Genomic DNA, 141393 nt, shown 5'->3' on the forward strand with positions numbered 1-141393 from the left:
TACACGCCTGTAATCCCAGCTGCTTGGGAGGCTGAGACAGGAGAATTGCGAGTTAAAAAAAAAAAAAAAGAAAGAAAGAAAAAGAAAATAGCATTAGGGCAGGAGCATAGATGAGTGGTAGAGCGTGTATTGAGGATGTGCAATATTTAAATTACAAAATTTAATTAAGGTTCTATTCCCCAGCTCAAAAACAAAACAAATAATTAATTTAAAATAGCAATATAAAATCAGAGCTGGGGGTCTTGCTCAGTAGTAAAGCACTTGCCTAGCATATACAAGAACCTGGGTTCAATCCCCAGTACTACAAAAATAATAACAATAATAATGAACTTTGAACATGTTAACATAAACAACATTTTTTATGGAAAGTAATCTTTCCCAAAATAATAAAAAAAAAATGCCATGCAAAAAAGCCGAGCATGGTGGCACAGGCTTGTAATCCCAACAACTCCGGAGGCTGAGGCAGGAGGATCATGAGTTCAAAGCCAGCCTCAGCAAAAGCGAGGTGCTAAGAAACTCAGTGAGACCCTCTCTCCAAATAAAATACTAAATAGGGCTGGGAATGTGGCTCAGTGGTCGAGTGCCCCTGAGTTCAATCCCTGGTATTAAAAAAAAAAAAAGCCATGCAAAGAGTGACATAATGCTAGTTTTGCAAAATTCCCCAATGTCTAGCTTAATAGAAGATAATATATTCTCAGAAAGCTTCTGCATGCAATCTGTTGCAAAATTTTGTTTTGGATGAAGTATCACACAGATTCACTGTTGGAAAGGAGAGGTCCTTGGTTCCCCAGGGTCCTAGGATCACACTGCTCCGAGTTGGATTTATTCCCTGAAGACTTCATGCCTCTGGAAGACAGAAGGTATTGGTCCATTCTGTAGGTCACTGAATCGCAGTTCCTGCCATTACCTAATATTCATCTGGAGAATGTGATCAAATATTTTTGGTAGATTGACTGATAGAGGGAGCTCTTGGCCAATGCTAGCCCACAAATATAATGCTGAGATTGAGGACTTCTCATTTCACAGAGGATAAAAGGAATAGATTTAGGCAAAACTGGTATCTACAGATATGTGTCCCTTAGCTCACTAACATCTCCTTTTTTTTTTTCCAGTGCTGAGAGTTGAACTGAGATACATCTCCAGCTCCCCCCACATTTTTTTAAATTTTGAGATAGGATCTTGCTAAATTGCAAGGGTCTCATTAAATTGCTGAGGCTGGTCTAGAACTTGTTATCTTTCTGCCTCAGCCTCCTGAATTGCTGGGATTATAGGCGTGCAACACTCCACCCAGCTGGCTCCTGCTTCTTAAACATACTGCCTAGATAGCAAGGCTAAGGTTAGACACTCTTCTTACAGAGACGGAGTCATGAAAAAAAATGGCATTTAGGTATTCCCCGAAACCTGCCCTTCAGTGTCGGGAAGGCGCCGGGCACACCTTTGGTGTAGCAACCTGCCTGCAGGCCCCTGATCCTCGCTGGCGGGTCCTCAGCACACACAGCGATGGGGTTTTAAGACATCCATTGGTGTGTAATCCTTAAATAAAGCATGAGAGTTCTGCAAGCCCAGCTAGGGGCAGTGACCCTACACAGAAGTTCTGTGCTAACCTGAAGACTGAAAACTTAAGGTTTTGGGATCTACCCCATTGGACACTGTTGGGATGCTTAGATTCCTGCTGTTGCATCCTCAGGCTGTCATGACAAGTGGAGAGCAATCCGTTCTCCCTGGTTGCTATGGATTTTGCTGACACAAAGGATGCTCTGATGTTGGACGGTTCCTATGAACATAACATCTTGCCTGTATTAAACTGAGCAGCTACGAAGCACAAAAAACTGGCTAGAATTTTTGGGACCCTAACATTAAGTAGAGAGTATTTGCTTATGTTTTGTCTTATACAAGCACATGATTTTATTTAAAAAATTTCAATAAAATATTTTAAAGCAAAAAAAATGGCATTTATTTAAGAAGTGTGAAAGAATTCACAATAGCCACATAATGGAAGTGTCACCAAACCTCCAACGAGGTCCCTCCAAGGGGGCAGAGGGATCTCAAGTTGGCCCAAGGGGGTTCTTGACTTACACCATTGAAACAAGTTTCAGAACATGTTGAAAGCAAGGCACAAGCAAAGATTTATTAAAGGACAGTAAAGCAAAGGTATACATACCCCAAGGCTAGGTGCAGATGCTCCCCACCTCTCAGAGAAGATGGGGATACTCATCCTAGGGTTCATCTTTTTAAATGTATATAGGATTTTCCTAAGAAGAAAATTGCCGGTTCCTAGGCAAATTTTTTTGTGAAAATCAAATCTCATGTCAATCATTTGGTATTTGAGGTTCAGAGTGTCTCTCCTAGTTAAGCAGTCTAGCCATAAATCATTTTGGGGTGCATTGTGTAGATCTTTGAATCTGCTGACATTTAAATTATGTTTTAGTTCTAGTTGATCTGGTACAAGCATTCGCTGGAGGTTTTGTTCATCTAACTAAAAAGACAAACATGGCTGATCATGCTCAGAGATCTTGTTCTTCAGCTAGTAAGGGGCTCATTCTCTCTCTTCAGCAGCCTACCCATCTCAGAAGTGAACCAAAGGTCCATCAAGAGATGAAGGAATAGGCAAAATTTAGTCTAGGCATACAGTGGAATATTATTTAGCTTCAATAAAGGACATTACAGAGATGGAGTCACAAAAAAAAATTTTGCACAACATGGATGAGTCTTGGAGACACCGTGCTATGTGAAATAGTCAATCACAAAAGGACAGATGGCATGAGAGTCCACTCAGACAGTACCTAGAGGAGTCAAACTTACAGAGAAGGAAAGTAAAATGGGGAGGGAAAATGGAAGGGGATTATTTAATTGGTATGAAAAATTTCTAGAGTTCACTTGCACAACAATGTGAGTATAATTAGTTGAATGCTCAAAATGGTTAAGATGGTCAATTTTATAGTGTGTTTATTTTATAGAATTTAAGTATACACGAAGCAGTCATCCCAGGAGGATAACAAGCGTAAGGCCAGTCTGGGGGCAATTTAGCAAGACCCTGTCTCAAAGTTAAAAAAATAAAAAAGGGCTATAGCTTAGTGGTAAGAAGTTTGCCCAGCATGTGTGAGGTTCAATCCCTGGTACCAAAATCCAGGGTGGTGTGGAGGAGAAAGAAATGTGAAAGAAAGTTAGAGTGGACTTCTTTCTTTAAGTCAGTTCTGACTGATCTCACTTTTTTTTGGCAAGTCTGTGAATTGAACCCAGGGGTGTTCTCCCACTGAACTGTACCCTGGCTTTAGCTTTTCATTTTCATTTTGAGATGGGTCTTGCTAAGTTGCTTAGGGCCTTGCTAAATTGCTGAGGCTGTCCTTGAACTTGTGATCCTCCAGCCTTAACCTTCTGAGTTGCTGGGATTACAGCTGTCTGCCACCATGCCCAGTGCCCTTTGTATTTTTTGAGACAGGGTTTTGCTAAATGTTGAAGTTGGCCTTGAACTTTGATCCTCCTGTCAGTCTCCCAAGTAGGTGGGATTACAGGTGTGTGCCACCACACCTAGTGATCTCACCTTTTCTTGCCTATTCAATTTAGTTGCACAATTGTTTATTGTTATGGTTTGGATCTGGAATGTTCACCAGAGGCTCATATGTTGAAAGCTTTGTCCCCAAAAAATAAGCTTTTAGGAAATTATTGGACAATAGGGACTCTAACTTGATAGATTCAGAATTTTAATGGGCTAATGGGAGGTGGTGAAAACTGTGGGAGGTGGGACATAGCGTGGGTCCTTGGGGGTATGCTCTTAGGGACTATGTTGCCCACATCTCTGTCTCTTTCTGCACTTCCAGTTGCTACATATGAGGTGGGTAGCTTTGCTCCACCACATCTTTCTGCCATGATGTTCTGCCTCACCACAGACTTAGAAACAATGGATCCAGCCAATCACAGACTGAAAACTTTAAAACCATGAGCCACAATAAACCTTTCCTTCTGTAAGTTCATTTTTTCAGGCACTTTGACATAGCTACTGAAAGTTACGACATGTATTGAGCACCTTCTATGTCTTATGTGCTCCCAGAAACAAAGGTCAGTTTAACAATGTCTGTTCTGAAGGAGGAGAGGGTTGGATAACATGCATACACAAACTTAAAAAGATATGCTAACAGGAGAAATAAGTCTTGGAAAAGGTGGTTCTTGGACTGGAACTTAAGGACAACAGAATTTCTTCTGGGCTGTTTTTCTGGGAGTATATGAGCACAAAGAATACTCACTAGTTTCCTACATTTCTGGTCAGTTAAAGGCTTAAAATCATGCTTGATAAGTTGATGCAGATGTTGAACATTATTGGTCCAAATTCCCATATAATTCAAGAACTCACTGTACTTGATGCAGAAGGAAAGCAGATGGTAATGTGTGGGCAAAGAAATGTGGCTATTGCAGGCAAACTGGTCCACAGTGAAGCACAATGAGCTAGTTGATAGATCCGCTTTCCACCTTGCTTCTGTGTGTGAGCTTTATCAAGCTCAATGTCTCCAGGAGATGGTTTCCTCACTGCCAGGGTTGTAGAACACTATAATCAACATGCGTGTTGCTTTCCTTGGCAAGCACTGGAAACTCCACATTTATCTTCTCCTTACCATTCTGGTTAATTCCTCAGCCTCCTTCAAAGCCCAGCTGGAAGCTGGCAAGAGTAGATGCCATGGGTCACTCTAATTTCACACCACGTTGACTAGCCTGTTTGCAGGTCCATCTCCTCCCCAGAATGTGAACTCCCTGAGGGGTGTCTGATGGAGGTCTATAATCCCAGAACCTGGCACAGTGCGCAAGACTTACAGTAAAGAAGTGCTGGCCTTAAGAACCAGCTATCAGACGTTGACTCCTGGCCTTTACTGTGGAATAACTAACTTTGGGCAAGCCCTTAACCGCCTCCCTGAGCCTGTTTCTTCAACTGCAAAGTGGGGACAATAGTTGCAACTAACTCACATAAGTAGCGAGGAATTCAAAAGAATTCATGCAGTTACAGCTCATAGCCAGTCCAGTACCCTGGACTCAAAACAGCCATGTGTTATCGTTAAGCTCTCTCTTTGTTGCTTAGTAAGTACGTAGATGGGGCTGGGGCTGGGGCTGGGGCTCAGTGGTAGAGCACTTGCCTCGTATGTGTGAGGCCCTGGGTTCGATTCTCAGCACCACATATAAATAAAAATAAAGGTCCATTGACAACTAAAAAAAAAAAAAACAACAAAAAAAAGAAGAAGGTAAATCTGTAAATAACAACCCTCTGCCTAAAAGTTAAGTTCTTAAAGTTCTTAACTAGAAAACTTTGCTGCGTCCCAGGCGTCTGGCGCTTTCCCTGGCTCTAAGGATCTGCAGCTCTGACAGGCGGGTTAGGGCGGGGCTCTGGGCCGGGGGGCGGAGTCGGGACGCGGGTCACGTGGGGCGGGCGGGGCTTGCGTGCGGTCACGCGGCCGGCTGTTGACACTTCCGGGTAGGGCGCGCGGGGGACCGGCTGGGCAGGGTGGTCGGCTCGCGGCCACCATGGCGTACCACGGCCTCACGGTGCCGCTGATCGTCATGAGCGTGTTCTGGGGCTTCGTGGGCCTCCTGGTGCCCTGGTTCATCCCCAAGGGCCCCAACCGCGGGTAAGTGCGGTGGCGCCGAGGGCGGCCCCAGGCCGGGAATCGGGGGCTTCTTCCGCGCCGCGCCCCGAGTCTGGAGACGAGTGTCCTCCCCGCCGACGCTCGCCCGCCGGCTCCCACCGGAGGCCTGGGTCCGAAACCCTGAAGAGAGGGTCAAATAAAAGAATCAGCATCTGCCCTCCCCGCCTCCTGTGGGCGCGCTCTGCGACGGCCCGGGCCCTGCACCGGGGCGCCAGGCCTGGCCCGCGGAGGTGCGCTCCCGGGAGCCGGGGGTGTCATCCCGGGTGTCGTGGGCGGCCCTGCGTCACACCGTCCCCTAGGCGCCCCGGTGCCTTGAGCGTCGCCGTGCTGAGGAGGATTGGCCGAGACGCGTGCTGCGTTTTTCAATCGCAGACCCGTGTGTCGAGCTTTTCGAGGGTGGTGTCATACAGAGCCTCAATGGCCAAGAAACTCTAAGACGCTCCTTTCTGCTTCCTCTTTTTTTTTTTAAATTATTTTTTCTTAGCTCAAGACAATGCAGGAGGGAAACTTGGACTAAAGTCACAGTTTGTCAGAAATACTATCTCTTGCTTCAGTTCTTGAAACTGGCTTGTGGCCTGGTTTCACAGCCTCTTGCATGCACAGTAGGCACGCAGTAAATGTGGAGTCGGTAGTTAGGTGGCCTTGATTCAAGGAAAACAAACTTATTACTTCCTGGACCTCCTTTGCTGTCTGGGATAGGCTTGATTTTATATCTGTTCCTTCTGTTACCCTAAAAATAAACTATTCTTTTTTTTTTTTTTTAAAGGAAACATGGTAGATGAATGTCCATCATTTGCAAGCATCATGACCCCCTTCCCCATAAAGCAATTATATAGGGTCATACCTCCACAGCAGAGTGGTTGGCATAGATTTTTTTATTTTTTATTTTTATTAAGAAGAGTGGTCTCTTGGGCTGGGGCTGGGGCTCAATGGTAGTGCACTTGCCTGGCATGTGTGAGGCACTGGGTTCGATTCTCAGCACTGCATAAAAATAAATAAAATAAAGGCCTATCAACCACTAAAACAATTTTAAAAAAAGAAGGGTGGTCTCTACTGTGTCTAATAGGTGGGCCATGAACTCCTAAGTTCAAGCAGTTCTCCTGCCTTAGCCTCCCCAGTAGCTGGACTACAGTTGTGGGCTAGTCTGCCCAGCTTAGTAGTCGATGTATAGTGTCAGAATTGTGAGGTTATTAAAACAATTCATATAAGCCAGATTTAGTTGGAATTAGACAACAAAATCAAAATTCTTTGTTGTGTTTATATCTTCATGTTTCATTACTCTTCTGCCTTTCTTGCCTTCAGCTTCAGAAAAGCATTTATTAAAAGCATATCATATCCAGGGTATTGAGACCCCTCCTGTTTCTATTCAGTTTCTAGCCTAGCATGAAGGTTCTGGTATTTGATCTGCTGGTGATATATGGGTACATTCATGCCCTCACCACAGTTCTTGTATTTCCTGCTCTTGGTAGGATTGAGCAGGTCTTGAGACAAGGTCTCCAGGAGTTGTAGGATTACACTTGAGAACTGCTCCTGGGTGGATGACCTCTGACAATGGACAGTTGAGTTAACTTTTCCAAGTTCCTATTTCCTCATGGTAAAATGGAAACATTAGTACTGAATTAGTACTAGTTCCCCTTTACCTCTGGAAAAGATTGCAAATCAGATTTTGTTTTTTTAATATGCAAAGGAGCTGAGCTGCTTCATGGATTGTGTTTTTAATACAGAAAAAGCATTTCTGATTTAAGAGATTGAAGTCTTCATTAAGAAGATAAGTAAAAGAACTGTGTAAGAAGGGAGAAAGACAGAGGACTCTGATATTACATCCTCTTTCCTGAGAGACCCCGGAGCACTGCAGTGTGGACTGTTGGGTGGTTGTGAGTTTAGAGGCCTGGTGAGGGAGGGAGGCTGGGAGGCAGGGAGGCTAGCCTGAGGCAAGCCCTTTCCACTCTTTCCTGCAGTGGAATAGTGAGATAAAATAAGTCTGTGCCAGCTTTCTTGCCTTTCCTGGTCTTCATGACCCCCCCCCTTTTTTTTTTTGATAATCCACAGATTCTCTAAAAGCTTTTTTTTTTCTTTCCACATTGGCTCTGCCAGGCATGGCGGAAGGCAGGGAGGCGCAGAGGAGTTCGCCTGCAGGAGTTCAGTCAGCTCCGGTTTTTCTATCAACATTTCAGACATCGAAAAGTGGAAGGAGTGACAATGACAATAAGGGCCACATACTACCACGTAGATTAAATAACTAACATACCCATTTTCGCTTTGTTTATGAATACTTGTGTGTATAAAATTTGCCCAGCCATTTGAAGCAAAATTGCAGCCAGTGTGACTTTTCACCTCTAAAGACTCTGCATGCAGTTCTTAGAAAGCACATATGAAGCTAATGTTTTAATGAGGGAGCTTTATATGAAACAGTGTATTATTTGTTTAATTTTGTGGTACTGGGTGTTTTGAACTCAGGGGTACGCTACCCCTGAAATACATCCCCAGCCCTTTTTACTTTGAGATAGGGTCTTACCAAGTTGCCCAGGCTGGCCTCGGATTTATAATCCTCCTGCCTCAGCCTCCCAGGTAGCTGGGATTACAGGTGTGCGCCTCCGCACTCGACCCTCACATAACTTCTGAAGAATGGTTTAGGAATAATTATAAACAGGAGTTCTGATATTTGCTTTCCAATCCAGGGGAGTCTTGCTTGCTTCCTGGGATGTGGAGATCCCTCTTTGGAAGCCACTCCTGTGGGTGATGTGGGACTAGAGAGGGATATGATGAAAGGAATAGTCCAGACAGGTGAGTCTAAGCGATGGTGTGGGTGGCATGAAAGAGAGGGAAGGGAGCTTCGAATCTGAGCCATATGCTGCCCTAGCATCCTGGCCAGCTGCTGACAGTGCAGTTGGAAAAGAGCAAGCCTATCAGGGGAGAGATGCTTCAAGGTTACCAGTCCCTGCATTAGGTGAGCAAGGGTGCAGAGTGGGCATGAGCAAAGGATGGTGGATTGAGGGGCGGGCGGATCAGATAGGTGGAAATGGCACAACTGCTTCTGGGAAGGAGGAAGTGTTTTTGTTTGTTTGTTTGTTTATTTTGGATTTTTGGTGCTGGGGATTGAACCCAGGGCCTCACTCATGCTAAGCATGCAGTTTACCACTGAGCTACACCTCTGGCCCTCTGGGGAGTAGGAGATCTATAAGAGGAACTTTTGAAAAAGAGATGAAAGAGGATATCATGAGTTTTGTTTTAGAAAGATTGAAATTCAGCTTTTTTTTTTTTTTGGTCCTGGGTATTGAACCCAGGGGTGCTTTACGACTGAGCTACATCTCCAGCACTTTTTATTTTTTTTATTTTGTGACAGAGTTTCACTGAGTTGCTTAGGACTTCACTGATTTGCTGAGGCTGGCCTCACTGTGATCCTCCTGCTTCAGCCTCCTGAGTCTTAAAGGATTATAGGTGTACACCACTATGCCCAGCCCAAGTTTAACTTTTTAGACATGAGTAAAGATGGGAAGAGTCAGTATCAGAGAGCATAGTTTTAAAAGTACTGTATTAATTTATTGCAGAGAATAGTACCAAATCTGGTAGTGACTGGGCTGTCAAAACTAACTGTCACTACAGATTTTTCTGTTCAGTTGCAGATGGATGTGGATTGGACCAGGTGTATCCCGGGCACACTTTAGTCTACTGGATATTCAAGCAGATATGGATCCACTTTCTTGGTGCACAATCAGTGGCAGCTTGACCACGTCGGGAGGGGACTTACAGCGTCACTGTGTCCCTGGTTCACTGGTGATCTGATAACATTTGCCTTTGTTGTGCTTTGTTTTTAGAGTCATCATCACCATGTTGGTGACCTGTTCAGTTTGCTGCTATCTCTTGTAAGTATATTGTTTTTTCCCAAAATAATGAGCGATTATTTTTGTATTTATAATGTGTGTGATTACACATTTTGTTTTATGGGAGCTTAGCCCTTGTGTGTCCTCAAATTGAAAAAACCACTCTTTCAGGTGCTCACTGTATCATGTGAGAGCTGTGCAGATGCTGTTCTCTTGGGAATAAAAGTTCAGTGTGATTGGCACAGGGTGAAGCTTTTAATTAATTGGAAATTATCATCATACTGCTTGATACTTTAGCATTGTGATTTGTTTAGATCTACTCATTTCACTTCCGTAACTCACTGTGAGGCTGATGAACTGTCTTATTATGACTTGTTTCATGAACAAAGGTCGAACTAGACTTACCTTCGAGAAGAGTGAGGGTGATTTTTCTAATTTTATTGTAAACTGTATTCAAGTGTAATAATTCATATCTATGGAATAGTTATATAATTTACATAAATGATTGAGTGAAGACCATTTGGGGATTATGTAAGCTCATCTCTTTTCTTGCCACGTATATGTGTAGTGCCACTCTTTATTCTCTCGAAGACCAGAAATGGCAGAGCTGCGTGAGCTGTTTCCAAGTCTCCTCTACATTTCTCCCTCCCTGAGAATGTGAGTGAGTCCAGTCTCAGGATAAAAACATGGATTTAATGAGTTCCTGGAGAGAGTGACTGCTTCAGAGTACTCAAAGATCACAGTATTTCTTCTTCTTTTAATTGAGGTAGATATCACGTACCATGAAAGTCATCTTTTTAGGAATTTCTTTTCAGAGTTTAGAACTAGTGATTCTCTCCCCCGCCCCCTTTTTTTCTTTTTTGGTTCCTGGGATTGAACTCAGGGGCACTCGACCACTGAGCCACATCCCATCCCTATTTTGTGTTTTATTTAGAGACAGGGTCTCACTGAGTTGCCTAGTGCCTCGCTGTTGCTGAGGCTGATTTTGAACTCGCGATCCTCCTGCCTCAGCCTCCTGAGCTGGTGGGATTACAGGCGTGTGCCACCGCACCGGCAAGGCCTTTGTTTTGATAGCTTGAAGAGCTCTGTAGCATGAGCAGCGAGGCTGGTGACAGTGTCTCAGAGGAGAGAAGACGACTCTCTGGGGAGTGAGTCTGGAGTGAATCAAAACAGGCCAACAGGTTGTGGCTTCTGATTCTCCATGGTCTTTGAAAGGTGGCTGCCTTTCATGATGTTCTCTTTAAGACAAAAGAACCTTTCCAGCAGTCTCATGCCTCCTATTTTCATTTTCAAGTGTAAAATGAGTAACTGGACTTGGTGGGAAGTGATTTTACCTGGGGTCCTGGTGATTCAGTTGAGGACTGTCAGTGTGCTCCTGTCTCTTGCTGTCTAGACTAGTTCATTTCTTCCTTTGTCCCCACGTGCTGGTGCACGTTGTCTTGACAGTGACTCGTACTACCATTGCTGTGTTGTAGAGGTAGTTCATAGTGGGGTTTGGTTTTGATTGTATGTGGTACTGGGAATTGAACCCAGTTGCTGTACCACTGAGCTCTCCCCAGCTGCCCACCCCCTTTTATATTTTATTATTGTTGTTGTCATACTGGGGATTGAACCTGAGGTGCTTTCCCACTGGGCCACATCCCTAGCTCCTCAGCCCCCCAGCCCAGGCAGCAGCACCATGGCTGGCAAGTGTTACTGCATAAATGCTTCTAGACACTGTTTCATGGAGAGATGACCTGGGTGATATTACCTTTATGAAACCGCTTTTCTCCTTTGTTTCTTTGAAAGCAGATGGTGTACCCTATTAAGCAAGACACCTGCCTGAAAGATATGAAGTTCAGACCCTGAATATTTCACATACTGTATCCACAAATTAATGAGATTGTATAATGAAATAAAAAACCTTGAAATTCACAAGAAAGCTTCACTTTTGGGCACTAATAGTGTGTTTTCTTGAAAATATATATATATATTTAAAAAACTATCTGCAAGAGGCTTTATTAGGATTTAGGTTCCAGCATGAGGGGAGGCAGTGTAGGAACTGTTCCCCAAAGTGCGTCTTTTGAACTCAGACACACCCAAAGAAACCGGCTTTCCTCCAGAGTTGTGTTTTGAAATGCACTCTTGGGCTTTTAATCGCCTTCTGTCCGTGGCATTTTTTCCCTTGCTGGTCTGTTCTTGTTTGAGGTCTGATTCCAAAACACAGAACTTGTTTGTGCCTCCCGAGCCGCTGGGATCGCAGAGTGTGCCACTGCGCCTGGCTCCACTTGGGTTTGTTTCTAACTGCGGGCCAGGGCTGGGGGGTTTGGGATGCTCTTTATATAGCACAGGTTTTCTTTTCTTTCCTTTTTCAAAATTTGCAGTATTGGGAATTTAACCCAGGCCTACATCCCTAGTCTTTATTTAATTTTTGCTTTTGAGATGGGGGCCTTACTAAGTTGCTGAGGCGAGGCTTGAATTTGTGATCTTCCTGCCTCAGTCTCCCGAGTCCCTGGGATTACAGGTGTTGGCCACCATGCCCAACACAAATTTCTTATAAAATTATTTTTTTCACTTATGTAGTGGTAGGATCTTATTGTATTGCCTAGGCTGGGCTTGAACCCTGGGCTGAAGCCGTCCTCCTACCCCAGTTTGCCCGGCAGGCAGGACACAGGTGAGTGCCACTGTGCCCAGCTACTATTTTTGGATTTTAGCTTTATTTATTTATTTTTGGTGATGCTGGAGATTTCTTTTTCCCCTGATCCTCGGGTGGAACCCGGGGTGTCGTGCTTGTGAGGCAGGCACAGTGCCAGTTCTTTTTATAGGAACTTTAAAGATGCTGTTTGGTTGCCTTTTGGCTTCTATTGTTTCTCTTAGAAACTCAGTTGTGATTTGAATAGTTGGTTATGTTTTGTTTTTTTTGTATACTGTACCAGGGATTGAGCCCAGGGCTGCTCTATCACCGAGTTGTGTCCTTTGTCCTTTATTTATTTATTTTTCATTTTGAGTCAGGGTCTTGCTAAATTGCAGAGGCTAGCTTCAAACTTGTGATCCTCTTGCCTCAGCCTCCTGGGTCACTGGGGTTATAGGCACACACCACCACACTAAGATTTTCTCTTTCATCTTCAATTTGCAACAGTTTGATGATCCTATGCATAGATACAGGAGTACTTCTTTGGATTTATTTTGATTAGAATTAATGTCTACCACCAAATTTGGGAATCTTTCAGAGTAAATTTCCTCTGTTCTTTTTTCTGTATATATTTTCTCTTCCAAGATTCCAATTGTGTGTATTTTGGACTGCTTGATTTTGTTCTCTTATTTTTTCTGTGTGAGGCACGCTTGCTTGCTGGGGACGGAACCCTGGGCATTTCGCATGCCACATGCTAGGCTAGCACGTGCCACTGAGCTATGCCCCAAGCCCACCTCCTTCCACCACATCAGTGTTCCCCGCATTCCTTCATTTTGCGTGGCTTCTGCTCCTCTGTCCCTGGCTCACTGACCCCTGTCCCTGATAATCTGCTGGTCAGCCCCTGCAGAGATGGTTTTCACCTCAGATAGTTATGCATTTGAGTTTAGAATTTCCAGTTGTTCTTTTATATGTTTAATTTACCTTCTGATACTTCCTATCTGTTCCCTCTTTGACCTTTTTTTTTTTTCTTTTTTGTCTTAAAATGTATTTATAATGGACGCTTTGAAGTCCTGGCCTTTCATCTCTAGCATCTGGGACATCTGGGAATCAGTCTCTGAGGGTTCCTTTTTTTTACTCTTGGTCAGATTTTTTGTTCCTGGGTTTTTTTTGTTTGTTTTGTTTATTGTTTTGCATGTCTGTGTTTTCACTGAGTTCTAAATGTTGTAGATGATAAATACCCTGTATTCCACTCTCTTCCTCTGAAATAGGTTTGGGTTTTGTTTCAGAAGCAGTCCTGGCTAGCTATCCCTTGGAGCTCGAGGGCGCTTGCTTTTGCCCTCCGCTGGGGCAGGTGTGTTCAGTTTCACCCTTGGCTTTGCTGGGGCAGGTGTGTTCAGTTTCACCCTTGGCTTTGGGTGAGGGCTCAGCTGAGGCTGGCCCTTCTGGGGTTGCAGTTGCCTAGGGCCTTGCTAAATTGCTAGTCGCTTGTTAATTGCTCTGGTTGAGGTGTCCAGGCCCCTCATTGCCTCTCCCTGCGGTGGGCAGCAGCTGAGAGCCCCTCTCATCCAGGCCTGGACAGTATGTTTTCCACCAGGGGGTTCTTGTGTGGTCAGGGGTCGGCCAGGATTTAAGGGAAACTCACACACAGACGTTAGGACTCCTCTTTGTGGCTCCCTCTTTTTTTTTTTTTAATCCCCCTTTGGTGTCCCCTCTGGCAGCTCTGAGCTTCGTCTTCGGACTCCTCAGGCCCATCACAGTGCAGTTTTCCGCTCACATCCACATCCACTACGTGGTGTCCTCTGGGTAAATGCTGCGTCAGGGGTCAGTGGTTGCCTTCTTTCAGGGGCCAAATCCTCTGTGGTTTCTACCTGCCTTTCTTGTGCGGTGTGGGTGCTGGGGATCACTCAGGGCCTGGTGCAACCTCGGCAAGCTCTCGGCCACAGGGCCACCTCGAGCCTTCCGCCTGCATTTGGACACCATCACACAGTGGCTTTTGACATTTTGTCTGGAATCTATAATAGCTACCTATAGGAGAATCAGATATGGTTCTCCTCCGTCATACTGGACCGGAACTTCACTTGGACTTTTGTTTTCTGTACCGTGGATTGAAGCCAGGCAGCCAGGTGTACTTAACCAGTGACCCCTTCCCAGCCCTTTTTATTTTTTTATTTTGAGACAGGGTCTCACTGAGTTGCCTAGGGCCTTGCTAAATTGCTGAGGCTGGCCTTGAACTGTGATCTTCCTGTCTGAAGCTCCTGAGCCACCAGGCAGGTGCCACCACACCTGTACCTTTCATTTTTAAATTTTCAGATATTTGTCATTTCTATGTAATTTCATTTTGCTGCTTTAAAAGTCTTGCTTGGCTTCCTTTATTCCTGCTCACTGCACATTTTTAGGTTTGTCTTATTTCTTAAAACATAGTAGGGCTATGCTGGGCAGAGCTGTAATCTGGCAGTTGAGAGCCTAAGACAGGAAGATTACAAGTTCAAGGACAGCCTCTGCAATGTAGTGACACCCTGTCTCAAAATTTAAAAAAGGGGGGAGGGGTGTTTGGGGATGTAACTCAGTTCAGTCGACAGTACCAGGCAAAGAAAAAACAGGCCAACCCTAACATGGCCTCCACGGAGCGAGCTCAGCACGCACAAGGCCCTGTCCGAGTTCCACACCAAAAACAGGAACAACACAGTTCAGGTCTGACAACGTTATCGTCTAAAGTCCTCGCGAGTCTCTTTGCTCTTGGCTGTTGTGGTAACGTCTTTGGTGTTTTGTTTTGGTGTGTGTTTAGTCATATTTACGTGTAGTTTCATGTGGATGGTTTCCTGGTGTCTGGTGTAAAGGCAAGCTTCTCCACAGAGGATTTATGTTGTTTCTGCCAGGAGAAGCCACGACTAAATCAAGATTAATAAATTCTTGCCAGATATGGTGGTGCATGCCTGTAGTCTGGGGAGTCTGGAGGCTGGGGTAGGAGGATCACAGTTTCAAGGCCAGCCTCAGTAACTTAGTGAGACCCCTCCTCAGAAGAAAAGATAAAAAGGCTAGGGATGTATTTTAGTGGTGGCGCTTCCTGGGTTCAATCCCTAGAACCTCTCCAACACAAAAAATTAAGATTAATGAAATTCTTGGTTTATGGTTTGTTTAGACCATCCTATTAGTGTGAATTTGAGTTGCAAACCGTATGGTGGCCAGTTCTCATAGGCCTCCTTCATATTTCTTGATCCTTAGACTTGAGGTAGTTAATTTCTCTAAAGTCTGATTTATCCTTAATTCAAGAAGTAACCCGTTGGGGTTCCTGCTTCGTGGGGAGTGGTGTGTAAAGCTTTTATTGGGCCGCTCCAGGTGGGTCCTGCTTTCTCCGCTCTTTGCCATGTCCTCTGAGGTCTCAACACACAGCTCCCCTGGTGGGTATGTGCTCTTGCGACAGGGACAGAACCTGTTCCCCCACTCATGGGTGCTTGCCTTCACTTAGTTTTTCAGTCTGAGGATTGCTTTTAATCATTTTTCTCTCAGGGATATATTAGAGATGCTTGTTTCCAGGGGAAGGGAGCGCAAGGTACCTGGCCCAGCCTGCTAAGGACCCACCATGGAAAAGTTTATTCTTAGTCTGATTTTGTGGTCTTTTCCTTTATTTTATTTATTTTATTTTTTATTTTTTTTTTTAAGAGAGAGAGAGAAAGAACTTTTTAATATTTATTTTTTAGTTTTTGGCGGACATAACATCTTTGTTTGTATGTGGTGCTGAGGATCGAACCCAGGCCGCACGCATGCCAGGCCAGCGCGCTACCGCTTGAGCCACATCCCCAGCCCTGGTCTTTTCCTTTATAATCTGGCAGATAAGAGGATTGCCACAAGTTGCACATGGTGATGTACCCCTTTGGTCCTGCTGTCACATACCTATAGTCACCTCCCCTATAGTCCCAGCTACTAGAGAGGCTGAGGCAAGATGAGTGCTTGAGCCTATGAGTTTGAGACCATCCTGAGCTGGCAGCATAGAAAGACCCTGTCCTGTCTCCAGGCAAAAAGAAAAAAAAGGGTTGCGACACATTCTGAGCTGGAAGGCCTGGGATAGGAAGTGAGCCTTGAGTATGGAGGGAAGAAAAAGAGGGTGCTTCCAATTTAGAACTGGCAAAAACAGGGCATTTCTTGGTCGTAAGGGGCCGCGGCCCAGGTAGCGCTGTGTGCAGTAGGGAAGGTACTGCGGGCTTTCTCCTCTGGAGCCTGCCGTTCTCTCTCAAGCTCTTGTGGCTTTGCCAGTTCCTGGAGCTGAGGTCTCTACTTCCTTGATGGCTGATGGTTGGGGCCACTGTCAGATCCTGGAGGTCCTGGCTATGGGGGCCCCTCCATCTTCAAAGCTGGTATCAGGATCTCCTCTGTCAAATCCTTGTCTTCCTGTAGCAGTCTGGGTCCTGTGAGGAAATAGTCTGCACAGTGGGTTCAGCAGGGCAGGTTTAACATAAAGAAGCATTATCAGGGGTAAAAGAGGAACTGTAAGGCAAAAGGAAACTGCTCATGGTACACAGGGATCCTGCCCACGGAACGACACCATGGAAGGGATTTGGACCGCAAAGTCTGCAGAGAGCAGGGGGCTTCGTGGGTTTGGCCAGACCCGAGTTGGTGTGGAGCTGCTAGACAGGAGGCAGGTGGCCCATGGCCCTGCTGCGTTATGGAGGTCCTTGTGCTTGTGCAAGCAGGAGGGCTGCCAAGTGCACAGGCCATCTGGTTTCCATGTCTTGCTGGGCGAGGCCACCAGATCAAAGAGGGACCGTGTCGGGGGCCTGAGCCTGGGCAGACTTCACCGAATGTCCCCAAGCCCACTCCCTGGCCCACCAGCCTGCTCCTGCCCAGTCTCCCGGCTCTCTCCACTGTAGAACGCTGAGCTGAACGTCACACTGGCTTCAAGGAGAAAGAGGGACTCCTGAGCTGGTATTGCAAGGTGCACTTGGAGTGGAGGCAGGAGGTCCAAGACACGCCGTGCAGGTGCAGGCAGGCGGGGCCCTGTCCTGAGGGACTTACCAGGTCTGGTCAGGTCCATGCAGGGTCATCTCCCTTTCTTAAATCCCACCGTGTGGTGTGACCCGTTCTAATCATTGGAAGTTATAGGTCGTGCTCACTGTCCAGGGCTTTACGGGGGGTGTGTGCAGCGGGGGTGGGAACCTGGGGGAGCTGCCTGCCAGTGTGGCAGAGGAGGTGGGAGCCGAGTGGGAAACTCCTGAGGTGAGGAGCGGGCAGTGCCCTGCGCGGCTTAAATAGGTTTTGAGCTGCCCACAGAGGAAGGGCACGGCCAGCAAAGGTGAAGGTCTGCTCCTTGGCCACTGCACACAGCACTGGCGTTAGCTCTGAAATTCTCAGCACCTCGGCAGGATTGTCACTTGTATTTTACAAACAGGGAGCCAGACGTGGGGTTGTGAGATCATCTGCCTGTAGCCACTCTTGCTGTTGGCACAGCTAGACTTAAAATGCACCCCAATACCGAGTCCCAACCTTGCTGCCCTTGAAAGTACTGGTGTCATAAATCAGATAACTTGACAGAGGCCACCTTAATGGAGCCAGGGCAGGTCTCTTACCCGCGTTTCTGCTGTCTCTGGGAGCTCACCGGCAGAGGTCACTCCTCTCCCGCCCTGGCTGTAGGGACAGAGGGTCCATCAGTAGAGTGGTGCTTGCAGACTTCCCCATGCCAACAGGGAAGCTGGACAAAGTCAGGTCGCTCCATCTGTGTGTCACCATCACCAGGAAGTAACCTGTGCCTTTGTTCCCTGTTCCAGCATCTGACTGTGGACCAGAGAGCACAGCAGGATGGCGAGGGCCGAATAGAGCCAGACTGTGGCGAGGGCGCAGATGACACTGGAGAATTCTGAGAACCAGGAGCTCGGCCCAGCCTGGGCTGCAGGGCAGTGTTTGTTAGTCAAAAGTGCCCAGGCTTCTCTCTGTCTAGGCCCTTACTGCCACCATTGTCTCTTATGTGTGGCTCCTGGTTTCTCAGGCTGACCTGTCCACCCAGTCCAGTGCAGGATGTGGTGTGGAGTGGCTGGGAAGTGAGGCAGCCTCGGCTGGGGGTTGGACTCCTCCGAGTGCCTCATGGAGGCAGCTGGTGTAGTGGAGTCGGGGGCCTGGGCACCTCTTCCAGCTCTCGCACTGATCCCTGTGGGGTGTTAGGCTCTCTGGACTTGTTTCCTCATCCTTCATCCCTGATCCATCGCAGCCCTGCCGTCCTCTGAAGTGTCCACTACCCATGGCTGTCTGGGGAGCCTGAATACTCTGGTTGGGCTTAGGGCTGGCCCTCGGGTGAGGAAGACGTGGAAAGCTGGGGCGCAGGGAAGGGCATGTCCAGTCGCTCTCTGGACGTGCCCCGCCATCGGCGCGCAGTGGGCTCCTCTCCTGCAGCACGCCGTGTGCCCGCTCTTTTCAGGCATTTCTGGCATCGGGATGTAGTGGCAAGCGGGCACGGAGCTCAGCTGGCTCCAGCGGAAATTCCTCTGTGCAGTTTCAAATGAGCTAGCTGGCCTGCTTCCCGAGGAATTTTCTTGAACTGTGCTTTGTTGGTTTTGCTCTTAAAGTGGGTTGTTATTGTTGTCCTTTGTTTTTTGCTTGACTTGAAACATTAAAAATTGTGTGTACTTGGGGGCTAGGGCACTTGAGTTTAGGAGTTCAAGGCCAGCCTGGGCAACACAGTGAGACTCCATCTCAAAAAGAAAAAGAAAAAAAAGTGTAAAACCAAATTCAGAAAGTTTCTGTCTGGGTATGGTGGCACATGCCTATGACCCCAGTGACTCTGGAGGCTGAGACAGGAGGATGGCATGTTCCAGGCAAGGTTGGGCAGCTCAAGGCTCTTTCTGAAAATAAAAAGTAAAAAGGGCTGGGGATGTGACTTGGTGGTGAATGCCCCTGTGTTTGACCCCCAACACCTGAATTCTGCAGCGAGTAGCCTTCCTTCTGTCCTTCGCGCTCTATTCCTACCGCGTGCCAAAGGGAGTGGTGGACTTGACATCCAGCAGATGGGCTCTCCAGCAGGGTTCTGGCTAAGCTCTTGCCTTCTGAGATGCTCTCAGTTAAGATGTCAAAAGGTCGGTTTCTATAGTGGGAACACCCAGCTGGCCTGGTTTCTGCTCTAAGACCTGCTACTACCTAATTAGCATTGTGACCAAAGCAGATCACTTGGCCTTTCTCTCCCTGGTTGTGTTAGGATGAAATGGAAGGTGGGGGGTGGGGTGGCCACAGCACATCTGGGAAGCTCCAGGATGCTGTGCTGTGCAGCCAGCCAGGGTTGGGAGCCACCACTCCCAAGAATGGCCCCCCAAACGCAGGAGGCGCTCACTTTTTTCCATACTGTATGTTCTTGGTGATGAAAGGAGACAGGCTGGTTTAGGTCCCGACATCCTTTTTTATTTAGTATTTCCAAGCACTGGCCATTGTCTCAGCCTCTTATGAAACGTGGTCAGCTGCTTCTGCAGCAGCTCATATTGGCTGCTGGACTTGGGGAAATCCTGGGTTGGGTGGAATTTTCCATCACTCTGAGCTCTGCACCGTCAGTGGTGACTGTGGCCCAGCGCTCCAGCGTGTCTGCGGGGCCTCCTCTCTGATGGCAGGTGGAGGGTGAACCCACTACCATCCTGTCTTGTGTTTGTGTTAATACCCTCGTTCTAAGGACGGATCAGAGTTGCATTTGAATTAACTTTCGTTTATAAAGTGAGTTGGCTTGCGGTATCTGTTTTGGCCTGATTTCCTCAAGTATTATGTTTCCTGTGTCAGAACTACCTTCGTGGGACGGGGAGGGCAGTGCCTGGCCTGGGGCACCACTGCTCCTGTACTCTGGCCAGTGCCCTGCCCTCCCTTCCTGGTGCTCAAGTCCACCTTCTGATCCCTTGGAAGAATCCCAGGATGACAGCACCCAGGAGGAGAGGGCCCGCCTGATGACTGCCTGGTTGGGTTTGGCAAGTTCTCTTCGCATAGGGAAGCTTAGGGTCCTGAAAGTTCAGGAGTCCACTGCAGCGTCTCTCCTGCTCCTCAGAAAGCATGCTCTGGGCCCCTGTGGGAAGGGGAGAATGGGGTGTCACTGTATGGCAGTAGGCGGAAGCTGGGCCTGCAGTCCCCCCACCTGCCATGGAGAAGTTCTGGTTGATGCTTGTGTTGTGAATAGGAGCTAACGGCAGCATGTGCTCTGTTTCTTTCTGGTTACTGCCCTTCCTGACCGTCCTGTCAAAGTATGGTACCCTCAGCCATTTTCTACTTCTCCTTGCTTTATTTTCTTTATGGTATTTATTGCCTGGCCTTATGTAAGCTCTATGAAGATAGTGACGTTTTTTTCTTCTCCATTGTACTTCTGGGGCCTGGAACCTAGTACGTGTTCATTAAATATTTGCATAGGATGTTGACCATGGAATGACTTGAATGGCCAGACATTTGCTTACTATCTTTCTTCTTGCTCTTTGCTTTGCTCTTAGCTCAGCAATACTCAAATATCATTGGGCATATGAATTACTCTAGTAGGTACAAAACCATTTATTCAGAACTTTCTGAACAATATAAGCACATTTAAAAGATAACTGCCATCTTTCACCTTTACTATTGCTCTTCTTCCGTGTTGGTCTGGAGTACAGGGGCATGCCTTGCTGTTTAGATTCTGAACCAAGCAGCAGAAGCTAAATGCCCACTTGGTCCAGCTCCACTGGTGCTCTTACGTGTCTTAGTGGTATGGCTAGAGAAGCGGGGTGTGTTCTGGTCTAATGGAAGCCGGCGGGCTGAAGTCAAAGCTTGGCTATTTGGGAAATGTTTTGTTGTCAGACTTGCTCCCATGAACACAGTGTGTATTGAAGATTCGGTCCAAGCAAAACAGATTTAAGTTCTACTAACGTGCTTCTGACATCCTAAATGAAAATGCTCTTGCTGCAACATGAGTTCACCACATTCTGTTTTTCTCCGTCATTTTTTTTCAGTTGGCTGATTGCAATTCTGGCCCAGCTCAACCCTCTCTTTGGACCACAGTTGAAGAATGAAACCATCTGGTATCTGAGGTACCACTGGCCTTGAGGAGGGACACGGCTCCGCAGCGCCCAGTCTTCCAGGTGACTTTGCTCTGGACCTTTCACAGTAGTGTTGCTGTGGGGTGGCTGGAGGTGGCCTCGACGGCTTCTCAGACTCTTTTGGCCAGTTTAACACCGTGCAGGAGCCGGCTGCTGAAAGCAGAGTGACCTGAAGAGCAGAAGTACATTTAGAACTTGGGCCATTCTCAGGAGAATCCCCTGGTTTTAGATTGAGCCAACAGATTTCGGGGGGCGGGTAGGGGAATACCAGGGATTGAACTTGGACATTCACCAAGTTGCTTAGCGCCTTGCTTTTGCTGAGGCTACTTTGAACTTGTGATCCTTCTGCCTCAGCCTCCAGAGCTGCTGGAATTACAGGTGTGTGCGTCCCTGCCTGGCAGCTATGCCATTTAAAAAAAAAAAAAATTATTTTTTAGTTGTAGTTAGACACAATACCTTTGTTTTATTTATTTTTATGTGATGTTGAGGATCAAACCCAGGGCCTCACACGTGCTAGTGAGCACTCTTCTGCTGAGTCACAATCCCAGCCCCGGCTATTGCCATTTTGTTATCAGTTTTTGTTCCCACACTTTCTGGTAACATCAAGATCCCTCAGCCATTGCTGGGCATGGTGACACACACCTTTAATCCCATCGATTCAGGAGACTGAGGCAGGAGGATTGCAATTTTGAGACTAGCCTCAGCAACTTAGTGAGGCTCTGTGTCAAAATAAAAAATAAAAAGACTGGTGATATAGCTCAGTGGCAGAGTGCCCTAGGTTGAATTACCAGTGCCCAAAGCAAAATAAAACATAATTCCAGTTGAAATCATGAACAAGATATATTCATAAAAGTCTGTCTTCCAGTGTTTCATTTTACCAAGATTTTATACACACACACACACACACACACAGCTGTTACAGAAAAGATTGTACTATTCTGTACCTTGTTTTATTCACCAATAACATGTGCTAGAGGTAGTTGCTTACTGACATGCAGACACCTTCCTCGTCTCCTGTAGCCATTGATGTCCTTGCCATTGTCTGAGGATACAGAGGGGAAAGCCAGCTGTGACTCAGACTTGCTTTCTTCTGTTCTCCTCTCAACACAGATCACTCTGACACCAGATGTTGGGGGCGAGGGGTTCTCCACACACCAAGCAAGCAGGCATTCCAGCTCCGTGTCCTTTAATCCAGTTCAGCTCTGACACTGTCCGCCTGAAGATGGTGTCAGATCCCACAGGTTGAGGGCTCGGTCTCCAAGGCTGCTCCGGGCTTTCGATGCCAGTTGCCAACCCCCACTTTGTTTCACCTGTGCTTTTGACCTACTGGCCATAGTTGGGGTTCCCATAACCTCTCAGGTTGGATGAGTGGCTCACAGAACTCCAGGAAGCACACCTGCTGCTTTTATAGAGGATCCAGACGCGTTCTTTGCATAGGGCAAGGCACGTGGTGCAGGGTCTGCTGCTTCAGCAGCCTCCACGCTCACCAAGCCCTGTTCTGGGTGTTTATGGAGACCTCCTTGCACATCTAACACCAGCAGACCCGGTGGGAAAGCCCTGAGAGGCCCAGGTTCTTCCTGGCCTCTCTGAAGCCTCCTGCCCTCTAGGGTGTGGGGTGGGACTCTCTGGAGTGCAGGGTCTGTGACCTGCCACAGATGGGGCAGGTTGGAGGATCTCTTTGTGGCCAGCTCCAAGACAGGAGCAATCAGAGTTTCCTGTGCCCCCTTAGGGCGGAGAGATTCTGGTTTCTAAGCCTGCCTGGGGGTGGGGATTGTGAGCCAGGGACCATGGAGAAAAATGTGCAAGTGTGTCTGTGTGCATGCGCGTGTGTGTAAAATAGTGTCAGAGGCTGTGTCCAGTTTTGCTGTTGTTGCTAAAGCCACAGTACCATCTTTTGCATATGTTATTTTGTAGTTTTGCTGTGACCTTTAGGGAGACTGCTTGAAAATGGAGTCTCTGGGATTCAGGCACCTACCTGCTGTCTTTCTGGAGATTGCTGCCTTCCCTCCCACAGGGGTCCTTGCGTTCCCACCGCCAGTTAGGGTAGTGCCTGTTTCCCAGAGTGAGAGGCAAGTAGTCAGCCTTTTCTCCCCACTTAGCTTTACCTTTGCCAAAAGGAATTTTGGTTTCTTTTTCTTTCTTTGTAGTGCTCAGGATTGTAAGCAGAGCACCCTGTCAGTGTGCTGCATCCTCAGCCCCTTTTTTATGATTTTATTTAACTCGTGTTTTTTTCCCCTACCTGCCCTATCTTCAACACATCCTTTGTGTGTGTCTGTGTAGTACTGGTGACTGAACCCACAGACATTCTGCCACTGAGCCACATCCCCAGCCATTTTTTGAGACAGGGTCTCTCTCACTAAATTGTCCAGGCTGGCCTTGAACTTGCCATCTACCTCCCAGGTTGCTGGGATTACAGGTGTGCGTCACTGTACCTGGTCAGCCATTCTTTTGTACTATAGCAAATGTTAGGTGAGGTTGTTGGTTGGGGTTCAAAGCTGGGAATGGCAGGCTTCGTTTGCTTCCTATGCAGTAAGAGAATTGGACCCTTTGATACCGAATAACCCTGTGTGGGTAGATCTAAAGAGTGTGTGTTTTCTGTCTCTGCACCTGGTAAGCTGATTGACAGGCACACACCTAGCATTTGCGCTCTGGTCCACACATGTGTGCAGGCTGCTTGAAACCTTGCATTGAAGGTCATTCCTTTAAGAGCAAAGTCCCAGGAAGCACGAGAGCACATCCTCAGGTCCCGTATGATGGGCATGGAATCATACCTCTTCTTCACTGAACACTTTTACAACATTTCCATAGTTCTAGGACTTCAGAGTTATCATCACATCAAGAAGTCTAATCTCATGGGGGCACATACCTTTAGTCTCAGCTACTCACGGAGGCTGAGGCAGGCAAATCCTCTGAGCCCAGGAGTTTGAGACCAACCTGGGCAACACAGACGCCATCTCAATAAAAGAAAAAAGGAAAAAAAAAAAAGCGCTATCTCTGCTTAGCATTAAAACAGACAGAACTCTGAAGATGGGCCCTTACTTATCCTGGTGGTAAAAATCAAAAGATTGTGGCTCAGTGGTAGAGTGCTTGCCTAGCATGTGTGAGGCACTGGATTCAATTCTCGGCACTGCATATCGATAAATAAAATAAAGGTTCATTGACAACTAAAAAAAAAAAAAGATTGCACTCTATTCACCTTTTGAACTTTTTCATAACAGGAAGATGATACAGTACAGAAACTAAATTTGAGATGTTGATTTGATTTGGTACACGATTTCTCTAAGGGACCAGGTTTAGAAAGTAGGTATGAGCCAGACATAGTATTCTCAAAGAAAAATGAGGGTCAATCAGGGAAGCTTTAGAATATTTTGGTTTGGGTTTTGGTTTGGTGCTGGGATTGGACCCAGGGCCTTGTACATGCTAGCCACGGGTCTCTATTGCTGAGCTGCTTCCCAGCCCAAGAAGACTTCCACGCAGGTGAACCTGAGTCAATCTGAACCACGTCCTGTGAAGCACCTGACTGACTTTTTGCTACTTGGGTTGCTTGTCATGGTTTTCCTTCCTGTGTGCAGAGCTGAGCGCAGTCATTGGTGAGCTCTGTTTCTGGGCTGGAAGTGTGGCTCAGTCCTCAGGAGAGCAGTGTTAGCTGCACCTCTGCCCACCGCCAGCCTTGTCTGCTCCTCCTGGACCCCTCAGCGAGGCCCTCAGCAACTTAGCAAGACTCTGTCTCTAAATAAAATATCAAAAAGGGCTGGGGATGTGGTTCAGTGGTTGAGTGCCCTGGGTTCAATCCCAGTAAAGAGCCACGGTTGTGACTGTTGTCAAGTTGCAGCCTCACGCTGTACACCTCATTCAGCCTTGGGGTTCAGATCCAGTGTCCTGGAAGTTAGCTGGGCTACTACACACTGTCTTATGCTGTACCATGATCCTACAGGGCAGAGGCTTTACCCTAAAGCCTAGGATGAGAGAGGAATAGAGGGTGATGGTAGCAAGGCCTCTACCCTGTGGGAGCTGTTTTTCTGTACATTCCAAAAATGTTTGGGTGCACTGAGGTGTGATACTGAGCAAAGGTTTCAGAGAAGGCCGTGGGTGCCGAAGGGCAAGCGATGTGTTGGGAGGTGGAACTTGAGCCACACCTGGGGCGTGCTGAAGGGTGCAGGGTGTCTCATGGCTCCAGTCTTCTGGTACTCCATCCTCTCTAGCAGATAATCTGCCATTCTTCGTTTCCCTCTGTACTCGGGGATGGACCTGTCCCGTCACTCCTTTCTCCTCTTGCACAGGGACAGCCGCTCTTGTCATGTTTCTGATCTGCTGCCCACTCCCCCAGCCACCCTAATTTCTGACCTAGATCAGTGCATCTGGGAACCACGACAGTGGCCCTCACCTGGTCTCCCTGTCTCTGAAATACTGCCTCAGAGTAGCCCACCGGTCCTGCCAGTGGAGCGCTGCCTGAGACACGTCACTGCTTGCCCCAGAAACTTGCTGCGCTTCTCTCTGAACAGCTAGGGGTTGTTATTGCTTTTTTAACCTGGGGTCCCTGATTTTAGTGCCACATGCCTCTAGAAATGCAGTGTAAAATCTCAGTAAACAGTATTTGTCAGGGTCACCAAAGGTCCTGTGAGCCACAAGTGATAGGAATGTCTAATCTGCTAGTTCGTCCAGCGCTCTGGCTTGGCCGGCAAGGCCTTCCTGTCTGCCCTGAAACCACCTTCATGTCCTTTCTTCTCACTGCTTCCGGCTGTGACCGAGGGTCGATGTGACTATTTTTGTGTTTTTGACCTAGTTAGCTTTACTTAGCCTTCCTGCCTCCAAGTCCTACACCAACCTCAGAAGCAGATTAGGAACCACTCCTCTGGGCACCCCTCGAGCTCTCGCCTCCGCTCGCTGCCTCGGTGCTTCTGGTGTTTTCTTAGTGTGCACACCCCAAATCCTCACACTTCTTTCGGGGCCACCTGGTTTCAGAGTGCTTGCTTTGATCCCTAAATGTATTCAGCTCTTCAGTTTTGAGCCCATGGCCTTGGACTGGTAAATCTGTACCTGTGGTTTGCTTTTCTCTTGTTGTCACCTGTAAGACACACTTTACACACCATCGTACACAAGGACTTCTTTTGCAAATTTATCTAAAAGGAAAAAATTAAAATTAAACCTAACGTACTTATCTTTTAAGAAATACATTCACACCGAGTGTGGTGGCACATGCCTGTAATCTCAGCAACTCTGGAGACTAAGGCAGGAGGATCACAAGTTCAAGGCCAGCCTGGACAATTAGTGAGACCCTGTCTCAAAAAATAAGAAGGGCTGGGATATAGCTCAGTAGTAAAGCACCCTTGGGTTCAGTCCCCAATACCAAGTTAATAAATAAAGTGAAAGGGCTGGGGTATGGCTCAGTGGTGGAGTCCTCTGGCCTCAGTCGACCATTGGACGGGCTGAACAGGTTTCTTGGATCTGGTCATGATGGTCCTCTTGTCTTTCAGTTTTATCTGATGTTCACCTAGCTAGTCCCTCGCTTTTGAGATGAGAATGTGAACCCTTTGTTTGAGTTCTCCAGCCACACCCCAAACAGCTATGTCATAGGACAGGAGATTCTGTGTGTCCTTCACTAACTCCAAAAATCAAACCGTAAGATAGTGCTTTTGAGCACAATGCTCGCATTGATTTCAAACTGGTATCGTGAGATCGAGTGGCACTTAACCCATTGTGTGAGGTTTCCCAGAAGCGAGGGCCTGTGTTGTCCCTTGTGATTGTCTTTTGTCACAAATGGCCTCAGCACTGAGGAAGTCTGTTCAGTGTGCTCTTCATGGGAAGTCGCACACAGCGACTCGTTCCCTATTTGGGGTTCCCTACTCGAGGTTCCCCGGGGGAGCTTGCATTCTGCCTGCACCGGGGCTCACCCAGGGCCTGTTCTGCTTGCCCAGGGAGGGGAACACAGAACGATTATTAGAGCAACAGGTTTTCTGAGGCCTTCAGACCACGAAAGCCACATCACCCTGGTCATTTCCTGGTCATTGCCACTCCTTGGCCTGGTGTCCTTTTCCTAGTGCATTGTAAAAAAGCTTCTAGTCATTATTTTTTCTTCGCCCCACCACTGAGCCACACCCCAGCTCCTCTATTAACCGTGGGTTGAATGTGCTTTGTCCACGTGTCCTACCTTAGTGGGACTCCAGCTAGCTTGCTCCAGAAGGGCAATTTATAGTCCTATAGTCCTGGGTAACTTGGGTTCTAGGTTTACCACGCTGCACTGTGGGTTCTCTGTGGTTTCACTAGTTGGAAGATCTAAGCCCATCAGGTGTTGCTGCTTGTCTGTGACCGTCAGCCTTGTCAGACCTGCCTGATGACTGTGTGTTGAACGAATTCAACAAGCATCCCTGCCACTCACACCCATGAGCACTTCGCCCCCACAGTTTTCACACTTAGGCACATTGTGTGCCATAGCCAGCTTGATTTCTTCTTTCTGTTCTGTCTCTGGCAGTACTAGGGATTGAACCCAGTGAGGCTCTATTCTATTACTGAGCCATATCTCCATTCCCACCTCTTTTTTTTTTTTTTTTTGAGACACATCACTAAGTTGCCCAAGTGGTCTCAAACTTGTGATCCTCCTTCCTTGGCTTCCCAAGTTACTAGGTTCAGTCCTCAGTACCCAAAAAAAGGCAGCAGCAATGATTAAATTTTTGTTTCTTTATTGCCTTTTTAATTTCAAAAGTAGCATAAGTGGCTTTATTTTTTATTTATTTATTTTTTTTGGGGGGGTACTGGGGATTGAACTCATGGGCACTTGCCCACTAGCTGCATCCCCAGCCCTATTTTGTATTTTATTTAGAGACAGGGTCTCACTGAGTTGCTTAGTGCCTTGCTTTTGCTGAGGCTGGCTTTGAACTCGCAATCTTCCTGTCTCAGCCTCCCGGCTGCTGGGATTATAGATATGTGCCACTGCACCCGGCAAGGGGCTTTATTTATATAGACATCAGAACAGACTTTTCTTTGCAGTGCTGGGGACAAACCAAGGGCCTCCCGCATGCTGGGCAAGCGCTCCAGCACTGAGCTACAGCCCCGCCCAACAGAGACTTTCTATGGAGGCGTTGTGCAAGCACTGTAGGCAGTTGACTCTGTGAAGATGCTTTCTTTATGTATTTTCCAGCTTTGCAAGGGTGGTATTGCAGTTACCATACTAGAAAAAGAGACTCATTTTTCTCCTATGCTTGCTTGTGGTAGTCAGAATAGGGAGCAACCTGGAAGGCCACCTGGAGTCCTGAGGACAGGACATGGAGCCTGTTCCTGGGGAGTGGCCACTGGAGGAGAGCTTTGAACCTATGAGAGGGGAGGGGAGAACACAGGCGCTCTGGCGCTTGCGACCCTGAAGAACCCATTGGACCCCAGTACTGTTGGTCTTGGCTTCATGCTTCCTGCTTTCTGTAACATAGTCAGACTTACTGTGCGCTGTGACAGTTCAGCAGTGTCCTTGGTAAGAGGAGAATGCCTTGGTAAGCTTTACCCCAGCCCTGCAAAACCTGCCCACACTTGCATGGTGATTGCGCCTGCTCTGTTGAAGGACTTTTTGAGCACCTGCCTGTTTTAAAGCATTTGCCTGATTAACTTTCTTGACGTTGGTTTTGCTCTCTGGAGGAAGGTTGGGGACCAGTTACTGGAACAATTGTGTTTTGCAGGTGGTGAGGAGAATGCCTCCTAGCTGCGGATCGCCTCCACACCCAGATCGCCTTCTTGGACTCGCCTCTCTGGGCGTCTGTGCCCCTTCTCAACACCCCTGAAGCCCTGCCCTGCAGTGCAGTATTTTCTCCTTCACTTTTTTACACTCTGATGAACGAAGTGCCTACCAACTGAGCTGGTTGCCTGTGCTCTTCTCCTGGGAAAGCTCCTCTCGCCTGGCATCTGCAGATGCGGAGAGCTCCTGCCTGCACACAGCACTGCGGCAGGATGCGTGCGGCTCCTGCAGGGCCGTGAGGAGGAGAGCATACTCAGGGGAGAGCTGTCCCAGCAGATTGACACCAAGCTGTGCCTTCAGGATGAGTTTCTTACTTCTGCCATCTTTTGGAATAAATTATTTTTCTGCTTTCTATAGAATCCGGCTTCAGTGCTTATAAAGCTCATTTTTCTAAGCTCTTTTTTCTCTAGAAAGTGCCTTTTTAAAAAATGCTTTTGTTGTGTAAACTTAGGTTGGAGGTATAATCCCTGCCGCATAGTTTGAGGCACCTGAAGAGATGGTAAGCACTTTTCTTCATCATTCAGTAACCGTTGGGAGCACCATGGGCGAGGCACTGGAGAAACCGAAGATGTTTAAACTGGGGACCCTGTGAGTTCAAAAGCTGATGGCTCTGTGCAGAGAGACGGTCAGCATGCATGGGGCTCAAATATCAGCCGGCACGGCAGTGCCTGCCTTAGCCTCAGACACAGGGCTGAAGAAATCGAGGGGCTCAACCCTGGTCAGAGAATAACAAGGCTGTGTTCAGTGGCAGGTGTCTCAGTAGTTCACTAATTTGGCAGCTCTATTAGTTTTTATTTTTTAGTTGTAGATGGACACAATATCTTTATTTTCATTTTTATGTGGTGCTGAGGTTTGAACCCAGTGCCTCATGTGTGCTAGGCGAGCGTTCTACCACTGAGCCACAACCCCAGCCCCAGATCTATTAGTTTTAAGAAACTACAAATTAAAATAGATTTCAATTTTCACCAGTACATGGCTTTTTGACAGCCAGCCAAGAATGGGTTTCCTGTTTTGCAGTTTGTACTTTTCTATTCCTCCCGAACTATCTGAACTCATTACTTTGCTGTTCTAAGACCAAGAGGGTTTCAAGTTGAAATGTCTCCCTGCTTTCATTTCTTTCTTTTCATCCTTTACTTTCATTTTGAGCCCTAAGTTCTCCTGAAAGCTGGGCTGGGCTGGGGCTCAGGGGTAGCGCACATGCCTGGCATGAGCGAAGCCCTGGGTCCCCCCCAGCACTCAGAGGTTTTTTGAAGTCAGGCAGTTCACACTTAGCATTTCAGCCCTTTAGCTAACTCCATGGAATTCATGAAACACTGAGCATCTGAAGCTGAGGGCCAGGTGTGCCCTGGTGTTTTGTAGATAAGGACTCTGAGCCCAGGCAGAGGATTGACTTGCCTGGTTAGTGCAGCTGGTTCAGGCGGCCTGGGGAGCAGGATCCGGGTTTTGATTTCCCCTCTGCAGTGCTTTTCACTGACACCCTGCCTGCCCAGGGGCCAACTCTGGGTCTGTAGTGGAGAGGGAAGAATCCTGCCGTGCTGAAGACACGCTGTCTCCCATCAGAAGGGTTTTCACAACACCACAGTGAGTAGTTGTCTGTTTTGGGAACAGGGTCTTGTTATGTTGTCCTGGCGGGGCTCAAGCCATCGCCCTGCCTCAGCATGCACCACCGTGGTCAGCTTTGCAGGGTTTTCTTGCAGGTTTTTTCCAAACTGAGTGTCACGATGGCTGCGGTGTAATGGTACTTCCCTTGAGTGTGGCATTTGCCTGTCTTGAGCTTAGCACGGGGCGCTCACTGATGTGGAGCCTACCAGGGCCCAGTGCGCAGGACCTGAGCTGTAACAGGCCTTGCAGCAGTGAGGGGGCAGCTCTGGGGCCCCTCTCGTTGGTGACGATGGTTTGGCACATTTTTGGTTCAGTGGCACAACTGAGAGCAGAGTTTACAACCCTGTCTGCTGTCACTTTTTATTGATCTATTGCACTCTTCTCACTGCTCTAATTGGCTGTTGGGAAGTGAACTGGATGATGTTGCTCGTTCATTTTCTCTTGGTGGCTAGCCGAGGAAGATGAGCGTGTTGCCTGCTCTGATAACAGTGGGCAACAGGCCTGGTCCATCAGTGAGGTTCTGCTGTGGACCCAGCAAACTCTCCGGACCCTGCGGAGGCCCCGTGGGTGCCGCAGAAAGCAGGAGCCCACCACTGCCTGGAAGAAGAAAAGGGTTCCCTTCCCAGCCAGACTGGATCGCAGACCTCTCAGAAAGATTGACTGCAAGCTCCTCGAGGCCAGGACTAGCCATCACCCAGCCTCATTGCTGCTGTTGAAATGAGGGCACGATGGCTTCCACTGGGTTTTTGAGGGGAAACTTGATAAGTTCCCTTCGCCCAAGAAGTCACTTTACCCTTGAGCCTCAGTTTCCTCGTTTATGAAATTTTTTTTTTCAATGCAGGGATTTGAGCCGGGGCCTCGTGCATGTTCTACTATTGAACTACACCCCAGTCCATGAAATTCTTGATAAGATTAAATGCTATTGACATGCAAACTCAGGCTATGCCCTCTTTCACCTCACTCCCAATATTGGAACTACCTTGTCAGGACCTGACCCGGCGCAGAGTTTGAGTTGATGGCTATGAATCCCTTGCTGTAGTGCTTGCCAAGACCCAGCTGGGGAAGAGCTTCATTAGCCTTTTGAGAGACATGGAAAATGCCCCTCTCCCCGCAAACCTAGGCGAGTGTGCATGGCCTCGGGGACTGTCATAAGGCTAGGAGTCCCAGGCTTGCAATTTAACTCCATTGCTTGCTATTTATGTCACTTTGGGCACATAGTTTGCTTTCTGGTCCTCAGTGTTTACCAGATGAAGTATGTGAAGATGATTTGTAAATTAAGTGTATTTTCCAAAGAAATGACCCAAACCCTCAAGGTTCTTTGCTATTTTTCTTTTAAGAGGACCCAGAGGGACAGCCAACTGATTTTTTTCTTCCTATTTTGGCTTCTCTTTGATTAATCATTTGTACTTAGAGAAAAAGAAAAAAGGCACCTGTACCAGGACCCAGGCCTGGGCTGAGTGAGAGAGAGCACAGTGGACCACACCCTTCCTGCCTCTGGGTGCTGCCAGCTCTTAACACCAGGACAAGGTGCTGCTGGCACATGTGGGAAGATGGAGTCTGAGGACCGATTGGTTTCTTAGAGTGTTTTGTTGTTTGGAGAGCTGGGGTGGAACCTGGGGCCACGTACATGCTAGGCAAGCACTCTACTGCTGACTTTTACCCCAGCCCCCTTTTTTATTTTGTTGAGACGAGGTCCTGCTAAGTTGTCCAGGCTAGCTATGAATGTGTGATCCTCCTGCCTCAGCCTCCTACTGCGTCTGGCATTTATCCAGTTTTTTAGCAATAGAAGGTGTTTGGCCATACAAGGCAAATTAGAAATGAGATATTAAATTGTTGCTCAGACTAATGGATCATTCAGCCTTGGATTTCATCTTCTAAAAATTTAAAAAGAGTCAACTGCTCCTTTATTTAGTGAAATCTTAATTATATTTAAAGATATGTATCTAGGCATTTTAGAATTGTTTCCTCATCCCATCCCCCAGTGCGAGAGCTGTCTTCTGCTGGGGGAATTCATGTATTTGAAGTGGAGATGCGGCCCTGAGCAGAAGCTTATTCATTGCCTTCCCCTGCCCCTTTGTCAAGTTTTCTAGTTGAGTGGCTGTGATTGTAGAAAATTCCTAATTGTCAAAGGAAACACAAGGTAGAATAGCAGTGTGAAGGACGTTGGTGGCAGCAGCTAAGGCAGCATGTTTACAGTCATGCTTCTGCACCCAGCTGAAGGAATCTCAAATGTTCTGAAGTATACATCTAGAGAAGAAATCAAAAAGAACAAAACTAATTTTGCCTCTGGGTGGTAATTATAAATGATTTTAATTTCCCTTTTCCTTTTCAGCATATTCTCAAATGAAAATGTTACAGTTAAATAAAAAGAAACAATGAAAGTTACTGTAATAACAAAAGAGAATATTATATTAAGGGGAAAGACCCGGGACTTTAAACTTCTGTATGCAGAGAAAAAGCTTGGTATGAAATAGTCCAAAATGTTGGATGTAATTATTTATTTTTTGATTTTGTGTGTTTTCCACAAGCGCACGTGTTTTTTCACAGGAGGAGGAGGAGTGTTTTTTAGGGGACCGTCGGGAGAACATCTAGTTCGCAGCCTTCCCGCAACTGAGCTCTGGAGATCTGAGGACATGCAGTCAGACACTGAGGGGTTCTGAATATGGAACCGGGGAGGGGGTGGCTGGGTCGCTGCTGCCTGCCGCATAGGTGCTCGCAGCGACAGACAGCCTGGGGCGATGAAAGGGAGCCTTAACTGGGACCCAACCATGTGGGAGAGGGGAGGCCGGGTCTCACGGGCTAGAGAAAGCCCCACTGTCCTTCCCCGCCAAGGGCGAGAGCCAGTTCTTCATTCAGGCTGCGTTGTCGCTGCTTCTGTTGCAGCCAGTCCCAGCCCAGCCAGGGCCCCGGGAGACTGTCTAGAGCGCCGTCGCCGTCGCTGCACGTGCGGTTCTCGTTGGCGCTCGCGAGCTGCCAGCCCGACACAGAATGCGCAGACAGCCTGTCCTGCTAGGCGGCCCGGGAGGAAGCAGGACTTCGCAAGCTAAGCCGGGCTGGTTCTCCAAGCCCCGAATGCTGTCCACAACACTCAGGAGGGGTCTGCAGCCTCTGTTGTGTGGGTCACCTGCTTAAACTAGGGGGAGCAGCGGAGACTGGGTCCCTGGCCTCGCGGGAAAGAGAACACAATAATGATCAGGGGCCAGCGTCGGGGTTGGGTGTGGTTCAGAGCAGCTGGCGTGGTCACCTGGAGGTGGGGCTGGTGCCAGCCAACCGCACCGCACCGGTGCTTCTCAAAAGCCCTAGATTGCCGCGGGGCAGGGCTGGGATGTGTGGTCCCAGGGAGTTTGACCAATGGCAGGGATAGTGTTTGGCCTTTACGCGGAGCTGGCTGGCCCCCGCAGCGCGGCATCTTAGAGAAATACAGGTTGCTAGGCAAGAGGGGAGGATTTGCACAGAATGACCTTTAAGAGTAAACCTGCAGGACCAGGAAGCCTGGCAAGGGTGCGGCTGATGTGCTGGACACCGACCAGGGAGGAAGTTGCAGAGTCCAGGAGAGGCAAGTGTCCTCAGTTGTGTCCTGAACAGAAGTATCTATCTTGGGGCCACATTTATTAGCACATACAGATAAACTTCAATGACCTTCTGGATGTGGGGTGGGGGGCTAAGGGACAGGGAGACATGAAAAAATTACACCCAGGCTCCCTGAAGGGTAGACGTGGAGTCCAGGTGTGACAACACCCACACCAGAAGATACCAGTGGGCAGCTGTTCTGAGGGCCTGGAGGTTAAGAAGGACCTGGCTGGAGAGGGGAGTGGGGGACACCAAGACAGCTGAAGCTGTGTGTGGATAAGGAGACCAGTGGGGAACACTCACTCCTAAGAGGTGGGCAGAGGAAGAGGAGGAGTTTGAGGGACAGTCACCTTAACGACCATGGCTTGGGTAGCTGTGGGCACTGCCCTCACCTCCCGCTACCAAGTGCCTATTTACATTATCCTATGAGGTAAGTAGGACACACTCCTTTTTTATAGTTAGAAAAGCGGGTCAACAATACATCAAGTTCCCTCTTGTTCCAAAGGTTTTGCTGCCCTTTCACCAGGTATTTTAGTTCCCTTTTCATGACTGCAGCAAGATACCTGAGGCAGTCTACTTTATAAAGAAAAGATAATCATTTTGGCTCACAATTGTGGAGATGCAAGAGGTAGGACCTGCATCTGATGCTAAACACCAGAGAATAATCTCCCCCATTTTGTACTGTTTTTGTTTTTGTGGTACTGGGTGTTGAACCCAGGGGTACTCTACCACTGAATTGCATCCTCAGCCCTTCTTATTGTTTTGAGACAGGGTCTCACTAAATTGCTGAGGTCAACCTCATAGTTCAGATCCTCCTGCCTCAGCCTCCTGAGTGACTGGTATTACAGGTTTGTGCCATAGTACCTACTTCCATCTGTTTATCAATGGATTAATCCACAGGTGAGCAATGTCCTCATGATCCTATCACTTCCCCAAAGCCCCACCTCTGAAACTTGCTGCACTGGGGACCAAGCCTTTATGAGCCTTCGGGGATGTTTTCAGATCCAGATATAACACATGCATACTTGTGTTTTTTCAGGGGAGCAAGTCTTTGGCTTTCCTCAGGCCCATAGAAAAGTTCAGAGCCTTTTTTTAAAAAAAATCTTTTTTGTTGTAGGTGGATACAATACCTTTTTGTTTTATTTTTATGTGGTGCTGAGGATTAAACTAGTGCTTCACAGATGGCATGCTTAGGCGAGCGCTCTTTCCTCTGAGCCACAACCCCAGCCCCAGGGCCTCTTAATAACAACAGTAGCTAACTATCTAGTGCTTACCTGGTGCCCAGCCCCTGGCATGTGATGCCATTAGCATTGCCAGACATCAGTGGGGTTGGGGTGGGACAAGGAAGGGCACTGTGCACCTCTGCTTTCTGCTAGTCCCAACTCCCCTGTCCTCTACCAGGGAGAAGAGGAGAAAACCACCCACTGGGTGCCCCCGCCCATGGCCTTTACAGGAGCCTGACCCTCTCATCACTCCCTCTGTTAGGAGGAGGGGACAGCTGTCCCTACTTTGTTCTAATCCCCCTGATCCCCTGTAGTTTCCTTCACTATCTCCCAGTTTTCCCAGGGGAGGCTTCCCCTCTTGCCTCTTTTGGGACGAGGTTATTAGGTGGGTGGACGGACAAGTGTCCCCTCACATGGGACTGACTGTTGGTTGTAGCCCTGGCACCAAGCTCCTGGAGCCAGAGCCTGGCTTTGATCTGCATGACAGGATGTGCTCTCTTGGGGTCTGTATGGCAAGGCAGGCTGCCCCACAGGAGTCTTGGGGTCCTTTGGGAAGTGACACAGTGAGACTGCAGGTGCTGCCTCTCAGCACAGGACAGAACCTGCTGCTGGCACTCAAGTCTGCTGATCGCTTTATGGCTCACTGTTGTAACTCTGGAATGTTCTAAAACATTCATTTCCCACGACTCATCTCAAAGCCTGGGCTTTGGGAAAACGAGATGAAAACTAAAATTAAAAAACAGGTGGTAATAGTCCTGGGTCTTCCTGTATCCTGAGGGACACTTATGATTTTGTGAATTTGCAGGTTAAAAAACAAAAACAAAAACAAAAAAAACAAATGACTGGTCGCATCGACCCCTAACTTTTTCCTACTTCTTTCCTTTAGCAACCTCTCAGGACTTGCCTCCTGCCCTTGGGAGTCCAGCCGCACAGCCTTGGGCTCTGTCCTGTGCTGCCCATTGCAGTTCAATAAGCTGTTATCAGGCTGCAGGTCTTGGTTCCTGCTGCTTATCACCATCCCTCCACTTTCTCTTTTTATCACCCTACTTCTGGCCTCACCACAGAATGTCTTATTGTTTGTACCTGTCCTCTGGGAGTCTTTCCTATAACAAACACTGGATTGTTCCCCTGCCTGGCTTCCTGGTTTGCTATCAGTTATAGCTGCTGATACTGACTGTGAGCGTCAGCCCAGCTCACGAAAACAGAGCAAAGCTCAAAAACCCCAAACCAGACACGATTTGGCATCGGACAAGTTTTTTGGTCAGCGAAAGAGCCTAAACGGTTTTGGAAGGACTGCCTTGGAAGATGACAGGACGTTAAGTGGCCTTCTGACTTCTGGCCATGCCGTCCCTTGGCTGCTTCTCTTTGAGAAGCTCCCAGTCACATTCCTCCCTGGAAAGTGGAGGACGGGGCATCTCTTATGCCCCAAGCAGTGATTTAATCTTCAAAATCAACCTGTGATGCAAGCTAGATCAGAATTAAGGATCAGGCAGACTTGCAACTTACTCAAGCTAGCAGGGAAGTGGCACTGAAATACACGTGTCCCACTTCTAAGGCACCAAGCGCCCTTCTTATGAACTCTGTCATGTGGTCAGGTTCCGTGTCAGTCTCCCTCACTGGGTTCTCAGTTCCTTTAGTGCAAGGACTATGTCTTCATTAGGGACCTATGTACACATTAGGGACCGCACACCTCTAATCCCAGCAATGCAGGAGGCTGAGGCAGGAGGATTGCAAATCTGAGGGCAGCCTGGGCATTTAGTAAGACCCTATCTGAAAATTTAAAAAATTAAAAAAAAAAAAAGAACTCCACGGTTCAATCCCCAATACCCCTTCCTCCCCTGCCAAACAAGCAAGCAGCAGACATGGTGGAACCAGATTCTATGAAAGAGAGGGATCTTGAGCCACCAAGGGAACAGGATTTGGATCTTTATCTTTACACCACAGCCTGCTTCTATCCCATGGCAGGCTTGGTGCTGGGGGATGAGGTGGGGTGTTGAGAAATTCTTAATAAGTGATACACTAGGGAAGGGTCCTTGGGACTGAATCTGGTGCTTTCTGGGAAAAGAAACCGAGGCTTGTCAGGCATGGTGGCACATGTCTGCTATCCCAGCACCTCGGGAGCTTCAGGCAGGAGGATCACAACATAGCAAGACACTATCTCAAAAAATAAAAAGGCCAGGGGGTTGGGGTGTGGCTCAGTGGTAGAGTGCTGGCATGCAGGAGGCACTGGGTTTGATCCCCAGCACCACATAAATGTAAAGATATTGTTTCCACCTAAAACTAAAAAATAAATATTAAAAAAAAATTTTAAAAAGGGCCAGGATATAGCTCAGTGATAAAATGCCCCAGTATCAAAAAAAAAAACAAGCCCCAGAATCTGAGGCTCAGACCCGTCACATAAAGAACACTGTTCTACTGAGTGATCAGAAGAAGAATTTTTTCTTCTTCCTCCAAAGAACATTTTTTGGGTGAGATGAATGAGGGATGGGTGCCAATGGGCGACAGTCAATGAGTCTCTTTTACGTTCACCCTCAGCAATAGTCCCTTCTTCTCAGGAAGAAGCTCCGTGTTTAGTGTCAGAGGGACACAGCTTTTCCTGGAGATCTTCCAGCTTCGAGTTAATTAATCTCACTTCTGAAGCTGTGAAATCTGAACATATCACACAGGTCCAGAGGGGTCTGGAAAGAAAACAGGCCCAGAGAGGTGACACTCACTTGAAAAGCTTGTCTAGAACCAGCAGGCAGGCCCAGGCGGCTTTAATTAGGACTTAGACACTGCGGACTCAGCCATAGGAAAGTGAGGACCTGTGGAAACTTTTTTTTTTTTTTTAAGATTTAATTTTTTTTGCAAGGCCTGAGTTTTAGACTTCCCTTAACTGCTTCCCCTGCGGCTCTGAAGCTCCCAGCTGTACTGCATGCCCAGCAACTGTTTCAATTCTTTAAAGATGTAGGGTCACTGATAAAGCTAGAAGGATCTTCAAGAACATCTAGTTCTAGTCCAGATTCCTCATGGAGAAGAGGGCATCTTACAGTGACAGAGCTCAAATCAGGTCATGGCTCCAAGAGCAGTCTTCCAAACTCATCAAGGTTTATTTTATTTTTGAGAGCCGGTCTTGTTATGTTGCCTAGGCTGGCCTTGAATCCCCAGGCTCAAGCAATCCACCTGTCTCAGTCTCCCACACATCAAGGTTTAAAGTGAATGAAATTTTCCATATCCAGAGAATATCTGGAAAGATTCCCAGAGGGTGGTAACTGGGAAGGGAAAATGAGTGGCAAGAAACATTGGGAGGAGGGAGACTTAATATCCACTTAATATGTTTTAGAATTTTGTACCATAAATGTGTTACCTAATCAAAAAATAAATATATTTTTAAAGAACTCGATGACACCCTAAGTCTCCACTGCTCTGTTTTCCCCATTATCTCATAATGGTGTAAGGCACGGCTTTCTGACTCAGGTTACTCCAGTGTGTAAATGATTCCCCAGGAGCAAGGTGGAAGTGGCAACGCCAGTTGGTTACACTTTGTGGCTAGAACAAGAGGAGCCTCCTGAACCTCAAGCCAATGTTGTCCCAGAGTCCCAAGTTCCTGCCAACTTTAACTGTGGTAGAATCTGATTGGATAAAACCCAGAGAAACACAAATCAATTAGGAGCCGTGATTTCATTCACTTCAGAGCAAGCAACAGTCATTAACAAACCTTGATGGAAAGGTCTCCTTGAGCTCTGTCCTTTCCATGGCAACCAAGGTGCAAAGGCAGTGTCTACAGGGGAGTGTTGCAAGGGAAAAGTGAGCCATCTGCTGAAGCTTTTCCAGCTGTAGTAACAGGAGAGAGGACAGTCAGTGATGTAGTCCATAAAGAGAGATTTTTTTTCAGAACTGGGAATTGAACCCAAGGCTTCACACTTGCTAAGCAAGTGCTTTATGACTGAGCTAAATCTCCAGCCCTCCATGGAGGTTTAATGCAAGAATCATGTGAACAAGTCAGAGAACCTGGCTCAAACTTCCCAAACTAGTTCTTCAATTCAGGTTTTGATTTTAAACTTCAGTTGCTGTGGAAAATTGGAATGTGGTCTGTGTTAGACTTAACAAAGAGACAAATTACAATCCTGCCACTTTCTGTGCAGTAAATACTCATTTGCTTCACAGGGTCCTGAGGCCTTACTGTATGCTGGGCCTCTTGGGGAACTCAGAGGAGAGATGCCCTCTTCTACCCTCCTCATAGGTGTCTGTCTACATACTCCTATTAATTTTGTGTACAGAAGTATTATTTTAGTGTCTGTCAAACTGCTAACGTTTAGAGTTGCCTTTCTTGCTGTTTAGTGTTCCAAATGGTGTCCTGGAAGCAATATAATGACCCTGCCATCCCTCACCTAACTATATGCTGGCACTATGATAAGTGCTCTATAGGGATATTTCAGTTACTTCTCACATCAACACCATAAGTTACTTACATAGGTTGGAAACTGGGGCTCATAGAGGTTAAAAAATTTTTGTGCCCACAAGAAGTATTAAAGAAGGCTGGCCCAGTGGGGCACACCTATGTGATTCAGCTACTGGGTAGGCTGAGGAATGAGGATCCTACATTTGAGGCCAGCCTGGGGGCAAGTTTAGCAAGACCTTGTCTCAAAAAAATAAAAAATAAATTAAAAAGGCCTGGGATCTAACTTAGTAGTAGACTGTTTCTAGCATGGTTGAGGCCCTGGGTTCAACCCCCAGTAAGGGGGCGGGGGCGCATAGAGTGCACTCTGGAAGCATGAGCGGTGCCAACAGACCTAGGTTCTGGTACTAGCCAGGTGATTTACCAGCTATCTGGCCTTGGGTGAATAATCCCTCTTAGTTTTACTTCCTTAAGAAATAAGTTACTACTATTGCATGTGCTCATCGAGGAGTCTAATTAGAAGCACAAAAACCGCTCAGGAACAGGTATTACGAATGCCCAGTTTTCCCGGTGCTGCTAATAGTATTGTTTGTACAGCTGTGTATGGTTGTCTCGTGCACTCAGTCAAGCTGATCCCTGGGTCTGGGGATACTTGCTCAATAAATGTGAGTTGAATCCGTGAATCAATGAACGAACTGAAGGCAACGTCAGTCTTTGGGAGAATGGGGAGGCCACTCATAAAACGTCGATGTTCCCTTAACCCTTCAAGTTTCGGACAACTAAAACTGTAAAATGCGCGAACAGACACTTCAGGCCCCGCTGCGTAGTTTTGCAATCGGATAAAACGCTGGGTAGGAAAGCTTCTGAAAAAGGCACATCCTCTAAGAACGTGAGAGCGTGACTCACACCGGCGACGACCCACGCCCACGCTGCAGCTACAAGTACCAGCCCCCGCTATACCCGCTCTTCCTGGTTTTCCCCGGCAACCCGCCCCTCCGGCATCACGTGACAGGGGTGCCCGGCCGGGCCGCGTCCCTGATTGGCCGAGCTTCAGAACGCCTTGCGATTGGCCCGAGGCCGGCGGGCCTCCGCCTCCCTCCTCCTCCTCGCCGCGGCCCACGTGAGGGGGGCGAGTCACGCGATTTCCGGGAACCCGTCAGGAAGGACATAAACAAAACAAACCCGAGGCAGCATGGAGAGGGGCCGCGGCCCCTGCAGTGGAACCGGACTCAGCCCCTGAGCGGCCCCCTCACTTACAGGTAAGTGCCGCTGCCCGCCGTCCGGGGCTCGTAGGGCTCTGGGCTGGGGGACCGGCCGGGGGGCGGAGGAGGGCCGCTGGCCTAGGAGGCAGTAGCGCCGGGGCTCTGGGCCGGGCCGGCGCGGGGCGGGGACCGGGGCTCGGGTTGAGGGCTCGCGGAGCGCGGGCGGCCGCCTGCTGGTCACGGGGGCTCCGCTCCCCTCCCCCACTCTGGCCCGGGACGGTTACATAAAAGCGCGGGGCAGCGGTGGATGGGACCCACGGGCGGGCGGCAGGCTAGGCCAGGGGTGGGCAACGCCGGGGGTCCGCCGGGTCCTTCTCCGCTGTCTCGGAGCCCCGGGCCACGGCTGCCGGCAACCGGCCTGTCAGAGCAGCGAGCGGGTGGGAGGGGCTGGGAGGGGAGGGAGGCGACGCTGGCGGGGGAGGAGGAGAGGGGCGTGTGGGGAAGGGCCGGGCCGCGGAGGTTGGAGCCCAGCTGGCAGGAGACGAGGAGGCGCGGGCTGGGGTGGGGGGTCCTGGCAGGGGTGTTTCGGGGGTGGCCGCACCCCCTTCCGTCCCCGCCCCAGAGGCGACAGGCGAGCTGGGCCTCCCTCTCGGGATTTGTTTATATGTCTTCTCAAAGCAGCTTGTAGCGGCTCGGAGGCGGAGCTCTCAGAGCTGAATGGCATCCGGTGTTGCCCAATGGGGAAGGCGGGAGGGGGACTCCGTACCAATAGGCACAGGGGAGGCGGTGCCACGGGCCCCCCAATTGGTTAGGCTGTGCAGGGGGTGGGCCGGGTGGGGCGGCCATGTTAGATGGGAGGGGACCTGTGGTGGTGGGTCACTGAAGGGGAGGAGACGGGGCAAAGGGCGAGCGAGCCGGGCCGGGGGCGTCTCGAGTGTCCGGAGGCGAGTCCGCTGGGTCCAGGAAGTAGCTCAGGGGGACCTGGCCCCAACCTAGCGCTCTTCTCCCACGAGCGGAGGAGGCAGGGAAGTACCGAAGGCAGCCAAGCCTCCCCTGGGGGTGGTTCCTGGGACTCGATGGAGCTCAGCCTCTGGATTCTCAGTCCCGCTCGGCCCTGCGCTTCCTGACAAACCCGGCCGCCAAACCCTGTAGTCGCCCTCCTTTAACCCAAGAAAGCAGACTCTCTACTGTCTGTGAGCGGGCTTGAGCCTTAAGACTACCTTAAGGAGGTACTTGGATAGCTAGCGGTCTGAATTTCTGCACCAGGCCTCAGATGGCAGCGAGGGGGAAGTTCTGCTTTTCTGGGTTTTACCGAGAGAAAACCGGGACTGGAAAAGCCAAGGAAGTTGAGGACTGGGTGGGGTTTCTGTTTTTTTCGCCAGGATGCCTTCTAAAGATCAGGTCCAGTGGTTGTCCTAGGCCTGGTACTAATTTGCCCCTCTTGCTCACATAAATTGGTAGTTCACGTAAATGAACTTCATGAGAAAATTGAGCCTTGAGAATATGATTTAGGTTCAGTAGTTCCTTAGGACTTTCTTTTGCTAATACTCTGCAAGTAAAAAAGAGGATCAAAGTCTGATTGTTCTTTTTTTTAAAAAAAAAAAAAGCAGGAAACGACTGATATGTAAATTTTGTGATCTTTGGTAAACTGATTGTCACTTGATTGTACTCTAAAATATATTTTTTTCCCGGTTTCTTTTAATTCAGAACAGCTAAGAGATTCACAAGGGCAGGGAAATGGTATGCAACTAGAAAATCACTCATTTAATTGCACAGTGATTACTTCAGCATCCTGTTGGCCTTGCTAAGTGCTTAATATAAACTTAACGTTAACATAATTAAATTTTCAACCTGTGACTACATCGGTATTGTCAAGGGTACCAGGCTATTGATGCATCTTTGGTTAAGCACTTAGGGGTAGAAACATGCCTTAGATATATCATGCAGGGTCTTTTTGATTGTATTTATTTAGAAATTTGCATTCTCTCCTTTATCAACTGGAGAAAAGTAATTGGTAAATAAATGATTTAAAGGGTTTTTTTTTTGGTATTAGTTTTGTATGATATTGATTCAGTTATGATAATGATATGTAAAGAACTGGTGATATAGCTCTGGTAGAGTGCTTGAGTAGCATGCACAAGGCCTTGGGTTTCATCCTCCACAACACACATACACACACCCACACACAGTAAAAATATTATCCCAGATAATTTGGTAAACTTTTTACTTAAGCATAACTTACAGTTAATAAAAATATTAGGGTATTAGGGCATGTTAAAGCTGGGCATGTGGCACATACTTGTATTACCAGCTACTCGGAGGCTGAGGAAGGAGAATTCCCAGTTGTAGGCCAGCCTGGGCAAATAGGCTAGACATTGTTTCAAAATAAAATAAAAGGGCAGATACAACCATTAAAAAAAAAGTTAATACATATTAGTTCTTATTAATAATGTGTTGTTTTCTAAACCCTAGCCCTTTATAATGTCAGTTATAAGAGTATAGCTAAAATTAAAACCAAATAAAAACTGTTTGATACCTAGAATACTTAAGGCAGGTTTTATTGTTGAATTGGTTGATAAAATCAATTAGTGTTGCTTATTTAATATTCTCATTCTAAGAACAGCAAATACATCTAACACCTTTCTTGGATGTGATTATTTTATATGACCCATATAGTAGCTTTGAATTTTTTATTTTTAGGTATTTATTCATTTAGAGAGGATTTCTCTATGTTGCCCAGGCTACGTTTTCAGTGATTGGGTTCAAGCAGTCCTTCAGCTCTGGGACTGTAGGTCCATTCCACCCATCTGAGCTCTGGGATTTTTCTGTGCTTGTCTAGTAATCTCAGAAAAGGCTAAATAAATACATCAGGAATAGATTTTGAATGCTTTACTTACTATCATTCTGTCGTGAAAGGTGCAAATAAATTTTTACAAAGACACTGATCTGCGTAGTTTATTGGCTGGATGTGTGTGGGTTCTAGAGTGCCAGAGTAAGGAGTAAAGGAGTAACTAATATGGTTGCTGGTGATGGGTAATTAAATTGGTGACAGTGGAAGCACAGGGAATTTACATGTTGACTTCAGTGTAGTAACAGTTTTTAAGAAATTAAGAGGGCTAAGTTCACTATTTGCTTTTGAAGTTTAATTTTTATTCAAGATTGGCAGTTATGTGATTTTGAAATGAATTAGCAGAGGCTTGCTTCTGTTTGGTCTTGTACTTGGATATTTGGGGAAAGAATTCGTTGAATCTTGCATTATATTCAGCATTTCATTCCAGGCTAGATACATTTGTCAGATTGTTGTGATTGTTTTAAGACAGGGATTGACAAGACTTTTTCTGTACACAACCAAATAGTTACTATGTAGGCTTTGTGGACCATATAATCTCATTTCATAACAACTGGACTCTGCAATCTGTAGCATGATAACTGATTTAAAAGAGCCATAGAAAAATATGTTGGGGCTGTATTGCAATAAAATTTTATTTCTAAGAACAGGCTGTACCTCCATGTGACCCATAGCCATTGTTTGTCAACCCCGTTTGTTTTTGGAAGACATTCACTGAGTTTTAAGCAGTCAGAAGTTAAGGTGCTGCAAAGTGTGAAAATACACACTTCAGGTAATATTTGAGTATTAGCTGACTGTGTGTGTGTGTGTGGTATATATCCTGCCTTGAAATTTTTTGTACAAGAGCATATGGCAACATTATATTTTTATTTCATTTCCATATAGATGTTTTCCTGAAAAGCTGTTTAAAGTATATATTGGTATAAATCCTGTGTATTTTAGAGATGTATTCTGATTGAGAAAATTTTGACTCTTTAAGGTAGGATATCTAAGAATCATATATTCAGGATATGGTCCTAATGAGGTTTAAAAGTACAGTTAGCACTACATGTGGTGGTGTGGTACATGCCTGTAATACAAGAAACTCTGGAGGTTCACAAGTTCAGGGTCAGCCTCAGTAACTTAGACCCTGCCTCAAAATAAAAAATAAAAAAGGTTGGGGATATAGCTCAGTGGTAAGGTGTGTCTGTTCAATCCCCAGTTTTTTTTTTTTTTTTTTTAAGTTCAATTGGTGTATCATTCCTAACAAAACTGTGTGCAGCTATTTCAAGAAATATTAGCTGACTAGGTAACCTCCAGAGTTCTTATATTCAGATATATGTTAATTTAGAAGCCACACTGAACATGCTGTTGCCTGAGATACTTATAGAATTATTATTTTTAAAGCCTCAAAAGATGCAGATTGTCTTCTCTCTCCTCCTTTGAAGAATGTCAAGTGGTACTAAGTGTCCGGTGAAGCAGAGACATCACAATTTAAAAGTATTATTCAGACAAATACTTAATTTTTTTCATCTGTTGCTTTTGCTTTGTTTTAACGTAATTCTTCCTTTTTGTTGACTTAAACTGGATTTTTTGGTGAAAGCATAAAAGTTTCGAAAGGAGAATATATTGGCCTTTTTGAAGTGAAGATATTTTAGTTAGCCTAAGATTTGTCTAGATGCTGTGGGTAATCTCAGTTAATTGGTAATGATGGGGATTAATGTTGTTTCCATCTCAGGAATGGGTTTTGGGAAATTTTTAGTTATTGTGTTCTCAGGCTCTTGTATTTTAGGCTGCTTAGGACCACCTCCCAAATCTGGACTTGAGCTTCATTGACCTTTCACTTACCTTTATTAACACTTGCTTATTAGTACAGTGTTTATCTTCTGATTAAACTGTGAGCTCCTTGAGGTCAGAGTCTGCCATTTATTTCTGTTTAGTCACTGCCTCACATTGTACCTAACACCTTTTAGTGCTCTTGAACTGTTTAAATAAATGTATGCATTGCTAAGAACTGCTTACTGGGAGATGATAAAATTGATTAGTAGTCATATTGGGCTTTTCTTAGTTGAAAGGGAAGATTTAACTACTATCTGTTCAAACAGAAGCCTTTATTGTAAAATTGAACCCCAAAAGAAATTAAGAAATCTATTTGATACTAAAAAATCCCTTTAATTTTTTTGTTAAAAGTTTGTTTTCAGATATACTCCATTAGTTAAACTTACTTTCCAGGTGTGTGTGTATGTGATATTGTGCTTTGTTAGCTCCCTTGGTTCTGAGTCTTTGAGGGGTATGAATGGAACTTCTTCCCTTCTGGGAGAGGGAGCACTATTAAGTCATTCTGCTGTGTGTGTGATGCTGAGGATGGAACCCAGGGCCTCATGCATGCTAGACTTAGCACTCTACCATGAGCCACATCCCCAGCCCTGTAAAACCATTCTTGTTAAGCAGTTTTCTAAACTGCTACTGACCTCCCTGCTCATTCCAAGCAATTCTTATCTTCTCATCATTCCATCTCAACACCACAACCACTTTTTACTTGTATATCTTTGGGTGTTACTATTTCCTGTGAAAATGAAAGCCTCATGAGCTTGCTGATTTCTTGTTCAGTTTTCTTCAGGTTTTTCTTGTACACTTTCTTCAGTATAATGTTTTGTCTTTGAGGGTTTAAAGTTCCCACTTTGGCTGCTACACACCTGCTGAAATTGCCACCTTTTCTATTAAAGTATTGTTATTTACCAAGAAATTTAAAATATTAACAAAAATAGAACTTAAAAAAGGTCCTTGATGATTGTGGGGAGGCGTTCTGGGTAGGGTAGATGTACTTGTGTTCAAAAGATTAATTTTAGAATGCCATAAAATAATAGCAAGACACCTAGCACCCTACTTGTGTCATGTAAAATGAGGTGGAATGTAATCCCAGCTACTGGGTAGACTGAGGCAGAAGGATTGCAAGTTCAAGGCCTGCGTATGCAATTTAGGAAGACCCTGTCTTAAATAAAAATGACAAGGGCTGGGGTTGTATAGCTCAGTGGTAGGGCACCCCTGGGTTCAATTCCCAGTGCCACAAAGATTAAGGGAGTTGCGCATTTTTTTTTTTAAACTGCTTTTGGGTAACATTTCCATCCTTACTGTTGAATCCTCTACTGGAGTTGCTGAAAGACCAGGAAGGAGGACATCCTTTGTGGTCCAGTGTTATAGTATTTTGGGAAAAAAATGTTCTGAACATGAAGGATAGGGTCTTTTAACTCTGTCTTGAAACGTTGGAGAAACCTCACTGAAAAAGTGGCATTCAAACTGAGTTTTGAAGAATAGTGAAGGAAGCCTTCTGGCCCAGTTGAGGTAGAAGGGTACAACATGTATAGGTAGGGCTGGTTCTAAGGGGGTTTGAGTTAAGGCAGAGGTGGGAAGAATGGAAGAGGAAAACTGACGGTAGGATGTAGGAGGAAAGAACTGGTTTACTTTTACCTTGCCCTCTAATTCTCTTGGGCCTGCTCTAGACTCTCGAGTTGCTCGGACTCTTTGTTTTTCTCTTCTGTAGCTCTGACTTTGGTTAGTTGGTCTTTCCCCTATTTTTTAGATTTTTTAAATCTCTAGTCAAAGTCTGACCCAATTCCTTCCTCTCTTCTAATCTGCAGGTACAGTACCTTTCGTTTTGATCCTGTGTGTCCCTTACCTTCATTTGACTGTGGCCTCATTCTCATCCTTTGTTTTCTTAGATTTTCATTTTGACCTGTGCCTTTCCTTCCTTTTGCTTTATTTAAAAGCAAAACAGATAAATAGATGTTTTCACAGTCTTTTTTTCTGTGATTCCCTCTTGGGAAATCTTATAAAATAAACTAGTCTTTTTTTTTTGGTATTCTGGGGTTTTGAACCCAGAGGTGTTCTACCACTGAGCCACATCCCCAGCCTCCCCCGTTTTTTTTGTTGTTGTTGTTTGTTTGTTTGTTTTGTTTTGAGATAGGATCTGGCTAAGTTGCAGAGGCTGGCCTCTAATTTGAGATCTTCCTGCCTCAGTCAATCCAGTAACTGGTGTTATAGGTATGTGCTCAGCATATCATCTGTCCTTGACACCCATCTAAGTACTACTTATCTCTGTTTCCTTTTATAAAACATTTTTCTTTATATTCAAAGATACCACTTCTCATAGGCAACAGTGCAGAATGTGACTACTTGTGGGCCAACTTTCTCCTTTCTATTCACCTTAAAATTGCTTTGTGTAAAATTGTTTTGAATATTTGGGTTGATTCCAGATTTCAGTAGTTAATATATATTGAGATCTAGTTGGGTGAGTGCAGTTAATCCCAGCAACTCTGGAAATAGGAGAATCACAATTTTGAGGCCAGGCTTAGCAGTTTAGACCCTTTCTTAACAAAACAACCAAAAAACAAAGACTGTTGATGTGACTTATTTGTAAAGTACCCTGGATTCAATCCCCATATCAAAACAATAAAATAAATTTTTTAAAATGAAATCCAATTCAAATATTCCCTCCCCCATAGGCTTTCCCAGATTGTCTCAGGTAGAATTGGTAGTATTCTAGTCTGGTTTTCTTTTTTTTTTTTTTGGTACTACTGGGGATTTGAATGCAGAGCCTTTTGCATGATAGAAGTGCTCTACAACTGAGCTATCTCCACAATCTTTTTATTTTTATTTTTAAGCAGGGTCTCACTAAGTTGCCCAGGCTGATCTTGAACTTGCCATCCTCCTGCCTCAGCCTCCAAGTGGCTGGGATTACAGGTGTGCACCACCATACCCGGCAATTTTCTAATGCTTTCTAAGTAACTCTTTTTAAAAATTAGCCTTATTAAAGTATAATTTACATAGAAATTTCTTTTGATACCCAGCACTCCCCCCCCAAAAAAAGTTTCTACAAATACATGCTGTCATCTAACCACCACTAGCTGTGTCTGAAACATCTCCCTCACTGCAGAAAGGTCTATCTTGATCCCTTAGCAGTCAGTTCTCCCCCACCCCTGGCTCCAATCACAGATTCACTTTGTATCACTGTGGTTTTGTCTTTTTGGAATTTCATATAAATGCAATCATAGGGTTATTGTCTTATGAGTCTGACTTCTCTCACTTAACAGTGCTTTTCAGGTACTCATGTTTTGTTTTTCAGTTGCGCCCTTGTTTTTATTGGATATACCATAGTTTGATTACCCTGTTGCCAGTTGAATATTTGGGTTGCTTCCAGATTTAAGGCTGTTGAGAATAAAGCTGCTATAAACACTCATGTAATGATCACTTAAATACCTGTCCTAACATTAACTACCTTTTATTTGGAAGTCAAGTTGCAATGCTGTCTAGAGTGAACGTCCTGGAGTTAGCTGCTTTCACAGACCTTGTCCTGCCCGGTGGTTCTGAGCATTTCTCAGCTTAGATTCCCCATCTGTAAAATGGGGCGAGGTGGAGCCTGAAGCAAGCTGAGGAGCACATTTTTGTTCAAGTCATCATCTTACCAGGACTATGTACCCAGTGTTGTCAGATCTCATTTTTCACTCTCACAAAATAGTGATATTTGATATCAGGAGTCAGAAATTTTCCTCGAAATTTTCCAGTTAAGCATTGTCAGTTAAAATTAAAAAGTTTAAAAACCTGTGTGTGGGCTGAACAAAACCAATCTGTGGACATTGATTTCTGGCTGCAGTCCAGTTTGAGACCTCTGCTTTAAATCTTTGTTTTCTGTTTCTAAATGCACTACTACTAGTAGAGTGTATTTATTAGGTTTCTGTTATTTTGTTTTATAGCTTAGCTTAATAGCTTGCTGGTTGTCCCTCCTCCCAAATTAAAAGCAAATGAATGGGGTGCGGTGGTGCACTGTAATCCCAGTGGCTCAGGAGGCTGAGGCAGGAGAATCGCGAGTTTAAAGTCAGCCTCAGCAAAAGCGAGGTGCCTAAGCAACTCAGTGAGACTCTGTTTCTAAATAAAATACAAAATAGGGCTGGGGATGTGGCTCAGTGGTTGAGAGCCTCTGGGTTCAATCCCAGTGCCCACCACCCCCCAAAATGCTAAGAGCATGATGGAGGGCTGGGACAGGGTTCTGGTCACTCTTCATACTTCTCTGAGAGCAGCTGATTTTATTCAATGCTGTTTTCTCAGAAATTAGGATACTCTGCCTCCCTTGTTTGGTTGATTTTGAACCATTTCGAGACAAGTATGGTATATACCAAACACTATAAGAAACTAAAGTGTTATGAGTATACACTAACTTTTACATACGTTCTTCAAGTTGCCCAGAATCTATGGAGAAGCCACAATATTAAAAAAAGTGATAAATCATGTAATTGCATAGTAAGAGCAGTAATCTCTCTGGAGGCTCATTCCTCTTGTAATTTATCAAGTAATTCTTTATATAAAGATGACTAGTTTGCAAGTTTATGAATTGCTTTGCAAATACAAAGATTATTTTGCTGATTAAACCAGCATAATTGACAAATCACCCTCATAAAGCTGGGGACAAGGTGTTAAATGATCTGTGTTGCTTGGGTATCCCTTTCACCCTAATTCCAGGCAGCTGAGTTTTCACAGTAATTAAGTGGGGAATTTAGAAAGATTCTGAGTTGAATTTAGGTTTATACCATAACTGCATCATCTCAGGAATTTCATTATCAAGAAGGAATCTGAGTAAAAATAACCACCATTTATCGAGTGTCTGTTTTGTGCTCCAGCCTGTGTCACAGTATCCCTGCAAAGTAAGACCTGGAATTATTAAAAGAAGTCAGGTAGGCATCTGGAATGAAATTCCAAATATTGGCTTGTAAAGAAGAGCCTAAAGAGTTTGCTTCCCTTAGAAGAAGGCTTTCAGGGGTATTAGAACTAAAGAGGCACTCAGCCCTCCTGCATATTGGAAGAGTGGCTGTGGAACTCCATGTAGGACACCTCGTAGTCCGGTGTCCCCAGGTTCCAGATAGCTGTTGTACAGTCTTGTGCTGGCGGTGTACCCTGTTTCACACAGTAGGAAGGAATTTGAAAATTGCCTCCAGTGTATGTACATGCCTCTTTCAAAAAAGTTGGATCTGAGAAAGAAGGGAGGGAACCCAGTTAACCTGATGGTGGGCATGGATCCCTGCAGTAGGAGCCTGGAATGTAAGGGTATATCTGCCAAATCCTGTGAGGGCTGTTTCCTGTGTGTTCTGATGTGTTCTCAGCACTCTGTGTTTGTGCTGCTGCCTTTCATTGTACTCTTCCCTTTTTGCATTGGGTAGATTTCTGCAAAACAACTCAGAAAACCAAGTGATTCCTTAAAACTAAAAAAAAAAAAAAAATTCCAATTCTGGGCATTAAACCCAACGCCTCATGCGTACTAGGCAAATGTTCTACCACTGAGCTACATCCCCAGCCCTTTTTTATTTTGAGACAGGGTCTGCCGGAATTGCCCAGGCTGCCCTTGGATTTGGGGTCCTCCTGCTTCAGCTTCCTGAGTTGCTGGGATTACAGGCTTGCACCACTGTTAAAGATTCAAATCTTTGCTGGGCAGCTCAGGAGGCTGAAGCAGGAGGATCCCAAGTTTGAGGCCAGTCCCAGTAACTTAGCAAGGCCCTATCTCAAAAAAGGGACTGGGGATGTAGCTTAGTGGTTAAGCATCCCTGACTTCAGTCCCTAATACAAAGAAACAAGAGATTCAAATCTTTAACATAAAATGGTGTGTGTGTGTGTCTGGGGGGGGGGGGAGAGGGAGAGGGAGAGAGGAGGGAGGACGAATATGAGAATAATGTAACACATTATCAGTTCACTGCCTGGATTCAGCGTAAATAATTTTTAATCCTACTCCTTCCTCTGTTCTTTCCTCATTAGACAAGAATTATCTCAAATCTTTAAAATCAACTGCAAACAGAACACTAACTGGGGATATTGAAAATTCAGGAGTTCAGTTTTTAATATTTTACTATATGTTACCACAGTGGTTCAAGATTCATTAATAAGCTACTCAGATACTTTGGAGCATGTTAGAGATGCTCAATAAATAGATATTGAATGACAACTTTTTGTAATGTCCTCATTTTGTATGCAGAGTGTCATACCTGGTTCCTTTTCTAGAAAGACCTGTGGTCTTTTGCATTCATTCCCAGCCAGCTTGTTTGAGTCCTGTTCTGGGAAAGGCTCTGCTGTGGACTCTAGTGAAATAGACAAGAGATAATGGTCAGCCTCAAAGATTTTGCAGTCTGGTAGTAAGAAGCAAGGGGCTGGTGAGGCAGAGGAAGAAAAATGTGAGCAAGATGATGAAAGCCAGAGTCTTACTGTTTTGGGATCTTTAGTAAAGTGGGATTATAAGTACCTCAAGGATTTGGAGTGATGGGAAGATCAATCTAGTATTATTGTTTATTTATAGAAGAGTAGTGGATGATGGAGTTGAGAACCCAGCACAGAACCTGGTATCTGAATATCTTGGATATCCAAGAGATGTTTGGGAGTTGCTGAAGGCAGTGGATTTTGAATTGGGGCCAGAGAACTGGAGAGAAGGAAAGGCTGAAGGCAGGAAGACCGCATGTGGTAAATTTAAGTTGATGAGAGCCACATAAAGGCTGAGTGAGTGTGAAGGGCAGAGTCAGATGGATACATTTGCGCTCAGCGCTAGGTAAACAGCTAGTGTACCTTAAAGAGAATCTGCATGATTTAATAAAGCGACTGGGGAGGAAGATAAGAGAGTTAACGCTGAGATCAGCCCTCTGTGCCAGACTGTCAGAACAGCAGGCTTGGATGAGATGGTGGGATGTTGTGTGTGAGCAAACACAGAGGTGTCCTGATCCCAGATGGTTGGCTCGTGAACTCTTGTGTTGGGGCTAAACATGGATGACTGGGAGGCCAGTAGACATCATCTTTGAGGCGTGAGAATAGAGATGGTTTCTATGCCTATAGGTTTGCTCAGAGGCGTTTGTTCATAAATTTCTCTTCCTTGCTGAACTTTTTTTTTATTAGTCCAAAAAGGGCTGGACAGGGGAGAGGCGACAGTACTTACCCTGACTACTTCACTGAGATACTTTATCAAAGTACTGGTTCTTGTTACTTCACCAGGTTTTATCAGTGTGCTTTGTAATCTGTAAACGGCCACCCAAATATGAACTCTGAATGTGTTGTCCCTGGGGTAACCAGCAGTCCCTGAGGTTAGAATGCATTCTCTGCTTCTGACTGGAATTGTTCTTGCTCTTGTGCCCTGAACAGCTTAATTACCAGGGGCCTAGGCTGCAGAAAGTCTCCAGTATCTTCTAGTTGATCATTCTCAAAATAAAAAGTAGCTCTTTCCATAAAACTTGGATTGATCCAGAGTGTTGATTTATTGGTTCCTAAAGATCTTTCACTGAGCTGCCATATGTTGTCTAGCAGAAACCTTTGGAAAGGAATTGAACAAAATTCTGAGAGATCTTGTGTCTTCTCTCAAGACTATGTTCCAAGGAGACAGCACTTTGAGATTTGGAATCTTTCTTAGTCCCTTAGGATTCTCAGTAAAATATGGCTTTAATTATTTTGTTTAATTAAATTTTTATGGCAAACTAATTCAACCCCTTTATTTTTTAAATTCTGAATATGAGGATTAAAAAGAGTCCTTTGGATTGACCTGGATAAAGGAGTTTCAAGGTGATATGAATAGAAAGATCACAACTGTTCTGTTTTGGCTAGGAAAAAGATCTTTTTTACTCAACCCGAAGGGAAGGATATGTCTTTTCCCTCCTTATTCTGGCCTTTACTTTGTCTTAGATCCTTAAAGACTAGCAACAGCAGGACTTGGAAAATAATGAGGGTCTTTTGCTAATTATTCCTGACATAATCTATAACCATTTAGTTTGAAATTTATTTGCATTTGTCTAAATTTTGAAGTCTAGAGAACTGCTATTGAAGGGGATAGCCATCTGCCTACTATTGGATTTATAGGTTCATATTGCATGGTAAAGGGGGATCTTGAGTCAGGTGTGGTGGCACAGGCCTGTAATCCTGGTGACTTGGATGGCTGAGGCAGGAGAATCACAAGTTTGAGGCCAGCCCCAGCTACTTAGCAAGGCTCTCAGCCACTTAGTGAGACTCTGTCTCAAAATAAAAAATGGGCTGCGAGTATGGCCCAGTGGCAAAATCCTGGGTTAAATCCCCAGAACCAAAAAAAGGAGGGGAAGGATCTTGAACAGCAGTATATTCCTCCCATTAGGCAGTCTTTGCTTCCTCTGTGGTTTGAAGATTTGGGGATCTCTGATTTCTGCTGCACCAGAAAGTAGTGGCTTGATTTAGTAAGCATCTGAAGGACTGGCAAGACTATTCTGCTCAAGTCTTGCAGAGAAGTTTTTGTTTGGGATGATCACTGAGCTACAACCCCAGCCTTTTTTTTTTTTTTTTTTGAGACAGGGTCTAAGTTGCTGAAGCTGTCTTTGAACTTGAGGCCCTCTCACTTCAACCTCTCAAGTTGCTGGGATTACAGGCACACAACAATGTCCCCACTAGAAAAGTTCTCAAAAGGAAAAGAATTGTTGAATGGGACCTGTTAAGTATAGCAGGGTGGCTTGATGATGTGGCAGATGGATCCTGATTGGCTGAGGTGCTTGGACAAAATGAAGAGCTGTCTTTCTTGTCACATAAAGAAGTCCATAATGGGGCATACCTTTCAAATTAGCAAGTCGGTGAGTGGTTTGGTTTTCTCTCTCTCTCCTCTTCCCCTCCTCCCCTTTCGGTCTCCCTTCCCTTCATTCTTCCAATGTCTTCCTTTCCTTCTTTAAGCCTCAGGAGAAATGGTTTGTTTAAATTAGGTCTTGAGACAGTTCCCCAACTCTTAGAACTGTGGATCTGGCACAATTTAAAAGCAGTGGAGCAAAGCCCAGGATCTCTGACCACATGAAAAAAATGTTGAGCATTTCCAGCAAAGCTTAGGAAAGGTCAAAATGAACCATGGTATATGAATTATGTAACATCATTAAGTAATGGTATTCTTAACCTAAAAAAATTAGAAAAACATTTCATTGTGATAAAATATACATTTATAATTTTAACCATTTCACTTAGATAAGTACTTTGACATGGTATGTCATCTTCACCATATTTGTTTCCAGCACATTGTCATCATCCCAAACGGAAGCTCTGAACCCATTAAATAACAACTCTTCCAGCCCTTGGTAATCTACTTTCAATCTTTATGAATTTGCCTCTTCTAGACACTTTCTATAAATTGAATCATACATTATTTGTCCTTTTGTGTCTGGTTCATTTCACTTAACATCATGTTTTCAAGGTTCATACTGGTTGTAGGACACATCAGAATTTCATTCCTGGGGCTGGGGCTATAGCTCAGCGGTAGAGTGCTCACCCAGTGTGCATAAAGTCCTGGGTTTGATCCCCAGCGCCACAGATAAATAAAAGTTGTATACAATTTCAGTATGTCTAGGAAGGACAAACTAACCCAGCCCTAATAAATTCATCTTTAAAAGGAAGAATTTTATTCCTTTTTATGACTGAGTTATTCATTGTTTTTGTGCTGTGGTTTGTTTATCCATTGTCTGTTGGTGGGCACTTGAGTTTGTTCATGTCTTTTGGCTTATGAAGAGTGCTGCTGTGAACACAAGTTACATACCTGCCTAAGTGCTTGCTTTCAGTTCTTCTGGGCACATACCTAGGAATGGAATTGCTGGAACATTTGGTCATTCTATGTTTAACTTTTTGAGAAACTGCTAAATTATTTCCCACACCAGCTGCACCACTTTCATTCCCACCAGCCATTCTGGTTTCTCTAGATCCTCACCAACATGTGTTACTTTCCATGGTTAATAGCCATCCTAGTGGGTGTGTCAAAATTTTTAACATTTATTCTGATCTTTTTTGGATGACTCAGAAGGGCAACTTACCATCATGAGGAGCCATTTCCTTCAGGTTACTAAAAGGTGTCAGTGGCCATATGAAAGGGAAGGTGTGGGATTCTAGCCATTTATACAGTATCATTGTATTCATAAGATATTTCATTCATAAAGAGGTTTATATTTTTCTTGATGTGACCTTTTTAAAAATATGTGGGTTCAGGGATCAGCTGAGACCCTCAGATTGAGATGGGACACAGTTTAAGAGTTTCAGGATACATATCAGCTTTTATATTTGGCTTTTAGAGTTGCGAGTAATGGTTTGGGCAGTCCTAAGCTTTGGTAAGAAGTCCTTTGATTGTACCTATTATCTTACTCTACCTGTTGCCGTGCCTGACAGATGCCTCAACAATGCTCAGTAAACAAAAACCCAGCACAGAACCTGGTAGAAAGGGATGTGGAAGAAATTGAGATGTTGATTGTCTTAAGTGGTCCCATTGCTGCTCAAAATTTAGTTTTTAGTCCTCCTCATTGCTTCAAAGAGCTAGTTCTGTGTTTCAGGATTGTTTTCCTGTGCCTAGGAGGTGTTATTGAATATTTTTGAATGAGCCTAGGTACAGAAAATATATTGGTAAATATTATTTCTGATGAACCATAGTTCTTTCTTCCTTGAGAAACCCACAAAACTGTACTGAGAACTGGTGAGCCAGCGCTGTCAATAAAAGGAAGTGATGCCTTGGGAGAATTTAGCTCCTCTGGTGTTTGCTAGTTTGTATTTCTGGAAAAAGCACTCATCTTCAGGGAGGGAGGGCGATTATAGTCAAGTCTGGGAAATGGCGCTGCTCTTGCCCCTATTGTGATTTGCGTGCACAGCAGCTCCTTGGCCTATCCAAGAAGTCCTGCAGGAGAGGTAGCCAGTCATTTCACCTTCCTTGGAACAGACATTCCTCAGTCGTACTTTGGGAAATTAGACCATTGCTTTCAATGCATTTCAGTATCAAAGCTCTGAGTAAAACATGGATATCCTTGAGAGTAAAAAAAGTGTGAAGCCATCCTGAAAAGCAAGTTGTCACACATTCCTCCTCAGTGTTATTCTGCCACTAAGCATTAATGCTTCCCTGTGTGGCTCCCTGGTATAGGACACAGTTTATTGGAAGATGGTATGTAATGGTAACTGCTGTAGAATCCTTTATTTTTTGCTTCCACTTTCAGATGGGAAATTTTGTTCTTCATGGTTGTTTCACAGCTCATGTTTAGAATAATACTCTAAATTTCTGGGAAATGGGTCCAAAATGTTGAGTGAGAAACAACCTAGGACTGGGAGCTCATTACTGAGAGGAGCCCCCACTGCTTGGAGTAGAATTGGTGCTTCTCTCATCCTGTTTCCTCCTGTTTGATTTTTATTTATTTATTTTGTGGGGGGTGGATTTCAGGGGCTTGAACTCAGGGGCACTTAACCACTGAGCCACATCCCAGCCCTTTTTTATTTTGAGACAGGGTTTCTCTAAGTCGCCTAAGGCCTTGCTAAGTTGTTGACGTTGGCTTTGAACTTTCGATTCTCTTACCTCAGCCTCTAGAGCTGTGGTATTATAGGTATGCCACAGCCTCTGTTTTGTGCTGTTTGAGAAACAAGGAGAAGCAACTTATTAGGACCTTCAGCAGCCCTTCACTTGGGAGCTTAACCCTTCACTTGGTGGGTGCCTAGTCTTTGGAAACCACATCTTTGCTATCAACAGCGCTCAACTTTGCTACCAACAGTTGTCACAAATATTGAGTTTCTGAGCTGGGCTCCATGGGACAAAGAAGGCATTGGCAAAGTATACCTATTAGTCATAATCACCCTTCTAAATTTGTATTATTACTACTTTTTAATCTGATAATCTCATTAATTCTCATGGCATCCCTATTACATAAAGGAGAATAACAGATCTCAGGTTTGTGAGCTAAGGCATAAATAAGTAACGTGGTTTAATTCGTATGGCTGTTTGAATTTAATCATGAGATTACAACTGGAATCAGGAGTCAAATGTGATGGTACATCCTGTAATTCTCATGACTTGGGAGACTGAGGTAGGAGAATCGCAAGTTTGACACTAGCCTCGTTGATTTAGGAAAAAATAAATAAAAAAGGCTGGGGAGTAAGAGTGGTTGCTTAGCAAGTACAAATTCCTCGGTTCAATCATGAGTATTGAAAAAAAAAAAGGAGAAAAACTACTTGGAGGTGGGGACGGGAAGAGCAAATAAATTCAAGGCCAGCCTCAGCAACTCAGTGAGACCTTGTCTCAAAATAAAAAAATAGAAAGGGTTGGGGATGCAGCTCAGTGGTGGAGTTTCCTTGGGTTCAGTCTCCAGTACTGGGGAGTGGGGGACTGGAACCACATTTCTTTCTTTTTTTTTTTTAATGGATTCTGAATTTTTTAAATACCTTTATTTTATTTTTTTATGTGGTGCTGAGGATTAAACCCAGGGCCTCATGTGTGCTAGGCAAGCATTCTACCACTGAGCCACAGCCTCAGTTCCGTGGAACCACATTTCTTATTGATCAAACAAGTGCTCTTTTTTTTGATAACTACATAAAGTGAAATTTGGTCTTGGTGTTTTAAAATAAAATTCCAAAGAAATTCTTGTATTTGTATGGAAGTTTCATGGCTTAGAAAACCTAGTAGCCAGGAGAGGGTCATAGTGTTTTTGTTTTTTTGACTTGAAATGAGAAGATTAAGGCTTAGAAAGATTTTCACCTGGTGTTGTATAGCTTGCAAGTGAGAACTGTGACTAACACTTAGCCCTTTTCTATCCAGTGTTTCTGATAAATTAGACTCTTGGCAATTAGATCTTTAGTAGAAGAAGCCAGCAAGTATATGTTGACTATGACTCAACCCCTGCCTGAGTCTTCAGCCTCAGTCTGTTACTAGTCAGTGTAAGTTTTTAGGTTTTAAAGGTTGTCAGGCTTTTCTTTCAGATCCAGGTTTGAGACCAGGATTATACTAGTTCATTTTGATGATGTATGACTTGAATTCATTGCCTTCTTGGGGGCCTAAATAATAGATCTAGAATAGATGACTGATCTTATCTTCCACAGGAATCAGGGGAAGAGTTTTGACTAGGACTGCTTACTGGTAATAGGACCAAGGTATGAAATCATTTGAGCAAGAACTTATCTTTGGCAGGAGCAGGGTTCAGTCCACTTGGATGATTTCACTGAACTGGAAAGCACAGCTTAACTCTGTTTCTAGGCCCTGGCTGGGTATTTGACGGTGCTTCCTAGGTGAGACCAGTGAGCTGGAATGACATCCATGAGAGGAGAGCCCAACAAAGATCCAGGAAATTGTAGTCAATTTATTAATCTAATTAAATAGAACAGTTACTTAGTGCTTTCTCAACTCTTATTTGTTCAGTAAGAGACTTTTGGAATTGAAATAATTTACCAGTCTAGCTCAGAGAATGTATGAATTACAGAGGGCAGATCAGTTTAAATTGGCTCTTTATATTAATTTAAGAAATGTCACTGCATTTAGACTGAACTATAGCAAGGGTAAGCAGCAGTCCTCCAACATCAGGGTGGGTCAGAGTCTCCTGGGAGACTTGTTTATAAACTACTCTTGAGCCCCACTCTAGGGCTTCTGTTTGGTGATGGGGCTTGGGCCCAAGATTTTGCATTTCTAACAATTCCTAGGTTGATTGTGGTGGTCCTGGGATTGCACTTTTGAGAACTACTGACTTAGGCAAGAAAATGAGTTCTAGATATAGCTATTTTTATTCCTCCTCATTGAGGTCTTTACAAGCAGGGAAAGGGAATTAACCTATTAGTCTGCACCCTGCAAGACCCCATGCCAGATGATTTGCAGTCATTATTTAACTTAACCCTTGAAACCACTGGGCAAAGGAATCCCCATTCCATACTGCCTCAACTTACACCCTGTTTTAAAAACCTGCTGGAGTAATTCTTTTTTTTCTTTCCCCCCCCAAGGACAGTTTTTAGTTATGTCTCAAAGAATAATATTGGTGTATACCATTATAGGTCTGATTTTTTTAATGTAGCCCATATGTTATATTTCATTGCTATTGTGGATTCATTACTCTTCTTGTAGATTTATGAGATATAAGACATAATTTAGCAGTAATGATTATATAATTGATGAGATTAAATGAGGTATGTTTCCTCTCAAGTGAATGAGAGCTTGATTTACTGTTAAATACTTTTTCTGATCATGGGAAAGATGAGGATATATTCATTTTATCACAGTAGGTTATTTTTGAGTGTTACCAGTTGGTTATTGATCAATCCTATTTTTACAAACAAGGTGAATTTCAGGATACTAGGTACAAAGACATGACTGAATTTTTGATAATAATCAGAAGACTTCCTCATTTTTAAAGTATTCTTTGTTAATGTTGTTTTTGAAAGGTCAACTTATTTTCAATGGAGCTCAGTGAAGTTACTTTGTGTTGTTTGACAGAATCGCACAGAATTATTAAAACAGTGACCCAAGCAATTGAGTTGAAGGCATTCTGAGGAAACCTGCTCTTGTGAAAATCATCTTTGATTTTGGAATAAAAAGTAAAGCTGGAAAGGAATTTACAGACGAAAAAAAGAAGTTTGAAATTGGACTCACAGGATCTGGGCTTGGAAATGCCTCAGGTAAATCATAAGGAATAGGTGCCAAGTTCTGTTTTCCTCCTGTAGAAAGCTAGCGCCATGGGCTTATAAGTTCTGAGTCTTAACACAATTTGGCATGTTGCTATTATTGCTGATCTCAACTTGTTTGGAAATCGTGTCCTCCTTCCTTTGCTTTCTGTTTTCTCCCAGCCACAGCTTTGAACTCCAATGAACTTGTCACAGGAAGCATGGTGAATAGGTAGGTTAGGAAGTGGGTAGATCTGATAGCTTTATGGGGGCTAAACCAGCTCCCTAAAAATGAATCTGCTACAGCAATCCGTTTTCCATCTCCTTTGGTTTCTTCCTGATTTCCAACTCCTTCCTTTGATTTATGACGGTTGAGAAGTAGTTAAAAGGAAACAGGGCTCTCAACCTCTTCCCATCCCATCTGTGTCTCACATGTGTGTGCATGCACATGCACACACCTCTTGAAAAATATGTCTAAGGATGATTATATTAGGGCAGTTATTTGAATTGATCAGTTCGGGTTTGAGGCAATCACTGAAACAATAAGTAGAGCCCTCTTACCCTGTTCTTTCCCAAACTCCTTGCCTTTTAATGGTTAGCTCCTGCACTCCCTGTTTGTTTCGTGCTGGGAAGAAACCAAGAACTAATGAGTGGGCAGAGATTTAGGCAGCTTTCTGTAAGGTCTGTACAGAAGTATTCCTTAAACTCGGAGAGTCAATGACTTCCAGCAGAGGTGAAGAAGGGAACTTGCTAGCTGATACTAAAAATGCCAGAGGGCCACTTCCCCCAGCCCTGTGTCACATGGACTGCACATGGGTTTTAGGATTCTTGCCCAAACAAGATTTAGTTTGTTGTTATTGACTACTTGAATTTAGGACTATACAACTTTTTCCCAGCCTAAATATTTTGAGGAAGTAAGGTCCCACAGGTCTGGAAGGGGTAGGGAAAGTGAGAGAAAGAAAGAATGGAATGGGGAGCATCAAGAAAGAAAAATGGGAAGAGAGTATGTGAAAGGCCAGTCATGGTAAGCAGAGGGTGTGGGTAGAATCTTAAGCCAATAGACTAAAAGCATTTTAAAAACTTGTGCAGAAATTTGCAGAAGAAAAACAAAAAAAGTTAAAGAGAAACATTTTATTCTTTCTCATCAGAGTTAGATTTCAGAATGAGGCCTTTGTGTTATTTGAGCTGCTTTACAAGTGTGAGCTTTGACTTTGAAGTGATTTTGGATAGATGTTGAAATGTAAAAAGGCAATAGAAAGAAAACAGAGGAGTATTAACTTTGAATGCAGAGTCTTTTTTTCCCTTTCTTGTTTATTATAGAATGAAGTGTACTTCCCAAGAATCAAGATGAAAGCTACAGAGGTCATGCCCAAGTTTCTGGTCACAGCCGGGAGATTTGGGGGCTATTTTGTTGATCCTATTTGTTGGAGTAAAGATGTCATAATTGTCCTCCAGTTTGTTCTGGGAAATGAGATGCTAAACGCACTCAGCAGTACAGAGTAGAGCTGATGTGAACCTTTGCAGGTCCCAGGAAATGCCAGGATTCTCTACTTTAGGAAGGATTTGAAGAAATGTTATAAAAGTGTTCATTAAGTGCTGCGCACTGACTCTGGTGCTAAATAAACTTTAATTTTTATAAGTTAGATATTATTAGCAGTTGCTACTATTTTTTTCTATTTTTTAATGCACCTTAGGTATTTTCCTCATGTAATTCCACAGTTAAATGCTAGTGAAAGCTCTTAAATGTTTCTATACAGTAGAAAAAAATGCAGAATTATTTTCTGAAAATAAATTGCTTTGAGTGGGGTTCATGTGTAATAAATTGGTCTTAAGTACTGTTTAGCTTTCTAAAATGAAATCACTGTATTATAGCCTAGCGTCAGCGGAATGGACCCACCTTTTGGGGATGCCTTTCGAAGCCACGCCTTTTCAGAGCAGACTCTGATGAGCACAGATCTCTTAGCAAACAGTTCTGATCCAGATTTCATGTATGAACTGGTAAGCATATATATATATATATATATATATATTTTTTTTTTTTTTTGATTTCAGCTTTGATTGATTTGGGGTAAAAGTTGTGGTAGATTTTCTTAATCTATAAATGCCTGAAAAGAAAAAAAAATATTGTGATATTTGATTTTTGTGACTATATGTCTAGTAATTTTAGAAGGATATATATACCCATTGAAAATAGAGAAGAGGTTATAAGTATCTTCAAGTTTTTCATGAGGAGAATAAGAATCTGGGTTGTTCATTTGTTTTGAGGTGCTGGGGATTGGATCCAGGGCTTCTCGACTGCTAGGCAAGTGTTCTACCACTGATCTACATTCCCAGCCCAGAAGCTGTGGTTTCTTTTTGTTTTTGCCTGCTTCTGGTTTTTTAGCTAGAAAATTAAGGAATGATGCATTGAGCAAGATGGTAGGATACAGAGTATGTGAGGCAAAAGTAGAAATTCAAAATAATACTTGAATATACTTTTTATGAGATAAAATTCTTAACATCTTCTAAAAAATAATTTGATACATATGACATAAGTAATGTGGAAGTATATAAAACTGGAAAACTGAGTGCACAAAATGTAAATTTATTTAAAAATCATTGAATCATACACTTAATAAAATTGAGTTTTATGGTATCTAAACTCTACTGCAGTGAAGCTGTTAAAACACAGTTACACAAGCTAAAACAACCTAGATGAACAAATAAACTAAAAACTTAGAGTAGAAATGAAAAACTTCCTGGTTTCTTTTCTTTTTTCTTTTTTTTTCTTATGGTACTGGGGATTGAACCCAGGGCCTTATGCATGAGAGGCAAGCACTCTACCAATTGAGCTATATCCCTAGACCCTTCCTCATTTCTTTACTGAGTCTCCACCTTCCAGACCTTTTCTCAAAAGGTAACTACTACTAAACCAAATTTTTCCTGTGCATTTATAAACATATGGGTATGTTTCTTAATTAGATGACATACTTTTAGATGCAGTATTCTTTCACTTGCTTTTTAAACATAGAAATATATGAATTGTCTTTTTTAGGACTAACCTTCATTCTTTTTAATGGCTACAAAGTGTTACAGACTTTTAAAATCACATCTCTAAATTGCATGAGGAATATTTTACTTCCCTGTCCAGAAATTGTTACCGTGTTTTGCAAAAGATCTTACATTCTGTGGCTGAGTTCCAGCTTTCTTTGGGGTGCTCTTTGCCTCTATATTTAATCTACTTAGGAACACATATTCTTCTGTAATGAAGGTGAGGTCTTCATTATTTGCTTCTTAATTGAAGCTAAAGATACCCTGCCAAATCCTCCCAAGACCAGGAAATGTAAACTCATTTTAGGAAGCATTCATAGTAAAGCTCCAGAGCCTTTGGTGTTTGGACCATGCCTAAGCCTCTTGAGGAACACATTTTCCCTCCTTTTGTTTCTTGCCCAGTGAAATGATGATGTAGGTACAGTGGTTCAGTGTCATGTCAGTAGCGTTCTTAAAGCAGACCAGAGGTAGAGTAGTCATCTATCAGTTTGATATATGCAGGTGGGGATGGAAGTAATTATTTTGAAAATATGGTGTGTGACTTGTTTTTTTTTTTAAAACCTTTCTTAGGATAGAGAGATGAACTATCAACAGAATCCTAGAGACAACTTACTTTCTTTGGAGGACTGCAAGGACATTGAAAATCTGGAGTCCTTCACAGATGTTCTGGATAATGAGGGTGCTTTAGCCTCAAACTGGGAGCAGTGGGATACATACTGTGAAGACTTAACCAAGTACACCAAACTAACCAGCTGTGACATCTGGGGAACAAAAGAAGTGGATTACTTGGGTCTTGATGACTTCTCTAGTCCTTACCAAGATGAAGAGGTCATAAGTAAAACTCCAACTTTGGCCCAGCTTAATAGTGAGGACTCTCAGTCTGTTTCTGATTCCCTTTATTATCCTGATTCACTTTTCAGTGTCAAACAAAATCCCTTACCCTCTTCATTCCCTGGTAAAAAGATCACAAGCAGAGCAGCTGCCCCTGTGTGTTCTTCAAAGACTCTTCAGGCTGAGGTTCCTTTGTCAGACTGTGTCCAAAAAGCAAGTAAACCCACTTCAAGCACACAAATCATGGTGAAGACCAACATGTATCATAACGAAAAGGTGAACTTTCATGTTGAATGTAAAGACTATGTAAAAAAGGCAAAGGTAAAGATCAGCCCCGTGCAACAGAGCCGGTCCTTGCAGAGCCAGGCGCATGCAGATGCTGCGAAGGAGAACATGTGCTACTGTGGTGCCGTGGCAAAGAGGCCAGAGAAAAAGGGGTTGGAACCTCTCCAGGGCCATGCCACCCCCACCTTGCCCTTCAAAGAAACCCAGGAACTATTACTTAGTCCCCTGCCCCAGGAAGGTCCAGGGTCGGTTGCCACAGGAGAGAGTAGTAGCCTTTCTGCCAGCACGTCGGTCTCAGATTCATCCCAGAAAAAAGAAGAGCACAATTACTCTCTTTTTGTCTCTGACAACTTGGGAGAACAGCCTACCAAATGCAGTCCTGAAGAAGAGGAGGATGACGAGGAGGATGTTGACGATGAGGACCATGACGAAGGGTTTGGCAGCGAGCATGAACTTTCTGAAAATGAGGAGGAAGAGGAGGAGGAAGAGGATTATGAAGATGACAAAGATGATGATATTAGTGACACTTTCTCTGAACCAGGTATTAAATGTTTGGAGGCTTACAAACTGACCTTTCTATCTCTGTTTTGAAGTGGAAAGATTTTGTTTGGGTGGTTTCTTTTAGTTTGAGGATTAAATGACTATATTGACCTGGATATATAATTGCTTTCTTAAAAATCTTTTTTTTTTTTTCCTTTTTTTGGTCCTGAGGATTGAGGAATTGAACTCAGGGATGCTCCACCACTGAACTAAATCATTAACCCTTTTCAGTTTTTCATTTTGAAACAAGAGTCTAAGTTGCACAGGCTGGTCTTGAACCTGTGATCCTTCTATCTCAGCCTTCCAAGTGGCTGGGATCACAGGTGTGCATTGTAATGTCCAGCTTGTAATTTCTTTTTTCTATTCAAACAGCTCTAAAATTATTGCTTCTCCTCATACAGTAATTCATATACTGGGTTCCTTTCTTAAATATCTTATGTTGTGACCTGATTTGTCACTGTCCTTGAGCAGTTATGCAAAGATGCCAAGAATCTTTTGGTCTAAAATATATTACTATCTAAATATGACCCTCTACGACAGTCACAGTATATTAGAAGTATCTAGATATTGAACCAAGTAATGATAGTTCATGTTACTCAGGCCTGTAACCAACAAATCCTGTTTAATGATGTAATGGTGGGCTTTTTTTCTGTCATATTTTCATTTCCACAGTATTTTCTCATTTAAGAAAAATAATGTTATAATTTGAGCATTGGGGAGACCCCTCTTCATTTTGTACAGTGCATGTAAGTAAATGGGAGAAAGAAGTTGAAACTTGCAGGGAACTGGATGACTTTAGCATTTCCAGGTTTGGGCCATTATCTTTGTAGGCTGGTGTAGTCTGTTTATTGCCAAGTGACACACAGTTAAAAATGCACGAGGAAGTGAAGGTCTTTGAGCCGGGCCCTTTGGCACACACTTATAATCTCAGTGACTTGGGAAGCTGAGGCAGGAGGATCACCAAGTTTTAGGCTACCTTAGCAAATTAATGAGACCCTCAGCAACTTAGTGAGACTTTGTCTCAAAATTAAAATTAAAAGACTAAGAGTGTAGCTTAGTGGTAGAGCATGCCTGGGTTAAATCCCTAGTCCAAAAAGAAAGAAAGAAAAATTAAGATCTTCAAATTCAAACAAAAGTTATTTGCTTACCATGTTCAGCCAGAGGAAGGAGAAGCTGTGCTCCATTTGTGTACAGTATGCCAAAATGTATTCTTCTGTCATATGTAACCAATTAGAAAAAATTGTTATAAAAGATTATTTGCTTAAAAAATAGTATTGAACATTTAAGATCTGCCCATCGCAAATCTTGAGTACACAATGCAGTGTTATTTACCATAGTCAGCAAGCTATATCCAGAACTCATTCATCCTGCAGAACTGATGCTGTTGTCTTTGATCAACTCTCCCCATTTCTCCCACCTGCCAGCCCCTGGAAACCACCATTCTACACTCCACATTCTAGATTCCACATATGAGTCTGTAGTCCTCTTTCCATGCCTGGTGTGTTCACTAAACATACCGTGCTTCAGGATCAGCCTTTTAAAAAACTTGACTAATATTCTTCTCTGAGTGTGTGTACACACGTTTTCTCTCTATATATGTCCACTGATATCCTTAAAGGCAATTCTGTATCTTGGATATTGTAAATAATGTTGCAGTAGATGTAGGAATGCAGATATGTTCTAGAGACTGATATTGTTTCCTTTGGCTGTGTTCCTGGAAGTAGGATTGTTGAAGCATATGGTAGGTCTGTTTTAATTTTTTCTTTTTTGGTACTGGAGATCGAACCCAGGGGTGCTTTACCCAGTGTTTGATCCCCAACAATCTGTCTGTCTATTTATTTTTGTGGTGCTGGGGATCCAACCCAGGGCCTCACACATGGTAGGCAAGTGCTCTACCACTGAGCCACATCCCTGTCTCATTTTATTGTTTGAGACAGGGTCTTGTTGAGTCGCTCAGCGCCTCACTGAGTTGCTCAAGCTGAGATCCTTCTGCTTCAGCCTCCTGTGTCACTGGGATTCTAGGCATGCAGTGTCTGCAGTGTTTTAGGTGTGGGATTTTTTTCAGATTTTGAAATGTTTGCATAGACTTCATTGGTTTAGTATCCTTACACCAGAATGCTCCAAAATATAGAACTTTTTGGTCATCTAGTACTCAAAAAACTTTGGATTTTGAAACATTTCAGATTTGGGGTTAGGATGCTTACCCAGCATTTTGTTCAAAACTTTTGTGTCTGTATTTATCAGGTGAATGGGCCTGTAATTTTTCTTTTCTGTTGTCCTCTAGTCTGGCTTTGGTATCTTGGTAATGTTTACCCTTGTAGAATGAGGTTGGAGGTGTTCCCTTCTCTTCACTGTTTTGGAGGAATTTGAGGATCTGTGTTAATTTGTCCTTGAAATATTTAGTAGAATTCACCACCCAAGCCATCATGCCCTGGGCTTTTATTTTTTGAGAGTTTTTGACTACTGATTCATTCTCCTTACTTGTTACTGGTCTGTTCAGAGTTTTTGTTTCTTCTTTCCTTCCTTCTTTCTGAGAGGCAGTCTTACTGTTTTGTCCAAGCTGGCCTTGAACTCTGACTCCTCCTGCTGCAGCCTCTCAAGTAGCTGGGACTGCAGGGATGCAGCCTTGCTCCTGGCAGGGCTTCTGTTTCTTTGTGACTCAGTCTTGGTAGGATGTCTGTTCAAGAATTTATTTATTCTAGGTTATCCAATTTGTTGGTGTATAAAATTACTCACAGGGTTTCTTTTGATCCTTTGTATTTCTGTGTTATTTTGTTTTTCCTTTCATTTACAACCTTAGAGTTTTCTTTTCCTTAGTCTAGCTAATGCCTTATTAATTTTATTTCTATTTTTAAAAAACCTTCATTGATATTTTCTATTGTTTTCTAATCTTTATTTCACTTACTGACATGATCATTGTTATTTCCCTCCTTCAGCTAACTTTCAGTTGGTTTCTTTTTTCTAGTTCTTGAGGTGTAAAGTTTACTTGTTCACTTGAAATCTTTCTTTTTTCTTAATGTAGACATTTATTATTATAAAATTCCTTCTTAAAACTCTTTTTGCTACATCTCATAAGTAAAATGGATATGTTGTTTCCATTTTAATTTCTCTCAAGGTTTTTTGTTTCTTTTATTTTTTGACTCATTGGTTGTTCAGGAGTTTAATTTATACAGATTTGATTTTTTCCAGTTTTCTTCTCTTTATTGCTTTCTAGTTTCACGCCGTTGTGGTCAGAAATAAATTTTTTAAATAATTGGTGTGAATTTCAGCCTTTTAAATTTATTAAGACTAGTTTTGTAGCTAATTTATAATCTATTCTGGACAGTATTCTTTTTATGCTTGACAAAAATGTGTGTTCTGCTGCTGTAGGTTGGATTTTCTATGTGTGTTTTTTAGGACCATTCGTTTTTTTTTTTTTTTTGGTCCTGGGGATTAAACTAGGGAACACTTGACCACTGAGCCATATCCCAGCCCTGTTTTGTATTTTATTTAGAGATACGGTCTCACTGAGTTGCTTAGTGCCTTGCCATTGCTGAGGCTGGCTGTGAACTCAGGATCCTCCTGCCTCAGTCTCCCGAGCCACTGGATTACAGGTGTGTGCCATCGCGCCTGGCCCATTTGTTTTTTAGTGGTTTCCTGATTGATATTCTGTCTGGACCATCTGTCCATTTTTGCAAGTGGGTGTTTAAGTCCCCTACTGTTTTATTACATCTGTTTCTCCTTTCAGTTATGTTAATGTTTGCTTTATTTTAGGTGCTCTGGCACGGGTACTATATATTAATAATTGTTTTACCCTTTAGTTTTTAACTGAAAGCCTGTTTTGTCCAAGTATTATTCCCCCACCCCAGGTCTTTTTGGTTACAGTTTGTATGAACTATCTTTTTCCATGTCTTTTAGTTTGCCTTCATTTATTTATTTTTTGTGGTATTTATTGGGGATTGAACCCAGAGCCCTGTACATGCTAGGCAAATGCTCTACCACTGAGTAGAGCTACATCTCCAGTCCTTGCATGTGTTCTTAAAATTGTGGGGTGTGGTGGCACACACCTGTAATCCCAGTGTCTGGGGAGTCTGGGGCAGGAAGATTACAAGTTTGAGATAATTTAGAGAGACCCTGTCTCAAAATTAAAAAAAAAAATTAAGGCTGGGTATGTGACTCAGTGGTACACATGCCCCTAAGAACAATCCAAGTACTACCAGCCAATCAACCAAACATCCAACAACCAACAACAGCAACAACAACAAAAATTAAAAGTTAGTCTATTACAGGCAGCATATAGTTTATGCTTGTTTTTATTCATTTAGCTACTCTAGATCTTTTGATTGATATTGATAGGTAAGATAAAGATTTACTATTGCCATTTTGCTAATCAATCTTCTGACTTTTTTGTTCTTTTGTTACATTCTTCTCTCTTCCTTTGTGATTTGTTGATTTTTTTTCCCTAATGTACTTTGATTCCTTTATCATCTAATCTACTACAGGTTTTTTTCTTTGTGTATATTATGAAGCTTAGTTTGTCTTAGTCTTTAGTTTGTTTTAAACTGATAATAATTTAACTTCAACTGTATATAATAACTCCATTTTAACTTTGATACTTTGTTTTTGATGTCACAGTTTACATCCTTTATATTTTTGAATTCATTGACATATAGTTGTTTTTAATAACTTTGCCTTTTGACTTTTGGGCTACAGATAAAAGTGTGATTTACATACCACTATTTTAGTATCAGAGCATTCCAAATTTGGCTATATTCCTACTTTTACACAGTGAGTTTTATATTTTCATATGTTTTTGTTGTTAGCTAGCATCATTCCAATGCAAAGAACTCATGTTCATGTTTTTCATAAGACCCATTTAGTAGTGATGAATTCCCTCAGTTTTTGTCTGGGGAAGTCTAGTCTTTATTCCTGAAGGACAACTTTTCCTAGTATTCTTGGTTGACAGGGTTTTTTTCTTTTAGCACTTTGAATATACTATCCTCCTGTCTTCTGGCCTGCAAGATTTCTGCTGAGAAAACCATTGGTAGTTTATAATGGTTCCCTTGTATGTAACACAGTTACTTTTCCTGTCTCAAAATTCTTCACTTTAAATTTTTAGAATTTAATTGAAATATATCTTTTTATTTATCTTTTGTATGTGTTTCTTTGATTGCAGTGTATCTTGATGGGAATCTTTTATTTTTAATCTACTAAGGTTTTTGAGCTTTACTGATCTAGATGTTCATTTCCTTTTGTAATCTGTCTGTGTCTGTCTGTCTTTTTTTTTCTTTTTGGTACTGGGGGTTGAACTTAGGGCACTTAATCACTGAGCCACATCCCCAGCCCTTTTTATTTTTTATTTTGAGTCAGGGTCTTGCTAAGTTGCTTAAGGCCTAAGTTGGCGTCAAACTTGAGACCCCCCTGCCTCAGTCTCCCCAATTGCTGGGATTACAGGTATGCACCACTGTGTCTGGCTAAGTCAGTGGTTATTCCTTTAAATGAGCCTGCTGCCCTCCCCGTTTGTTCTGTTTCCTCTGGTATTTCTGTAATAGACATATTGTTTCCCTTGATGGTATCATGTAAGTCCTGTTATGCTTTCTTATACTGTTTTTCATTCTTAATTTCTTCTTGTTCCTCCAACTGGGTAATTTCAAATCACATATCTTTGAATTCATTGATTTCTTTCTTAAGAAAGAAATCAATGATCAAGTCTGCTGTTGAAGCTGAGTGTGGAATTTTTTTTTTCAATTTAATTCTTTAGTTCCAGAATTTCTGCTGTTTTTTCATAGTTTCTCTTTGCTGAATTTTTCATTTTTCCCATTTGTTATTTTCCTGACTCATTTAGATGTCTGTCCATGTTCTTCTACAGTTTTCTGAATTTATTTAAGATAATTATTTTGAGTTCCTTACTGGGCAGTTCTTATATTCCCCATTTATTTTGGGTAGTTACTGATGTCTTCTTTTTGTTTCCTTTGGTGGTATTCTATTTTTCTGATTATTTATAATCTTGTGGCCTTGTGTTGGTGTCCATGCAGTTGAAGATGTAAATACCTCTTCAAGCTTTACAGACTGGCTTTGCCATGAAAGCGCTCCACTGGTCAGCCTATCCAGAAACAGAGGCTAGCTGGACAGGTCCATATGTGGCTTGCTGCTGGAGTCTCATGGTGGCTAGCCTGCTACTTGGGTCAGTGGGCAGATGGGCATGATGGCTGGGTCCGTGGGGATCAGCCCTGAAACCTAGCTGACCTGGAACAGGGATGGGCATGGGCCTTGGGTGTCTATAGAAGCCATCCCAGCACCTGGAGCCAGGGATGTGGGGCTGCTCTGGGTCTGTAGCCTTCAACCTTTTTACACGCCTGATACTAGGGATAGAACTTAGGGCTTCACTTATGCTAGGCAAGTGCTCTACCACTCAACCACATCCCCAGCCCTTTTTACTTTTTATTTTGAGACAAGATCTTGCTAAGTTGCCCTGGCTGGCCTCTAACTTGCAGTCCTTCTGCCTCAATCTCCTGAGTGGCTAGGATAACAGGCATGTGCCACCGTGCCTATGTCCTTTCTTTGGTTTTTCATTTTTACTTGTGTTTATTTTATTTTTGAAATAGGATCTCATTGATTTTCCCAGGCTGGTCTTGCACTTGTGATCCTCCCCTCAGCCTCCCAAATCGCTGGGATTACAGATGTGTGCCATCATGCCTGGCTCTCCTTTAATTGACTTTTTTTAAAAAAATGTTTTTAGTTGTAGATGGACACAATACTTTCATTTCATTTATTTTATTTTTATGTGATGCTAAGGATTGAACTCATTGCCTCACATGTGCTAGGCAAGCGCTCTGCCACTGAGCCCTTGATTGACTTTTATCTCCACTTTAAATTCACTGTCAGTCTTTTCACTTGGTTCCATCTTGATAAATGGGTTGAGAGTTGAAGTCCATGTAAAGAGGTCACATTGACCTCTTTACGTGTAGACACGTAAAGTGACAATTGTAAATTGTCATATTGTAAATTGATCCCTATTTCCATTTTGTCAGCCTTTTTGACTAGCATAGAAAGAGGGAATATATTTTTGTAGTTGGTGTCCTGTCATGCCATATTCCCTTCCTTGTTCCTCATAGCAGAACCCTTGATTATGAGCTTGTTGTTCTTAAGCAACCAGGCAGTGACTGTGCATTATCTGGCACTTAGCAGGGTCAGTTCTTTTCTTGGACCTATTTAATAATGCTACTGAATGTGTGGAAGGTGTTTAAATCATCATTTCCAGTTGACTTAAAGTAAAACCCTTTTGGGTAGTACTACTTGGTCAACTCTCTCAAATGTTAATGAACAACATGCTTTAATCATAAAATTAACACATTTTTTGTGATATTATTTGGGTTTTATTCACATTTGCTAATGAAAATCTCCCCTTTTCTTGAAATAAAGAGCTAAACAAGCAACTTCAGGGATATGAAAGTGAATTATTGGTGAGAGAAAGAAATTCTTTGAATCCAAAAAAGTAAGGATAAACTTCCTTCCCAGTGCTAGTTTTAGGGTGGGCTGAGGGTTGAGTGTGCAGCAGATGGTTTACAAAGGCCCTTTTGTGGTGACTCGTTCTCTGGATGCTGCTTCTTGGCAAATGGTTGCATCAGTTCATGAGCCTGTACAGTTCCAGGAAAGGTGCAAAATGGAGTTTCAGTGCCTATTCTGGACTGACTGCCAAGTTTTAATAGAGCCTATTCTGTGGACAGGCTACAACTGTTAGGAGTCATGAAATTACATGGTTCTAAGACTAAAAGTGGGGCCCCTAGAGTGAGAGTTTGTTTTGTAATCCCCACTAATCATTTTCACAGTTGACTTTACCAGCTTAATGGCAGTAGTCTGCTAACCACAGATGTTTGATTAGAATTTAAATGGTCTTCTTGACTTCCTTTTGATAATCATTTCAAGAAGGAATGATATCTTTACAGTGATATAGCAAATGGAAATAGAAAAGGGCTTCATGAGAAATGTTGCATTCAAAAATTATTTATTAAATAAAGGTTTTTTTGAGCTGGGTGTGGTGGCCACACCTATAATCCCCTGGTTCTGGAGAGGTTGAGACAAGAGGATCACAAGTTTTAGGCCAGCCTGGGCAGTTTAACAAGACCTGTCTTAAAATTAAGTTTAAAAAGGGACTGAGGATGTGGCTCTGTGCTAGCATGGGGGAGGTTCAATCCCTAGTACTGGAAAAAAAATTTTTTTCAAGTATCTACTTTGGGTCAGGTACTGTGTGTATTAGGTATTGGCTATACAGAGATAAACAAAACAAACATAATCCTTGTCTTCATGAAACTTAGAGTTGATATGGGGAAAGGTAATTTTTCTCCATAGTTTTTATATTAAAAAATGGATGGTTTGAGGCAACAAATTTAGTGTGTGGGGGGCAGGGAAATAGGGATAGAGAGAATAGGAGAGAGAGAAGGATGGTGAATTTTTGGTATTTGCTATTAGAATATATTAATGTACTGAGTTGGAGAAAACCAATGACCCTTAACTACTTTTGGGGAAAAGGCTGGATGTGTGTGACTAAATAATACTAATAATTAATAACTAATTTGGGTAAGGCAAGAAGAAATGAAAATCTTCCTGACTCTGAACTCAACATAGAATGTGAATAAAATCCATTCAGACCATGTAATGAGTTAGGCACAGAGAAAGCAGGAAGTCCACTTGGAGGTAGACTCTGTCAGTCATGTGACCTGACTCGGACTTACCTCTGCTGGATCTTGTTACCCCTCCATGAGTGTGTGTGTTTGTACAAATGGGGTCAACAACCTCTTCCTTACCAGGTTTTTAGAAGCTTCAGATGAAACATATGAGTACATTAAGTGAGGGAGACAATATTTTGCCATCTGAGGAGAGGCAAAAAAAGATGCTAGCTAAGGGAACATATAGAGTATCCAGGAACAAGCGACTCAGCAGGGTGAGGCCAGAGGATTGCCAGTTCAACATTAAATTAAAGGGCTGGGGTTGTAGCTCAGTGGTAGAGCGCTTACCTAGCAAGCATGAGGCACTGGGTTTGATCTTCAGCACCATATAAAAATAAATAAAAAAATAAAGATATTGTATTAATATTCAACAAAAATAAATAAATTAAAAAGCTCTGGGAATGTAGCTCAGAGGTAGAGAGTCCCTGGGTTCAATCCCCAGTGCCCCCCCCAAAAAAAATCCAGGGGATGGATTGCCTGGGAGCTATATTAAAAATATCTCTATGTCTTGGGCTGTGCTAGACTTGTGGACCAGAAGTTGTGGCCATCAGTAGGTAGGTAGAACTCTTTTTTTTTTTTTTTTTTAATACCTCTGTTGAGGCATTCCTAGCTTAGTTATTAGCTTAGTTACGGTAATACAGTGTGCCCCTTGTGCCTTTTCCTAAGCTGGGTTGATATCTGGAACAACAATAAATCCTTTAATTTGAAATGAAACATAAGCACAAGTAAATAGTTCAAAGCTTTATGTGTCTGACAATTTTTTAAAAATCAGACTTTTGGGGGCTAGGGGCATAGTTCAGGTGGAGGGCCTACCTTGCATGCATGAAGCTCTGGGTTTTTGATCCCTAGTACTGAGGGGAAAATTCAGACTTCTGAAAATGGTTATGTCACTCAACTAGTGCATCATTTTAAAAGAAGAACCTAAGGTTCACTGTCAAACTGATTGCTATTATTTCTTTAAAGTACCACATGTGCACCAGTATATACTTCACAGGTTTGTGAAGTATACTCTGTGGTGTTCAAACACCAACAAACCACCTAATGACGTATTTCTCAGATATTTCTTACTGTTATTAAGTGGCACATAATTGTATCATTCATGCCAGAATTGCCACAAAGATCTTGCCTTGACCATTGCTCAGAAAATCACTCTGCTTTCTAAATTCATCCCTTTTTTAAAGCCATGGTTATGGAGTATAATTTTCAGTCAGATTCACTCTTCTTGCAGAGTGTGCTCCTGTGAGTTTTGGTTTTCTGCAGTCCTGGGTGTAGGTCTTGACAAACGCACGCCATCATGTAGCCACCTCCCCAGTCATAACACAGGATGGTTTGGTCAGCCCCCAGATTCCCTTATGCTCCTTTACGGCCATCCTCTTCCTCCATACCCCTCCTGGGAACCACTGTGACTCTGGCTTTGCCTTTTCCAGGATGTCATATAAATGGAACTATACTCCTGATTGATTCCTACTTTGAAGAAAACTTGGTAAAATTCTGAAATTCAGACTTTTCTCCCAAAACAAACAGATGCCATCAATTTCTTAGTGATGGTCCAGAGGAGTCTTGGTTTTTAGCAGGAAATGGTTGTTTTGCTTGGCTAGTGCTGCTGGTTTCCCTGCTGCTTCAGGTTTGGATGGTGTACATGCTGTGCGTGGTCCGCCCTCTGTCCCACGTACTGAGCACTGGAGAGTACACCTCCTTCTCTGGGGAACTTTAGGTATGTAGGGCATCCTGTATTGGGTCTAATCAACAGATGTAGTAGCTTACAATTAAGTATTTTCTGAAGCTTCTTATTAGTAAACAAAATAGCTCCTTTAAAAGTGAAATATCTGGGTGATGGTGGCGCACACTAGTAGTCCCAGCTCCTTATGAGGCCCAAGCAGCAGCAGCAGCAGCACTTGAGCCCAGGAGAAGACCAGTGTGGGCAATGGCTAGATCTCCATCTAAAAAAAAAAAAAAAAGTGAAGGAAATATATATTGCTTCTACTGAAATATTAGCTAGAATAGGCATATAAGTTTTTATTTGATAGTCTGGGTGAGAATTGTCTTTTGTACGTTTCCAAAGTGGGGCTGGGTGGGTGGGTAGAAAACCATTGCTGCCTCAAAAATCAGAAGAATACACAGCTTTTGGTTGGAGATGTATTAGATATATAAAAGCTAAAAGGAGGACATTTAAAAAATCACACTATAGCTTAGTTACTAGTTATTAGCTTAGTTATGGTAATAACTAAGTTATTAGTTGAGGTAGTAGCTCAGTGGTAGAGTGCTTGCCTAGCATATGTAAGACACTGGGTTCCATCCTCAGCACTATATAAAATTAAACAAGTAAAGGCATTTTGTCCGTTTACAACTAAAAAAATTTAAAACACACACACACTATAGTGTCTAAGTACATTATCAATTGGAGCTTTTGACATTCCTGTAGCTGTGTTTGTTCTTTCAATCCCATGTGAAGGTACTAAAAGAAGTGTCATACATCAACTTAGAAAAACCAAAGAGAAACCTAACAAAGATAAACAGTATAGTTAGCTATGTGTCTTAATCTCTGATATTTTATGAATTATAGATTTACCTTTTGAGTTACTTTATAGACCTGATTTATAATCTTTGATATGCCAGTTATGTTTTCAGATGAAAGGATGTATCTCAGCTTACAAATAGAAGGGTCTTTTTATTTGTACTGATTAGTTTATTGAAATTTAAGGTGCTTAACAAATTGGTGGGGCCTTTTTTTTTTTAAGGCTATGAAAATGATTCTGTAGAAGACTTGAAGGAAATGACTTCAATATCCTCTCGGAAGAGAGGCAAAAGGAGGTACTTCTGGGAGTATAGTGAACAGCTGACACCATCACAGCAAGAGAGGATTCTGAGGCCGTCCGAATGGAGCCGAGATACCTTGCCAAGTAATATGTATCAGAAAAATGGCTTACATCATGGTAAGAGGGGGGGATTGCAGTAAAACTTTTAGTGTTGCTAAAAATGAGGATACTGAACCATGATGCCAGTGTGCTTTAGAGTCTAGCACTCCTGAGCCCACTAGAGAGTAGTGTCTAGAGCTGTCCCCAGGCTGAGGGTGCCTGGGAGGCTTCAGGTTCAATGGATTCCCAGCACTGAAAGAAGAGGAAGAGGAACATTACCTAGAGAGATGGCATGATGGTGTGAACAGTTGTTTCTAGTCCCTTCTTATTCTACTTACCACCATCTAGGAGGCTTGTGGGCCCTGGCCTGTCACAGTCACTATAACCAGAAGCATTGGTGAGAAACAAATGGCTTTAGCATCTCTCTATTCTGTACTTTTCTGGTCTCCAGACTTGAATGTAATCTGGGAAACTGGAATACCAAGGTGGTGGGGAAAAGAGAAGGAAAGAAGAGAAAGGGTGGTTGTGGAAAAGGGTGGAAGGAAGAGTTAAATGGTAGAAATCGAAGACATTTACAATCTAAGGTCAGATTTTGAATTGTGAACTAAGAAAGCTGTAATTAAGTAAGAGTTTCTTCTGCAAAAGTATTTTTACAGTAATTCAAAGTTTTTACCCAAAGAAAGGCAGAGAGGGGAAGTACTAGGAAGCTTGGTGTTCAACAAAGACTTTAGTGTTCATTCAGGCTGCAGATTTAAGTCACAAGCATTTTTGAGGATAGGGATTTTATCTTAAGAGTATTTGTGCCTCATTTGCCCTACCATCAGCACCTGGAGACTCTTCTCTCAGTGAATAATTGTGTAATTTTTATATTCAGATTGATTTGCTACCAGAAATGAAAAGGTAAGTCTACTAGGTGCTTGTGATGAGCTCTAGAAAAGTTGTTGTTAATATTTTAGGAGTTTAGAGGACAGAGCCATCCTTTTTGCCTGGAGTGATAAGGCAAGACCCCTGGATTCTCCTGTAATGTTATGTATCAAAGCAGCTGAAGAAGAGCTTTCAAACATATTCTTTATTTCCTGTTGGATTTTTAGTCTGACACACAAATGTATATGTCTGACAAAAATTTCAGTACTAGCCTCAAAATGCCTGGGTTTGGGTAAAATGTACAAACTTTCTTCTGACCATATGTTATATCCTATCCTTGATTCTTGTCTGTAGTTGAACTTGAACTTAATTCCTGAGATTTGAGATATTTAGTACTATCTTTCAAAGAGTTAAGAACCTGTTATCCTGAGGCTAAAACTTAGGGGTAGAGAAGGACTTGGAAAAGCTTGAAATTGCCATATTGCTCACATTTCTGTATGCGTGTGTGTGTGTGTGTGTGTGAGTTTCTGGAGATGGAACCCAGGGCCTTATTCATGCCAGTTCAGTGCTCTGGCACTGAGCCATACCTGCAGCCCACCCATATAGCCAGGGGAAGGAGAGAAGGCTCACCTCTCTTGCTTAGGTTGTTAAACATGCCAGGACTTCCAACATGAAAAGGTGATGGTGTAGTAGGTGCGGAAAGTGTTCACTAAAATAATCTAACTTAAATTTCTTTTAAACTGTCTATAGGGAAATATGCAGTAAAGAAGTCACGGAGAACTGATGTGGAAGACTTGACTCCAAATCCTAAAAAACTACTCCAGATAGGCAATGAGCTGAGGAAACTGAACAAGGTGATTAGTGACCTGACTCCAGTCAGTGAGCTGCCCTTAACAGCCCGGCCAAGGTCAAGAAAGGAGAAGAATAAGCTGGCTTCCAGGTACATGCTGATAATGTTCACTCATGTGAATCAAGTCTAGGAGTGAGATTAGACCCCAGGCTTTAGTAGGAGAGGTGACCTTCAACTCCATTCAGAAATATTTTTCTTTTGTAAATACTACAATGAGAATATTGTGTTTTTTCCTGTTAAAGTAAAAAATGGCATTTATGCTTTCTGGAAAAGGTTCTAAGGTGGAAGAGGTGAATGGATTTCAAGTGCATTATAATATAATAATGTTTTTTTTTTTTTTTAATTTTTGTACTGGAGATTGAACTAAGGGATACTCGACCATTGAGCCACATCCACAATCCTACTTTGTATTTTATGTAGAGCAGAGTCTCACTGAGTTGCTTAGCACCTCACCGGTGCTGAGACTGGCTTCGAACTCGAGATTCTCCTATCTCAGTCTCTGAGCTGCTGGGATGACAGGTGTGGGTCACAGTACCTGGCAACAATGGGAGATTTTTATAACTGTATTTTCTGTTTGCTTTTTTTTTTTTAGTAAATCAGGTTTATTGAGGTATAATGTAAAAGTAAAATTCACCCATTTTAATGTATTATAGTACAAGTTTTGACAAACATATCCAGTCATAACATTACCACCACAATCAAGATATCAAACATTTTCATCGCCTTAAAAATTATAAAATTCTCTCATCTTAGGCTCTCACCAGCTCTGCTCTGTTTTCTGTCCTTACAATTTTGCTTTCCTTGAATGCCTTATAGATGTAAGATTATGTAGCTTAGAGTTTGGCTTCCTTCATATAACATGATGCATTTGAGGTTCATCCATATGGTCTCATGGAGTAATTGTTCTTTTTTATTACTGAGTAATAGTCCTTTGCAGGGACATACTACAGTTTCCTCTGTTTACCATTTGAAGGGTCTTTGGGTTGCTTCTAGTTTTTGGCAAGTATGAATAAAACCACCATAAACATTGACTTACTGGTAGTTTGAGTGAACATAGGTTTTCATTTCTTTTGGATAGATGACCAGGTGTATATGTTCAACTTTGTAGGAAACTACCAAACTGTTTCTCAGAGGAACTTCTATGTTTTGTTTTACATTCCCACCAGAGCAGATGGGGCACTACTTGCTTCACACCCTGTATAGTACTTGGTATTGTCAGGTTTTGTTTTACCCACACTTAATAGTTGTGTATTGGTTACAGCTTTATTTCTGAATGAGTGCTAAATTTTAAAAATTCAGTTAGATGATTATAATAAGTGTGTTTTATAATTCAGTTCCTTGATACACACTAGTAGGCAGTGATCTTTGGTTGCTATTAGAAAATGTCTGACAACAGCAAAAAAGTATATTCCAAATATTCTCTTAAAAAGTGAACTAATAGCTCCTTCCTTTTGCAGAGCTTGTCGGTTAAAGAAAAAAGCCCAGTATGAAGCTAATAAAGTGAAATTATGGGGCCTCAACACTGAATATGGTAAACCTGAGTATTGAAGAATTTGATTAACCCTCTGTGAACTTTGCTGACCACCGTTTCCCTTTAGTTTTGTTGTTGTCTTTCCCCATATGCTGCCCAGTGTTTGGCTAGCTGCCTTTGTGTTCATCCATTTAGTAAGCCACATGCATGCTTCATTCATTCTTGTTCTTCTCCTGGCGGGAACGTCTGCATCTGTGGCTCTGAGCCAGATCTCATGACTGGGCTAGTAGCTGGTCCACTTGGACCACAGTCCTTTCTTCTATAATATAACGATGCTGGATTAGCCAGTTTTGTTGTCTGGTGTTAACACTTTTCTTGAATTGATTAATGGTATTTTAACCTCTGTGTGGATAGTTTAGATCCATGTTTCCAATTTGATTGCTCATTAGAATGTCTGTGTACTTGTTAAAATACAGATTTCTAGGCTTCTCCCCAGAGCTTCTCCATTGAAATAGAACCAAGGAATCTATATCTATACATCTCTATCTATCTATCTATCTCTCTGTATATTTTTGTACCCGGAATTGAACCCAGAGATGCTTTACCACTGAGCCATATCTCCAACCTTATTTTTTTTTTTCCATTTTTGAGCAGGGTCTTAGGGCCTTGCTAAGTTGCTGAGGCTGAACTTTGAATTGGTGATCCTCCTGCCTCAGCCTCCTGAGCAGCTGGAATCACAGGTGGCCCCACTCTGCCTGGCTGGGAATCTGTATTTTTGTTACTCCCCAGACTACGACTATGACTCCTCCTCCTCCTCCTCCTCCTCTTCTTCTTCTTCTTTTTTTTTGCAGTGCTAGGGATCAAACCCAGGGTTAGGGGCAAGTGTTCTACCACTAAGCTATGCCCCTGTATCTGTTATTACATCATTAAAAGCAATTTCTTCCATGTTAGTGACATAAAGTATTTTGTTCTGTCTTACAGATAATTTATTGTTTGTCATCAACTCCATCAAGCAAGAGATTGTAAACCGGGTACAGAATCCAAGAGAGGAGAGAGGACCCAACATGGGGCAGAAGCTTGAAATCCTCATTAAAGATACTCTTGGTAAGAATAATATTAGATAAATTCACAGCCAGTAATAACATGTAGATAATATGATTGAAGGAGATATTAAAATTTCTTTAAGGAAAAACTCAAGTGTTCTCATAATGGTTACTCTTTCTCTCTCTCTCTTATTTTCCTATGCTGTGGTTTGAACTTGAGCCTCTTGCATGCAAGGCAAGTGCTCAAACACTGAGCTACACCACATCCCATAGTTACAAAAAGAGTGATTTTGTCTTTTGATATTTAGTATTCATAAATGACTACTGTCTGCCACAATTTGTAATTTAGGTTTAAACACTGAACTGTGTTAGTGCCTAAGAAAGAACTTGTAACAACTTGAACCTCTGTGGGGAGAAGACCCTGAGCTGCAGGCCTGCAGCTGGCACTGCAGTGGGGCATCCTTCATCGCTTGCATGTCACGGGCTTCTAGCCACCTTGGTTCTCTGGCTTCCACCCTGAACAGATGCACAGTGTGGGGAAGAGCAGAGAGGCAGGCACCCAGAGCCACGCTAATGGGTAGCTGGTAGGGAGGAAAGAGCAAGCCAGTGTCCACAGAAAGAATGTACAGGAGCAAATCACCCTATGGATTGTAGCATCCCAAGGGCTTCACATTCAGTCCATGAAAATCTAAAAATCAAATTCATGCAACAAAAGGCTTATATACATCTCCTCTTTTCTCTTTCTTTCTCCACCCCTCCCCCTGCCCCAGCACTGGGGATTGAGCCTAGTGACACTCTTGTACTGAGCTACATCCTTGGTCCTTTTGATTTTTTTTATTTTGAGGTTAAGTCTCACTAAGCTGCCCAGGCTGGCCCTGTGCTACAATCCTCCTGCCTCATCCTTCTGAGCAGTTGGGATTACAGGCTGTGCTTTGTTCCCTCCCTCTGGGATTCTGTTTCTTTGTCTTTTTCTTATTTTTCTTTTCTTTTTTTTGTGGTGCTGGGGATTGAACCCAGGGTCTTGTGCATGCGAGGCAAAACTGAGATATATCTCCAACCCCCCTGTTTCTTTGTTAAAGCATTATTTTTTGTTCCTCTTGTGTCCTGCTGAGGATGGAACCCCGGGACTCTAACATGCTCAACATGCAATTTGCTACTGAGCCATTTCCCAACCCATTGTGTTCCTTTTAATTTGGTTTTAATTCCAGGAATTAATTTTTCCTTTTATTCTAATTATTTTTTGTATTGTTATCTTATTTCTGAGTTTTTCTATTTCTGGTTCATTTTCTTTCATGTCTTGTGGTATTTTCTTTACTGTCTTTTAATTCATTTTGAAATACTAGTATGTTATATATGATTTTCATCCAATTCAAGGTCTTATCTAGAGGCATCTGTTCTCTGTTTGCAGAAATATTTTTATACTTATATATTTTTTTCATAGAATACTTTTATGGGATTCTAAACTTGATATTTTTCTGTTGCTCATTTATATGCACAATTAGCTTTCCTGAACGTTTTTTTTTTTTTTTTTTTTATGCTGGGGATTGAACTCGGGGGCACTCGACCACTGAGCCACATCCCCAGCCTTATTAGAGACAGGGTCTCACTGAGTTGCTTAGTGTCTCAACTTTGCTGAGGCTGGCTTTGAACTTGTGATCCTCCTGCCTCAGCCTCCTGAGTTGCTGGGATTATAGGCGTGTGCCACCTCACAGGGCTAGCTTTCCTGAACTTTTAAAAAGAAGGCCTGGGTCAGAATACTTTTTCTAGCTTTAAAGACTGCCCCCACACAGACTTTTTTTTTTTGGTCAAATGTTTAAAACCAGGCCAGCTTGCTTTCTGACATTTCTTTTTTTTTTTAGAGAGAGAGAGAATTTTATTTATTTTTTAGTTTTTTGGCGGACACAACATCTTTGTTTGCATGTGGTGCTGAGGATCGAACCCGGGCCGCACGCATGCCAGGCGAGCGTGCTACCGCTTGAGCCACATCCTCAGCCCCTATGACATTTCTTATTCTGTACCTGCCATCCCCACTTTATTTGGACCATCTCTTTTATATCTTTTCTCCTATCTTGCTTAATTTTGGTTCCAGCTTCAGAGGTTTCTTATCGGTACTGGAAGAGTCCTAGAACCTGGAGTGTGGGCCCTTCCATCTTACCTTAGGTTCCAGGCATTCACCTTGGGTTCACTGTTGAGCTGGCCAGAATCTCACAGCTCTACCTGCAGTTCTCAAGCTGGCCCCCTGTGCTGTCCAGTGAATTACAGATTGGCTGTTAGACTTCTTTTGCTCTTAAGTACATGACTTCTTTTGGGTCAGCCCATATAAAACAGATAATGATGTCACCATGCAGGTCTTACAGCTTTTGGTAGTTTTTTCCCATCCTCTTAAATGTTGGGATATATGGGGATACCTTGAAATTTGTCAGTGTTTTTTGTGGATTTGTTAAGAAACAGGGTCTTACTGTGTGGCCCAGGCTGGCTCTGTTCACTTGGACTCAAGTAATCCTGCCAGCTGGGAACACAGGCACACACCATCATGGCCAGATTGGTTGTTCTGTTCATTTATGGGGAGATGGAGATTAAAAATCTCTGCTGCCATACAGCTACCTTCTCAGAATTTTTCTCTGCAGTAACTTAAATACATTGCAATTTTTCATTTTTTCTTAAAGATTTGGAAGAATATTCTTTGAAACTATCTGGCTACAGGGTTTTTGTGATTAACTCTTTGAAAACTTTTCTCTATCTTTTATGATACATAAAAAATTATAGCCTCTTTTGGAGTCAAGTTTTGATTACTAATTATATATTCCTACAAAATTATTCACTTCCTCCAGGCCCTCAAGTTTATTAAAATTGAGCCAAGTAGATCTAATCTTTTTTATTTCCTCCATATTCATGGTTAGTGCTTCATTTTTATTCCTTATTTTGTGTCTGTTGTGTCCTTCTATATTTCTTTATGAATTAGTTAAGTTATTCTACTTTTCCCTGCAAAGAACCAACTCTTGAATTTACCAATTCTTATAATTTTTTGAGTTATTAGATTCTTAAGTCATTTTTTAAAAATTCTATATGTTCATTAATATAAACAAAACCTCTGAAAATTTCTTTTGACACTTGCTTTAGCTCTTCATCCTAAAATTTTTTTACTAATTTTTTTAATTTGTTGATAGACCTTTATTTTATTTATTTATATGTGGTGCTGAGAATCAAGCCCAGTGCCACACACGTGCTAGACAAGCGCTCTACCACTGAGCTACAACTCCAGCCTCTCCATCTAAATTTGATTTGCATTGTTTTCTGAGTATTTGGAAATTTTAGGTTTGATTTACTTTTTTACCAAGAATTTTTGGAGATTTAAAATTTCCCAGAAGGTCAGAATTATTACTTCTTTAGATTGTTTTTATTTTTTTGTAGTTGTAGATGGACAGAATGCCTTTGTTTTATTTTTAAAAATTTTTTTATGTGGTGCTGAGGATGAATCCAGCGCCTCATGCATGCTAGGCAAGCGCTCTGCCACGGAGCCACAGCCCAGCCCTACTGTTTTAGTTTTATTACTTTCATTTTTCATTTATGGAGCTTATCTATATGATCAAGTTTTAAATGTTCTGTGGGTCTTTGAAAAAGAAGGCATATTCTCTGCTTTATCAATGAGTCCTATACCTCCCCCTTTGTTCTCATGGGGAGTACCCCCCTTTGTTCTCGTGGGGAGTCCATTCTGCAGGGGCTCTCACAGGTGGTTTCAGTTTTATCTCACGTTTTCTGTGTTTTTGATTTTTGAATGCTGAGTTGCTTGAACAGGCTTCATTACTGATAGATCTTCATATGGATTATAATTTTTATCATTTTAAAGTATACTTCTGCATAGTTCTGTCATCAAAAGATCTGTTAGGATTTGTTTATGTGACCTTTTTTGCCTTTTTAAATTGTTCACTCTATAGTCCATTATTATGGTTTCACTTTTGTTTGTGTGCAGTGATAATTTATGAACTTTATTTTGTGTCTTGTGGGTTGCATTTTCACTAGAATATAAAATGTATACTTAATTTTTTCTCCTTCCCATTTAAGATTTCAATCGTTCACTGTACTATTGTGTAGATCTTTATTTCATTCAACTCAGTCCATCAGTTGTTAATATTTGTTTTCTGCTCCTGTCTACATGTATTTTGGGGAGAAGGTATTTGAAGGTAACTTGTAAGCATCATGATTATTTATTCCTATTTCTGCATGTATCTTTTGAAGATAAGAGCATTCTTCTACTCACCCACAGTATCAATATTATATTCAAGTACTTGAGCATTGATGTAACATTAATAAAGAGCTGATATTTGCATTTCCCCATTTGTATCAGTAATGTCCTTTGAGCCAGGCAAAGTAGTACATGCCTGTGATCCCAGCAACTCAGGAGGCTAAGGGAGGAGAATTGCAAATATGAGGCCAGCCTGAGCAACTAGGCAAAACCCTGTCTCAAAAAGGACTGGGGGCATAGCTCAGTGGTAAAACATCCTAGGGTTTGATCCTAAGTACCCCCAAAATAAAAATAATGTCTTTTGTAGTCTTTAACCTACTTCAGTCTTCTCATCTTTTTAAATGAAAAGTTCAAGTAGTTGTTTTTTAAAAAACATTGCTAGCATTTGAGTTTATTTGCTTCCTTATGGAAAGATGCAATTTCCTTTTGGAAGGATTCATCATATTTTCTCTCTATAATCCATTCATCTCTATTCATTTAGAAGCACATGGTATCAGTCCTGTTACTGGTCAAGTTAAGTATGATCACAGGGTTAGAAGGTATTCTTGATAGTTTTTACCTTATCTTTTGATTTCTTTCTATGAGCTATGACTAAATATATTTTCCTCCTACCCTTTTGTTTTTCTTAGTACTCTTATTTACTCTTTTTTTTTTGGCAGGGGGACCAGGGATTGAACTCAGGGCACTCTACCACTGAGCCCCATCCCCAGCCCTATTTTGTATTTTATTTAGAGACAGGGTCTCACTGTGTTGCTTAGCACCTCACTTTTGCTGAGACTGGCTTTGAACTCTCCATCCTCCTGCCTCAGCCTCCCAAGCCCGCTGGGATTACAGGTGTAAATTTACTGGCTTCTCCTATTGACTCTTAATACTCTTATTGACTTTAAGTATATCATAGCTTTGCCATAGAAGATCCAGAAGATAAAGTCACCTCTTTATGCTGCTCCTATCTTTTTTCCCTCATCTCTTCCACTTTTTCTTAATTACTTTTCTGTAAAAAAGAACAAAAGAATGTCTTTTGGTTCTGTAGCTTCAGTTGTGCGGGTGAGACCTACCTGAGGAGCAGGTGAGGATAGAGCAGTTGGGATGGGTGTGGGTGGAGGCTGGGGGAAAAGGGAAAGCAAGGGCAGTGGGCGTAAGAGGTATTGTCCCCTGACAGGCTTTGAGCCTGGCTTTGTACTGTTATAGCTTGTCATCTACCCCACTTTAAGATGTTGATTAATCACTGTTCCTGGAAATTCTTGGTTTTGACTCTTCTAGTCTTAAAATTATAGACCCAAATTTGATGGGTGGAGTGGTTTTCTCGGAGTAGAAGCAGCAGAGCACCTACTTGGGACCAGTGTCAAGCTGAAGACCACACCTGACTTCCCTTTCCTTTCCTTGATGTTCTCTCCATTTCTGGGTCTAAATGTACTTTGTATTTTCTTCAGGTCTCCCAGTTGCTGGGCAAACCTCAGAATTTGTTAACCAAGTGTTAGAGAAGACTGCAGAGGGCAACCCCACCGGAGGCCTTGTAGGACTAAGGATACCAACATCAAAAGTGTAATCAGCCTCGTTGGACCACTGGTCAGAAATGTCTGTTTTTGTCACATTATCCATTGTAAATTTCATTCTGTTTTGCATGTCAGTTAGCATTATGTAAACATTTATAATTAGGTTACATTGTTTTAAGAACTTGTAGCATAAGTGAAGCATGATCCAAAATACTTGATTATTGCATTTTCAGAGCGTAAACCATGGTTAATCGGCTACTGGCATTAGAATTGAAACACACGTGCAGAATGCAAACACCTGTAAGAGCAGAACATTGTGGAGGCAGGAGCGTGTTCATCTGATGCCCAGCGTGGTGCCAGGCTGTGCTCTGCACCACATAAAATATTGAGGAAGCATTTTTTAAGCAGTCCGTTAGATTGTTTTTAGAATTCTGCTTTTTGTTCTAATTTTCCACAACCATAAATCTCACTTGTACATGGCACACCCAGCACTCACACCAGTGTGCCATGTTAGATGTTCATTTTCAGAGCCCAACATGATATATATAATATATATAGATATATATATATATATATATACGTAAATATATACGTGTCTGTGCAAGTAAGAAAAAAAGCATATTCTTTGTGCCTTGTATTTTGGGTAAACTATAAAACTGGTAATATTTTGTATGATGAAAACCCTAATGAGGAAAAATAAGATATATAGATGGAAAAATTATGGGGTTTAAATGTTTTTTTTGTTCCAACTCTTTTTCAGATTTTTTGAATGTATATAGGACTATGTTGAAATGTAGATATATGCCACAGAGTCTGTGTATTGTATAAAAAACAAAACAAAAAAAATAACAAAAAAAAGATGGCTCTAGAAAAACTCATATTTCGGTACTTGACCGGAAGAAGACAAATACTTGCACATTATTGCGATTGTTTTATTTTTTGTACCAAAGACAAATGCAACTGATATGGCAAACTGCCAGTCTAAGTAAAGTTTTGCACAGCTTACATGATACTGTATGAATGTATGAAAAAAAGGAGAAAAAAAAAGAAAAAATTAAAAGGTCAGGGTTAGGGATCTTATTGAACTGTGAATTTTATTTCTGTTTGGGTCCAATTATCTACAGAAGGAGCATCCATACATACAAATGTTATTTTGCTGTTCCTCTAGTTCGCTTCCATAGTAGATAAGTTGGTGGCCATCTAGGTATCTGTAAGTCTTTTATTTCTGCACTTATTGTAGGAAATTTTAATATATTTCATTTTAGTAAGCTATTGATAAAATAGTTTTTGACTTTGAAAATTAAAGTTTATTTAGCTTATTGTAGTATACTTCCACCAAACAACCAAAATACAGATTATTTTTATTGTATTATGTATATATGTGTAAAGAAAGACAAAAGCTAAAAATATCTAATTCCTTAGTTGCCACTTTTCCAATTGATGTATTATTGTGCATGTAATATTTTCAAAGATCAACACAAGCTTAAAACAAACAAAAAAATTTATAGATTTTTATATTTTTGTACAGGTATTTTCAGACTAGCTTCTTCAGACTTACATGTGACTTATTCTTCTATCGTTTCTAGAATTGAGAAACATTAACATTTAGTTTTTAGGTGCTCTTTTTTGCTCACATAAAACGGCTTCACTAGTCAGTGTTTTAACTGTTCAAGCTTTACCTCTTGAAAAATCTCTTCTATCAAGGCAGCATTATACCCTTCCCCACAGATCTTTCCCTTCTGTCTCTCAGACTGTTCTATTCTCAAATTTTGCATTTGGAACTCTGAAAACTGGTGGCTTAAACACTATATTTAAAAGAAAAAACAAACATTTAGCAAAAAAAACCAAAAAACAAAAATAAATAAAAATAAAAAACCAAAAATTAAAAAAGCCTGAAAATTTCAGGCCTACCTACTGAAAAAGAATCGTTTTCTTCATTACCTGTAATAGACTATATTCCTTCATTTTACTTTGTCTCTCTGGTACATTTCCTTTTCTTCCACTCCCTCACCTTCCCCATTTGTAAGCTCTGGCACACGAGGGTTCCATTCTGCAACATACAGTGACAGCCTGCTCTGTTGCTTGCTCGCTTCTTTGACACCATGAAACATGAAGCTGGGAAAGACTGTCTGACACTTTAGCTGGACTGTGGTGCACAAGATTTTCCTGCGTTTGGTGAAAATGCACCTGGCTAGTGCGTTCACACAAAGCAGATGATGAACTCAAGTCTCATAGAATGTGAGTTCATCGTGTGGGGTTTTTCCTTTTAGGTGGGAGAAGGCAAAGCACAGGTTTGCAACTTGGAGGTATATGAAGTCTTGACAGTGTGTCTGGTAAATTGACCAGACATATTTTGTTCCAAAATATGGCAGTTTTACAGTCAGTGAAAATTGCTTCATGATAGCGATTTATCTGGCAAGGTTTATAAAATTGCCCCTTTCTAGCTGCTCTCTTAGGAATTCTGGTTTTTGATACTTTTTTCCTGTCTGCAAACCAGAATTTGATTTTTTGGTCTTGCATTTCAAAAAAAAAGAATAAAAAAAAAAGACTTTGAATCTGTTTAGTAGATTCCATATCCTTGCATTTCAGTGTTTTATATGTACTACTTAAGTTAAATAGTTAAAAGCTTTTAAATAGTTGAGCTTTTTAATGTTGACACTTTATTTTGTACCTATTTATATTTGTATGTATATCTTAGAAAAGCACTTTGTTAAAAAAAAAATTGCATTTTATATGATTCCTGCCATTTGCTGCTAAATCTGGGCTGGTCAGAATGCTGCAGCGATACTTGATCTAAATAAAAACCTGGCAGTAAAATGTAGAGTGAAAGTTAAATCCTCTTGCTGTTTTAACTTTATCATAAAGATGACATAGGCAAGCTGTGCAGCTTTACATTTTAACCAGGGGACTCTGTGGCATTTAAACCGTCTAGAAATGGTTGTACTTTAATGCCAGTAATAATCTGCTTCCTCTATTGTCATTAAAATATGTATGTTTAGTGTATCACACAAACCAATCTTATAAGGTAATGTAAAAACCCCAACAGTTGTACATGTTCTGTTTTTGAAAATTGTGGCGTGTATTTTTGGGTGAAGATCATTAGAGAAGATCTCTCTAAAGGTTTTCTGTGCTCATACATGGTATACAGATTGCTCATAATGAAGTCCAGAATCTTACTTTAAGTGAAGGCATTGTGAATTCACCTCAAATAAACCCATTGTTCCAAAAGCAATGATAAACGTTGACTCTAGTACTATTATGATTTTCAGAAAAAAACAAAAACAAAAACAACTTTCTTCCTAGTTTCAGATACACTGGATTCTTTACTGAATTTGTCTCCATGAAAGCATGCTGTCCAGTTGCTCTTGTTAAGATACTGTCTGCGTGTTGAGTTGGGTGCCACACCTCCTCAGTCAGTACGATTGCTTGTTCTGCTGCACCATGTAGGATTCTTGTCCTTTCCTCTGCCCTCCATGACAGATTATGATGTGGCTTTATATTGTGCCTTACTTGTACATTTACAACTCCATGTCTCCATTCCCTTCCACTTCCTAGACTTTTGACCTTTTTGGTAAGAGAATCTGAGCTGTTACAAAAGCATCATGAAGGATTTTCAGATGGGTATGGTTTCATATTCCCTCTCTTTATAGTTATTTTATATTTGTATGAAAGACCAGTTTTAAATGGTCTTTGAATAAGAGAGGGAAAGGGTAGCAGTAACTTCACTACATCCCCTTCCTCTGACTTTCATGGATTTCTCATACATCTTCTTTCTGATGCTTGACTTTATTTGCGTCTCAGCAATAGTCTGCATTTAGAGAAAGGTGTATTCAGTTCATCTGCTTTCATTTTTCCAGAACTTTTTAGGAGAAGAGTTCCCATTTTGTTTGTTTTATACAACAGATGACAAGTCTCTTTAAAAGAAACAGAAGAACAGTACTTTTGAAATACAATGCTGTTAGTTTGGATTTCTTTTTTTTTATATATAATATTCATACAGTTATATGATGTTTGCCTTCATTAATAAAGCTGTTAGTTTATTCACCAAAATGTCAAGAATGGATGTGCTTTTCTTTATTCCATACATTTAAAATATTTTAGCTGCTAAGATTTAGTTAACTTTGTAAGAAATGAATTCAAGTTGCCTTCAGCAGGAATTAATAAAAACTTACGTTCCCTGTCTATATTTTATATAGTCTTCCTAAAATTCTGTTCAAGTATTTTCTAGTTAATTGTGTAACAGAATGTCAGCATCTCTCCAAATCTTGAAACTTGAATTTTGAGAATGCATTGAATTATGCTTTCAGTGTTAAAGTAAAAGGTTTCAATTATCCTTCTGGTGAAGTCTATTGTGGAAAACATTTCCCATGGAACTGAGGCCATTTCCACAACTTTGCACAGAACTGCAGTCTTGTTCTTCCCTTGGATCATGACAAATAAGTCTCACACAGTGCCGTAATACTTGTGGATTCTTTTGTAATCTTTGTAATCTTAATAAGGGCATTATGAGAAGATGACTCCATGTTTTTTAATATTTCAAACACATTGGGATATAACAATGAATGTCAACCATAGGAGTGGTTGTTTTGTTTTAAGGAATCAGTGTGTCGGGGAAAGATGGTGAAAATGTACTACTGAGAGGAGCACTTCCACGGCAGGGGAGACTGTGTGTTGAAGCATGGTCCCCCTGCTGACCTGTACGCTGACGGAAATTGTAGGAAACACACCTAGGGACTGAACTATGCCAAATTGCCATTTTTGTTTAGAAAAGAGAGATTTGGAGTGGTCGCGAGGGAACAGAGCCTCACGATGACCTCCAGATAGTATTATGAAGACTTGGTTACTCATGAGCCCGGAGTGGGTATTCAGTGTGCCAAGTTTGGGTGGACCAGGCTGCCTCTTTCCTAGTGATGGAAACAGTGGTGTTGTGAGCTGTCCTGGGTGACAGGAGCGAGACCGGGTACTGAGTCTTGCCCTTCACCCTTTGTTTTTTTTTTTTTCAGAACCAAATAACAGAAACGTGTGTATGTGTGTACTGTATCTGCCTCTCCACCCACTGTTACGACACTGTAATCCGCTGCCTGCTTTTTGACCTTCTCTCCCCAGGATTTGTCTTGTAGCTTAGCATTTGTGGTCAACAGTAACACTAGGGCTACCAGCACAGAAGTCACAAGAGAAGAGTGGAAAGGCGAGAAGTCAAAGCATTCGTTTCTACACTGTGGCAACCTCTTTTGCATAGTTGCTTAGGATCCAGTTTGTAACGCTATCATGAATATTCTGTAGTTTTTGTTTATTTTTCCTGCCCACCCCACCACCACCTGGAGCTATGACACCTTTTATTGGATTCAGTCTTGTCTCTTGTCTGGAAAGAATTTTGTCTTACTGACGCATGAGCTGTTTAAAAACTATTCTATTCAATGTTGGTTAATAGTTGTGCAGTTTTTCATTTCAGACGAGAAGGCTGTGCCAAGGCTGCCCTTGCTTTCTGTCCCTTCCCACCCCTGGCACTTCCAGTCAGATACAGATTCATCAGTGTATGCAACACCCTTTGTAATTTAAAATAAAAAAAAAAAGATGAAAAGGTTTTGGATTGTTTGCCTCATATTTTTGTCCTTCGCTTCTCTCCTGCCTTTCCATTGCCTCCCAAGAGGACCATCCACTCCTCCACAGCCTATCCCAAAGCAGTTCCCAAGTGCAGAGAGCAGGGAACCACCTGCTACCTCTCTTGGTAGTGTACAAGGAGCGAAGTGATTTTTTTTTTTACACTTTAAACGGAGTTTTCAATATTTCAGTGATACTCAGATACGACATAGATTTATTGATATAAACATTTGTGTTCTTATAGTTTTAGGTCATAGTTTATACTTAATTAGTTTTGATTTGGGGGGCAAATGATTTCTCCAAAATATCCAGGGTCTCTCCTGGTTTAAACATTGGTGTTGGAGTGTTTAATTATTCTGATCTTTAGGCTAGGCCAGGCATGTACAGAAAGCCTAAAGCCACTAGCCAGAGTGTCGCCTCCATGGCAGCATGTGCTCCTGCAGCTGACAGACCCTAGGTAGTGTTTAACTTTGCCAGGAGTTGTGCAAGATACCAGGCTGTAGAGCGACTGAAGGGGCCTCCCAGAGCTCAGTCAGCCCAGGCGCAGGCCACATGCAAGGACCTCAGAGTTTTACCAGCGACTGGCAAGGGCACTAGGCTTCACACCAGTGAACATGTTAAGACTTGACATCCTGCTGTGATTGACAGGCTAGACCCTTTTACTTTAATTGAGTGACACTGAGGTCATCAGGAAGCAAAGTAGACAGGGCCTCCCGTGAACTGGTTCTTCCCCAGGACTTTTCTCTCAAGACCACCGTGCACAGGAGCCTCCTGGTGGTCCTGGAACATGAATTGGGTGAGCAGGTCAGAACAGGCCTTAGAAAACAATTTACTGTGGGTCACATCCAGTTAGGTAAGTCCTTTGGTAGTTCCTCCCCACTGAAGGTGAATTTGGAAGGAGGTGAGTTTGTTAGCTACAGTGCAGTGAATGATTTGAAAGAACAGGAAGTACACTTGCATCCCAGCTAGAAAGTGGAAAACAGGAAGGTCCTCCATGTCCTGAGGGGCGGGGTGGAAATCCTCCAACCCCTGCTAGGGAGCTCTGCTGCTGCTCTCAAGACCAGTGAGGCTGGGTGGGGGTCATGTCCATTTACAGAAGAGCGGGCACGACTCAGCCGAGCTGCGTGACAGCCCAGTCCTAGTCACTCAGGGACGATTCACACTGCTCTCTGTTGGACCAGGCCAAGTCACAGGCAATATTTGGAAAGATGTCTGTGTAGGAAGTAAGTAATGGGCTTAGACTCTGAAAATCAAAAGGAATTAAAGCCCAAACCTAGCAGATGTAGTAACCAAAAGCCAGTCTCGGGATCAGTGCATAAAGGTAAGAGGCAGAGCAAAGAGAGTTGGGAACAATCGGTGACGGGGTTTGCAGGTCACAAGATTGTGCACCTGCCCCTCAGTAATGACCTCCAACTCAAGGGCACAGGAGTGGGTCCCTTGGTGAGAAGGAAGTGTGTTGGGAGTGGAGGAAGGGGGGCTGTTTTCTCTAGCTGCTGTGTGGAGGTGCAGCCGAGGCCACTGATGGATGGCACAGAGCTGTCTCACCAGGAGCGTGGTGGGAGGGGCCGCGGACAGGGGCACCAGTGCTGGCTCTGGGTTTCTCCAACCTCCTCAAGAGGAAGCTGCCTTTTTTTTTTTTAATTTTTTATATGTACTTTTAGTTATCAGTGGGCCTTTATTTTGTTCATTTATTTATATGTGGTGCTGAGAATCAAACCGCGTGCCTCACACATGCTAGGCAAGTGCTCTACCACTGAGCTACAGCCCCAGCCCCTACCTTTCATTTTCAGTTAAAAATTTTTTATTAAGGCATTATGATCACCTGTGACTGTGGGGTGTGCTGTTATGTTTGTACGTGACACACAGCGACACAGTGTGTCCGTTCCGTCCCCAGCACCTCGCCTCCCGTTCCCTCCCTCTCAGCCCTCTTTCTCTGCTCTACTGGTCTTCCTTCTATTTTCATGAAATAGAAAATTTTAGTCTTAAGATATTATCAGGAATAAACAAAAAATATATAAAGACTAGATAAAGAAAAACACTACTGAGGATACAGAAGAAAACTTGAACTAACGGGAAGATATTCCAAGTTCTCGAACAGGAGCAATCAGAGCTATCAGCTCTAAATTACATTAAAAACGTCCTGCTCCTAGTAAAACACTAGTCACAGAGGGTTAAAAGACACGACGTTCACCCGAGGGAAATACAAGTTGGAAGATGTTGGAGGACAGGGATCAATGGGGTGTGTTATCCTAGTCAGATATTAAGAAGCCCATGAGTGGCCAGGCCAGTAAAGCAGATGAAAAGTCTGGAAATCGACTCCACCACATACTAGCATTCAGTTGGTGAGTGTGGCAGGACCACAGAGAGAGGACGGCTGCAGTCAGTGGTGTTGGAATCACTGGGCAGCCCAGAAAATGTGCAGTGACTCCATACCTCACTCCATAAGCCAATATATTTCAAAATGGATAAAGATCTAAATGTAAAATAGAAATAAAACCATAAAATCCCTAGAAGGCAATCCTTTAAAGCCCTGGGTGTGGGGAAGGCCTTTTCAACTTGGACCCCAAATCCAGGAGCCTTAAATGAAGACCAATCAAATTCTGTATAAAACAAAATCTTCTTTAAGAACAACAACAATAAAAACAATTTGAAATTCTAGAGAGCCCCCCAAATAAAAGATTCTCAACACATCTCTAATGATTGCTATATAAAGAGCTGCTAGAAACTAATATGAAAGACAAATGACCCGATACAAAATTGAGCAAAGCAAATACAGAAAGGAAAAGTTTTCAATATCATTTATGATAAAAGAAATGCAAAATAAATAAAGCCTGTTTTTTTTTTTTTTTTGGCCTAATCTGATGCGTGAAAAAAATCCACGTGTGTGGAAAGGCTATGGGAGACCAGCATTTGTACCACTTGTCTGGTGGGAGTGTAAATCAACATAACCCCCATGAAGAGTCATTTTGACAGGATTGGTCAGAATTTTAGAAAGGACATATCCTTGCACTGGGCAAGTCACTCTTCCTCTCTGTCCTATCTTTTAACCTTGTAGAGTTCTGAGAATTAAGAGATGATGTCAGTGAAGCCCTTAAGATAAAGTGTCTGTAACATTGATGTGATCCCATAGTACTGGTTAGTAATAGGGCAACAGCAACTAACAGGCATTGAGCTCTTAGTACTGCCACGTTATCTGTGTCTCATTTCTGTGAATTGTCTCATTCCACACAACAGCCTCCTGCTTCTGTATCAGATGTGGGTGAAGCAAACACTTAAAGGGAAGGTTCGCGGAGTCCCCTAGGAACGCAGATGGGCCAGCACATAGCCCTGCTTGTACCATTCTACCTATGGGGAAATTTCTTTCTTTTTTTTTTTTTTTTTTGGTGGTGCTAAGGATGGAAACCAGGGCCCAGGGCCTTGTACACATGTGCAGTACCAACCACCTCAGCCCTCCAGGGGCCATATTGGTTTTGTGTGTTTGAGTCCATCTCTGGGGAATTACCAGTTTCAAGGGTGGCTGTGAGGATTAAGAGAGATGAACATCTGTAGGCCCTCAGATCCTCAGAGTCTGTGGAGGCTGAGGGGACGTGAAAAGTAGATGGGGCAGGGGATGTGGCTCAGCGGCGGAGCACAGGAAGCTCCCGGCTAGCCTGGCAAGCCTTCCAAGGCCAGAGTCAAAGGAGCCTTCCGAGTCCAGGAAAGGGTGGGGTGAGGGGGTGGCTGAGGGCCTTGAGGCCAACTAGAAGCATGGACTGTTAATGATCAAATGCAGGCGCTACCACTTGTTGAAGGTTTGCTCTGACATTATCCCCATCAAAACCATTCCAGCCAGACAAATATAATATGATTACACAAGAAAGGGAACTGAAGGACTATAAGCACGTCCCAGTTCCATATTTTAGAAGCATCCCTTTGATAGAGATTGCATACGTTTAAAAAAAGTTAATCACAATTCATATAGTAGAAAATATGAAAAATACGAGGAAATTAAAAAAAAAAAACACAAAATGACACACCCCAACTGATACTTTTCTTATGTTTTTTCTTCTATGCAAAAAAAAATGTAGTCATTAGAAAGCCCGATAGGTAGAAGATGGACAGTGACCACCGTTAAGCATTCTTGAAATTCTCTTTCTTTTCCTCTCCGTTTTATTAGGGCCAAACCGAGAGGACCCGCGAGTGCTCCCGACTGTCAGACTGTCGCCTGTCGCTCGCCGCTCGCGGCGGTCTCTAGGGGGCGCTGCCCCGAGTCGGGAGGGAAGCAAAAGAAGGCGGTGCGAAAACGCGTTCGAACTTGGGCCCCGCTCCGGCCCGTAGCCGGCGTCTCCAACATGGCGGCCCCCCAAGATGTCCACGTCCGGATCTGTAACCAGGAGATCGTCAAGTTCGACCTGGAGGTGAAAGCGCTTATCCAGGTACTGTTCCCGGGCCCTGCCGGCCTCGCCCTCCCGCGGTGCCGAGCGCGGTCTTTTCCGGGCTCCCTCGCGTCCGCCCCACCCCCCGCGCGCCCGGCGGCGTCCCCGAGGGTGGCACCCGCCGCCTGGCGCAGACCGCCCGCACCTCGCTGTGGTCATGAATGGAGAAATCGAGTAAAGGGCCAGAGGCGGACCCAGGCAAAACCCGGACCCGGACCCGGACCCGGACGCGGAAAGTCCGGGGGGAGGCTCCAGCGAGCGCCTCCGCCCCGCCGGCAGAGGGTCCCCTGGGCTTCGCCGAGCCTTGGGAGGGTCGAGGCCGCTGTGCAGCGAGCCGCTCAGCGGAGGAGGCCGAGTGGGGTCTGCGGGTGCAGCAGGAAGAAACCGAGAGTCCAGACAAGCTGCTTCCCTTTGCTAGGAGCGCCTCCTGACAGTAGAGGTAGATTGCAGAGGTGGCGACCAGCTGTGGCTAAAAATGAAGGACAGCGGGTCTCCCCAGGCAGACCAGCCGCAGAACGATCCAGGCTGAGTGAACCACAGACAAGAGAAGAGGCTTGGTGCCAACGTTGGAATTTCCTGAACTTCACTTCTCCGATGTACAATCTACAGAAGGTCGGGGCCAATTCTGGAAAAAGAAACTGGGGATTGGATTAACACAAATGAGTGACCAGGGTCTGAGCGTGTGGTAGAATGTGTGCTCAGCATGTGCACGGCCGTTTGATCCGCAGCACCAGGAAAGAAAGAAAGAAAGAAAAAAAAATGACCCTTTTAAGCTCTCTGAATTGCCTGGACCCCCTTCTCCTTCTAGCGCTTGGGTTCTTGTGGTTGCTAACAAGAAAGAGTGGTTGTAACTAGATGTATTGCATTCTGACCGTGTTCCATCTGCTCCATTGAGTGCCTTACACAGATATATGGCCTTAGGACAGGTGCTGTGATAACGATATTGAGGTACAGAGAACTTAAGTAACTTTTAAAGATTGCACAGTCAGTTCTTACAGCCAGAATTTGCACATAATCTGGATCTAGAGTCTGCTCTGAAACCTGGCCCCAATGATTCTGAATTTATTTTCAGAAACAAATTCTAAATCTACCCTTAAACATGTCTGTAAACACTGTGACTTATAACAGATGGTTTGTAAAATCAGATCAAGTTAATCTTCTCATACTTTGCCAGGAATTTAAGCATTCTGGTTTTCAAGTTGGAAGGATCTAAAGTTACGGTATCACTTTTGGGTGCCCATTCTTGTTGGGCATGCAAGCTGCTTTAAGTCTTCATGCTGACTGGGTGATGCTTTGTCAAACTTAAGGGGCTAATAATTGGGTCAAAGCATAGTTATGATTCTATGTACTTGATATTTCTTTTTTATTTTGTGGTGTTGGTGATCAAATCCAGGGCCTTGCACATGCCAGGCAAGTGCCCTACTACTGAACTATACCCCTAGCCTGCTCTTATATTATTGGTTCAACATTAATCTAAAGAAGGATGAGGAAAATGCAAGAGATAATGGTTTTGCTTGTGTCACAAAAGTAAACAGCAAAGATCAGGATGAATTATAGTTAGGCCAACCTTAGTGGGCTGAGTCAGCTTTCTTGCTGTACAGATGACATGATTTCATTTTGTTGCCACGAGAAAGGCCCCTCATCTCTTCCATGTCTCCTAGGATATCCAAGACTGTTCTGGACCCTTAAGTGCACTTACCCAACTGAATACTAAAGTGAAAGAGAAATTTCAACAGCTACGGCACAGAATACAGGTGAGTGTGGCTGCAGAACTGAGATATGGAGAATGGGTCACAACAAAGAGAGCTGTGTCCCCTGTGTAGTCTCTGCTTAAAAGTTGTCCAGGTCCCTCAGACACTAGCTGGAATGGGTCATTACATTTGGACAGCGAGGGTGACCGCTAACCTCTCCCCAGTGAGGGAGCAGTGAGGAACTTGAATGCCAGCTGGAAATTTTGAACTTGAAGACCCTAAGATCACTTCAACTATTTTCTTTTGTCTACTGCTCTCTCTGGCCAACTCATTCTCCACCTCAGTCTGTCAACTGCTTTTCTTGCATGTGTCTTCCTGTTTATGGAGACATGGGTCACATTAGTATGCCTGCGTTCAGCAATGGGCTAGGTATCTCTCCAAGCACACCAGGGCGTGAGAAGGAGCTGTTGGAGTAGTGGAGCCTCTCCACTGCCTGCCCAGCAAGTGTGAGAGGGGTAGCAGGGTCTGCCCATCTCTGGTGACTCTAGAGGCACTTGGTCTTGCTCCCTGTGGTAAAGACTTGTGCCTCGAGTGTGATGTCACCCGGAAGCCAGCCAGCAGCTTTGTTGGTGCTCAGCAGATGAAGATAGTCTGTTCCAAAGCTGCAGAAACACTGGCCTGTTGGGTCACAGGGCAATAGGATGTTGTGTCCTACGTGTGGCCTTCCTGGGGAGTCTTAAGTTCAATTCTGAAAATACTCAGTTTTTCCCGTAGAGTTAACTTTAGAATTTTAGCAGTCACTCTACCTAGCTCACATCTCTTTGTCTCTATCTCTGGCACTTATAATCATCTTAATTTTTGAAAGATTGTTACTTTCATGGTTTATGTTTGTGTGCGTATGAGCAGAAATAAGTTGCTCAGTTATACCTCTTATTTGTTTCTGTCCCCCACCCCTCACACAGGTACCCATTTTCATTTTTTACTTATGTATCTTTCCAGAATTTCTCTACTCAAATATTTAAAAAGACAAATGTAATTTCTTACTTATTTTCCATTTCTCATTTAAAAGTTAGCCTAATTATAACACCACTTTTGTAAACTTACAGTATGTATTGGAGGACTTTTTACAGCAGAAATTAAAGAGCTTCCTTGGTCTTTTTGTATAACTATGATTTGTTTTGGCCTCTTCTCTATCAAGGAGGATTGATTTGGATTGTTTCCACTTTTTTTTTTTTTTTTTTTTTTTTGCTTTCAAAAGCTAATTTATTGCCTAAAAGGCTTTCTTCAGCTAATCCCCTACACCCTCTACCTTCAATACAAGTATTTCCTTGTTCTATTTAAGTATTTACATGCTTACCTGATGTTTATTTTCTTCACTAATTTATGTAAATTGCCTCACTAATATATTTACATATTTACTGTGCTCCTTGTCCCCATTAGCTCCTCAGCACAGGTATGTCTGCATCTGTCAAGGGGACAGGCTCATACCCAGTGAATGAATAACCCCACCGCAATTCTAATCTACATTCCTGCACATGTACATGTTCTCTTCATGCCTGGAATTATATAAGAGATTTCTGTTGGTTTGATGTTTTTAGCTCTTATGTGATTGTCTTTTTTGTGCATTTGCAACAAAATTGTGATACTAGAAGAGAAATGGCCATATATTCTCAAAATACACTGTTCTACAGGTAGTCGGTATTGACTGTAAATGTCTTGGTTCTCAACCTGGAATTTGAGAATTACTCTACCCCCTTGCTTTTCTCCAGAACTGATGCTGGTTCTCTGTGACTGAACTCCAGGCAGCTTTTCATGAGGAAATCATACATTGCTCCCTCCTGTCCTCCATGTCTCCTCTCCCTGTGCCTCCATTCTTCCATTCAGTAATTCAGTGCCTACTACATGCCAGGCACGAGGGATAAAGGTAGCGAACAACAGTAGATACAGTTCTGCCTTCGGTTTTCAGCCTACTAAGGGAATTTTAAACAAACAGTTATGCAAACATCTGATGACATTTGCAAAAATTTTCCAATTCACAATTTTCTCTGCGTTAGCTGGTATTTGGGGAAATAAATTGGAAGTAATTTCTGAGCTATTGAAATGGTGGATACATAGCTTGTTCCAAATTAGCACATGCAAATAAGCATGTAAATAAATAAATTAGTATACAAATAAGCTAACACAGAGGTTTTAGATGAATAGCTGGATTGAAACTGGAACTTGTTTCAATTTGTAAACAAAAAAGTGTGACTTGAGACTTGAGGTGCAGAGACAGCTTTAATTACTGTGTGCTGAAGTCACGGGGGTCTGATAGGCTGTTTGCTGTTCAAGTCTGCAGCTCCTACGCAGGCTGGAGTGTGCTGGTATTGGTTTCCAGGCCATGAGCCTCACCTTCTGCAGACCTTACTGTGAGGCTGTGGCCTGGCCCCGGGCTGATCCCTCTAGAGGCTTTCTGCTTCTGCTGGTCTCCTGAGATTATCAAACCTAGGCGTGCTTTCTATTATTTTCTTTAAATTTGAACCCCAGATCAATGTGAGAGCAGCTTCTCTAATTATAAATACCCAGCGAAGTCTTGCTTTTTGTTGCTTTTTTGTTTTTGCATCTCTATCCAGAACCCCAGAGTGCCCCCACTGTGTCTCTGTTTTCACTCTGTTGATGGATAGACCTCTTTGCTGAGGGTGTGGCCTTTCATGGGTCCTGGATTTGTGATGTTTTCAGTTCCAAATCTCAGCCTTAGATGGCCTGAATCTTCATTTTTCTGTCCCTACATGAGCTTTCAAACTCTCAAACTCTTCGTAACCATTCTCTGATGAACTAGGGACAGTAGCCGAGAGAGAGCATTTGGAAACATGTGGCCGTTTGATCTTCTCATGATGGCTAAGTGTGGGGTCAGTGGCTTTCCATGTCAGGCATGCCCTGGTCATAGGGTGGCAGCTCCCACATCCTTGCCGGCTGAGCACTCTGGCTTGAGATTACTACTCACTTTTGGGCCCTGGGGATTTTCCTTACTTCTTGCAGACTGGGCTGTAAACTTGCAGACTGGGCTGTAAGGATATACGTTACCTATCCTTCCTGGATGTTCTGTTTTAAAGGGGGGCTTCAAGTGCCCTTATGCACCTTTGCTAGAAATAGAAATGCTCTTCTGTTTTCATATCGGCTTTCAAAACTGTTTAACACAGAGCTGTTTTCTCCTTGAAGGAACTTGAGCAGTCAGCTAAGGAGCAAGACAAAGAGTCGGAGAAGCAGCTTCTACTGCAGGAAGTGGAGAATCACAAAAAGCAGATGCTCAGGTAGCAGGGCCTGGCCTCATGCCAGCGCCTCTGGGTCCCTTGCTTCCATGAAGCTTAGGGGAGTATTTGCCTAATAAACCCAGGCTCATTGAGTGGTTTGCACAGGGCCGAGGGTGCTCTCCAGCAGTGATTCTGCAGTGGAGTGGGCAGGGGAGCTGTGCATAGTTCACACACAGGAGCACATTTAACAACATGCTGTATTTTATATTTTTGAAACAAAACAAAACCCATGATTAGTTTTATAATACAGGGTCAATTTTATCTAAGAGTAATTGGTACTAGGAAAACTCCAGTGGAAGTGAACCTACTTGAGGGAACAAAATTTTAGATAATGTTATCTAAAAAAATGTCACACTAAAGATGTAAATGAGCTTCTGTTATGTCCAACAAAATGGAATTTTAATCCATCTGTGTGCCCATCCTGACTATAAAACCACAGCTATGTGCTACTTACTTTTTAAAAACATTATAACCTTTGTTCCTGTGTGTGTTTATGTATTTATGTGGTGCTGGGCATGAACTCAGGGCCTCATGCGAAGGAGGCAAGCACTCTACCCAACTACACCCTAGCCCTGAGCTATTTCTTGATTTGAATTGAGGGGGGAATAACTTTTCCAACCGGGTGATCTGAAAACACGAAGCTCTACCTTTCCCTTCACATTTGGCTTATGTGGGGTCATTTCGAAGGGTAAGGGTGGTTGCTGCGGAGATTCTGCGGGCTCCAGGAGCTTTCCCAGTCCCTGGTCTTGGGGCGCTCTCACCTGAAGCCCTGCTGTGTCTGTGTTCCTGGGGGTTTTCTCTGAGGCCCTCCTCCTTGGCTTTGCTTCTGAGTCATCTTCCAGCAGCATCCTTGCTGGCCACTGGCCGCTGGCCGAAGCTGCGTGCCCTCGGGGAGGCGCTGACTGGTGGACGGGGTGGGTGGAGCAGTGTCTGGGGCTTTCGTGTTAGTGACTGCTTCGTGTTAGGATACTTTTGCTTTCCTGTTCCACCACGTATACTCCCATCTCAACCTGGAATAGAGAGGAGCCTTGTGTCAAGTTCAGCAAGCTGCTCCAGACACGGTCAGCTCAGGACAGGCTTGAGCTGCAAATGGCCATGCATGATGTGGAGCTGGCTGGCATAGACGTGGAGGTGAGAAAGCAGTGCCTGAGTACGTATTGGTGGCTGCTGTGGTGGGGACAGTACTTGAGCGGGCTTGGATAGCCACGCTTGTCACACTGTGCAGTGAGTATCTGTTCACCTGTCCTCACCCAGTATATTGTGAGCCCCGGAAGGGCAGGCACTGTGCCCCCTGGTTGCTGCACACCGGGCCTTGGAGAACTCTCTTGCAAATTCTTTGAAGATACAGTTGATTCTTTTAAGATGGCAAGTGTGAAGTGGCATGGCAGGTACTGCACAGCATCAGAGAGCCCTTGGGAGACCTTTGGCGTTTAGGTGTTATTAGAAACCACCTGAGTTCATGTGCTCTGCTTTGGTTTTGAATATTTCCAGGGATTAGTACAGTTGCTGTGAGCTGGTGCATGAGTTCCTGAGCATGGGTTTCATCCCCAGAGGGGTACAGTTAACTTTTATTTTTTTATGTTTTTTTGCAGTGCTGGGGATTGAACCCAGGGCCTTGGGTATGCTGGGCAAGTGCTCTGCCACTAAGCTGTATCCCAGCCCCTCAGTTAGCTTTTTTATGGTCTGTCAGCTGTATTGCTATATCTTAGGGAGCTGTTCACCAAATTGGAGTTGTAACCACAAAGTAGATTAGATAAAGAATGTAAATAAATCATGTCAATAAGGCCCCTGCCGATACAGTGTATTTGTACTGCTCTTGAGTGATCTGTAAAGAACTGCAGATCTTGGAGAAATACTGACAAAGGTGGTGCATTTGGTCTTTTTCCTTCTATAACAACACACATTCACTGAGCAGCTAAGGGGTCAGAAACGGTTCTTCCAGTGATGGGAAGGGGCCTAGTGGGTTGGGGCTCTCAAGGAATGGCCGCACCAAGACACACACAGCAGACCTCTAATGCCTTAGAGGTCACTTGACAGAATGGGGCCTTTTGTGCCCAGCTAAGGGGTTGGATGCCACCCTGCAGTCTGGAGGTGTCATGGGGCTGTAAACTGTGCCTGCAGGGAGAGTGGCAATGATAGGACATCCTGGAGACAGCTTCTGGGGTCCAGAGGAGAGCTGTTAGGACCTGAGCTACGTCAGTTGCCAGGGCAACTGAGGGGCAGGGATGGGCGCCACGGGCTACGCTTGGAAGGATGGACTGCTGTGACAGCTGGCTGATAGCCGGGGGAGTTGACGGAAACTCAGATGGGACCCTTCTTCTTTCAGCAACCAGACCTCCTGGAGGAAAGCCAACCTCACCTGCAAAATTGCAATTGACAACCTAGAGAAGGCAGAGCTTCTCCAGGGAGGAGACCCCCTAAGGCAAAGGTAACCTGCCTTTTGTCTTTCTGGGCTCAGATAACAGGTAACAGTTGGCCTGCTGTCCAACCCTCTGTGGGACAACATTCGTGCTTAATGTTATTATATTTTTAAAGTATGAAAGAAGTGTATGCTTATTGGTAGTAAATGAGTAAAATAAAGAAAAATGCCACTTACAGAATGAGCATAGCTGCGATCTCGTTGTCCATAAACATTTGGCACATTGCCTCCCCTGTTACTTTTCCTTTCATGTCTTTTACAAAGTCAAAATTGTACTATATATAAATTTAGCATCCTACACTTCTGCATTTTGAACTGTGGCACAAAGACTCAGTTATTTTTTTAAACAATGCACAAAGCATCACTTTAACGTGCCCAGAATGCCATCGTTTAGCCAGTTCCTGCTTGCATATGTCCCCGAGTCTGGTTTTTCGGTGCGGTGAGCGGCACACCTTAGAATGAAAGGCTTTATCCACGTTTTGGGTGGTTCCTTGGGAGGCATCCCAGGCATGAGATTGCCGCGTCAAGGATGAACGTGTCTAACGTGCTCTGTAGACAGCGTCACTGATTCCGTCCCTGTCGCGCTGTCACAGTCTGCACAAGCCCCGTCTCTACACACACCCTAGCTGGTGACCAGTCATTTAAAATGCCAGCTAATGTGATAGACGAAGAATTGGGGCCTCGTTTGAACATGGGGCTTTCTTGAGGGCGGTTTAGTTGACATTCCTTCCCCTCCTCTGGGCTTTTAGGAAAACCACCAAAGAGAGCCTGGCGCAGACATCGAGCGCCATCACGGAGAGCCTCATGGGCATCAGCAGGGTGATGTCGCAGCAGGTGCAGCAGAGTGAGGAGGCCATGCAGACTTTAGGTGAGCCCACCCTGGGCGGGAGTCTTCTCCCAGGGCCCCCAGCTCCAGGGCGGCTGCCCCCCCCCCACTTTTGCCCAGGGCTCCTTCGCCTCTGCCCACCTGAAGCTTCCTGGCTTGTGTGGCATCTTGCTCGTGAGGTGAGGTGACATCTCGGGCCTGTCCAGAGTAGGGCACACTGCTCCTGCCTCTCCTGTCTGTGCCTGCAGGTGTGCCACAGACAGCCCCCCGCAGCATTTCCAGTAGAGCATTCCTAGGGCCTCAGGGATTCCTGCCCTCCCCTGGGGACTGTGTGCCAGCAGTCGGAGGCAGGAGGCCTGTCGTCTAGTTTTCAGTGAGTGCTCTGGGGTCCTGTGTGACCAGGCAGGTTGGGAATCACGACTGCTGTCGAGACGCCCAGACTGCTACAGCTGTGCTCCTGAGCATTATTTACTGTGAGCTCCTTTTCCCAGGACCAGTCAGAGGCTGCTGAACTTAGAAGAGTCACAGTAGGCGGAAGTAGAGAGCATGGTAGTGTGCAGCCCTGACCGCCCCCTGGCTCCAGCCGGTCTATCTGTCATTTTCAAAATGCTCTGTTTCCTCTGATGATTCATTTTTTAGCTTAATTTTGTGAAAAGGTAAAATACATAACGTGGTTAAAGGAAAGATGCTGTCCATGTGCTGCCTGGTAGAAACATAATGGGAGCCACGCATGTGACTTTGAATTTTCTGGTAGATATGTTATAAACAGTAAAAAGAAATGTGAAGTTAATTTGAATGATATATTTCATTTAAGCCATTATATGTAAAATATTCCCATTTCATCAGGCAGTTAGTAGTAAAATTATTGAAATAGTCACTGCTCAGTGTCCCTGTGTGGTTCAGAAACCACACAGATGTCAGGATCTGAGGGTGCTCAAGTCCCTCATGTAAAATGGCACAGTATTTGCATACAACCTACCCACATGCTCCTGTGGACCTTAAGGTACCTCTGGATGATTTACAATACCTGTGTAATAGGTATTACACAGTGGGAATGCTGTGTAATAGTCGGCACGCTGTGTCCTTCAGGGGAATAGGACAAGAAAAAAATTTCTACATGTTTATTACGGATACATTTTTTTCCCACACGTCCATCCTGAGGTTGGTGGAATCCAGGGGGGTGGAGCCTGAGGAGGTGGCGGAGGCCTGTGTTGTACGCTGTCCCCTCCTGCTGTCTTGAGACCACGTGTGTATTTTATACCTCCAGATCTCTCAGTTTGCATTCGTCATATCTTACATGGTCAGGAGTCATAGAGTGTGTTGCGGCTGCTTATTGTCAGTGCAAAAGGTGCCCAACTAAGTAGAACAAAAAGAAAATACAACAGACCACTGTCCCGAGAGGTCAGAGACCCCTGACCTTCATCCCTCTGGTTCCCTCCCCAGAGCCCACCTGGGCTTCCATTTTCTTTTACATCCGGGGTCCTCCAGGCTGTGAACACAAGCAAATGAACATCCTCAATGCCCCTTCCTGCGCAAGCGGAGTGGCTGTCACCCTTAGCTCCTGCCTTCACGATCAACGCTTGTTCAGTGGATGTTCTGAGGACACTTTACTGGGCTTTGTAGGTGAAGCTGGCCAGGCAGGCCTTCTTCTCTGAGTGTCAGGCCCATAGTCTGCACTCAGAAGGATTCCTGACTTGGCACAGTGAACCCTTAAGGGACACGGACCTCTTGGGAGTCACCCAGGTGGAGCATAGGTGTTAGTTACATCTTTAAAGCTGAAGCCAGTGTCCAGGACTGAAGGGCTGGTACATGGGATGACTCTTGCCAGGGCCCAGGCGGTCCTTGCCTTTGTGTGGATTGCAAAGAGCGCATCTGACCTCAGGTGTCCTGGGGGAGCCACAGCTCACAGGTGGAAGTACCGGTGCCCCCAGCCCATGAGCTGACCTAGCCTGTCTACTTTGGAGAGCTGAGTTTGGTACCTGGGTGGCCCACCTGCCTCCCTTCTCCTTGCTAGTGTCCCTCTTCCATACTCCTGAGCCAACCCCATCAGCTGGCTGGACCTTGGGAGGAGCCTCCCTGTCCGGGCCGTTCTCTGCTCCCAACGCAGTGTGCCTTCTTGGCAGCCAGCAGCAGCAAGCTCCTGGCCACACGTGCAGAGGGTCTCTGAGTCAGGCCCTCCCTCTTCTTTTTCAGTCAATTCTTCGCGGACCATCCTGGACGCAAACGAGGAATTCAAGTCCATGTCCGGGACCATCCAGCTGGGCCGGAAGCTCATCACGAAATACAACCGCCGCGAGCTGACTGACAAGCTGCTCATCTTCCTGGCGCTGGCCCTCTTTCTCGCCACAGTCCTCTACATCGTGAAGAAGCGCCTCTTTCCATTTCTCTAACATCCGGGAGCGGCCAGCTTGGTTCTCCTCAGGCCCCTGTCTCAGGAGCCATCCAGCCCGAGCTCCGGCCAGGCTGCCAAACTGAGCCAGTCCCCATCTGCTCCGGTTGCTCAGCAGGTCAGGGAGGAGACTCAGCCCCCAGCTTTTCTGCAGGTGACTGGTGTGTAAAGGGCAGGCAGAGCAATGGGCTGCTTGTGTGACACAGGGACTCCGAGGGCACTGGGCAGTTGAGCACTGTGGGTGGCTGCCACAGGGGCACCAGCTCCAGATGCCCTGCCCCCCTGGAAGCTTAGTGCCCAGTCTGGTGGGGGGATGAGAGAAGAGATGGAAGAAGGGTGACACAAACTCCCGGTCATTCCTTGAATAAACCAGCCTGTATTCAGTAGACGCGGTGTGTCTGTTTCTCAGAATTCGCTCTGGGATCCCTGTGCCTCTTCTTGTCTTGGTTTCTCAGACATGAATTTAAACAGTCTGTCCATTTGTTCAGTAAAGCCTTGTTAGGCAGCCAAGGCACCATGTCCCAGACGCTGCGGGTGGTTGCCGAGGTTTGGAGGCCAGCACGCTCCTCCCTCAAGCAGCAGAGTGTCTGTCGGGAGGGGCCTCGCTCCAGCGAGGTGACTCAGGCCAATGTCTGACAGTGCAGAGGGAGAGGCTTTCTGACCACAGCAGCTTGGCGAGTCCAGCACTGGGCAGTGACTGTGGGGCCAGCTGACCCCTTTCTGAGGTCCAGACCAAGTGGAAGCAAGGAGAGGGAAGCCAAGGAAAGCTGAGGCCCACTTGGACCTGAGTTCTGCCAAGGCCGGGGGCAGGGCCCGGGCCTGGCCAGTCCTGGAGGTGTCAGTGTCTTCTTGAGCTATAGGCCTGCTTGACCTCACACTTGAAGTCCCCCTCCCCACTGCCCCAGAGGACCTGGAAGGGGTGATGTGGAGGAAGAAGGGTCAGTGGAAAGAACATGGATTTTGGACCTTGGTTGAAGCACTGGGCTTGGAGTCTGGAGCTCTAGATTGGTGCTAATACACGACCCAGAGTGGGTTACCCATTTGTAGAGTGGGGGTGATTGTTGGTGTCAAGTTCAGAGTCAAATTGAGAATCAGAGGACAGTGTGAAGAAGCAGATGCAGCCCCTGGCCAGGCTTCCTGAATGCTGCCATCCCCGGGGCTCTGGGCCCTGAAATGTCCTGCAGCAGAAGCCCCTGGGTTCCAGAAGAGCTGGCCAGGCAGAGACCAGTCTTTAGACCTGTGGGAGTGGAGGGTGTTGAGGGCTGGGGCACTGTGTGGGGCAGTACCAAGGGCCACGCTGGATTGCCTGCAGTCCTCATTGCTAGCTTCACAGTAGGTCCTGAGTAGTACGTTATGTGTTTCGATAGTTCTGTGGTTCCAGTTACCTATGGTCAACCATGATCTGAAAATGTTAAATGGAAAGTTCTGGAAATGAAAAGTTTGCAAGCTTTAATTGCATGCTCTTCTGAGCAGCACAATGAGCTCTCAGGCCATTCTACTTCCTCCTGCCCAGGATGTGAGTTGTCCCTTTGTCCAACACGTCCACACTGTGCCTTTAGCCTCCTGCTAGGCCCTTCGGCGGCCTCGTCAGCTGGCGATGCACTGCTGGGGATCGCAGTGCACAGGGTCTGTGCTGGCCGCACTGCAGCACCCACCAGGGGTTTCAGAGCCAGCCCGGGGTGGAGGGCTATTGTGTGGGCCACTGTGATGGAAACATACTTCACATAGACCATCTTTAAACAGTTCTTGGCCCCAAAAGACATTCAGCACAAATTATACACACATGTATCTTATTTTGGGTCAAATTAAAGCTGAGAATAAAGCACAGATGGGAAGTTCCCACTCGGATTCCAGCTGTACGCGCAGCAGATGGGTGCCCTCAAGTCGGGATTTTCTTGTCTCAACATTTCTCTTCACTACTTCCTGCTAATCGGAACAGCCTCCTCACAGTATGGAGATGTGTGGCTCCATACTCCCTGAAATTCTCCCTCTGACCTGCCGCTTGAATATAGCATCAAACTTGACCCATTTTGAAACATCCTGTCCTACAACCCTGCCAGACTGGCCTGCAGAAATCCGCTCTCCTGCGATCAGCCATGAGAGGGCAGTGTCCACATTCGCTCTGTCTTGAGATAGGTATGAAGGGCTCCTTAGGCCATTTGAAAAACTCTTGTGGATTTTTTTTTTTCTTTTTCTTTCCAGATTTTTTTTTTCTTAATCAATGTGTGAAGCTTACCCATATTTTGGTTTTGGAGTATATTTCATGAGTGGCTTTAGTTTTCACTCTTAAGCAATAAGGTGAGTTCATGTGCTACATTGCTACATGTGCTACACCGAGCCTTCGATGAGCCGACAGTCAAGGAATTAAAACACAGCAGCCCTCAAGACGGTTTTCATTCAAGAAGTGTTTCTGAGCACCCACTATTCGCCAGGCATTTGTGTTAGGGACACAGTGAACACAAGATTCCCTTTGTCGTGGAGCTTATGATTTGTGGGGGAGGGTAAGCAGGTAATTCATACGCGAAGTCTGCACTGGGTTGGAAAATGCAGCTGGCTCTCTGCATCCCTTGGATTCAATCATTCTTGGGTTGAAAATGTGTGTGACTTCATTCCCTGTCATTACCCCCAATTAGCATAGCTATTCACAGACATTCACATGTCTTAGGCATTACAGGTCACCTAGAGGAGATTCAAAATGCACAGGAGGGGCTGGGGCTGGGGCTCAGTAGTAGAGCACTCGCCTGGCTTGTGTGTGTGAGAGGCCCTGGGTTCGATCCTCAGCACCGCATATAAATAAAGTGAAAAATCCATTGTCAACTAAAATATATTTTAAAAAAATAAAATGCACAGGAGGATGTGCATGGGTTCTCTGCAGATCCTGTGCCATTTTATATGAGGAACTTGAGCTCTGTGGGGTTTGGTGTCCTCGGGGGTCCTGGAACTGGTCCCTTTGGACACAGTGGACAACACAGTGCCTTCGGGGAAGGGGAACAGGCTCATGGCTATCTGGGACATGGAAATGGGTAGGTATGCAATAAGCAGGAAGAAGAGCAGTCCAGGATGGCTTTTTAAAAAACAAGAAAAATTATCTAATAAAATGTCTTAAATTTTAGATCTATGGTCTATATCATTTTAAATGCATTCAAAGAAAAACTCATATACACACGTTGGCAGCAGCACTCCCCCCAGGATCCAGAGGTCCTTTGGCAAGTGGGTGAACAGAATGGTGTATGCACAATGGACGCCACTCAGCTAGGGAAGGAGGCTGAGCCGCCGCTGCGCACCGAGCCTTGAAAACTCTGCGCGTTTAAGAAGCCAGCTATGGAAGGCCACATGTCATGTGATTCCATTTATATGAAGTACCCATGTGGACAGCTGGTTGGTGGTGGCCAGGGCCAGGGCCAGGCGAGGAGGAAACTGCAGTGACTGCTTAAAGAATGTGGGATTTTCTTTGGGGCTCATGACAATGTTCTGGAGGCACCCACGCTGCATACTGCCGTGAATGCACAAAGCATCACTAATGGCAAATTTTATGTGTATTTTGCCACAAAAATCATCAAAACTGTCTTGTTTATGGGAGGGCTTTTAAAAGGATTTAAAACGGGATCTGATTGGACCTGAGGGCAGTGGCGAAGCTCAATGTTACAAATAGACAAGGCTGGGCGCCTCCTCTTACCTGAGGAGTCTGAGGCAGTCAGTCACAGTCAGGGAGAGCCGCGTGGGCTCGCTGCTCTACGGCATCTGGTCTCTGGATATGTGTTGAACGATGAACTCAGAACTACTGACCTGTGTGCTGAAGGATGGTCTGGATGGCCAATGTTATGTGACGTGCCACAGTTAAACCTTACAGCCACCTTCTGCGCGGTCAGGTGGTGAGCTAGGGGAGGGTCCTGCTGAGAGCAGGGGGAAGAGAGGCCAGGTGGGGACAACACAGGCACCTGCGGGAACCGCAGGGAAGCCAGTGTGGCCGGAGCAGAGCGCAAGTTCTCTATCCTGAGGACTCTACACCGAATCCCTCCCGGAGGCAGTGATCCCCTGGACACTGGTTCCCTCAGAAGCCTCCCCGCCCCGGGCACCAGGCTCTCTGGGTTTTCCTCTTGCTTCTTGGACACTCTCAATTTTGGTTCATCTTTTCAACCTGAAGTGCAGACTTAACTCGGGTTCTCTCCCCCTGTCCTGAACCTCTCTCAAAGACAAGGTGGCCGCGGCCTCACAGCAAGCCCGTCACTGTGGGAGGACCTCCAGTGGTTCCCAAGCCACAGCCGTGCCACGGACTTCCCGGCAGAGCTGTGGACCCAGACTGTCTCCATTCCCCTGTCCTGGGCTCGGCAGACCTCCTGGCCTCCCTGAGGCCGGCCGACCACACTGTCCTCAGGGGTCCTGTGGGGCTCAGCGAACACCATCCCAAAATGTGACTGCGAGACCAGAATATGCTGTCCCAAGGTACACCTGCACAGCCGTCCTCTACACAGCACTTAGGCGCACAGGGCCAACACACAGCAGGACGCATCTGCAGGGGGAAGAGAGAGCTGTCACCCACCCTCCCCTGGCCCCCCATAACCCGCCCCTCCCTGGGGCCCACGGCTGTGGTCCTTCCTGGAGCTCAGGGGGCTGGACAAGCTTCAGTCACCGGCCCTCCCTCACCTTGTGTTTTCTGCGGCTCCCCTCCTCAAATATGGCTTCTCCTGGTTCATCTGTTTTCCGTATATTTAATTCATTATCCAAAGAACCTAAAGGCGGGAGGGAAGCCATATTTCCCTCCACTACCGCCCTTCCCCTTCCCCAAGCCTGTCTCCTCAAAGCCTCCCTCCCATGGAACCAGGGGACAAGACGTCACTGCAAGTGGCACTTATGGTGGCGCTCAGGGCAGGCTTTGGTGCACCGTGTTCTCTGTGTAGGAGGCCAGGACTCCCTGTGGGAGGCGCTTCTACAGGGGACTCGACGTGCGGATAGACATGTGGATACGTCTCGGGGGACAAAGGTAGTTTAAAAAAATTTTTTTTCTTTAAGGCTATGGCTCAGTGGTGGAGCGCTTGCCTGGCATGTGTAAGGAGCAGGGTTCCATCCTCAGCACCACGTATAAATAAATAAATAAACAAACAAATAGAGAGTGTCCATCTACAACAAAAATTTATATATTTAAAAAAAAAAAAGGTAGTAAAACAAGTTGTTTTCTCCCCGGCTCACGGTGGTCTTTCTGGGGCCCTGCCCGGGGTTGGCCCACGCTGCGTTTCTCCCCTAAGCAAGGGCAGAATAAAAATAGCTGCGGGCTAATCTAAGAGATAGCAGGCGGCAGTCTCAGTGGTGTTGTCAGGAACCAAGGGCTACAGCCTGGGAGCGAAGGGAGGGCTGGTGTTATCACCCCCCCCCCCAGTGTCCCTTCAGACCCAGCAGCAAGCCCAGGCTCCACACCAGAGGCCCCAGGCCCACGGCCTCCAGCACGTTGTTGGTCAACTGTACCTCAATGGGTCACAGTGACATGGTCATTAAAAGCGTGGCCTTTGGTGGCAGAGAGGCCTGGGTTCTAATCGCACTCTTGCTGGCCATATGTCCCTGGGCACAGGATCGCCCTCTCTGATGTGGGTTCCTCATCTACATCACAGGGACAGCTGGGCAGCTCTGACCCTAGTCGTGCTGGGGGATTCTAAGTTGCACCTCCACCCCAAGAGCTCACATGGTGCCTCTCAGAGTGGCCCCCACAGGTGACACATTCTACATCAAACAGAAGCCAAGCAACCTCACTTTGGACTTAACTTTAGGAGAACAGTGTCTAGCAGGGGTTGGCAAGGAGTCAGGATCCAGGGAGGGAGGGATTCCTCAAATGGCACTCGGCAGAGTGGGCAAGCGGCGGCAGACAGCCGGCCTTCCAACCCGGGGAAAGGGCAGGCGTGGAAGTAGCTCCATGTGAAGTGATCTTCACTTTTAAACTTGAATCTTTGTTTCCCTTCTCCCCTTGCCATCTTATTCTCTGGCAAAGAGTGCTCCCAGATCAAATTATTCCACAGGGAAGCAGATGTGGAATGAGGATGGCACTGGCTGGTTTAAAGCCGAGCGTTCTCTGGTGTGGAAACCGCAGTGCCCCAGACCCAGCTGAGTTTCTAAGAAAGGTGTTCCTGGTTTGCACAAGACAGTCTCCGAGGTCCTCCACCTTCATCTGGACAGGCTGCAGGATAGTGGATGGGAGGACCGGAGGGCGTGAGTTAGATTGTAAGCTCCCTCCCCTCCCCTCCCCTTTCCACTAAGGTACTGCTGTGTCATTGGGCCACACTCTGTGCTGAGTCCCGAGGACAAGAATACAAGATCCCACCTGCTCTGCAGAGCCAGCAGCCTGCTGGAGGCTGACCTGAGTCCCAACGGGTGCTCCAGAGAGTGTTAAGTACTCAAGAGGAGGCCCAGGAATCCCAGGGGAGCCTAAAGTGACAATTCCTTTGAACCACTTAGAAACAATGGTGCTCAAAATAAAATTAATGATTAGCTGTTATACATGGAGCACTCGCTGGTGTGGAAACCGCAGTGCCCCAGACACAGCTGAGTTTCTAAGAAAGGGGTTCCTGGTTTCTCAAGACGACTCTCCTGGGGTCCTCCACCTTCATCTGGACAGGCCGCAGGACAGTGGATGGGAGGACCGGAGGGCGCAATATTTGATGAAGAGTTTCAGTTCAGTATGTGATGATGCTACTTTTTAAATTTTTGTTTTTGGAGATGAGGTTTTGATGTGTTGCCCAGTTGGTCTTGAACTGCCTCACCCTCCCCAGTGCTGGGACTGCAGGTCCACACCACTGTGCACAGCTCCATATTAATAAATCTGAGCATTTACTATGTGCAAATATTTCACTTTATCCAGGAATTCCACCAGGGAGGCAGCGGACATACAGTCAGCTGAGGCAACTGAGGCCCAGGAAAGTCAAGGAACCTACCCAAGGCAACAGCCAGGAGCTGGTGGATCTGGGCTTCAATTCAAATCCAGGCAGGTGGGCTCCGGAGTCTCTGGACACCAGAAATGAGCAAGGCCAAGGAGGCTCTCGTGCAGACAGTCTGGCCTCCTCAAGAGACTCCGCCCACAGCCACACTGCACTGGGGAGGTGGGAGCCACCTGGCAGACCCTGTCTCAAGCCATGTGGAGAGGCCACCGCAAGGCACTCTGGCTCACAGTTCCGAGTCCTGTCTCCGAGTCGTCCCACTCTGGCACCAGAGGAGTGAAGAGGCCTCCAGATAACCCAAGCCCACAGCCTTCAAGTCTCCCAGCGGAGGCTGCAGCAGACCTTGTGGAGTAGGAAGGAGCCATCCACATGGTGCCTTGTCGGAATCATTGGCTACAGAACATTAGAATGCTGGGGTTTGGGGCTGGTGATGTAGCTCAGTTGGCAAAGTGCTTGTCTTGCATGCACAAGGCCCGGGGTTCAATCCCCAGGACCACACACACACACACACACACACACACACAAGTGCTGGAGTTTTTGCCTCTGGAGACTTGTCGATTGGAGGGGACTGGAGATTCTGAAGCAAAAGGCCATCTCGAGAACCAGGTGCCTGTCTCCGGAACCAGGCTGTCAATGGGCTTCGCTGGGCTGACAGGGGAAGATGCCCTAGAGGCCTCCAGGGGGGACGCCCCCTCTCCCACAGGAGCTTCTGTACGACCACTCAGTGCTCCGATCCTGCCACCTCTGGCCGGGCCTCCCTCCTGCCCACCTCCAGGTGTGCCCGCACCCAGCACAGAGCTGGCACATGACAGTTGCCCCCTCAGTGCTTGGCCCTGAATGAAGGCTGCAGGTTGGTTTCCCACAGGGCTCGTGCTCAGGAGAATTTGCTGACCTGATGCCAAGTGATCCTGTCCACCTTTTCTGCATTTTAAATTAATTAATTATTATTTTTTTATGGCAAGACACTTGACATCAGCCTTTGAGCACATTCGTCAGCTTCCTGGGTCATTATAATCAAGTACCATAAACCAGATGGCTTAAGGTGGGAATCTGCCATCTCCTGGTACCCAAGGCCCCAGGGCTGCAGTCAAGGTGTCCAAGGCTACGCCCCTGGGCCTCCGTGGAGAACCCTCCCAGCCTCTTCCCGCTTTTGGGGCCTGCTGGCAATCGCTGCCGTGTCCTGGCCTGCTGCCGCCCACCCAGCCCCAGCCTCCACCCCCACGTCATCTTCTCCTGTGACCCCGCCCCCGACTCCCCTCTATGCCCAGGCTCTGTGACCTTTACTGTAAGGACACCAGTCCTGCTGGATTAGGGCTCACCTGATGACCACATCCTAACTTAAGGTCACATTCTGACGTACTTGGGCAGGACTTGGCTGCGTCATTACAGGGGACACAGTCCACCCTGAATAGCCTGGATAACCTGGTTCACCCTTGAGACAAGGACCGACCCTGTGCTGCTGCTCCAAGGTCTTCGGAGTCAGTGGGAGAAGGGGGAGAGCCAGGCCTGGAGGGGTCCATCAGGCACCCCCTGCGGCACCTCAGGGGCTTGTGGGGGCCCTGATGGGTCCCCTACCCGGAGAGGCTGCTGCCGCCTTCTAAAGACGTCCCTACTCTCACGATCCTTCTGCGCCTCCCTGCAGGTGGCGCTCACCTCAACCCCCCAGTGTTGCCCATTCTAAGGGCCAGGAAGGGCGGGTCCCGTGTGTCACCTTAGCGCCCCAGCGGGCGGGGGGTGCTGGGATAGGCCCCTCTGGTTGGTGCCGTCCCCTGGGCTCCACGGGTGGACAAAGCGCCCTTGAACCACGCTGAGGTTGGATCCAGGGGGACGGGGAGGTGGCCGCAGCCACGGCGGTCATCTAGAGGAAATCACTGGACATTTGATTTGCGGAGACTTAACCTGAAAGCAAAATGCAGCCGCCCCGCGATAACGGCCTCCTTCTGCCCCCCCCCCTCCCGCCCTGGAGCCTGCTCCCCCTTTCCTTTCTGGGGCTCAAGGTGCCTAGGGACAATGACAGGGGAGCAGGCGGGTACCCTTAGCAAACCTGCAAGAACCAGTCATGTTGGCCAGGGATCAGACCAGGCAGAGCCATTACTCCAGCTCCTCTGCTTAGTGGTTTCCAAATCATGCGACAGCTGCCACTCAATGAGGGCCTCGCCTCAGCCTGTCGCAGCCGCTTGAGATGGGGCTGCTGTTATCCCAGGGGCAGGGGAGGAGCCAGAGGCCCCGTGGGCCCAAATCACACAGCTGGTGAGTCCCAAGCCTGTTCCCTGACCACTGCACCATCCAACCCAGTTCCGCCTGCCCTGGAGTGTCTCCCAGGAACCTCATCGGGGAACCACGGGAAGGGATCGACCTTTGTCATCATCTGGCTTTAGTGTCCATCAGCAGGCGTAGTGGGATTTGAGCCTCATTTTGCAGGCAAGGAATCAGAGGGGCAGAGGGGTTGTCTGGTGGTGATGGTGGAGTGGGGATTGGCCTTGGTCAGCGGATGCTAAAACAGGTACCCTGTGGTCTCTTTTGGAAGAAGGCCTCCTGGTCCTCTTGCTCCCCAGTCATCAGGTCCCCATCCGTCACAGCAGGGACTCCTGCTCCAGGCCCAGCCCGCTACGGGCCACCTGCTCGTGGCTGCAGGGTGTGACTGGCTCTCCCTGCCCTTTGGGAGACAGGAGGGTGGTGACTGCTGGGCAAGATGGGGTAGCATCGAGGGATGGAAGCAGCCTTCATGTGCATGAGGCCCGGGTAGAGAGAGACCCAAGTGACTCTGTGGCCCTTGTGGGCCAGCAGGATTTGAGCGTGAGGTTACTCTGTGGAAAACCAACGAAGGTGGACAAGGTCCAAGGTTGAGACACTCTTGAATGTGACCTTGACCTCTCATGGGAAAATCGTTGGCATGAATTCTGCCTGGTTGATGCTCTGGCTCCTGCAGCTGTTGCCACTGCCATCATAGCATTTGCCACATCCCGTCACACTCACCCATTTATAATCCTTTCTGTATCAGTTAGCAATGGCCCCAATAATGCTGCATAACAAAGAGTACCACAGACCCTCAGAGGCAAACCCCAGCAAACATAAATGAGCTGGGGACTGGTGGGGACGGGTTGGGCTGGGCTGGCAGACCTGATTCCAGGGGCCTCCCCACCTCCTGAGCCACAGAAAGACACACAGAGCACAACCTAACTGTGCAAATGCTGCTCCAGCCTCTACTGCCATGTGGTTTGCTAGGATGTATTTTCTGCTTATAAAAGTGGAGAAAAGAGAAATGTAATGATAAATATGTTGTAGTAATAAATGCATCTACCGCATCCCACAGCTCCATGGGACCCTTGCTGATTGCTGGATTCCTAGCCCTCGATAGACAGGAACACATCACTACTGTTGTCTGAGCACCTATTATGTGCAGGTGCCGTGATACACTTGAGCTGGGTTTTCTCGTTTGTCTCAACCACTCTGGTGCAGGTCCTGACGTTCCCCATTTGTGGAGGAGAACACTGGGGCGCACGGGAACTCAGTAACATGTCCCAGGTGAAGGGCTGCATGAGTGGGAGTCAGAACACAGCCCGGTGGCCCCGCAGAGTCTGACCCACAGGGCCGAGCACTCGCCAGGGGAAGGCTCTGGGCTCAGCGGGGCAGGGGCAGGGACAGGGGTGGGCAGGAGAAGCAGCCAGGCCAAGACTGGAAGGCTGAGGGAGGTCTTACCAGGGCCACCCGGGGAGGCTTCTGCACAGAGGGCACAGCAGGTGGCACACAGGTGGACAGAGTGGCTACTGGGAGCCCGAGGTGGTGGAGCGCTGTGGAGAGCCTGCTTCAGAGGCAGATGGCGAGCTGAGGCTGAGGGTGAGCAGGGCAACTGCGGCTGGGGATGTCACCCGCCCCTTCCCCAGGCTCCATTGCTAAGGGCATCGCTAGGGTGGACTGTGATCCCCAAGGGTCACGTGCTGGGAGCTTGGTCCCTCTGTGGCCATGGTGGGGGTGGGGCTGTAAGGGGGGGCCCGTGGGAGGTGCTTACTGACCCCCATCCTCTCTGGCTGTCCCAACCCCATCTGTCCACAAAGTCCCTTACACATAATAAACACCATGGTGGTCTGAAAGCGAAGGGCACGGGAGGCTGGAATGGTGACACACAGGAGTGTCCGAGGTCTCCTGGGCCTTACCTGTCCTTGGGTCACCGTGGTCCCTGCTGCAGCAGCCTCCCGCCCCAGGAGCTCCGTGAAATTCACCCGGGCACCGCCCAATGGCGCCAGCCCTAGGCCACACATCAGGCCTCTTATGCCCGTGCTAGGGCTGCCGTGTGCCCCCTGAGGGCCATGCTGTGCCTGTATGTGGGTCCCCATGCACACAAAACCCACAAACAGGGGAGCTGACACCCTGGGGCCACCCACCAGCAGGAGACGGGCAGCTTTACCTCCGCTCTGCCTCCTGACGAACTGGACCATGGCACCAGGAAGGCAAGTGGAAATGGGAGTGGACTTCCCACTCACAAAACGGGTTAAAGTATTGAGAATATCGCCTGGTGTCTACCAAGAGGGTACTATGAATAACACACCGTGGAACACATAGATAACCATATGCCAAGGAACAGGACAGTAACAAATGATTCAAAAACTAGAAATACAGGAAGTATTTGACAAAATCACCGTGTCATGGAGACTTCAATAAAATCTAGTAGGGTATTATCTAACCAACTAGGCAAAATACACACATGGAGGAGTCATATAATAAACAGGCTAAAGTCAATGTTCCATGCTTCTAATTCAAGAAGATAAAAAGTAAACTGAAGGCACACAAGAAGAAGTAATTTATACAGAGATGTGCATAAGTTCACCAAGGCCCCGAGTAGTTACTGACAGTGGTGAAGATAAAGAGGGAATGGATAGAAAATATGTCGTAGCAGTCAGCGCTTGCTGTGTAACAAACAACGCCCAGCAGGGCTTACGTCTCAGGCGCTTGCTGCTGCTCTTGAGTTTCCAGGTAACTAGGCACTTTCTGGTGGGACAGGGTCGGCCGGGCTGTGAGCCAGTGTGTGTTCTCCCCACAAGCTCTGCTGATCTCGGCTGGACTCTGCCCTGCCAAAGGCCAGCTTGCGGGAGGCTGGTCTGGATGGCCTGTCTCCCGCTCTGGCAGGCCACTTCTATCATGCCGTAATGACAGGGACAGGGTTCCAAGACAGTGAGCAGAATCACCAACCCTCTTGAATGCTAGGCTCAAAGCTGACGCCCTCATCCCACAACCCGGTGCTGCTGGGAGGCACTCACGAGGCCAGCCCAGACCTCGGGGTGACTCCTCGCGAGGTCACATGGTAAGGGTGCGGTCCAGAGGGGGCTGAGGGGCCATTCTGTCACCAACCAGCCACAGACACCAACTTGAATGTGTCGGTTCCTTATCAGAAATAGGAGTTTATCAGATAAAGATAAGCAGGAACTCAAGGGGGAGCCTGCAGTTTGGTTGCTGGGTGGACAATTCTTTTTTTTTTTTTAAATTGTGGTAAAATACACATAACATGGAATGTTCCATTTTAGCCATTTTCAAGCAAATGGCTCGATGGTAGTGAGCACACTCGCATCGCACAGCCATCACCTCCGCCATCTTTGCGTCTTCTCAACTGAAACTCTGTAGGCAGTAAGCAGTGACTCTCCTTCCCATTCCAACCCTGGGACCCACCACCCTCCAGGAGCTTTACTGCTGTAGGCAACTCTTATATAAATGGAATCATACAGTATTTGTCCTTTGGCATCTTGCTTACTTCACTTAGCATAGTGTCTTCAAGACTTGGTCATTCTGCGGTGTGGGTCAAAATTTCTGTCCTTTTTATGGCTGAATAATATTCCACTGTTTACACATTTTCTGTCTGTTGACTGACACTTGAGTGCTTCCACCATTTGGCTATTGTGAGCAACACTGCTGTGGCTGTGGGTGTTCAGTGTCTATGCTGGTTCCTGCTTTTACTTCTTTGGATTATGTACTCAGAAGTTGGATTGCTACATCATATGGATATTTGGTTTCTTTTTTGGCCATTGCCCTCCTGGTCACCATAGCAGCTGCCCCACTGTGCCTTCCCCGCACTCTGGTTTGATCTGCCTTTCCCCAACTAGTGGTGTGGACCATCATTGTTGTTGAATTGCCATAGTTCTTTATATATTCTGGATACCAGTTTGTTATCAGATATATGAGCTGCAATATTTTCTGCCTCTTGTGTATGGCCTTTCATTCTGGTGACAGTGTTCTTTATAAAAGTTTGTGATTTTGATGAAGGACATCTTTTCCTTTGTTTCCTAACGTGTCCTCTGTGTGTTGGGCTGTCACTTTCTCCAGTAGCCTCGTTGTTCTTCTGGAACTACCAAATGGGGCCAAAGTGGGGCCATGGTCACAAGGGACCTACTGTTAAAAACACCCGCCTTCCTGAGCCCCCAGGGGTGCCGCCGCCCAGGAGCACAGCTCAGGGCAAAACCATGTTTCTGGTTAAAACATCAGGAACATGAAAAGAAGTGCCGTCTAGGCAGGGGGTCTAATTGCCTCACCTGCCCGGCGAGGGGGGGAGGGGGGGCTCACGAGGGGGGGTGGGGGGGGCTCGACCCACACTTGACTCTGGACCACAGGCCCCAGAGGCTGCAGATGAAAGAGCAGAGAGGATCAGTTCAGAATCTTGATTTTGCCCGCGCTTGGACAGCTGGATGAGTCAGGCCCCTTATTCCACAAGGGAAAGGAGGGCCCGCCATCTGGTTGGGGGCGCGAGTGGCTTCGTCTAAATGTGCCTAAATGTGTCTAAAGACCCCCTGGCTTTGAAGACGATGCCTGCAGGAGCCATGAGTTCACTTCCTCCCTGGGAAACGCAGGTTTGAAAGCACTCATTCCCGGCAGCCCAGCCCCTCTGTCAACACCGCTGAGGGGGGACTTGCTTTCAGCTTTAGCAAGATCAAACCCCTCCAGCGAGCTTGCACTTGATGAGAACAGGGCAGAACAGGGAACAGATGGGCAGTTGGGCCATTGATGGCCCCGAGTAGTTTGATGTTGTTCTCTTTTGATTTTCATTTGTGTATCTTATTTAAACGGAGGTCACTCTTCCCATCAGAGGATGTCTAATTCTCCACCTCGCTGCTGCACCTCCTGCTCATCCACTTTCCTTACTGTAACAAAGCGCTTGAGGCTGGGTAACTTGTAAAGAAAAGAGGTTTGATTAGGTCATAGTTTTGGAGGCTGAAAGTCCTCACAGCATGGCGCAGGTTCTGGTGAGGCGCCCCCTGGCTCCATCACTTCATGACAGATGGCATTGCAATGGCAAAGATGCAAATGGGAGTGACCACATGCGAGAAAGGCTACCAGAGGGCACCTGAGAACTAGGTTAATTCCTTTGAAGACCTGGGTCCCACCCCTTCCAGGCACTACCACCTCTTAACATGGCCAAGTGTGCGACACAGTGAACATTTGGGCACACCCTCACACTGTCTGCATACCCAGGACACTTCTAGATCACAGCCATTCATTTGCTATACATTTATTGAGTGACTACTGTGTGCCAGGCAATGGTGAGCCAGGCGGTCAGCCAGGGCCCTGGGTGCAGGTGCTGGAGGCAGCCTTCCTGGGCCTGGCTCTGCTTCTGGCCCTCTGCGTCCTGGGCCTGTCTGGGCAGTGCAGGTGACGGTGCTGTCTGCCTTAGGCTCCCGCAAGGGCCGTGCCTCACGTGGAGAGTGCCATTGCTGAGTAAGATGAGCCGTGATGACACCTCCCTGCCATTGTGTGCTTGACGTCTAGGAGGGAGGACAGTAGGTCAGCCAGGCCTGGGGGCCCGGGCCTGTACCCCAGCTGCCCAGGAGCCTGAGGCAGGAGGGTCTCATGTCCCAGGCCAGCCTCAGCACCTCAGTGAGACCCCGTCTCAGAGGAGAGTGCTGGGGCCCAACCCCCACTACCACGAAGTACAGCCACAAATGAGAGCCGCAGAGCGTCCCAAGGGTGCGGGAGGTCCAGCCTGAGAAGGGGCCTTCAGGCCGGGTCCAGGGTACCAGGGACAGGCCACGGTGGCTGAGGAGAGATCTGCAGTGTGGCTGGACAGAGTGGCTGTGGGGAGCCAGGGCCAGTCCCCCTCCCCACAGGTGTCCATCTGCACTTGAGCCCAGGTGTCCTGGTGCCCCAAGGTGCACACCCCATGGTGGGCCACTTCACAGGGCCTCCTGGCCAGAGACACACCTGCAGGCAGGATGGCATTCCCCCACCCCCCCACAGCTTCCTGCGCCTGGGAACCTGGGGACAGCTTGCAGTGAAGCCTGGCCCTGGCCCTTGCTGCCTGCAGATCTGGCCATGGGCGATGCACATGGCTGCTGCCCCCCTACTCAGACAAGCAGGTGACCAGCGCACCCTGGGCCCACCTCATATGGGGCGAAGGGGCCATCCTCGGGCCACCCAGGAGGACATGTGGGTGCTGGTGGGCTGCCCACTGCCTGCCACCTGGCCGTGGAGACGCGTTCCGGCAGCAGGCCCAGCCTCCTGCTTCCTACTGCGGTCCCCTCCGCACAGTAGACAATGGCTAACCTGGGGTCAGCTGGGCCTCACTCAGGAGACCAGCTGCGAGAGCCCCTGTGGGAGGCCAGGAGGCAGGTCCCTGCTGGGAACCTGGGTGACGGCCAAGGTCGGGAGACAGAGCCAGTGCCAAGCCCCGAGTAGCCGAGGCTGAGTCCACGTCTTGCCAGGAACTGTCCTAGGACCGGGGAGTGCTGCAGTCTGGCTGGGCAAGAATCACGAGCCACTGAAGCAGGAACAAACTTTATTTCTGAACTCCACCAGCACACTCCACACACGCTCCCCGGGAACTCTCCCAATGGCCGGGCCGCTCCTCCAGGAACCACCAACCGGAAATATCCCTCCTCCGGCACTTCCCCAACCAATGGGAACTCTTCAGGAATCCCCGCGAGAGCTCAACGGGAACTCCGCGAGAACTCAAAAGTCATTATCTTAATGGCTGATGGCGTCACCTCTCAGCCACTACTTGTGGCAAAAATGCCATGCGTCATCCCGACTTGGCTGTGGCCCTCAACAGGGGAGCCCAGAGCCTCAGTCCTCACAGGGCCTCCAGGGCAGCTTTGACACAGGAGCAAGGATGACGTGGGCATTTCCTCCGGCCTGGACCCGGTTCATAGCTTCTGGAAGCTCCTGAGGCAGGCCCTCCCCACGCACCCACCTGCCCGCCCACCCGCTGACTTATATTTAGTATTTGCATTTTTAAACTCTGATCTCGTCGCTCATTATAGAGGACGGGCTGGAGGGGCCAGTTGTATTCTCTGTATGAATCTGAATCAGCAGAGGACTGGGAAGTCCCTCCCTGAGACCCCTCCACCAGCTGGTGTTCCACCAAGGTGCCAGGAATCACGCTGGGGAGACACGTGGCCTCTTCAACACACGGGGAGGCTGAGACTTTGCCCTCTCTCACCATCACACACATCGGACCAGAGCGGATCAAAGACCCAACGCGCAACCGGAAACTAGGGAGCTGCCAGAGGAGAACGGGTAACTTTCTGGGCCTTTCACACCGTGATTTCCTGGCTCGGCCTCCAAAGGCAAGAACTGACACATGGTCACAGCCAGCTCCAAAGTGGCCAGCAGAGGAAGCGATATGCACAGCGAAGAGCGAGGACCGTGTGGCCGCTCACCAGGCAGGGCACTCACACCCCGAATACGTGAAGAACTCAAAAAGCCAGCTTAAAAGATAGTGCCATCGAAGACGAGCAAGTAGTCTGAATAGACACACCTCAAAAGAAGTGCCAGCGACCAACAAATACACAAAAGATGCTCAGGCTCTGTGGCCAGCAGGACACGCAGATCAAAGCCACAGTGAGGTTCTACCGCCCAGTTAGGATGGCCATCATCAAAAAACCAGAGGATCGCCGGTCATCCCAGCAGCTCGGGAGGCTGAGGCAGGAGGGTCAGGAGTTCAAAGCCAGCCTCAGCAACAGTGAGGCGCTAAGCAACTCAGTGAGACCCTGTCTCTAAGTAAAACACAAAATAGGGCTGGGGATGTGGCTCAGTGGTTGAGTGCCCTGAGTTCAATCCTGGTACCAAAAAACAAACAAAAACTAAAACAAATTGATGACTGGTGTCTATAATTCCAGCCATTTGGGAGGCTGAGGCAGGAGGATTGCTTGAACCCACAAAACCAAGGCCATTCTGGGTAACATAGAGACCCCATCTCAAAACACAAACAAAAATAGTAGACACAGGCACACATGTGGAGGAAAAGGAACCCTCACCCACTGCTGGCCGGGATGTCAGCTGGTACAGCCACTGTGGAAAACAGGATGGCACTTCCTACTACACGACCTCTCCTGATATAAATCCAAATGAAATGAAGCCAGCCTACAAATCGATATCCACTCACCCATGCTTATTAAAGCACAATTCACAATAGCCAGGGTATGGAGACAGCCCAGGGTCCCATCAGCAGATAAGTGGATAAAGAAAATTTGATACATGCACACAATGGAGTATTATACATCCATAAAGAAAAACAAAATCCTGGCATTTGCTGGGAAATAGAAGGAACTGGAGGACTTTGTGCTGAGTGAGATAGGTCAGACCCAAAGACAAGTGTCTCAAATGTGGAAACTGAGAAACAAACGAAGCCATCTGGGAGCAGAGAGAAGGTTCAGGGGTCAGGAGACAGGGAGGGGACTCAGGGAGCTGGGGAGCGGGTAGAAGGGGGTGAGTGGCACAACCCATCGCGATGCGTGCCTACTGGGGATGACCAGTGAACCCCATCCTGTGCACAATGAACAGGGGTCAGTAAGTTTAATGATAATAAAACCAGCAATCCTGCGCTCCTGCAGGCGGGCATGCCCATTGCTTCCCTCTGGTGCACATCTGACACCCGGAACTGCACTTTCCCGCCACCTTTGGCCTCGGTGGTCCTGGGAGGTGTGAAGTCGGAGTCACGGAGTCACGTGGGCCAGGCCGTGGTGATGGGTTTCCTCTCCACCTCCTCCCCTGCCAGCCCCTGACTTGTAGGGGGGGGGGGGACAGTGACCCCCCCCACGGGGAGGCAGAAGTCCCTGTCCTGGCTTTGACTCAGCCCTGCAAGCTCCAGACTCACCCAGTGTCCTCAGCTGCAGCAGCACCTGCGCCCTTAGGGCAGCTGGGAGTTCCCAGTGGGCATGTCCCTTTAAAGGTGCAGGGACAGCCGGCTAAGTAATACCTGAAACCCAGGAAAAGCAGCAGCTAGACAGGATAAAATGATGTCAGGCCGGGCATTAGAATGTCTGCGCCTTCCTGCTTGTTTGGTTTGCATGATTGAGGCCTCTTTCATTTTATTGTCTTTCCCTTTAAATTTTGTCTTGGGTGGAACCTCCTGATGCTAAGGCTAAGTCACAAAACTCCACAGGACCCTGGGTTCAGCAGAAGCTGCTGGGGATGTGTGAGGGCACCGAGCTGGGCCTCACGGTGAGGCGGCCTTTGAGTGAGCACTTCACCAGGAAGGAAGGCATTCCAAGTAAAGGGAATAGCAATGCAAAGGCCCTGAGGCAGGAATGTGCCTGGCTTTTGGGGGCAAACAGCAAGGAAGCCAGCAAGCAGCGGCCAGGGCCAGTTTGGATGCCCCGCCGCGTGCGGGAGGCCAGGGCTTTGTTGGCGGTATGTTTTCCAGTGTCTTCTCCCATCTCGTGGCCTGTCTTTTCACTCTCCAGTGGTGTTTTAGGGAATATCCAGTTTAAATTTTAATATAGTCCATCTTTCTTTAAGGTGTGTGCTTTTTGGTATTATATTTAAGTGCCTTTTCCTACCATAAGGTCATAAGGATAGTTTCCAATATTGTCTTCTAAGTGTTGTGCGGTTTTGCTTCTCACAGGTGAGTTTTATTTAATTTTTTATTTATTATTATTATTATTATGTGTGTGTTGGGGGGATTGAATCACAGGTGGGTTTTTAATTGACCTTGATTTGATTTTCGGGAATGTGTGAGGTAGGGGTCTAATTTGCCGAGTTTTGTCCTCTAGGGAATGGTTTCTAGGAGGTTCACCCTTCCTCTGCTGACCCTAAGAACACATCTGTCACGGATCGCCAATGTGTGGGTCTGATTCTGGGCACGCTCTTCTGTTCGACTGGCCTTTGTCCTCCCCGTAGCACGCAGTTCATCACCACAGCTGTGCCATCTTGGTCACTGGTAAAGAACCCCACCTCATCCCCCATCTGAGAACCTCCTGGCTGGTCTTCCAGGTCTGCATTCCTATAGTTTTCTGACCCACTTGCAGAGTTACAGAGTGCGCAGGAGCAGCCTGGGACCTCACCGAGACCTTTACCTTACCTGTGGCAGGTTGTTGGGCCACACCTGTAATCCCAGCCACTCAGGAGCCTGGGGCAAGAGGATCCCAAGTCCAAGGCCAGCCTGGGTGACTGATGGAGACTCTGACCTCAAAATAAAAAATAAAAAGGGCTGGTGATGTGGCTCAGCGATAGAGTGCCCCTGGGCTCAATCCCCAGTACCTCCAAAAAAAAAAAAAAAGGGGGACATTTTAAACCATCGATTCTTTACATGTTTTTAAACCTCAAATCTTCTCAAGTCTTCTGCGGTGTTTATATTAGGTGATGAGGAAATCCAGATCATGGGAAGAAGTCTCACGGAGCCACTAGTGAGGGCAAGTTTGTGGGAATAATGGGGCATCATATTTGCCTGGATTTGGGGGGGGGGAAAGGAAAACAGATCTTTTTAATTTAATCTGTAAAAAAATCTAAGCAACAGCCACCAACCAGACCCAGTTGAGACTGCAGGGCCCCTGAGAATGAGAAGAATGACGACTGCTGCATCACTGAAACCCAGGGCTCCTTCCCCAGAGCTACCCACTGAGCTCGCCCTGGAACAGGGAAGCCAAGCAGGAGGTGGAGCTCTAGCAGCAGGAGCACTGGGCGTGGGGCTGAGCTAGAGAAGAGGCTTTGGGGTCTGACTTGGCTTGGCTCCTTCTCAACTCTGGGGACAGGGCAAGTGGTAGAGCCTTTCAAGGCTGGCTCTGGGAGCAGCTGACTGCAGGCACCAGGGATCTTGCAGAGAGATCCGGCAGGCTGCGGGCGCCCGGGGGCTGGCTCCCCTGCTCCCCTTCCTGCAGGACTCCAGGGTGGAGTTGGATCCAGATCAGGTGGGTGTCTTTGAATAGTCCTCGGAGTCCCTCTTCTCTGGAGCACCGGTCTGTGCAGGCGGCAAGGGTGGCTTCCCCTTCTGGGCCACACCGAGGGGGTCCCAGAGTCCCTCTCCTAGCCTGTCCCAGCTACTTTCCCAGCCCCTTCCTCCCTCCCCAGGGTGGGTCCAGTGGGTCACAGAGGAGCAGGAAATCTGACTCCAGGTTTCTCCCAGGCCTTCAAGTGCTGTTCCCCGGGAGGTCTGGGGCCTCTGCAGGTTGTGCTTCTCCAACTTGCTAAATGACGAGAGTCACCTGCTACCAAGGCAGTTTTGCAGGCCTGGGTCTGCAGAACCCAGGGAAGGAGCTTCGAAGCCAGGGCTTGGGTCTATCCCAGCTTCAGCCTCTGTGTCTGCAGGAAAGCTCCGGAACTGTTGGGAGTATCTAAAGAGCCAGGGCTCTGGTGGAACCTTCTGGATTCAAGCAAGGACTCCCCCACTCCACACTACTGAGGGGGAGGTCTTAGGTGGGTGACGTCCTGGACTTGTCTGGGTTTCAATTTCCTCTTGGAAAATGGCAGAAGGGTATTTGAAGGGCCAATGTTTAGTGCTGGCCCTGGCACAGAGTAAGCGCCAACAGATGTTGGGCAACACTCCTTGCTGTTACCCTGTGCAGCTGTGGGTGGGGCAGGGTAGTAGTCCAGGGTGGCTCTGGGTGACCCGCCTGTTGGGTCTCTCCACTGCCCACTGTTTCTGGAATAAGCTGTCCTCTGAGAGCAGCAGAGTGGGGCCAGAGGGACAGACCGCTGGCCAGGGCCCAGCTGTCATTCCTTCCTGCTCCCAGGGAACCATAGCAGCTGATCTTCCAAGAGGTGGGCGCTAATGCTATCACTGCACTCTTTAACCAGTTAACCAACATGTCACAGTGACGGTTCCTTGTCAGCCCTGAGCTGGGCATGGAATGGCTCCGGGGCCCTCAGGCTCTGGAGCTGGGTTCCCTAGATTTGAAACCAAGTGGTGGCACTGACTAGCTGTGTGACCTTGAGCAAGTCACTCCCCCTCTCCCAGTTTAAGGTGAATTCTTCAGCTGTTTCCTAGGCTGAACTCAGAGGAGTAAAAGAGGATTAAATAAGTTCATTGTCAAGGGCTCAGAGTTAGGGTTGGCAGGAGGCAAATTCTGTGAGTGATATCTAAATGAAATCCAGGTCACAGGCCCCTTTCTTTGGGAGACCAATCTAGTAGGGTGGTCAGCAAGAGGTGGGGGCCTGGAGGTGTCCGGAGCAGGAATGTATCTTGGGAGGTAGGGAGACAGGTAAGGAACCAGAGGTGGCCCCCGGAGGCAGAGCCCAGCGCTGGATGGCTGCTTCTGAAGTCCTGGGAAGAAGGCGGGCCCTGCAGGTTCATCTAGTTTCAGTCAATGTAAGGAGAAATCTAAACCAGAGGACGGGAGCTCTTCCGATTCTGCAAAGCCTGCGCCGGCAGATAGGGGCTGACCAGCCGCTGCGGAGGCTGGGAGGGCGGGGGCCAGGCCTCCAGCCTAGGGCCCCTGCAGCAAGGGGCCCGCGGAGGAAACAACTTCAACCCAGGCCGGGAAGCCTTCTTTAAAAATCAGTTTATTTCTGATTACTCTGAAACTTCTCTTGAGCTTTTTTGATTTCTTCAAAAATTAGTAAAAACCGTCGCGTGTCCCTGGCGCTCCAGGCCTGCGGAGCCCACGCCACCCCGCCCCAACCCGAAGGCTTTCCACCAACTCGCTTCTCCTTTCTCTCCACTTCTCTGTCCTCTCCACTGTCCTCACCCCATCTCGTCTCGTCGTTTATATAATAATTGATAAACAAAACAACACCGACCCAATCGCGGCGGGCGGGGAGCCGCGGACCTTCCCGCAGTGCGCTTTGGCTCCAGCTCCAACCCCCTTGGATGAGAGCCTGGGCGAGGGCTGAGGGCTCAGGAGCTGGGCCGGCCAGCCCCCTGGCGCCTCTCCCCAGGGCAACTCCCACTGCAGAGTGCGGCTGACCCGACCCCTGAGGCTGTCACTCCATCGAGGGTCCGCTCGGTGCTGCGGCTGGGGCCAGTCCGAATTGGAGGGTCGCCTCTAATACGCCCGCTCTGGCCTCAAAGCCACGCTCCCCTCCGCCCTCCTGGAGGGGCTCTGGCGCATTTCCTGGCCTCGCCTACCACGACCTGGCTTGGACCTCTTTGGTTTCCCAGTCTGCAAATGAGAATCGGTTATATCAGAAAAAGTTTCTAAAGCAAGTTGGTCTGACTCGGGCTTTTCGCTATCCTTCAGCAAACGCCCATCGTTGCTATCCCTCTCTTAGCTCAGGAGACCCTGGAGTCACTCACCTGGTCCCTGAAAACAGGGTGACAAAGAGAAGGGCATTCTGGAAAAATCCTCCGGAGGGCTGGGGATGGAGCTTGGCGGTAGGGCGCCTGTGCCCGAGGCTGGGTTCCATCCTCAACATCACCAAACATGGGGGTGATGAAGTGTGGCTGTTAAGTGAAATAAATTTTGCTTCTAATGACATTGCAGACAAATGTCACATGAAGTAGATGAAAGCAGCTCCGGGGTATGCAAGGCCCAGAGGATCTCCTTAGGAGTGCACAAGTGGATGGCTCTGGGTAGCAGGGCTGTCCAGACAGACTGTGTACTAGGGCTGTGCCCCGGGCTGACAGAACAGAGGAGCAGAGAGCACAGCGCTCACCACAGAAGGACTGGGATCCTTGGTCCACTAGGCTCTTAGGCTGAACATGCCCAGCTACCTGTAGACATGCCAGCCCAGCAGGGACCTTACAACAGAGGGAATTCAGGGCTGGTGACTCCTAGCCAAGCCTTAGGCACAGCCCTTTCCCTTGGCTTCCCACAGCCCAGCCCATCTTAAGTGCTCCCTTGTCCAATGTGGCTTACCACTGAACAAGTTGGGGTGGGGCTTTAAATAAGTGGCTGCACTAAGCTCAAATCTTACCCTCTTCCTCAGGCGCTTGGGGCTGGCAGCGGGGGTGGGGCTGCACTTACCCAAAGAGATGACTCAAAGGCACTGGCAGAGCTGTGGGATTCCCATAGAGGCATCAAGACATCCCCGGATTGCTCCAGATTTGGTCCAGCTATTTTTCCTGGTATCAAGGGCACAGTGAGCAGCTCTGTCCCAGGACTCCATTGGCAATATTTTGCTGCTTCTGAAAGCTCTCAGCCGATGCCCTGATGCCCAATGCAGCCAGCCCAGCGCTTTCCGAACAAATATCAAACACAAAAGAAACAAAACCCCCTTATTCCGTGGGTAACAAAACACCAGCCCCCCCCCTCCCTTTTGTTCTTTTTATAAAGCTGGAATATTCCTCCTCTGGCCCTGGGGGTTGGGGATAGACAAGTTAGAGGTCGGGTCTGAGCCCCTAGGGACTTAAGAGGCCAGGGCTTGGAGCTAGGTGTTCTCTTTTCCCCCAGTTTACACACAAACAACCACGAATGGGCACAGTAGGTGAACCCTCCAACTAGCAGGTTTTTAATCTTGATTTCATCAAACCTTAGTTTTCTCATCCGTAAAACTGGTTCAGCAATAGCGTTTTATAAAATTGTGCCACCTATGGTGAAATTAGTTGAGTGTCCTAAGGAAACACACCAGCCAGGTTAGGGCACAGGGTCTTCCCTGCGCATGTGGATTCTTGCCATCTGGCCACAGCGGAAGGTGAGCCCTGTTTGCGTCTAGGGTCTGCTCAACCTAGCTGGGCAGCAGTTGAAGCCTAGGCAGGTGACCTCGAGGTACAAATCCATTAGGAGTATCTTGTCCAATAGGAACAGGGCCAGGGCCTTGGTTCTCGGTTTTTGCATCTGTGAAATAGGCCAAGGCATTCTTTTAAATAGGATCAGTCATGGTGCTGTTCCAGTGGCATAGAACACTGCACCTTTGCCTTTCGTTTTGCGTCCAGGACCTGTAACAGTGCCTGCCTGGCACATTTTAGAATTCAAGAAGATGTGGTTGGGGACCAGGCCAGCACCATCAGTCACTAACGTGAAAGAATCAAACAGCTAGCTCCATTGATTCTGGCTAGTTCGTTGGAGGAAAGTCATTAAACCTCCGCAGGCCACAGTTGCTAAACTTCAACATAGGATTTCTCTTAGATTATATGAGACAATCCTAGAAAGTCCTGATAAGGGGCCCGCTTGGGTTAATTGGCACAGCGCAAGCCTGGCCCTGGGATCCTCTGGCTGTCTCCGCCTTAGAAAGTCCGTTTTTGAACCGCGCAAGCTGAAAGAAGCACACGTACCGGGTCAGCTCACTCACTTTAATGGAAAGGGGATTCTCATTTCTTACAGCAATAGGTAAAAACATAAATACGGGTGGGTGGGTGGGCAGCGACAAGGCAGCAAGGTCCCAGGCACCCGGCCCAGGCTCGAGAAAAAGCGGTTGGATCTTAGGCCCGCGCGTCCGGGCTCTCGGTCCCGAATCGCTGGTGTTGGGTCAGTCGGAGGTGCCCGTGGGCGCTCGGAGGGCACTCCCGGGGCAGTAACCAAGACACCAGACTGCGCGATCACTCACCGCAGGCTGTGTGAACGCGCCTGGGGAAAAGGTAAATAAGGCGGGAAAAAGTTCCGAGACCCCCCCCTCCCCAGGAGTAAATGTGAAACCCAAGGACGCAGGGCCAGGGTCTTGGCGGGGGCCCTTCCTCCCCCCAGAGTCAATGCCCTTCTCCTAAGGTGGGATCCGGTCGGGTCCCTTCCCTACCAGGCTCGGATACCGTGCAGGGTGGACACTCCCGAGTTACCCTGCGGAACCCCGGGGCTCTGCACAGCGTTCAAGTCCCCGACGCCAAAGCTCACGAAGTTGCTATTGGCTGCAGCCGAAGCGGGTTGCGCCGCGGGAGATGCAGCGGGGTAAGCCGCGGCGCAGCTGTAGCCGGGGCTGCAGGCCGCACCACCGTAGCCGGGGTAGGCGGGGTAGGCGTTATAGCCATAGGCGTTGAGGCCCACGCCATAGGCAGGTGCGTAGGGTGCCGAGTCCCCTAGGCACGGCTTGCCGTCGCGCACCAGCACCGGCACCGCGATCCTGCGGGCAGGCGGCGGCGGAGGCGGGGGCAGCCCCACCAGCTCCAGAGTCTGGTCCTGTCGTTGCCTCTTGCACTTGTAGCGCCGGTTCTGGAACCAGATTTTGACCTGCGTGGACGTGAGCTTCAGCACGCTGGCCAGCTGGTCGCGCTCCGGAGCGGACAAGTACCGCTGTTGCTTGAAGCGGCGCTCCAACTCATAGACCTGCGCCTGCGAGAAGAGCACGCGTGGCTTCCTCCGTCGTCGCGCCCGGGGACGCTCCGCGCTGTCCGCCTCCGGCTTCTCCAGCTCCACCACCTTCTGCAGCGCGCACAGCTCTGAGCGGGAACAGAAAGGTAGAAAGACATTTGATCAGAGCGGCCCGAAGCCAGTAGCACCAGGTAGAGGTAACAGGTCCTCGTGGGTGCCACCCTGTCCTGCCTGGGGCGACCAACTTGGCACTAGGCTCCACGGACGCAGAGCGATTTTCCCTTGACAGTCAGTTAAGCATTTGTTGAAAGCCTAAGTGCCAGGGAGAGCCCTAGGCGCTGGAGAAGAGAAGTGTTTGCCCTGGGGCAGTTCATCCTGGTGAGCGAGACCCGGGGTTAAGATTTCAGACTGCCAAGAAAGAAAAAATAAAAACAAAAACGGGTGATGCTCTGGGGTGAGATATATTTGGGTTACTTTGGTTTGAGGAGTGAAGTGAAGGGAGGCCAGAGTTCTCACCCTGGAGGCGGTCACTTTGTGTCAAAATTAAGGAAACAAAGAAACAGAGGCCAAGAGGTGCTGGTTTGGTAATCAAAGACTCCTGGTAGCCGGCGCAGCATTTACGCAACGTCCAAGCTGCCACGGGTTGGCAGGGGAACCTTGCCCGCTTACTCAAGCCGGATTCCGGTCGCAATCAATTCTAGTCGCCCACAGAGGCTCCCGGGCCTCATCTCGGCTCCTAGACAAACCTAGGAATCCTTTTCTGGCTTACTGGGGTTTACAGCACTCTGGCCCTCCAACCTGCTTGCCGCTGACCCAGAGCTGGGCCCTGGTCTCCCTAGCCCCCTCCTTTCTGTGAGCAGATCAGGCTCCCCACTACCCACTTCCACGGGATGTCCTGAGAGTGAATCCGATCACCTTCCACAGCCTTCTCTTCCCGGGCTATCAGTGGCACGACATTTTCTAACGTATCCCATGAGAGAACCTCTTGGCCCTGGCCCTGTCCGGAAACTGTGCTGGAAAAATAAAACTAAAGCATTTTCCAGAGGGTCCGCAGTATCCCATTTTAAAGTCCAGGCCCTTGTTCCCAAAGACTGCACTCTCTTGGCCCAAAGGAGAAAAGGCCCCTGAAACTGCGGAGGCCAGGATTCCTCTCCAATTGTGTGGCCAAGCCTGTCTGCTGTGCGGCGCTCTGATTTCTGTTTAGCACTCCCCTAGATCCCCAACAGACCCGACACCCCAAAGCGATACTAAATCCTCTGGCGCAGAGATTCTGTTTCTCGCTTTGTTCTACCACAAGTGATCGCTGGACTTCGCCACAGATCCAAGAGCAGGGCCGCAGCCGCCGGAGGCTTTGTTAGGCTGAAAACTCCCACGGTTTTTGGTCTCTCCTTTCTGACCCCCTCATTCCGGCATTTCCTCTGAACACTGGTCGCGGGGACCCTCACGACAACCTAGCATCTCACTTGGAGCTCTCTGCGACCAGCCCTTGGCCCAAGCGCGCTCCTCCTCCTCCAGGGCCTGGGTTCCTGTGCGGAGAGGTCTGGGGGTGAAAGCGACCCGAGAGGGGAAAGGGGCCGGTGTTTCCCCCTTACCTTTCTTATCCGCTCGAGGGTCCTTGGCCGGGTCGGGGTCGCCGTAGGCTCGCGGATAGAAGGTGGGGCCGGCGGGAAAAGCAGGCGGGCACTTGGGGGGCGAAGACGCGGGACCCAGCTCGGCGCGCAGCTCTGGGAGGCCAGGCGCCGCCTCCGGCCGGGAGTAGGCCTCGGGCTTGAAGGCGGCCAGCATGCAGGAGGCGGGCGCCAGGGTGGCCTCCAGGCGCGCGGAGAGCTCCCCGGCGGCCAGGCTGCGCTGCTGCTGCTGCTGCTCCAGGTTCAGGATGTCTTTGACCGAGAACGGCGTGGGCGTGAGTGCAGGGCTGGGGAACATGGTGGCACGCCAGTCTCACAGCGCCAGGTGGGCGGCAGAGAGTGGCGCTGCCCGCGGCCCCGGGCAGCCTCCCTGCATGGTGCCCGCCGCCCACCGCCTGCGCACCCGCCTTCCTGCTCTGGATGTGGCCGGGCGGCAGGTAGCGCTAAGCACAAGGGGTAGGAGAGGCGGGACCAGGACCGAGGAGGGGGATTCAGCTTGCCATTGGGCCAGGGGCCTCGATGACAGGAGCGACGGGCAGTTTCGTGTCACCTAATATAGTCATACGGCTAGGAAAAAAAAAAAAAAATCCTGCTCAGCTTTTTTAAAGGGGCCACGACGCATTTGGAACTCTCCTTTTGCTCCAGGAGCCTGAGATTGTTCTACATTAGCCTGAAAAACCCAGACGTGGGCAAGGACCTTATTCTCCTCCTAGTTGGGCTTCTGGGCCAGTTGGGGTGGATCTGGAATTTGGGGGAAAAAATGGCACCCACAGCTGAAGCGGAGAATGAAGGGTGGGGTAAGAAGTTGGGGGAGAGGGGTAATTTCCAGGGGTCTTTAAGGCTTTATTGCAGAGGTGTGCCTGGCTGGGGAGAGAATGAATAAGAAGAGAAGGTTGTTCTGGGGTGAGGGCAAGAGGGGAGATTCTGGAAATCTAGAGGAGCAGCTCGGTCATGTCCCAGGGGTCCCAGTCATGTCCCAGGGGTCCCTCCTTCACAGGTATCCCAGGCCCTGAGGGCTCCTGGGTGAGTCACATTGTAAGAAAAGTCAAGGTGGGTGACTGTGGGTGGAAGGGGCCACTTACAACAGAGCAAGTTGCTAGCCACAACTCCAGGGCTGCCATTCACACCAGTACCCTCACAGGGCAGTGACTCACCCCTTAATAATGAGACAGGAGGGAGCTCTCTTCTAGGGGGGCACAGCAAAACCAGTGCCCCTTTTTTCCTCTTCTGGAGCCCACCAATCCTGCCCCCCTTTTTCTTCTACTCTCCCTGCCCAGCTTCAAGGTCCTCCAGCCTCTGCCATCTCCAGTTCCCCTGAGCCCCAGACCAGGTTTAGCTCTCAAGCAAAGAGGCCAGGATTTCTTCCTTCCTTTCTTTCTTTTTTAAAATTGCATTCTTAAAAATTTTAAATTTGTTTTAATTAGTTATATATAATAGTAGAATACATTATTGCATTTTATATGTTTATTTAATTAGTATTTTTATGTGGTGCCGAGGATGGAACCCAGCGCTTCACACGTGCTAGGCAAGCGCTCTACCAATGAGCCACAACCCCAGCTCTGGAGGCCAGGATCTCTCCCAGGCATCTGGGTTGTGCTTCCAGTGGGGCTTCCTGACTTCAGGCTTAGGCAGCGGGGGGGACAGGACAGGTGAGATGGTCATTTTTAGTCCAGGGTCACTAAAGCAGGTCGCTTCTGCCAGACACATCTGCCAGGGTTTAGGGAGTACAAATGAAGTTGCCAGATGCTGGGTGCTCGGCCTCATTCCCAGGAGAAGCAGCACTCCTTGGGAGAGCTGAGGAAAACTGGGCCTTCAGCCCCCAACCCCAAGTCTAGAACGCTGCACAGCGGCGCTTATTTGTTGGTAGTTTCTAGACAGAGGGGCCAGGCGAAGGACATTGCCTTACCCTACCTACCGCCTGGGATGGTGAGGCCTGTCTTTGGAAATGCCTCGCTTTCCCACGACCCACGCTAGTGCGCGGGCTTGCAGAAGAAGGAGTTGCGGAGGGCTCAGCTCCTGGGGAGGGCTGGTCGGGCACCTGGCAAGAGGGTCTTAAATAGGAGAAAGGGGATGCAGCGCCAAAGACTGGCTCAGGACACCACCAACCCGAGGGCCCTGAATGCTCGCCCGAAGCGCAGCGGGAACGAGCGAAGCGCAGGGGCTTCGTATCTGTCCAGGATACGAATGTTGTGCTCTAGCGGGACTGTGAGCCGTCGGGCGGCACCAGCGTCGGGGGCCCAGCGGTGACTAGGGTTGGCCTGGTTGGGTCCCAAAGTGCCTCTCATCAAATCCAAACTCCCAAGGCCTGCAGCCTCCCTGCGAGGGCCCTGCCGGCAACCCAGGCTTCTAGGCGCCAGCCGTCAGTCCCAGGCCCGGGCCACAGTCAGGGATGTCTCTCGTCCTGGGACTTGTGAACGGCACTGCGGACAGAGAATGCTTTTTCCCCAAGCGTGGGGGCTCTTCGGCCTCAGGAACACTTCTTGTCCCCCTCGACTTTCCTGCAACCTGTTTTTTCTTCTTCACTTGCTCTCGACTCACCTAGCCTGGGGGCCGGCCGCTCGCCTTTGAAGACTGTTTTTGGGGTGTGGGAGAGGATGCCTATCACCAAGGCGGTGATGTCAGGCAAACGAGCCACATCCGATTCAATTAAACGTCTCGCTGAAAAGAGCTCGGAGCTGGGGTCCTGGGAGCGCTGTTAAGTGAATCCGCTGGCCGGCGGCTCGCGATGACAGTTTGAAAGATTAGTGTGGGCCGACGCCTGAAATATTACCGTTTAATGGGGGACATCGAGGCTGCATCCGGGATCCCTGTTTTGAGAATTTTTTTTTTTAAGGAGAAAGTCCTAAGAAAGAAAAAAAATTGCATTTCCTTTGCAAATCAAGGCAGTGAAGATTTATCACCTATTTTCAGATATAGGAGTTCCCAGAGTAGACAGATCTGTGGGTCAGGTTCATGAAGAGGGAAGGGAAGAAAACCCGTCCTATTTGGAGAAAAAAATCTGACTTTTCCACTCTTATATCCTTTGCAAATCTGATATTGGTTTCTCTCGGCTGCAGAAAAAGCCCTGGAATTTGGGGAGAGAGGAAACAGGGCAAAACTGGATAAATACCGCGCAAAATCAAAATCGGGGCATCTTGCTTTGCAGTCTTGATTGTTTCTGAGCGAGTATAAAAAAAAAAAAAAAACATTTTTTTTTTCTTTAAATACGCAATGGCTGCGGGTCGGGTGGGTGGAAATTTGATTCTCCAGCCCCAGCCCGGATGCGTCTTTCTTCCCAAGGGCGGCGGGCCCAACCTGGCCGCCTCTCTGGCCGCACTTTGACCAACCTGGCAGGACAGACAGTCCTCAGCTGAAAGACAGAACGAGGGACCGGAAAGCTGTGCACCGACTCCGTTGCCTTTTAGAGACTTGGTGCTCTAAGATTAGTGACCTTCCAGGGTGACTCGAGCGCATTCTGCGCAAATAAATTATTATTAATTGAAAAGCGAACTGGGGCTGCTAGAGCCGGTCCCCCTTTCCTGCAATCCGCGGGGCCGCCCGCAAAAGGTATATATGATTAATTGAAAGATAAGCGGGAACTATCGCCGGGAATGTCATTAATGCGCCAGGGAGACGTCCACTGGAGACAGGCGGCGTTATCCGCGGCTTTATCTTCAACAACGCCTCGCTCTCGGCCGCGCCGGGGAAACAGATGGGGGTTTCTGTCTGGGACGCTCGCCCCGTGTTTATATTTTGGGAAGAATCGCAACTCGTGGGAGTCCCCGGCGGGCCCCCTGATAAATGGACATTAGCACTTTTTCGGACTACTGTATCAACAAAGGGGCTGCGGCGCGGCAATAATTGGCGAGAAAGCAAACAGAGGGCGGAGAGCGCGACTCTGCTCTTCGTCCGGCTGATGGATGAGCAGCGGCGGCTGCGGCCCGGCTCCCGGCCTCCGCCTGGGCTCCCGGCCCGGCCTCCGCGCCCCTGCGCGCCCTGGCTTCCTTCCTGGCCCCGGTTGCGGGGGCAGGGTGGGTGTCCGCGGCTTCCAAGACACCGGATTTTTCCTGCCCAGGGACGGGCACAGCCCCTCGTGTGGCACAGCCGGGGGACCAAGTCCTAATTCTGCAATTGCTTGAGAGCCCCCTGTGTTCCACGCGCGCTCACAAGACGTTGTGGTGGACTGTCTTCTCCCGATTGCTTGTCCGAAGGGAATGAGGCTCAGAGAGGTGGCGTGACTTGCTGGAGCGCACACAGATCTCCAGTGTGTCGGTGTCAGGATGTCAGGATTCCAACATAGACCGGACTCCAGAGGTGGGACTGTTTTCCTTCCTTGCACTTTGCTGCTTCTATTGATTGCAGAAGGAGCAAGACAGCCCCTCCCCAGGCAGCTAGAGAACAGGGCTAGGGCTCCAGGAGTTGAGATGCTGGGTCTCCCACAACCTCCACAATCAAGGGAAACTAGAGAGAGGGAGGGAGGGGAGAGGGGAGGGAGAGAGAGAAAGAAAGAAAAAGAAGAAGAATTATTTAAGATGTTCCCATCTCACTTTCCCCTCCCCCTTCTCTTTTGGGATCAGCTTTACTGAAATATGATTGATACAACATACAATTCACCTGCTTAAAGTATACGATTCAGTGATTTTCAGTATATGCACATAGTTGTGCCACCATCTCCACAGTCGATTTTAGAATGTCACAGTCCCCCAGAGCTGTAACCATTATTCATCGCCCCTGCCCACCCCTACCTTTGTTAGGCAGCCACTAGTCTGTGCTCTGCCTACAAGGATTTGCCTATTCTGGATGTTTCACATAAACAGAATCGTTTCCTGTGTGACCTTCTGTATCTGCCTAATGTTCTAAGGTTCATCCATGTAGTACCATGTATCAGCACTGTCCCTTTTAATGGCTGAATAATATTCCAATGTATGGATATGCCACATTTTATCCATTCATCAGTTGATGGACATTGGGTTGTTTCCACTTTTGCTGTTGTGAACAATCTCCCAGCTCACTTCTCCCTACCATCTAAGCCCTCAAAGGCCCTGGGATGATCCTTCTTCCCTCTTCCCATAACCAGCCCTCTCCTTCCCTCAAGTCTGGCTTCATGGCATGAAACCTGTGCAAGTGGCACAGGATCTGAGCTTGCTTTAAGGTTCTGTTCTTGTTGCCTTGAAACTTGTAATACGTTTTGAACAAGAGGCTCCACATTTTCATTTTGCACTGTCTACAAATGAGGCACCCTGCTTTCTAGGTAGTCTGGGAAGAGTCCTGGAAATACCAACTCTAGTTCCTCAAGTCCCTGTTGTGGGTCTGGCATTTGGCTTCCTTTCCCCAGGATCTAGCTCCAGCTAGTCAATGGGGGCAGGCAGGAAGCCCCAGGAGCTGATTCAAAGGCTGTCTATACAAAGTGGCTTAGCCCAAGGACCTTGAGCCATCAAAGGGAAGAGCAGATCCACCTGTGTGTGTGTGTGTGTGTGTGTGTGTGTGTGAGAGAGAGAGAGAGAGAGAGAGAGAGAGAGAGAGAGAGAGAGAGAACACGGAGGGAGAGAGGGAGAGAGTAGTAGGTCAGAACTCCCACCCACTATTGGGTGCTTGGCTCCATTAACTCCGTTCCTTCACCCACATTGACTGGGTACCCAGCAACCACCTGGTGCAGGGGTGCATAGCGCTCCCCAGGCCCTGAGGGAGGCCCAGTTGTATGAGAAGGGATAGTGGATTCTGAGCCAGTACTGGACACAGTCCTGCCTTGCTCACCAAGCAGCCAACTTCCTCCTGTCCCCTCTCAGGCCATTTGTATTTGCCTCCTTAGGGGCATCAGGTACACCCTTGCTTTTTCCAGCTGTGCTATTCGACTCACCTGAACAGTTAAGAGGGGCATAGAGCAATGTTGGCGGTCATCTAACCTATACAATAAAGCGAGAAATAGGCCCCTGCCAATGTAGTATTATACTATTTAGTGGGGGTGGGGCATAGCCCATAGGGCAGTGCACCTTCAAACTAAGGGAAATATAATGGATTAGTCTCATGATGAATATACTCAATACCATACAGATTGCAAATTTAAATCTAAAAATGAAGTATAGGATTGGTATACATGATAAGATAATAATTTTGGAGTGTTTGTATATTTTGGAGGGTGGATGAGGAGGAAAAAAAGACATAGAAACCATACAAGATTTTGTAAAAACTGTCATACAGGGGAAAAAACCAACAACACAGAGGACACAATACAAAGGGAAAATGCTAGAAATATGTGACAAAAAGGATGTCCATAATATGGAAAGAGTTCCTGTAAACCAACAAAAACACGACTCAATAAAATTGAAAAAATGGTGGAGAGCAGTAGGGCCTTGCTGGAAACAGGAGAGGAAAAACAAACAAACAAAAAAATAAAGAATTTGCAAATTAAAACACAAGAGGCAGATGGATCGTTTCACTGATCAGATTGTCAAAGATCAAAAAGTTTGATATTCTCAGCAGCACAAAAAAAAAAAAAAAAAGAAAAAAGAAGAGAAAAAGAGGAAAGGAAAAAGAAAGAAACTGAGTGAAATGAGAAAAAAATTCACTTGGGGCCGGGAGTGTAGCTCAGTGGTGGAAGGCTTGCCTGGCGTTCCTGAGGCCTGGGTTCCATCCCCAAGTTAGAGAATGACTCTGCCTGCTCACCTTTTTATATGGTTGATTGGGCGTGTAAGGTGGTAAACCTCTTTGGAGCAATTGGGTACTGACAAAATTTTGAATGCAAAAGTCCTTCAAGCAGATATTTCCCCTTCTAGGACTGTAGGTATAGACACATGCACACACAGTCTTTTCATGGCCGTTTTTCATATTTTTTAACAATGAAAATATTTAAAAAACAATGCAAGGGCTGGGGATACAGCTCAGTTGGTAGAGTGCTTCCCTCACCTGCAGGAGCCCTGGGTTCAATCCCCAGCACCACACACACACACACACACACACACACACACACACACACACAGCAATATATCCACATTAGGGACTGGTTAAAAAAAATCATGTTACACCAATACCAGCAGCCATAAGAACTAATTAGTTTCATTTCTACATGTTCTTATGGATACACTTTGTGATATGTTAAATATCAAATCAAGATTCAGAAATTTAAAAATCGTATTTTAAATATGGGCATACTCATACACACACTCACTCATAGGGCTCTATGGAGTTGTTTGTTTGTCGTTGTTGTTTTCTTTGTGATGCTGGGGACTTGGGGGCCCTGTGTACGCAGCACTCCTCTACTGAGCTACATTTCCAGCTGTGGAATTTTTTTTTTTTTTGAAGGGTAAACAAAATGGTAGGGAATCGCCTGGGGAAGAGTACTTGGGAACGGGGCTCAGGTATAAAACATGACATTTTAAATACTACGTTTTTGGGGACGCTTGCTTTTTCACTTTCAGGGCTGGGGAAATAAATATCTAGGTCAGAATCCCCTGAGGCATTTGTTAAAAATGCAATTCCTGGGTCCAACCCCTCATCCTGGAAGTTAAAAATCAGAGGTGCCAAGCCTGCCTGGTAGGGAGACCCAGTACGGTGGTCAGCAGAGCCCCAGAGGTAGGAGGGGCAGTGGCCTTGTCCAGCATTGTCTGAGGACAAGACCTTAATGGTTCTGGCTGCATAAGGCAAAGACTCTTCCCCAACTGTGCTTTGGTCTTAAAGGCCCAAGTTTTGGGGTCACTGGGGATGCAGTTCCCCCACTGTGGTCAGTGCCC

The 141393-nt window shown here is 46.1% G+C and overlaps 4 protein-coding genes and 1 long non-coding RNA gene across 8 annotated transcripts; 4 read left to right on the forward strand and 1 right to left on the reverse strand.

Annotated features, from left to right (window-relative positions):
- The first annotated feature begins 5430 nt into the window (after positions 1–5430).
- Atp6v0e1 (ATPase H+ transporting V0 subunit e1) lies at positions 5431–29149 on the forward strand. Its single transcript, XM_046421369.2, has 4 exons — positions 5431–5609; positions 9443–9490; positions 20987–21115; positions 28735–29149. The coding sequence occupies exons 1-3, from the start codon at positions 5506–5508 to the stop codon at positions 21078–21080; spliced, it is 246 nt and encodes an 81-aa protein (XP_046277325.1). The 5' UTR covers positions 5431–5505; the 3' UTR covers positions 21081–21115; positions 28735–29149.
- Positions 9508–11375, forward strand: LOC124077118 (uncharacterized). Its single transcript, XR_006846529.2, has 2 exons — positions 9508–10105; positions 11240–11375. It is a non-coding gene; the product is annotated as an uncharacterized LOC124077118 (long non-coding RNA).
- An 11534-nt stretch (positions 29150–40683) lies between the features above and the next one.
- On the forward strand, positions 40684–90244 carry Crebrf (CREB3 regulatory factor). 3 transcript variants are annotated; one of them, XM_046421360.2, is made up of 9 exons: positions 40684–40822; positions 59818–59999; positions 61857–61982; positions 63585–64671; positions 76114–76308; positions 77845–78034; positions 79402–79475; positions 80397–80519; positions 86132–90244. In XM_046421360.2, exons 2-9 carry the CDS (start codon positions 59991–59993, stop codon positions 86245–86247), a joined length of 1920 nt encoding a protein of 639 aa, XP_046277316.1. In that variant the 5' UTR covers positions 40684–40822; positions 59818–59990; the 3' UTR covers positions 86248–90244. The 3 variants fall into 3 exon arrangements, with proteins under 3 accessions (XP_046277316.1, XP_046277317.1, XP_046277318.1); XM_046421361.2 differs by lacking the exon at positions 40684–40822 and adding an exon at positions 41675–41994; XM_046421362.2 differs by lacking the exon at positions 40684–40822 and having other exon boundaries at positions 59796–59999.
- A 5812-nt stretch (positions 90245–96056) lies between these two features.
- Bnip1 (BCL2 interacting protein 1) lies at positions 96057–107211 on the forward strand. 2 transcript variants are annotated; one of them, XM_046421385.2, is made up of 6 exons: positions 96057–96210; positions 97872–97964; positions 101100–101191; positions 103518–103619; positions 104360–104478; positions 106630–107211. In XM_046421385.2, exons 1-6 carry the CDS (start codon positions 96127–96129, stop codon positions 106824–106826), a joined length of 687 nt encoding a protein of 228 aa, XP_046277341.1. In that variant the 5' UTR covers positions 96057–96126; the 3' UTR covers positions 106827–107211. The 2 variants fall into 2 exon arrangements, with proteins under 2 accessions (XP_046277341.1, XP_046277342.1); XM_046421386.2 differs by lacking the exon at positions 96057–96210 and adding an exon at positions 96368–96822.
- A 23921-nt stretch (positions 107212–131132) lies between these two features.
- Positions 131133–134197, reverse strand: Nkx2-5 (NK2 homeobox 5). Its single transcript, XM_046421370.2, has 2 exons — positions 133652–134197; positions 131133–132187 (listed from the first exon to the last, which is right to left on the reverse strand). Exons 1-2 carry the CDS (start codon positions 133983–133985, stop codon positions 131547–131549), a joined length of 975 nt encoding a protein of 324 aa, XP_046277326.1. The 5' UTR covers positions 133986–134197; the 3' UTR covers positions 131133–131546.
- Positions 134198–141393: the final 7196 nt, after the last annotated feature.

Source organism: Marmota monax, unplaced genomic scaffold, assembly GCF_021218885.2.
Source record: "Marmota monax isolate L192 unplaced genomic scaffold, Marmota_monax_Labrador192_F-V1.1 WCK01_AAM20220418_F8-fsc00084, whole genome shotgun sequence".
Classification (NCBI taxonomy): domain Eukaryota; kingdom Metazoa; phylum Chordata; class Mammalia; order Rodentia; family Sciuridae; genus Marmota; species Marmota monax.

Coding starts and splice junctions, on each gene's coding strand:
- Nkx2-5 (XM_046421370.2), bottom strand. CDS start 133,985: ATGTTCCCCAGCCCTGCACTCACGCCCACGCCGTTCTCGGTCAAAGAC. Junction 132,188..133,651: donor CCCTCGAGCGGATAAGAAAG/GTAAGGGGGAAA, acceptor GTTCCCGCTCAG/AGCTGTGCGCGCTGCAGAAG.
- Bnip1 (XM_046421385.2), top strand. CDS start 96,127: ATGGCGGCCCCCCAAGATGTCCACGTCCGGATCTGTAACCAGGAGATC. Junction 103,620..104,359: donor GGAGACCCCCTAAGGCAAAG/GTAACCTGCCTT, acceptor CTGGGCTTTTAG/GAAAACCACCAAAGAGAGCC. Junction 104,479..106,629: donor GGAGGCCATGCAGACTTTAG/GTGAGCCCACCC, acceptor CTTCTTTTTCAG/TCAATTCTTCGCGGACCATC.
- Atp6v0e1 (XM_046421369.2), top strand. CDS start 5,506: ATGGCGTACCACGGCCTCACGGTGCCGCTGATCGTCATGAGCGTGTTC. Junction 5,610..9,442: donor CCCAAGGGCCCCAACCGCGG/GTAAGTGCGGTG, acceptor CTTTGTTTTTAG/AGTCATCATCACCATGTTGG. Junction 9,491..20,986: donor TCAGTTTGCTGCTATCTCTT/GTAAGTATATTG, acceptor ATTTTTTTTCAG/TTGGCTGATTGCAATTCTGG.
- Crebrf (XM_046421360.2), top strand. Junction 61,983..63,584: donor CAGATTTCATGTATGAACTG/GTAAGCATATAT, acceptor AACCTTTCTTAG/GATAGAGAGATGAACTATCA. Junction 64,672..76,113: donor TGACACTTTCTCTGAACCAG/GTATTAAATGTT, acceptor TTTTTTTTTAAG/GCTATGAAAATGATTCTGTA.